The sequence below is a fragment of the Ranitomeya imitator genome, chromosome 10 (assembly GCF_032444005.1).
Source record: "Ranitomeya imitator isolate aRanImi1 chromosome 10, aRanImi1.pri, whole genome shotgun sequence".
NCBI lineage: Eukaryota > Metazoa > Chordata > Amphibia > Anura > Dendrobatidae > Ranitomeya > Ranitomeya imitator.
Window position 1 is genome coordinate 36,931,029 of NC_091291.1, and position 144,179 is coordinate 37,075,207.

Genomic DNA, 144,179 nt, shown 5'->3' on the forward strand with positions numbered 1-144,179 from the left:
CCTTCCACTAGGCCTCCACTGACCACACCACTGCTGCCCGTGTACCCCTGTAACCAATTTAAAATTGCCTACAGCCATGTGTTATTATTTTAGGCCTTCGATGCCTGTCTGCGGTGACTCCTTCCACTAGGCCTCCACTGACCACACCACTGCTGCCCGTGTACCCCTGGAACCAATTTAAAATTGCCTACAGCCATGTGTTATTATTTTAGGCCTTCGATGCCTGTCTGTGGTCACTCCTTCCACTAGGCCTCCACTGACCACACCACTGCTGCCCGTGTACCCCTGGAACCAATTTAAAATTGCCTACAGCCATGTGTTATTATTTTAGGCCTTCGATGCCTGTCTGCGGTCACTCCTTCCACTAGGCCTCCACTGACCACACCACTGCTGCCCGTGTACCCCTGTAACCAATTTAAAATTGCCTACAGCCATGTGTTATTATTTTAGGCCTTCGATGCCTGTCTGCGGTCACTCCTTCCACTAGGCCTCCACTGACCACACCACTGCTGCCCGTGTACCCCTGGAACCAACATCAGAAAATATAAAAATAAGTATTTTGCTTATAAAAAAGAAAATACTGGAGAGATATCAAATGCAGACATTTTAACATTAAAAACAAACACATACAACAAAAATCTGGTGCAGTACTAAAAATGGCCACCAGCTACAATAACTTTCTCCTGCAAGTAGTTAACTGAAAGGTTTTTTCAATTTTAAACACAGATATGGCATCCACCGAGTGTTGTCCTGTCGCGTCTTCTTTATATTATTGCCAAGAAGATGCAAAACAATGAAAATAATAAAATCATTATTTACCAAAAAAATAGAGTAAGTCAAAACCACATTGCAAATAAACATTCATTACAAATAAAGAAGCAGGGCGCGTCCGAGGGTGAGTATATACCTAATAAGAATATAATCACCCTCAGACGCGCCCTGCTTCTTTCCGACAGCCTTCCTTCCTAAGAATCAGCCCTTCCGTGGTGTAGAGAGAGGGTTTGTTACACTCCAAGGTGTTCCCCAGGTTGCCTTTCCTGAGCTTCGATCTTCCGGCTCTCGTTTAGTAGTTGTTGGAAACTACGCTGCATTGGGCCTACAAATTGGGTATGGGGTGTAGAGAGATGGTGTGTTCCACTCCAAGGTGTTCCCCAGGTTGCCTTTCCTGAGCTTCGATCTTCCGGCTCTCGTTTAGTAGTTGTTGGAAACTACGCTGCATTAGGCCTACAAATTGGGTATGGGGTGTAGAGAGATGGTGTGTTACACTCCAAGGTGTTCCCCAGGTTTCCTCTCCATTGCTTCGATCTTCCGGCTCTCGTTTAGTAGTTGTTGGAAACTACGCTGCATTAGGCCTACAAATTGGGTATGGGGTGTAGAGAGATGGTGTGTTACACTCCAAGGTGTTCCCCAGGTTTCCTCTCCATTGCTTCGATCTTCCGGCTCTCGTTTAGTAGTTGTTGGAAACTACGCTGCATTGGGCCTACAAATTGGGTATGGGGTGTAGAGAGATGGTGTGTTACACTCCAAGGTGTTCCCCAGGTTTCCTCTCCATTGCTTCGATCTTCCGGCTCTCGTTTAGTAGTTGTTGGAAACTACGCTGCATTAGGCCTACAAATTGGGTATGGGGTGTAGAGAGATGGTGTGTTACACTCCAAGGTGTTCCCCAGGTTTCCTCTCCATTGCTTCGATCTTCCGGCTCTCGTTTAGTAGTTGTTGGAAACTACGCTGCATTGGGCCTACAAATTGGGTATGGGGTGTAGAGAGATGGTGTGTTCCACTCCAAGGTGTTCTCCAGGTTGCCTTTCCTGAGCTTCGATCTTCCGGCTCTCGTTTAGTAGTTGTTGGAAACTACGCTGCATTAGGCCTACAAATTGGGTATGGGGTGTAGAGAGATGGTGTGTTACACTCCAAGGTGTTCCCCAGGTTTCCTCTCCATTGCTTCGATCTTCCGGCTCTCGTTTAGTAGTTGTTGGAAACTACGCTGCATTAGGCCTACAAATTGGGTATGGGGTGTAGAGAGATGGTGTGTTCCACTGTAGAGAGATGGTGTGTTCCACTCCAAGGTGTTCCCCAGGTTTCCTCGCCAATGCTTCGATCATCATGCTCTCGTTTAGTAGTTGTTGGAAACTACGCTGCATTAGGCCTACAAATTGGGTATGGGGTGTAGAGAGATGGTGTGTTCCACTCCAAGGTGTTCTCCAGGTTGCCTTTCCTGAACTTCTATCTTCAGGCTCTCATTAAATTGTGGTTAAACGGAACAACTGCATTTGGCGTACTAGTTGGTTTGGGGCCTACCATCGGTGTCTGCCGCTCCTTGCTGTTCTCCTGGTTTCCTGTCCTGAAATTCCGTTTTCAGGCGCTCGTTAAGTAGTTGTTAATGTTAGACTGCATTTGGCCTACTAGTTGGGTTGGGGCCTACTATCGGTGTCTGCCACTCCTTGCTGTTCTCCTCCACTGAACAAAGCTGTGCCGCCTGTTTACTACTGTTGCCAATTTTGAACTGCATTTCGACTACTTACTGATTTGGGCCTACTCTCTGTGTCAGCCTCTCATTCCAGTTGTCCTCCACTGCAATGCCCCCTGATTAGTCCTGTGTTACCAATTTTGAACTGCATTTAGCCCACTTTATTCTTTGGGCCTATATCTGTGTTTCCTCCTCATCCTGCCCATTGCCCAGCCAGTGATAGATGAGTCTGCTGGTACATTGACCCATAACGCAACATTTCCCGTGCACGCTACACTGCAAGATTGTGACCCTGCTGAAAGTCAGGTCCCCCTTCCCGCATACAATACCACCTTACACGGGGACAAACAGGAAGGTGCAGATGAAAGTGCAGGTTCCTTCATCAGGTGGGGGGAGGAATACTAGTTGGCGACGTCACTGGCACAGGGCCTCTCATGGTACGCAAAAGTGTTGCTGCCGGTGGGAGGCGCCCCCGCCGTGCAAACACACCGCTGTACTTTGAGGGGCCCTGTGCCAGTGCCAATGCCAACGAGTGGGCCCCCCCTGCTTGCTCAGGATCACAGCACTTGCAAAGTTGAAATACTTACCTCTCCCTGCTCCACTGCCGTGACGTGGTCCAGATTTCCTGGGCCCACTAATTACTTGAACCAGCCCTACCCACCACAACTTTAGCCAAATGACCCCCAATTTCAAATGCCTTCCAATTATTATAAGGTAAATTACGCTTGACAAGCTTCATTAAGAAGAATGGATGGTTTTGACATTAAAATGGGCACTCTAGGTGTTTTCCTGGCCCCCACTCACTGCCGACTATGCTTCCCCATTGACTTGCATTGGGTTTCGTGTTTCGGTCGATCCCGACTTTACGTCATAATCGGCCGATTTCACTCGACCCGACTTTTGAGATAGTCGGGTTTCGCGAAACCCGGCTCGACTCTAAAAAGGTCAAGGTCGCTCAACTCTAGTACACACCACAGACACACACACTGTATACGCCTACACAGGTCAAAGAAGAGATGACATGAGAGGAGAAGACAGCAGATGGGGAAGAGAGAAAACGCACAGGGGTGAGAGACAGAGCACAGGGGGGAGACAGCTCAAATGGGACAGCACATGAGGGGAGAGCACAGCACAGGAAGGAGAGACAGCAGACAAGGGGGATAGCACATGGGGTAAACAGGTCAAAGAAGAGAGCACAGATGGGGAAGTCAGCATATGGGGAAAGAGAGTGGATAGGTGGGTGAGCACATGTGGGGAGAGATTCTCAACACTGCAAAGCCTGCCCCAATCGTGACATTATCGCCCTCCCGATGCGATAGCCATCGGGCCTCCATCTAGTGTATATACACTGCTCAAAAAAATAAAGGGAACACAAACAACAAAATCTAACTCCAAGCAAATCAAACTTCTGTGAAATCAAACTGTCCATTTAGGAAGCAACACTGATTGACAATCAATTTCACATGCTGTTGTGCAAATGGAATATACAACAGATGGAAATTATTGGCAATTATCAAGACACACTCAATAAAGGAGTGGTTCTCCAGGTGGTTACCACAGACCACATCTCAGTACCAATGCTTTCTGGCTAATGTTTTGCTCACTTTTGAATGTTGGTTGTGTTTTCACACTCGTGGTAGCATGAGACGGACTTGACAACCCACACAAGTGGCTCAGGTAGTGCAGCTAATCCAGGATGGCACATCAATGCGAGCTGTGGCAAGAAGGTTTGCTGTGTCTGTCAGCATAGTGTCCAGAGGCTGGAGGCGCTACCAGGAGACAGGCCAGTACACCAGAAGACGTGGAGAGGGCCATAGGATTGCAACAACTTAGCAGGACTGCTACCTCCACCTTTGTGCAAGGAACAGGAGGAGCACTGCCAAAGCCCTGCAAAATGACCTCCAGCAGGCCACAAATGTGCATGCGTCTGCACAAAAGGTTAGAAACTGACTCCATGAGGATGGTTTGAGTGCCCGACGTCCACAGATGGGGGTTGTGCTCACAGCCCAACACCATGCAGGATGCTAGGCATTTACCACACAACAACAGGATTGGTAAATTCGCCACTGGCGCCCTGTGCTCTTCACAGATGAAAGCAGGTTCACACTGAGCACATGTGACAGACATGACAGAGTCTGGAGACGCCGTGGAGAGCGATCTGCTGCCTGCAACATCCTTCAGCATGATCTGTTTGGCAGTGGGTCAGTAATGGTGTGAGGTGTCATTTCTTTGGAGGGCTGCACAGCCCTCCATGTGCTCGCCAGAGGTAGCCTGAATGCCATTAGGTACCGAGATGAGATCCTCAGACCCCTTGTGAGACCATATGCTGGTGTGGTTGATCCTGGGTTCCTCCTAATACAGGACAATGCCAGACCTCATGTGGCTGGAGTGTGTCAGCAGTTCCTGCAAGATGAAGGCATTGAAGCTATGGACTGGCCCGCCCGTTCCCCAGACCTGAATCCGATTGAACACATCTGGGACATCATGTCCCGCTTCATCCACCAACGTCACATTGCACCACAGACTGTCCAGGAGTTGGCGGATGCTTTAGTCCAGTTCTGGGAGGAGATCCCTCAGGAGACCATCCACCGCCTCAACAGGAGCATGCCCAGGCGTTGTAGGGAGGTCATACAGGCACGTAGAGGCCACACAAAATACTGAGTATTTCCACTGTAGTTGGATCAGCCAGTTTCTTTGTAGCTCTTGATGGTTTTTGCAACTGCACTTGGGGACACTTTCAAAGTTTTCCCAATTTTTCGGACTGACTGACCTTCATTTCTTAAAGTAATGATGGAAACTCGTTTTTTTTTTTACTTAGCTCCTTTTTTATTGCCATAATACAAATCCTAACAGTCTATTCAGTAGGACTATCAGCTGCGTATCCACCAGACTTCTGCTCAACACAACTGATGGTCCCAACCCCATTTATAAGGCAAGAAATCCCACTTATTAAACCTGACAGGGCACACCTGTGAAATGAAGACCATTCCGGTGACTACCTCTTGAAGCTCATCAAGATAATGCCAAGAGTGTGCAAAGCAGTCATCAAAGCAAAAGGTGGCTACTGTGAAGAACCTAGAATATAAGACATATTTTCAGTTGTTTCACACTTTTTTGTTAAGTATAGAATTCCACATGTGTTAATTCATAGTGTTGATGCCTTCAGTGTGAATGTACAATTTTCATAGTCATGAAAATACAGAAAAATCTTTAAATGAGGTGTGTGCAAACTTTTGGTCTGTACTTTGTATATATATTTACACATACTCAGTGTTTGATATCTAATTAAAAGACTAAGGAGAATTAAAATTAATATCAAACCCTATTCAGAAATTGAAAACAAAAATATGGCTGCATCTATTATAAACCCCGCACATTTTTGTTCAAAACCTATTTTACTACTGTTTTGCAAATGTTTTATGCATCCAATAACTTTCCCTCTGACTCATCCTTTTAAATTAAATCCTTGTCTCTGTAATTAGATTTAACCAGTTTAGCTGGAAAGATTATATTTCTGTGATATGAGTTTGATAATGCTTCTTTAGAGGCAGGTAAGAGGGTTATTTTTAATCATTTCTGGGGTCTAGCTGCTGAGATCCCCACCAAATCAACAAATGCAAAGAACAAGGGACTCAAAATTCCCTGAGTGAATGGAGAAGCAGTGAGCATGTGCGACCGCTGGCCTATCAGTCCTATAGGCAGTAAGTAGACCAGTGGTCGCACATGCTCAGTCCAGCTCCATTCACACAAGACTTTAGGACCTACGTTCTTGTGATTGCTGGGAGGTTTGGAGTCAGAACCCCATAATATACACATGTATTAACTACTTTGTGGATAGGTGTTATATGGAATTTATATGATTTATCTGGGATAAAACATTTTGGTCAATTTTTTGTGTTTAGTTTTTTAATTTTTGTCCTATTCTTCCATGCATAGGTACCGTAAAACGAGTAATAACAGCAATTGTTTAAAAAAAAATATTAATTTGAAAAAAGTGATAAGGTTCCTTTTAACCTTTGCCCAAATTGGCGACAAAGATGGTTTTGTGCTTGATTACTATTATTACTCTTGCTCCACTGGTGTTACTAGTGTCCTTTTTTTCTTCAGTATTTTTTTCCTTCTCCCGAGTTTCATCCTCACCATTATGGAATTGTATATGATGTTCTGTTTCTATAATATCCAATTCCTATGTATGAGTGGCTAGAATTCATTTATATCGGAGTTCTGAATTCAGCTGCATTTTGAACTCCGATAGATGAGAATGTAGAGAGCTGTACTTGCGCGGACATAAGAGATGATAAAAAAGATTTGAAGTAGGTCAAGGGGGCCCGTTGAATGTCAAATGCGCCATTTTGGCATTCCAATGTCAGCTAAGTAAGTTTGCAGGACCTAGTTATGACTGCCGCTAAGTAACAAAGTGAATGTTAAACCAAGGTCCACCTCCCTATTTATCATAGCAAAACAAGAAAGGCGGTGCTACCCCTAGACCACTAGGGAGAAATATATGACCACCACCTCCCTACTTATCATAGGAAAACATGAAAGGCGGTGCTACCCCTAGACCACTAGGGAGAAGTATATGACCACCACCTCCCTACTACTTACCATAGGAAAACAAGAAAGGCGGTACTACTTCTAGACCACTAGGAAGAAATATATGACCACCACCTCCCTACTACTTACCATTGGAAAACAAGAAAGGTGGTGCTACCCCTAGACCACTAGGAAGAAATATATGACCACCACCTCCCTACTACTTACCATAGGAAAACAAGAAAGGCGGTGCTACCCCTAGACCACTAGGGACAAATATATGACCACCACCTCCCTACTACTTACCATAGGAAAACAAGAAAGGCGGTGCTACCCCTAGACCACTAGGGAGAAATATATGATCACCACCTCCCTACTACTTACCATAGGAAAACAAGAAAGGCGGTGCTACCCCTAGACCACTAAGGAGAAATATATGACCACCACCTCCCTACTACTTACCATAGGAAAACAAGAAAGGCGGTGCTACCCCTAGACCACTAGGGACAAATATATGACCACCACCTCCCTACTACTTACCATAGGAAAACAAGAAAGGCGAGGCGGTGCTACCCCTAGACCACTAAGGAGAAATATATGACCACCACCTCCCTACTACTTACCATAGGAAAACAAGAAAGGCGGTGCTACCCCTAGACCACTAGGGAGAAATATATGACCACCACCTCCCTACTACTTACCATAGGAAAACAAGAAAGGCGGTGCTACCCCTAGACCACTAAGGAGAAATATATGACCACCACCTCCCTACTACTTACCATAGGAAAACAAGAAAGGCGGTGCTACGCCTAGACCACTAAGGAGAAATATATGACCACCACCTCCCTACTACTTACCATAGGAAAACAAGAAAGGCGGTGCTACGCCTAGACCACTAGGGAGAAATATATGACCACCACCTCTGTACTACTTACCATAGGAAAACATGAAAGGCGGTGCTACCCCTAGACCACTAGGGAGAAATATATGACCACCACCTCCCTACTACTTACCATAGGAAAACAAGAAAGGCGGTGCTACGCCTAGACCACTAGGGAGAAATATATGACCACCACCTCTCTACTACTTACCATAGGAAAACATGAAAGGCGGTGCTACCCCTAGCCCACCAGGATCATAACATTTATCCCCTTACTATGAAAAAAAGTTTTCTATGTGGTGTTGCCGATAAAATTAAAAAAAACACAGAAAAAAGAAGCTGCCTCAATTTATCAAGACCGGGACATAATATTAATGCACCTCAGGATGCAACAGACCCCCATTAGAGAGGCAGAGGTGGCACACATGCAACATAGTGATGAAACGACCACTCAGCGTGGAGGAGGAGGAGGACGCCCAGCATTATAAATGCACACGGATGAGGCTTGTCCTTGGCTTCTAAGATAAATACAGGATGACATTTTGGGAAAACAATTTGCATTACGCATACACCTATGCCCCAAAGGAAGGTGAACTGAAGATTTGGGTCAGGCGGATCAGTGGGTACAAGCACGCAATGACTTTGATATGCATGAATGGATCTCGCCTCTTGGAGAAGCTTTAAGGTTTGATAATTCACAGAAATTGCTCTGATCTGGTGGAGCAACAAGTGTCAGCTTAATGGCCTGCAGGGATACATGCGCTCTGCAATTATTGGCTCATGCTTGTAATTATCAGCTCCAAGAAGGATGTTCTGGCCGGCCCGGTAACATCTATATGACTCAACAGAGCAAAACTGCCTGAGATTAAAAGGAGTGTTCAGTCTTAGAAAAAAAAAATGACTGTATCATTGCAAAAACAGCTCCCCTTCAGTCCACAGGTTGTTTATGGTACTGCAGCTTAGAGCCATTCATTTTCAAGGAAGTCTGTGAACCCCCGAAATACAAATTTAACTATTTACACATTTATATAGAGGACTTGGCCCCATCTAAAAATCATCTGGGGTGAGGGCTGGCTGCTCAAACCTCATATGTGTTCTTGCGTGTGCGCACCGACACTGCGGCGAAGACAATGCAGGGTTGTGAGCCCATTCCCAATTTCTGGCTCCTGTTTGTGGTCACTTTGACGGTGTAGCAAGTGGCTTCAGAGCAGAGCGTAGGATCAGTGTCTGCCCACAACCTTACATTGTGTGCATTGCTGGACTCCTGCAGTGTCGGTGCGCATGAGCACAGATTGAGTACAAATGTCAGTGTAACTGTGCGCTCAGCCCCTGGATACGCCAAGGGAGCACCGACGCGCACTCATTAGCATACCAAACTAAAGTGGATCTCTCTGCCACTAAAATGTATTTAGCTGCTATGAGATATATATATATGTATGTTTATTTTCATTAAATTTTCATTCAGATAAAAGGAAACATCGGCAGGATCAGACTAAACAAGAGTTTGTGCGTAGAACATCGACGCATCGTTCTGTGCAGACACAGATGTCCTACTTGTATTGTTATAAAGGGGAAATATCGGTGGCTTTATACCCAGTGCGTCCTGTGTCAGGGCCTCATGTGTGAAGCTGCGGCTTCAGGAGCAAAACCCATGTTATCAGCTTGAAACAGCAGCGACCGGAGTTTGCACCGATTGCTGCTGTTAAATCATGTAGATTCTGCTATTAATCACTGACCGCTGCATTGAAATGGCGTCAGTCTTGGCATGTGCATGCACTGGTGGCTCCCATTGACCCCCCAGCCCACATGTGCATGCACTGGCTCCCATTTTCCCCCCACCCTACTTGTGCATGCACTGGCTCCCATTGACCCCCCCCCCAACCCACATGTGCATGCACTGGCTCCCATTGACCCACCAGCCCACATGTGCATGAACTGGCTCCCATTGACCCCCCCCCCCGACCAACATGTGCATGTACTGGCTCCCATTGACCCCCCAGCGCACATGTGCATGCACTGGCTCCCATTGACCCCCCACCCTACATGTGCATGCACTGGCTCCCATTGACCCCTACCCTACATGTGCATGCACTGGCTCTCATTGACCCTCCAGCCCACATGTGCATGCACTGGCTCCCATTGACCCCCCACCCCACATGTGCATGAACTGGCTCCCATTGACCCTCCAGCCCACATGTGCATGCACTGGTTCCCATTGATCCCCCCACCCCCCCGACCCACATGTGCATGTACTGGCTCCCATTGACCCTCCAGCCCACATGTGCATGTACTGGCTCCCATTGACCCCCCACCCTTCATGTGCATGCACTGGCTCCCATTGACCCCCCACCCTACATGTGCATGCACTGGCTCCCATTGACCCCCACCCTACATGTGCATGCACTGGCTCCCATTGACCCCCCACCCTACATGTGCATGCACTGGCTCCCATTGACCCCCACCCTACATGTGCATGCACTGGCTCCCATTGACCCTCCAGCCCACATGTGCATGCACTGGCTCCCATTGACCCCCCACCCCACATGTGCATGTACTGGCTCCCATTGACCCCCCACCCTTCATGTGCATGCACTGGCTCCCATTGACCCCCCACCCTTCATGTGCATGCACTGGCTCCCATTGACCCCCCACCCTACATGTGCATGCACTGGCTCCCATTGACCCCCACCCTACATGTGCATGCACTGGCTCCCATTGACCCCCCACCCTACATGTGCATGCACTGGCTCCCATTGACCCCCACCCTACATGTGCATGCACTGGCTCCCATTGACCCTCCAGCCCACATGTGCATGCACTGGCTCCCATTGACCCCCCACCCCACATGTGCATGAACTGGCTCCCATTGACCCCCCACCCTACATGTGCATGCACTGGCTCCCATTGACCCCCCACCCTACATGTGCATGCACTGGCTCCCATTGACCCCCACCCTACATGTGCATGCACTGGCTCCCATTGACCCTCCAGCCCACATGTGCATGCACTGGCTCTCATTGACCCCCCACCCCACATGTGCATGAACTGGCTCCCATTGACCCTCCAGCCCACATGTGCATGTACTGGCTCCCATTGACCCCCCACCCTACATGTGCATGCACTGGCTCCCATTGACCCCCCACCCTACATGTGCATGCACTGGCTCCCATTGACCCTCCAGCCCACATGTGCATGCACTGGCTCCCATTGACCCCCCACCCCACATGTGCATGAACTGGCTCCCATTGACCCTCCAGCCCACATGTGCATGTACTGGCTCCCATTGACCCCCCACCCTACATGTGCATGCACTGGCTCCCATTGACCCCCCACCCTACATGTGCATGCACTGGCTCCCATTGACCCCCACCCTACATGTGCATGCACTGGCTCCCATTGACCCTCCAACCCACATGTGCATGCACTGGCTCCCATTGACCCCCAACCCTACATGTGCATGAACTGGCTCTCATTGACCCTCCAGCCCACATGTGCATGCACTGGTTCCCATTGATCCCCCCACTCCCCCAAACCACATGTGCATGTACTGGCTCCCATTGACCCTCCAGCCCACATTTGCATGTACTGGCTCCCATTGACCCTCCAGCCCACATGTGCATGCACTGGCTCCCATTGACCCCCCCCCCCCCCCGACACACATGTGCATGCACTAGCTCCCATTGACCCCCCAGCCCACATGTGCATGTACTGGCTCCCACTTACCCTCCAGCCCACATGTGCATGCACTGGTTCCCATTGATCCCCCACCCTACATGTGCATGCACTGGTTCCCATTGATCCCCCACCCTACATGTGCATGCACTGGTTCCCATTGATCCCCCACCCTACATGTGCATGCACTGGTTCCCATTGATCCCCAACCCTACATGTGCATGCACTGGTTCCCATTGACCCCCCAACCCACATGTGCATGCACTGGCTCCCATTGACCCTCCAGCCCACATGTGCATGCACTGGTTCCCATTGATCCCCCACCCTACATGTGCATGCACTGGTTCCCATTGATCCCCAACCCTACATGTGCATGCACTGGTTCCCATTGACCCCCCAACCCACATGTGCATGCACTGGCTCCCATTGACCCTCCAGCCCACATGTGCATGCACTGGTTCCCATTGATCCCCCAACCCACGGAAGCATTTTTCTGGCTACTTTCTTTCAAAGCTAGGCTAAGCAACTAAACCAAATAGCAACCATCAACAGGTACCCTGCTGCTTTTGAAAGAAGCCACCATGTTTTTATTATTTCTAGACAAATCCTTTAAGCTTTTGCTTTATGGAAAAGAGAAAAATACTAAAAACTCAAGTAGTACAAATATTTTGAAATGTGAAATTTTATTGTAAATTTAAGTTTTTGGTCAACGTTCTTCATTAAAGGACTATTAAGTTCATCTGCTTTCCTCCTCCTCATTTCAGAAAATTGCTGGGCTCCTCAGTAAACGATGGGGGAAATATTGACCCCCAATAAAAGCAAATTAAAGTGGCCAACAACATAAGATATTTGATGAAAGATCCATCTATTTTTTTTGTGGAATCTGCTGATAATCTGGGAAACAGATATTGGATTTTAAGGAGATCCAGCAAATATTTACATCCACCTAAAAAGGGTTGTACGATTTTAGAAAAGCATGGCTGCCTTCCTCTACAAATGGCCACTCTTGTCCATGGGTTGTTTCAGGTATTGCAGACTATCTCCATGTAAAAGGGGGCTGTCTGGTCTTCTAATAAAAGTCTGCAGTCAAACTATGTAACTGCAGACTTCTAACTCCTCCCTGCACGCACACCACATGCTGTCAGGACTCACCGGTAAGAGAAAGGGCGGTCTTTCATACTTCTGGCCACATTCTGACTAGCCCCAACTTCTTGTTCATCAGTGAGATAGAAGACAGGAACAGTCGTCTGAGCCCATTATCCCCATGTATAGAGTCTGGAGACATAGTTATCTACGCTCGTCTGAGCCCAGCGTCCCCGTGTATAGAGAGTCTGGAGACATAGCATTATACGCTCGTCTGAGCCCAGCGTCCCCGTGTATAGAGTCTGGAGATAGTTATATACGCTCGTCTGAGCCCAGCGTCCCCCGTGTATAGAGAGTCTGGAGATAGTTATATACGCTCGTCTGAGCCCAGCGTCCCCGTGTACAGAGTCTGGAGACATAGCATTATACGCTCGTCTGAGCCCAGCGTCCCCGTGTATAGAGTCTGGAGATAGTTATATACGCTCGTCTGAGCCCAGCGTCCCCCGTGTATAGAGAGTCTGGAGATAGTTATATACGCTCGTCTGAGCCCAGCGTCCCCGTGTATAGAGAGTCCGGAGACATAGTCATCTACGCTCGTCTGAGCCCAGCGTCCCCGTGTATACAGAGTCTGGAGACATAGTAATCTACGCTCGTCTGAGCCCAGCGTCCCCGTGTATAGAGAGTCCGGAGACATAGCATTATACGCTCGTCTGAGCCCAGCGTCCCCGTGTATAGAGAGTCTGGAGACATAGCATTATACGCTCGTCTGAGCCCAGCGTCCCCGTGTATAGAGTCTGGAGATAGTTATATACGCTCGTCTGAGCCCAGCGTCCCCCGTGTATAGAGAGTCTGGAGATAGTTATATACGCTCGTCTGAGCCCAGCGTCCCCGTGTATAGAGAGTCTGGAGACATAGTTATCTACGCTCGTCTGAGCCCAGCGTCCCCGTGTATAGAGAGTCTGGAGACATAGTTATATACGCTCGTCTGAGCCCAGCGTCCCCGTGTACAGAGTCTGGAGACAGTTATCTAGGCTCGTCTGAGCTCAGCGTCCCCGTGTATAGAGTCTGGAGACATAGTTATCTACGCTCGTCTGAGCCTTGTGTCCCGGTGTATAAGGAATCTGAAGGCATGGCCATCTACACTTGTCTGAGCTCAGAGTCCCCGTGTATAGGGAATCCGGAGAGATGTTCATCTACGCTCGTCTGAGCCCAGCGTCCCAGTGTATAGGAAGTCTGGAGACCGTTATTTACGCTCGTCTGAGCCCAGTGCCCCCATGTATAGGGAGTCCAAACATTGTCATTTATGCTCGTCTGAGCCCTGCGTCCCAGTATATATGGAGTTCGGAGACATAGCCATCTAACATGAACGGCCAGCTAAAAAACCCATGGACAATCATGGCGCTGTTTATATGAAAAAGTGGCCATGTTTGTGTCTCATAAAACCCCTTTAAGAAATAGGGAGCACATAATATGTGCAGGGTTTACTGGTCTTGAGAAATGCACTGAGGTATGAATTGTAAGGCAGAGGGTCCCCTGATTGCAACAAGGCTGTAAGCAGGTAAGCAGGTTAGTTGGCAAATATTTCCCCCATGGGTATCCAGATGTTTTTGCACTGGGTGGCATGATAGAGGAACTCTTCTCCTTCGCCCTCCGGGGGGTTCTCCCAGTCTCTGGGCAGCCCGTAGTTCACCCACGTTCGCTTGCAGTTTTCTGCAGACGACCACTCCATGAATTTCGATCCCTGTTGAAAGCGAGAATAAAAATTATTGCTATGAGTCCACGGCATCTGATCACCGTTGTCGACAGCTGGAAATTATAGAAGTGCAAGCTCTTAGTTCCCATGCTGCCCGACGTCTGCCCTAAATTTTGTTTACCCAGAGTCACTTATACCTATGGCTACATGCATTCTTAAAGCACTGCCGTAACCACATGAAAAGTGGGCCGTTTTCGCTTTTATTTATTTCCATTGCTCCCCTGAATATTCAGTTTTTTGTTTTTTTAAAATCCGCCATACTGTTTCAGAGATATGTGCCATTTTGTTTTGCGCCAATTGTTATGGCTTTTATCAAGTGGGCGTGGCTCTCTGGATCCTCGGGGGCGTGTCTTTAGGCTGTCTAAAAAATGAATATCTCTGGAACTACATGACAGATTTCTAAAAAATAAACAACAATGTAATCAGGGGAGCGTCAGAAATAAATAAGAACAAACCCTGGCATATTTTAAATAACAGTTCCAGTATCCTTCATGGGGGTCACTGTATGCTGTACAGGGGTGAGCTGATAGTTACAGTCTTGATCCTGATGTCACTTACTTCAGTATCAGGAACGGCCATTGTGGAAAACTTTTTTTTACATGACGGAGCCGCTGCCGATGACCTATTGTAGTCTCTATAACCCAATGCTAAATAATACATGGATGTTCCGGCACACTGCGAAACGTTTGTCTCGGAATAATACAGACAGGGTCCTGAGTAGAATAACTCCTATTAAACTCCTCAAAACAACAGCCAGCATAAATCAGAGTATTTAAAAGGGGTTGTCCAGGACTAAGTTTGGATGACGTATTCTGGCACGCTCTTGTTAATTCCCAGAAAACCCCTTTAAGGGAATTCTTTAGATGCCTTACACAAGACATAAGGGGCTGTTTAGACGGATTGGTGTGAGCAGTTTGTTCCTGATCACTGCCTAGTACTAACACTTCCAGCAATGCGACGACAAACCATGATTGGAAGATTTGTCACCGATTGCAAGGGCTACAATAATCTGTTTATCCGAAGGATGATTTATTGGAGGCAGCCATCTTGCTTGAATTGACAGCATTTAGATATGCTTTACAGCAGTCATACGGTCCATGTAACACTGACATCCAGAGATGACTGACTTCTATGGGGGAGTGCAGTGGGCATGCTCTGTGACCTGTGCAGTGGTCAGTGCGCAGAGAACAGGAGGAGGGGAGGCATGTCCATCACCGACTTTAGAAAATCGATCTAGGATTGCCATCATGATTTCGGTATAAAGCAGAAGACACCAGGGTGAATACCGCAAGATGGAAAGGAAAAAGATAGAACAAAGGGCATTACCTGCTCAGATCCGAAGTACCACATGGCTTGTACATCTTGGTGCTCCACAAGGTATTTGGACAAATGGTCCCGTCCACCGGTAAGTACGTTTACTACCCCTCCTGGCAGGTCGGACGTGTCAAATACCTGAGAAAAGAATAAAAAGCAACAATCAGGGACAGAAATAAAGTCTATCAGAAATTATTGAAAACATCAGATGACTTTCCTGAATATTTCCTGAAGGACCTTAAGGAGAAACAAAACTTTTGGATATTTTATTTAAGTTACTCGTCAGATATTTAAATTGTCACTCAGACTCTTAATACTGTATTTTCCTCAACTTTTCAGGTAAAATCCACCTGATGGTCGAGGTCGACTAAATGGTTAGTATTACACTAGTAGTGACAAAGATATAATAGAACAATAATTTATTGGACATAGACAGGGATTGGTATTATTGAAAATAAAAAGTAAAAACGCCACCTTTTGAAGAAGCCAAGGCGAAACGTCGTAGACAGGGTGGCAGCCTGAGTGTACATGGGTCTTCTATTCAGCACTACAGTAAGTTATACCTGGTATCATCTTGATTACTACTTCAGAATAAGAGAGCCTAAGACAGGTGTTCACACACGTAGGGACCCATCAGTCTTTGAGGCCACCTTGACGATGGTTGATGGGCAGATATAATTTGGCCAAATTCTATGCCATTTTTTCCTAATATTCAAAAGCCGTATTGCTATTCTTATTTCATATATTTAACAGTGACATGCCTTAGCACGATAGAGTACAACCTTTTTTTTTGAATATCAAGGTCAGAACATCATGGATTGGTTCTAAGAACAGGACAGCAGAGTTTCCTTTGCTTTTCCGATCTTCAGCCCTCAGATCTTTATCCTATAGGATATTTTTGGGGCAAGCACGGCTGCTCCTCCATCTAAATTGCAGCAGCTTTGACCATCTTTGTCCACACTGGCCAATATTCCTAACAAATGATTACAACACGGAGTGGACGCTATGCCACAGTGGACTGCTAATGTTCTAAAGACCAAAGGAGGTCCAATGCGCTAGTAAAGGGGCATCTCGAATAAAGTGGCCATTCAGCGTGTGTTCACTTTTTTGGAGACTAATAACCACTTAACAATTTAACTATAGTAGTTCAGTCCTTCAGGACAAACCGTTTTACACCATTTTATAGTCCAGGTCCCCTTATTAAGGAATTTTTATTCCCGCCAAAAGTGAACCAAGCTTTTACACCGCACGTCACAGAGATCTCAACAATCGATTCAGATTTAGACCAAAACTGTGGTACCTGGTAAAAGTCAAGAGCCGGCAGAGGGAACTTTTCACTTGGTATAACCACCACAGCGTTTCCTCGAACTATCGCAGGGGCAAAGAGGCTCACAAAACTGAGGAGAGGGTTTTCATCAGGGCAAGCGATGCCCACAACTCCTACAGGTTCTCGAATAAGAACAGTCGCTCCATAAAGTAACGTTTCCTTAAAAGAAAAAAAAGAATCAAAAGCATAAATAAACCCAATTACGTATGAACCTACAAATCCCACATCTGCATTCGAGACCCCTAAATATGGTTCGTGGAAATGCAGAAGACAGGCCAATCATGGCAAACCAAGAGTTTGATAGGTCAAGTTACAACCTCTCGAATCAAGTTTTCTTGAGACACAAAGCACCGCCATGGTTGTCTGCCAACCTCTCATCTCCTTACTTTGGTTGGACAAGTCTGGGAACATACTAATTGCCCAATAACGGCTATGTTATGAGTAGAGCCAGCTGTAATCTGGTCAGGTCTTCTTCTAAGGTCATGGTGTGGAAACCATATGTGTTGTCCACAGTGAACACGTTCATGACGTGATTTCATGCATTGGAACATCTTACCTGTACAGTGCCACCATATTTATCACAATACGCTCCCCAGTAGAACAGTCGTTGGATGCTCAGGTCCACCTCTTGCAGAGCCTTCTCCTTAGAGCGCCCAGTCAAGGTACTCAGTCGTTGAGATACCTCTGCCCTCCGCAACTCAAGATTTTCAGCCATATAGTACACAATCTGGGCTCGATTATGGGCGGCCCTTTTGCCCCACCTGTAAAATGTAAGAATAAATGTAATTTTAAAGACAATAACTTATACAGCACCTGAGCAAATGTACATTACTTGGAAGGACGGAAACACCATCCCCTGTACCCTAATACTTCTCCTCTATGTATAGAAATTTACAGTCTGGTGACGATTGCGTCACAATATTGCCAATTACAGAAATGGTAAAGTTTCTATAGTCAAGGTCAGTCGGCTGCACCTAAAGCTCACAGAATTTTGTTGTGCACTGAAATGGGAAGATCATATGCTGCCACTGAAAAAAGGGAGGAAAGAAGGTCTCAGTTCAAAGGGAAGACTGTACAAATCCAATGAGAGGAAGCCCTCATATACATAATACTAAATTCTGCCAACAGTCTAATGTGTATGGAGGCCCTGGACAACTGATGGTTGGGGAAGATGTTGATCGGGCATATTCGATTTTGGACTGCTGTTCGGTTTGTTAGGTGAGCAGTCAACAAAGATGACTGTCGGTGGCTTTCTCAGAGAGAACACAAGAGTGCATGGTCAAGCAAGTGCTCCTATGTATGGCCAAGATGGCTGTTCGGCCAACAGTCATCTAATGTGCACGGCCGACAAAAGACGACCTGTAATTTTATGTTACAAAATCTCACAATGGACTGGACTGGGAAGAGGTAATGGAGGCAAAGAACAATATGATTAGAAAACAAAATGTGCTAACAGACCACTAAAAAGTTATTTTTTGGCCTGTAGCATTGTTTTTCTCTCCTTTGCTTGCTTTATCTATTTGGAATGCAGAAAAGAAAAACATAAGGCTAAAATTTAAAAAAAATAAAAAATAAAAAAAAATGGGTAAGTCCTCAAGTGGTTAATTTCCCAGTTTCTCAGCACAGTGATATGATTTTAATTTTATTGTAAACTAATCACCTCTTAATTATTTTACATTCAACTCACTTGTACTTGTATACTTTTTTTTTTACAGAGCTGGTGTGCCCTTTATTATATACTACTGTCATAAAAATCAAGAATGTATGATAAAAAAAACAGTAAAATTATTGGATGGGAAAGCCCCTTGAAGAAGCCACGGCGAAACGTACACCAGGAATCAAGGGTGCTGCACCATTGGATATTATGCACTAGGCACCTAATTTTGGCTTTAGTCATTATGTCATTTATAGTCATAATATGCCTCTTAGGTTATTGACTATTAAGCATCGTCTTCATAATGTGATTAACGGACATAAAAGGTATTACACTACAGGACTTAATGCACTTATTATGGACCTGGAGAAAAATGCAATTAGTGATATGCTAATTTAGATATTTACCACTGTCCTCTATGTGTCCCAAAATAGTTTGTGTGTGGCAAGGAATAAGCCATAGACTACTCTACCGCTTATTATCTAGATTCAAACAGTCAGATGGCAGTGGAATCAAATGGCCAACCGAGAAAGTAATCCGCAAAACAAAAAATGTCTTATTCCTATAGCTCCCCTGATTATTCCATTCATTTTTAATCTACCATGTTTCCAGAGATGTTGGGCCTTTTTTTTTTTATTTAGTTCTAGACAAAGAAGTGTGCTTCACAGGATCCTCTGGGGTGTGTCTTTAGGCTGCTGTGCATAATTACCTCGGGAGTCAAAAAAAAAAAAAAGAAACATAAAAGAATTACAAAATAATAAGGCCCATATCTCTAGACTTGTATGGGAGACTTTAAAAAGACAAAAACAAAATTCTTTTAATACATGGCAATATGCCGCTGGCATTAGAAGCTACTGATTACTATTATTAGTATTTACTCTCCGGTCTCCCAGTACATCCGGATCCTCCTCTACAAGTGCCTCTCCTAGTTTTACTCTCCCCAATTGATATTGTACGCTGTTATTTACTCTGATCTACCAGTACACCCAGATCCTTCTCTATAAGTGACTCTCCTAGTTTTACTCTCCCTGATTGACATTAAATAACATCATGTAATCTGTGATCTATAAGGACATCCAGATCCTCCTCTACAAGTGCCTCTCCTAGTTTTACTCTCGATGATTAATATTGTACGCTGTTATTTACTCTGATGTCTACAAATCCATCCAGATCCTTCTCTACAAGTGACTCTCCTAGTTTTACTCTCCATGATTGACACTGCACAGTTTAGTCTGTTATTTACAAGTACACCCAGTTCCTCCTCTACAAGTGGTTCTCCTAGTTTTACTCTCCCTCATTGACATTGCACGCTGTTATTTATTCTGTGATCTACCAGTACATTCAGATCCTCCTCTACAAGTGACTCTCCTAGTTTTATTCCCTCTAAGACATATGATGCCCACATATTACAGGAGCAGATCTTTACATTTTTCCACATTAAATCCCATTTGCCAAGTAGACACCCAAAAATTAGGTTTCTCCAAGTGTTTTATCTATATGGTTTTCCCAAGTACCGATCTTCAGCAATTTCTTTGAATTCCCGCAGAAAACACATATCCAATAGTGACGCGATATAAAACTACAAGTGCACGTCTTGCATTCCTGGAGGAGCCAGAAGACTTTGGCTTGGCTATATTGTTTTCTCAGAGTAGATTTTTTGTCTGTTCTAATTAGTACTAAGTCTTTTGAGAAAATTTACATATGTTGCATCATCCGCCTCTTGCACAAAGAAGGTGTTGGATAAATAAATTGTTTTAACAATTTAAACCTCTTCATCTTAATAGACCTGGGGGATTTTTGGAATCCATCTACATCCGTACCTGGCGGATTATATTTTCTGGCACTGGAGACCATGAGCAAATATGAATAAATTGTGTAATGTTCCTGCCCAAACAGAATAAATGAGATGTGATGGTAGGTTTGTGAAATTGGCCATACATCAATTACATGTGCACTTGACGGTATCTTCTAAAATATCTCAAGTTCCAGACAGAAACAGATAGTAGAAGTCAATGTAATGAGGCCTGACAGTGTTTGGCTTCGCGCACCAAGTACGGGTGCTCGGTGCACCATGGTGGGGCCATACATTTCAGTGGACCTTCCCACCTACTTATCAGTGCCCATCCGAATCCAGGTTGACCTGTGTAAACAGGCTACAAAATTACTACTGTTTAGCAAATAAGCAGCTGTTCAGCGATCATTTAGGACCCCGGGTCGGCCCGTGTAAATATACGCCTTAGATCAGAAAATATCTTGGCCATCTCTTCCATACATAGGAGTGTTCACTCTGGGTTTGGTTCGGGAAAATGTTACCCCCTGATTGGGGCCGTTGTACAGCTGGTGGAGGAGGATAATGCTATAGGCTTGTTCCTCAGGGGCTGGCCTGTTGTTCCTCAGGGGCTGGCCTGTTGTTCCTCAGGGGCTGGCCTGTTGTTCCTCAGGGGCTGGCCTGTTGTTCCTCAGGGGCTGGCCTGTTGTTCCTCAGGGGCTGGCCTGTTGTTCCTCAGGGGCTGGCCTGTTGTTCCTCAGGGGCTGGCCTGTTGTTCCTCAGGGGCTGGCCTGTTGTTCCTCAGGGGCTGGCCTGTTGTTCCTCAGGGGCTGGCCTGTTGTTCCTCAGGGGCTGGCCTGTTGTTCCTCAGGGGCTGGCCTGTTGTTCCTCAGGGGCTGGCCTGTTGTTCCTCAGGGGCTGGCCTGTTGTTCCTCAGGGGCTGGCCTGTTGTTCCTCAGGGGCTGGCCTGTTGTTCCTCAGGGGCTGGCCTGTTGTTCCTCAGGGGCTGGCCTGTTGTTCCTCAGGGGCTGGCCTGTTGTTCCTCAGGGGCCGGCCTATTTCCAGTAATTGGAAATCTTAATACTTCAACATAAGACATTTTGGACTATCACAGCTTCCAGCGTTATGGAAACAGTTTGGGGAAGACCCTATTCTGTTCCCCATGACTGAGTCCAGTGCACAAGGCCCATACAGTCATGGAGGGCAAGATTGATGGACGCACCTGACCGGCCGTCAGCCCCATCCAACACCTATGATGGTGAGCCCAGCCTCTCCTCAACATCAGTGTCTGACCTCACAAATGTTCTTCTAGAAAAAAATTCTGTCCAGAAAATCTGGTATAAAACCTTCCCAGGAGAGCAGGAGCCAATTCCATATAAATGTCCATGGAAGTAGAACTGGAGGTCCGAAAAGCTCCTGCAGTTTTATGGAAGGGGCACATAGTCTGTCCATACAGTGCATATCTATGTTTAGTGATTTCTTATCATAAGTCTGGTGCAGACAGGACTTACCCAGGAGCAGCCTTGTGAGCTGCTTCCACTGCGTTGCGCACATCTTTCCGGTTTCCATCAGCTACATACGCCATGACGGCACCATCAGATCCAAGGATGGGCCGAGAGTACATGCCGTCTGGACGTTTTTGGGCGCCTCCATAATACAGCTTGTAAGTTCTATCGACACTGGAGGCAAATGACAAAGCAAACAGAAAAAAAGATTATTCACATGAATGGGCAAATATGGAACTTGTCTTCATCCCACTGGAACACAGACGACAGGAGGACCAACAGAGGCAGCATGTAAAGTTCTATCACGGCTAGTACTGACTGGATAAAAGGGACATAAACCAAATCAAGGAGGAATAACACAATCCATAGGACTAATAGAAGAAACGTCAGAATTTATTAAATTATATAATCCTGCCTCTGATGATAAGGAAACTGCTGAAAACTCTTCCGGAAAGGACAGTCTAAAGATGCCTTTAAAAGTAACTTTGTAATAGATCTAAGAGAAATCCACTTCTTTCTTCGCCAGGACGGATCGATCGTTCTCAAAATTCTCAATTCAGGGGTAAAACCTGTGCTCTGTGAAGATATGTTTTTACATTACGAAGACAGGAGATGACACTTGGTGCAGGGAAGACTATGTGGAGGGGAGGAAGGAAGAGTGAACACAGAGCTCCTACCTTCTACTATGTTCCAAAATTTCTTTAGATCGCGGCATGATGTCTAGCTTTGGAAGATTCTTTTGGTCTACTTTACTTTGTCAGGCAGGTCCTATTTAAGTGATTTCTTGATTGACAACAAGTGTGGCAGTAATCAGGCCTCGGTGTGGCTAGGGAATGTGAACTCAGCTTCCCAAAGATGTGATAAACCACAGTTAATTTATGTTTTTACGGGTGGGGAATCCGTTTTTCCCACACGGCTCTGTAGATTTGGATTATTATCTCCAGTTCTAATAAACAACATCAGCACAGACTGGTGAATATCAGCATCTTGTATAAAACAGCAAATAGTCTGAACACAATACACAAAACAGCAACAACACATGTAACCGATTAGAAGAAGTAAGCCAGAGATTGTGATCCGTGTAGTTATAGGGTCACTTTCCTTTACCCCTTCAATTTCTGGGCACTTTTCACTTTTTCATCCCTATTTTCTACAAATCACAACCTTTTAATTGAAGACTTGAGTTTTAGCTACCATTTAAAGCGGATGTCACCAGGTCAAAAATGTTTTTGCTCTTAATTCTAGAGACACGGGCCTTTATTTGGTGTTAATTTTTTATTATCTTTCCTAAGGGGATCAGAGTAAAGAGGCAGAATAATCTAAGACACGCCCAAGAGGATCCCGTAAGCCACACCTTCTTAGTAAAGACCAATAAATAAGCACTAAATAAAAAGGACAATATCTCAACCTATAAAAAGACAAAAAGGATGGCGAATGACAATAGTCCTAACACAAAGGACAATATAGACACGTGTTTGTGGTTGAGCCAAAGGGAATAACACCCCTGTGCTAATAAAAATGAGTCCTAGTGTAAAGTATAAACCATAGTCAATACAATGTTAAGCATGCATAATCAGAGCAAAGAATGGCATGCCAAAATGGAAATATAAGTCGATAATGCAGTAAAAGTCCCTATTAGGATGTAATAATATGCATCATGGCAGCCAAGATGGAGACTCACCCACCAAACACACCCGACGAGCTTTTCACAAATACTTCATCAGGTGACCCTTGAAGAAGCATTTGCGAAACGCGTGTCAGGTGTGTGGTGCCCAAGGGACTTACTGCATTATGTATTTACAGCTCCCTTTTGGCATGCCATTCTTTGCTTATATAATATGCATACTTATGCTTTATACTCTTCAGTAGGACTATATTTTAGTACCTCAGGGGCATTTTTCCCTTTGGTTCACCCACTAACACCTGTCTGTAGTGTCCTGTGTGTTGGGACTATTATCATTCTTTAACTTTTAGAGGGACATACAACCTTTTTATGTTTTTTTATTCTATTTTTAGAAGACAAAATAACCCCACCCCCCAAAAAACATGGTGGAATTTTTATTTCTTATTTTTGGGGTGGATTTCTGTTTGACCACTTAAAAGCTCATCAACTGCAGCATCTATGGGGTTAACAGGACATGATCGGCAGGTTACAAGCAGGTTTTCCACTGGTTCACATGTTTCCAGGAGTATTTACTAAACCAGACATGTTAGGAGTGGTGTTCTCTCCTCCGTAAGACAGGCGCTTGCTCTTATTATATGTAGGAGGCATAAAAGGTCAAGATTACTGGCATTTATCCAAAATTAGGTACAAAAGCCATGTGGTTCTACAGAACTCCCACATCGCACAATGGTGCCGAGTGTTTTCTCCACTACATCAAACATTAAAAATGTCAAATATCAATGATTTTCCACTCTGGAAAAGCAAAAGCACAAAGCAAAGAAACCTGCGAGAGCAAATGACACCAGGCAATAGTATAGTCATTATATAAAATATCATGTAATTCTGTGACCCTTAAACAAGAACTTGTGTGTGCATCAAGACTATATTTTATAACCTGGTGTGAATGTTGCCATTCTCCTGAATCCGGCATAGTTTTTCTTTTTTTTCTGCGCCTCTCCGTTCCCGAGATATGGCCTCAGCATTATTAATCTGGTTTTTGTAAGCCAAATGGGTGTAGGCTTCAAAGAACACTCCCACGAGGATAATCTAATGACCCCGCCCACTAGGATAGCAAGGCCAGATTAAGAAAGATGAAGCCGTATCTCAGCAATAGAGTGGAGCAGGAATACAGGTAAAATGGCGCCAAATTCAGGAGAACTGCGGCGTTTACACCAGGTAAAAAAAAACCCATTTATGGCAAGGGAGAGGTCCGCTTTTTATAGGTTTTTCCCAGGATAAAAAGTGATGTACTTTCCATCAGATAGGATCTAACCAAGTGATTGCTGGCACCCCCAGCAATCTTGGTAACAGGACTGCGCAGACCCGCCATCTTGAATGGAGCAGAGGTGGGAATGCGCAATCTCCGCTCAATTCCTTAGCTATAGGACTGACAGAGGAGTTTTTTAAGATCTTTGTCTTCAGAATCAATTCTTCCAGCGCTTTTATGGCATTTTTTTCGCCATTTAAATCAAAATGGCTTTGTACCAAAAATTACACACAAAAAAAAACAAAAACAAAGAAAGTCTGCAATAAAGTTTTCAAGCTGTAGCCGGTGTTCTACACGCAGAAAAAAAAATGTAAAAATAAAAAAATGTTCTTTGGTTACATTTTGTTCCCGCATGAAAAATACAGTGTTATCAGGAAAAATGTGAATTTTTTAATGTGATTTTTAGGCTTTTTTTTAAAACAAAACTCTAATTGATCTTTTAAAAAAAGATGCAAAGAATAATGAAATCGACAAAATGTATTTTTTTGGGGAATGAAAAACACTGCAGATCAAAAAATGCATCGAAAATTAAAAAAAAAATGTAATGTGTGAGATTTTAGAAATCTCATTAAATTGGATGCTGCTATAAAGTGCAGTTAAAAAAATAAAATGCAGCAAAACAGTCAAGTGTGAATAATCCTTTCCTTTCTCAGTAGAGAGAAGAACAAGACGTCTTTCCGCGGTATTCGGTCCCCCTTCTATTTAGGCCAAGGACGCTGCATTTGTTGCCCAGCTGTACCAAGCAGTGTTCAGTACAGGCTGCATGGATGTATTATAGCCGCTATTTAATCTGAGGTGCACAGTTTGGCGGAATTCTAGTTTTTATAGCAGCAGTGGGCGCCCCCAATGTGCACCAAGTCTATCCCTTTCGGCCTGAATTCTATCTCCATTTCCCTGCTGGAATGACGTAGCCGACACTGGATAGGTTGAGTGTCTCCTCTTCCATTGCCAAGGCTCCGGTTCACTCGTGAATACTAAGCGGCGGCCCTCACAGTCCATTGTACTAGAATCTGTATTTTCTGAGGAGTTCAGCAAGAAGAACATCTGCAAAGAGTTTGTATGATCTCCTCGTGTTTGCGTGGGTTTCCTCTAAGTTCTCTGGTTGCCTCCCACACGCCAAAGACATACTGATAGGGAATTAAGATTGTGAGCCCCAATGGGGACAGTGATGATTTCTGTACTGCGTTGCAGAATATGATGGTCCTATAATAGGACTATGTTCACATGGAGTGTTTTTTTTTGTTGCTAAGACAGCACTCTGCAGTGCTGTAGAATGCAAACATAAAATATGAAAATGTAATTACATTACTGCACTAAGAAATCTGAAAAATTGAGAATACTTAGCGCATAAATTGGCCAATTCATGTGTACCTGGCAGCCAAATTAAGGCGTTTCTCGTTGCCAGGACCTAATGCCAATCATCCCCTTCCACAGAGATATAGACTTTAGTCCAAGAGAGGATTCACATTAGGTTCCCATAGAGATGTCGACTGTCTTAAGAGTGGATTGGCATTAGGTCCTGGCAACAAGAATCACCTTAACGTGGCTTCCAGGTACACATGAATTGGCCAATTTATGCACTAAGCTTTCTCAATTTTTCAGATTTCTAGTGCAGTAATGCAATTCAGTTTTTCATATTTTATGTATGCATGCTACAGAGTGCTGCCTTATCTGTTTAATTGTATATGAGTTGGCGACTCTAGGTAAGCACCTGTTCAGACCTGATTTATGTTTGGATGTGACGGTCAGTATTTTTTATATTTTTTTTTTGCTGTCACCAGATTTGTCCTACCCGATCTGATTGCAACATGATGCAGGGGCAGAGACCCCAATTCCAGCAATGTGTCACTTATTGGGCTGCTTGCTGTCATTTTGATGCAATCACTGATTTCTCTACCGTATAACCCCGCCCACACCACTGATTGGCAGCTTCACATGTACATTGGCAGCAAGCTGCCAAGCAGCTGTGAGGGCGGAGTTATACAGAGCTCATGAATATGGAGGACTACATGGCAGCAGGTTTACTGGTCCTTCAATGATATCTCCTAAAGATAAAACTGTGATTATATCAAAACGATAACAAGCAGCCCAGTAAGCAACACATCACTGGAATCAGGGTCCCTGTCTCTACATTATGCTGATCTCAGATTAGGTGGCAAAAACCTGGTAACAGATTCAGTTTAATGCAAATTAAAAGCTGCTTTTTAAGCAACAGATAGGAGATTTCATAATTTAGTTTTTCAATAACGGAATTTGAGAACTTGATCGTTTTTTAAATCTGCATCATGTCAATTCCTTCATTGAAAGTAAAAAAAGCTGCAAAAAAAAAGAAAAAGAAAGAAGCAACAAAGGTCTTTAAGTTTTTTTTTGGTAGATAAAACTAACTTTCTTAGTTGCACACATACATAAACGATGTGCCACGGTGTATAAGGGTGTTGAGTCCTGAAGGTCACCTTGACGTGGTTGTGCTGACACTTTGTGTATGCGCCACGGTGTATAAGGGTGTTGAGTCCTGAAGGTCACCTTGACGTGGTTGTGTTGACACTTCATGTATGTATATGGTAGTACATTGGACACATGGCATATTTGGGCACCTGTGCATTAATACTAAAGGTGTGTGGGTAACATTGTTTTCCTTTTTTGTGTAGAGCAAACATGTAACTACACCCAAAAAAAAAAAAAAAAAAAAAAAGAAAGTCAAAATAGACCAGGAAAAAAAATGCAACAAAAATGTTAAGAGTGAACACAGACTAAGGGAGTAAAAAAAAGTTGTATAAGGAATTCCAATGCAGACGAAATGGGAAGAAAAAGCAGATGATCAAAAGGCTGGCGGTGGCGGGTCCTCCAGATTAGTCGTCTGGGGGTCAAAGACCCTGTAAAATACAACACTTTCATCTGGAGGGAAGGAAACATTATACAGAACATGAACGGAAGATCCAGATGCTGTAATGTGGGAAATATCCCTGAGAAACATGGAGGATTTACAGCCGACAGGAACGGGGATCACAGCTGACGGCCGTCTCCAGACTGTCATTTCTAGGGAAGGAGGACCCCTGCCCCCCGAGGGAGGACACGCCATAGATTCAGTGTCTGCATTAGTCGCATTTTCCAGACTACACTGGAAACTATTTCCACCCGAATCGACTTCCCATTGACTTTTCAGCCTGACAACCTACAAAGCTGCAGTGTAAAGCATAGGGGATAGACTGACCAGTGTTCTAGGCCTCTAAACCAGGAACGTCAAACTAAAATACTCAGAGGGTTAAAATTATAAGCTTGGACAAAGTCGCGGGCTAACAAACAAAAAAATGTCTGTAATTGAGAATTTTATCCTTATCAAATATAACGATGAACTTTTTCATATGTAACAAACTTAAAGGGGCCGTCCCGCAAACAAAGTACATTTTAAATAAATTTTATTAAATAAATATTAAAATATTGGAATAATATAATGTTATGTAAGAGCAGGAAAAATGCATAAGACCTAATGGACTAATATAAATATATAATAAAAAATGGACTAAACACTTAATACAGATAAAGTATGATTCAAACAAAAGTGCCCCCAAACACAGTATGATACCCCCACACGCTCAGTATGATTACTCTACTGTACCCACCCCCTCAATCCCCCTTACAAATCACAATATGATTCTCAACAGTAGTCCCCTACGCAGCCCTCCATACAGTATAACGGCCACAAAAAGTGTTACAGTATAATGAGCCCCATATATTGCTCCATACAGTATAATGGCTCCACATAGTCCTCCATACAGTATAACGGCCACAAAAAGTGCTCCATACAGTATAATGAGCCCCATATATTGCTCCATACAGTATAATAGCTCCACAGTCCTCCATACAGTATAACGGCCACAAAAAGTGCTCCATACAGTATAATGAGCCCCATATATTGCTCCACACAATATAATGGCTCCACATAGTCCTCCATACAGTATAACGGCCACAAAAAGTGCTCCATACAGTATAATGAACCCCATATATTGCTCCATACAGTATAATGGCTCCACATAGTCCTCCATACAGTATAAAGGCCACAAAAAGTGCTCCATACAGTATAATGAGCCCCATATATTGCTCCATACAGTATAATGGCTCCACATAGTCCTCCATACAGTATAACGGCCACAAAAAGTGCTCCATACAGTATAATGAGCCCCATATATTGCTCCATATAGTATAATGGCTCCACATAGTCCTCCATACAGTATAACGGCCACAAAAAGTGCTCCATACAGTATAATGAGCCCCATATATTGCTCCATACAGTATAATGGCTCCACATAGTCCTCCATACAGTATAACGGCCACAAAAAGTGCTCCATACAGTATAATGAGCCCCATATATTGCTCCATATAGTATAATGGCTCCACATAGTCCTCCATACAGTATAACGGCCACAAAAAGTGCTCCACAGTATAATGAAACCCATATATTGCTCTATACAGTATTATGAGGCCCATATAGTCCTCCATACAGTATAATGAGCCTCATATATTGTGCAATACAGTATAACAGCCCCACATAGTCCTCCATACAGTATAATGAGCCCCATATATTGTGCCATTTAGTATAACAGACCCACATAGTCCTCCATACAGTATAACGGCCCCACATAGTCCTGACTATGGAAGGTACTGACCCAATTATGTGTCTGGGAAGGAAAAAAAAGGCAACTTATTGCAGGACAGCGGCTATAGTCATAGTACAGAGGAATCCAGAGCTTTAGGTGCATACAGCAATGCAGCTGTCCCAAAAATTGCAAAGGTTGTATGTAATTTTTTTTTTTTTTCGGCATTTAACATAAGTTTTAAATAATTTTACAGACAACAATGCTAAATAGATTTTCAATAAGAAATATGTAGAATGTAATTAGGCGTTACCTTTAGCTATTAAAATTGCAAGTTTGCAGCCTGTTACAAGTTTTAGATTTTTGCCTTGCAATAAAGGCTGAATGTGAGATCTTTGTGATTTCCTGGTGATGCCGTCTTCACTTGCTTTCATGGTTTAGCACAGCTTTTATTCTGTACTTCGTTGTCTCCGCCTGCTTTCTTCTTTGCCTATAGTCTGATATCTCTGCTCTCCATAACACATTAGATGCTTTCTCCTTTTATCAAATGCAGATCTGTGTACAACCTCTTCCCTCCAGCTATCACTAACACTGAAATATTACATGTTTGCGGACTGATCCAAATTTTAGATTTTTGTTTGGTGGGAGTTTCTCTCCCAGGAATATAGGCTGAATGTGAGCTCTGTTTATATTCCTGGTGCTGCTGTCTTCACTTGCTTTAGCACAGCTTCTATTCTGTACTTATTCCTCTCCATCTGCTTTCTCCCTTGCCTAGAGTCTGTTTTCTCTGCTCTCCATAAGACTTTAAATGCTTTCTCCTTTATCCACTGCAGATGTGTGTACAACCCTTCCCTCCTGCTATCACTAAAACTGAAAAGCGAGGGGAAAAGCACTGAGCTGGTCAAAGAGCTTACAGTCTGGGGCAGCAAAATGGTAGAAAAACTTTCATGAAGACTATTGGAAAGTTGCTTAACTTTGCATTTAAAAAGCAAACGAACGACAAAAATGTAAAAAACCAAGGTTTGCCCACCGATACCACGCTTTGCCTACTTACCTTGGAATTTGGGAATCCTGAACCTGAATGACGGAGGCGCTGACGTCTTTTTGGCCAGGAATTGGGGGAACATCGGCCCCATAAGTAACCGCAAATGTTTTGTAGTTCACATCTCCTGGGTTCGGCTTGGCTCTGCTTTCCCAGGACGGTCGTACATATTCATATAGCCCCTGAAAATAAAGGATCAACTCGTCTTTGCAACAGGTTGTAAAGTGGAGCTCTATTAAATGCAAGAATAAAAAATAGCACAGTACCATAGGTAGAAATGTCTATCTGGTTCTACATCTGCACTGCGACTAAAACGCATCAACAGAAAATGATCTATTGCTTAAATCAAATTTACATGTTACATTTATTTTTTTGTGTTTTTTTTCATGTCACGATCTGTATTAAAGAAAAACAAAATTAATAATCTTGCAATTTCCACTTTAGCCACTAGGTTTTTTTTCAAAGACTAACTTCCTGTTCTTTCAGGATGAGTTTTCAGCAGGCTCCTTCTCACAGACAGGATTACAATCATGGGTAACACACAGCTATCACAACAGGAAACCTTTGCACACGCTCATTAGATGCTTCAATATGCTAGGGTTGGGCTCTGATTATTGCTGCTAATGTACATGTACCATTTCCTGAAACAACAGGAAGTTAGACTGTAAAAAAGCCCCGGTGGCCGGTATGAGAACTGCAGGATTTTTATTCCACTTTTTTGTAGGGGGGATGAACAAAAAAAAACCTCAATATTGTATTTTGTTATGCATTTCGCTTTTTTTTCTTCTTTTTTGCACAATACTGATCACTCCCTCCAGGGACTTGAACACACGATCCATTGATTACATAGATAATACCCTGCACTACTTCTAAAGTACAGAGCATTATCTACACTGCCGGTGGAGCCAATGAAGTGACAGCAGGAGAGATCTCCCTCTGTCACGCTCCTTATTTTAAGCATAGCATGCAAGGAGTTTGTGGAGCCGCTGCAAACACCGACAGCGCTCATTTACCTCTGCTACATCTTTGGTAGAAGCTGGTAGACACTGGCAGCCCTTCCAATCACCATCCCAGAGTGAATAATCAGTGCCTTTCACACCATAATGGAAAATGGCACGTGAAAAGGCAGTGATGTGATGTAAAGCGGAGAAGTAATAATTCCAGGAAATCTCCCCTTTACCTCTTTTCCACCATCTCGGCCAAATCCACTTTCTTTATAGCCACCAAACCCGGCTGCTGCATCAAACATATTGTGCCCATTCACCCACACAGTACCAGCCTTGATGCTGAAAGTAAGAAAAAAAAATTGGTAAAAGTGCCTAGCTTAGACTAGACAGTCTTAACATTTGCTCAAATATTGCTAAAATTCTGTTTTTAGACTGTATTTTAAATTTGAGGCAACATTTGACATTTTGGCTAATTATATGAGTAGCAAATGAAAATAGGATGGCAAGTTGAAAGTTGCAAAATATTAAATCAATATGGTCCCAGTATACTTATTTGATAAAGGAATTTATCAACAATATGGTATATGAGGCAAAAACACTAACAGTGAGCCACAGGCTTCAATACTATGTGGAGTATAAGAGGCAGAAACACAAACAGCGAGCCACAGGCTTCAATACTATGTGGAGTATTAGAGGCAGAAACACCAACAGTGAGCCACAGGCTACAATACTATGTGGAGTATAAGAGGCAGAAATACTAACAGTGAGCCACAGGCTACAATACTATGTGGAGTATAAGAGGCAGAAATACTAACAGTGAGCCACAGGCTACAATACTATGTGGAGTATAAGAGGCAGAAACACCAACACTGAGCCACAAGCTTCAATACTATGTGGAGTATAAGAGGCAGAAACACTAACAGTGATCCACAGGCTTCAATACTATGTGGAGTATAAGAGGCAGAAACACCAACAGTGATCCACAGGCTTCAATACTATGTGGAGTATAAGAGGCAGAAACACCAACAGTGATCCACAGGCTTCAATACTATGTGGAGTATAAGAGGTAGAAACACTAACAGTGAGCTACAGGCTTCAATACTATGTGGAATATAAGAGGCAGAAACACTAACAGTGAGCCACCGGCTACAATACTATGTGGAGTATAAGAGGTAGAAACACTAACAGTGAGCTACAGGCTTCAATACTATGTGGAATATAAGAGGCAGAAACACTAACAGTGAGCCACCGGCTACAATACTATGTGGAATATAAGAGGCAGAAACACTAACAGTGAGCCACCGGCTACAATACTATGTGGAGTATAAGAGGTAGAAACTGTTATGACCTGGTGGTCAGGACAATAATGGACCTGGTGGTTAAGAGCACACGGAATGACCTGATAGTTACTGATAATATAGGACAAGCTCTGGGACGTGGGAACTCTGCTGACCGCAATCCCTAATCCTATCACACACACTAGAAATAGCCGTGGATTGCTCCTAACGCTCCCTATGCAACTCGGCACAGCCTAAGGAACTAGCTAGCCCTGAAGATAGAAAAATAAGCCTACCTTGCCTTAGAGAAATTCCCCAAAGGAAAAGGCAGCCCCCCACATATAATGACTGTGAGTAAAGATGAAAATACAAACACAGAGATGAAATAGATTTAGCAAAGTGAGGCCCGACTTACTGAACAGACCGAGGATAGGAAAGGTTACTTTGCGGTCAGCACAAAAACCTACAAAAAGACCACGCAGAGGGCGCAAAAAAGACCCTCAGCACCGACTCACGGTGCGGAGGCGCTCCCTCTGCGTCCCAGAGCTTCCAGCAAGCAAGACAACAATAAAAATAGCAAGCTGGACAGAAAAATAGCAAACCAAAGAAATACAAGCTGGAACTTAGCTTCTGCTGGGAAGACAGGTCACAAGAACGATCCAGGAGTGAACTAGACCAATACTGGAACATTGACAGGTGGCATGGAGCAATGATCTAAGTGGAGTTAAATAGAGCAGCCAGCTAACGAATTAACCTCGTCACCTGTGGAAGGAAACTCAGAAACACCCACCAGAGGAAGTCCATGGACAGAACCAGCCGAAGTACCATTCATGACCACAGGAGGGAGCCCGACAACAGAATTCACAACAAGAAACACTAACAGTGAGCTACAGGCTTCAATACTATGTGGAATATAAGAGGCAGAAACACCAACAGTGAGCCACAGGCTTCAATACTATGTGGAATATAAGAGGCAGAAATTCTTTTTTACCGGCAGCCTCACAGACAAAGAATGGAGTGGTGGATTGGGTGTTTGACCTGCCAGGCAGGTCTCAATATAGAGGTGTTCCTTGTTATATTGCCCTGTGACCCTGCTAACTTCTATTACCATCCCTCCCATGATGTAAAGACCCTATCGACTGTCATCACGGCGCAAGTGAACATGATGTTCCCCATTCAGCATTTTGGACAATACATGCATGAAGCAAGGAACATGCTGGCCGTATCAGTCAACCATCGCACAGAAATTAAATTATCTGTTTATTATTTTTCTTTTTTTACATTTTTATATACTTTTTGATTTTTTCAACAATTTTGTTATATATGTTGTCCTGTGTGCGTCTCCGTGTCCCATATATGTGATCTGTGGGATTGGAGTCTGATGGGTATTTTTATCTGATCTGGGGGGGTGAGGCGGGCGGACTTTGGATCGGTGCATTTACATCTGACTGCCTAGAATTCCTACTTTGTATCAATATCAGTAGCAGTGCGCATCGCGCTGCGTGCTGCCTTGTCCCGGTGTGCACGGGCGTCTGTACGGCTCGTTCACAGATTGCAGGCTTTTCCTGCATCTGCGTGCTTGCTGTGACGCCCGTTTGCACTGCCGGGACCTGCCGGACGCAGTGCGCATGCGCCGATAACGCTACTGTTATTGGCTGCCGGGCGCCATGTGACCTGGGTCAGGGGCTATTTCAAGGTCCTCCTGAGCATTTCAGAGCTATCCCCTTGAGAAAGCGGCGGTTTGTAGCCGCGAAACGCGCGGCGGGGACCACCTCCCGACTGCCCCTCCACCCTGCCCTAGTATAAGGTAAGCCCCTGTTCTTTTGCTGGCGTTTTATGATTTTTCCACCTGTTTGTTACACTGCCAGCAGAAATGGCACCGTTGTGTGCATGGGTGCTTGCCTGTTAGAAAAAGTGCCAGTGTCACTAACCTATTTGCCTTTAGACTGGTTTAACCTTGGTACTACCCCCATGCTAGCCTCATGACTTCTGGTTCCCTATGGGGTCCTAATATATTATCCCACATGGCACATAGGGGCTCATGGTTTTCCGGGTGGACACACTTGTGGCTTTATTGAGATCGCTATTAGTGTTCAGTGTCTTACTTCCTTTTTTCCCCTCCCTCAGTTGTTTTGGGGGGGCGGGCAGGGGCATGATATGTATACCCAGGTGGGTAGATATCATAGGGAGAGGGAGTAGGGGTGTGGGGGTTATGTTTTCAGCTTATCATTAACAGTCATCTTTGTTCATATTACTTGAATATATTTGAAATGCAAATTATATGTTATGTGTAGATTTTGAATAAAGTTGATTTATATTGTTCATTGATGCTCAGTTTTTCCTCCTGGTAATATAGGTCTCCATATTAGGGAGAGTGAATGTGCTGGGATAAGGTGTTATATGAGCATGCTCAGGTTCTGAGTGTCTTCGGCGTGCTCGAATTATGTGTCCGAGTCTCCGCGACTGAATGTCTGAGGGTTGTTGGGCAGACAACACATGAGGTGGATTCCCTGTTCTGTAATTCCCGCATGTGTTGCAGCTGTCGAACAGCCGAGCGACATGCAGCCGCGGGGACTCGGGACATATTATTCGAGCACGCCGAAGATACTCGGTTAGCACTTGAGCATGCTCAGATAACACTTTATCCCAGCACTACTCCATATCTCCGCTTTCTGGAATCCTATGAATGTGACACAATAATGGTGAATATTGAGTATGTAATTTGGGTATAAAATTAGTTTATTACTTGGTGCTTATTAAGAAAAAAAAAGGAAACAAAATAAGGGGAAAGGGTAAAAAAAAGAAAAAAGGGGTAAATCCGGAGGTTTGAAATACAGAACTGCTCACCTCAATGCTACTTCCAAGGCGAGAGGGAGGTTATCTGTCCACACGCTCGCTGCCAATCCATATGGGGTGTTGTTACCCAGGGCAATGGCTTCCTTAGCTGTGCGGAAAGACATGGCGACCAAGACAGGGCCGAAAATCTGGTTAAAAAAAAAATAAAAAAAAGTATATATATAAATAAATGAATATATATATTATACACACACACACACACACATTGGAACATGGTATCAATATATCAAGGTATATATCAGATAGTTTACAAGTTGTTAGCAGTTAGTTTCTTACCTCTTCTCGGACACAGCGAGAGGTGGTGTCCACGCCGGTGATCAGGGTCGGCAGGTAATATAATCCTTTCTTAGGGAGCGGTCCTGGAGCTTGGAAAATCTAAAGGGGCAGACAGAAGATACACTGATGTCTGGATGAGGTCTTAAAAGGGGTTGTCCAGACTTGTGAATCCTCACAGCACGCACAGTGCACACAGTCAGGATTCTCCGGTGCCACCAGTGATCTTGTGACTTGCATACTCCAGGCCACATTACGACTAGACATACGTGACCTGACTCAATTCACTTGTATTGTGCGAGGTCGTGCACGTCTAGTCAACATGTGACCGCATGTCTGCAATTCGCACACTTGGGGTCAAGCGCCCTCCCCTTCCCGGGAAATGTTGACAGCATGCCCAATGCGCACTGTCGGGATTCACAAATCTGCAGTCAAATTAAATTGAACCCCAATCTTAAGCGTGGACAGTCCCTTGAATAATTCATTTCTAGATTAAGTTTCATTAAAAGGTTAGTGGGTTTCTGAATATTTTTTGGAAAGGGAGCAAGGAGAGAAGAGGAACTGGAAGCTGATGAAGGTGTTCGCACTGCAGTCATGCAGCAGATCCTTCCCGTGTCATAGACAGCAATGATAAATTTATAACATTTTAATGGAATCTGCCACCAGGTTTTTTCTATATAAACGGAGAGCAGCATAATGTAAGGACACACACCCCGATTCCAGTGATGTGTCACTTGCTAGGTGGCTTGCTGCCAATTTGATACCAACCCTGTTTTCTCAGCTGCAGAGCTCAAATGCTGAGCCCTGTATAACCCCGCCCACACCAGCATACACTGACAAAAATCTGCCAATCAGTGGTGGGGGCGGGGTTCTACAGAGCTGCAGGACTAGATGGCACGAGACACCTAGTCCTGTAATGATAATCTACTGCTGATAAAACACTGATTGTATTGAAACAGAAATTAACAGCCCAGTAAGTGACACATAGCTGGAATCAGGGTCTCTGCCCCTACATGATGCTGATCTCAGTTTACATAGTAAAAAAAACTGTTGATAGATTCCCTTTAAGTACAATACAAAAAAAGCCTTGAAGTACTACAAGTCTCAAGAATGTTGTAAGAATCTATCATGGGCTTCTCCTCCATCCTATGGGCATTTAATTTTCAATCTTAGGGACAGTAAGGCCATATTCACATGAAGGTGTCTGGATCCATCAGATGGACCGGAATGGTCTGAGCCTAATCCACAAACATTTATAACATGTCCTCCCTTTTCAGTGCTGTCGCTCACCTCTGCCCCTTCTGAACGAGCCTCCTCCACAAATTCCCCGATTGTCTTCTTTTGGCTTTCGTCCACCAGGGCTCCCATGTCGGTGCATTTATCGAGACTGTCCCCGACCCTCAGGTGGGACATCCTCTGCTTCAGTCTGCGGATCAAATCCTCAGCGATGGACTCCTGCATGAGAAGCCGGGACCCCGCGCTGCAAACCTGGAGGAAAAGGGGCAAATCAAGTCAACCGGACGTGACCACTAACCAGAGGACCGCCCTTGGGATTCCATGTATAAGCGTCCGGTCAGTTTTATGCCCAAGCTTAACAGGAACAAGGCCTTAACAAAAGGTGAAAAATGTTCGATTAATGGTCCCCCTCTCGATCAACTGGACAGGGGTCTTTACTCCTAATAATACGCAGTAAAAAAAAAAATTATTAAAATAAAATAAAAATATTATCATCAAAAATGGTTAAAAAAAATTGCTTGGAAATACTTTGCAATTAACTTGTTCTTAAAAATGTTCTCCGTTCTCAATGTACGTGTGGTTGATGGAAACAGACGTGAACAGGCTCGGACTGGCTGATCGGAGAGCAGGGGAATCCTCCGGTGGGCCACTACCCTCTTATAGTCATTTACACACCTGCCTGGTTCATGTTATATACACTTGTGATGGAGGACAATGTCACATTTGCATGTAGCTGAAAAGTGGACACTGGTGGGCCCTTGGCACCCCAGTCTGACACTGGACGTGAGGTTCGGGTAGTGTGATTACATGGCATGAGTGCTGCCTAATATTTGGGGGTCAAGAATAAAGTAGGGGTCCGGTGAGAGGTGAGAATCAAGTGTAAACGTTAGAAGTTCTGTGATCTAGCTCGTTCTTCCATCGTTCGTCCTCTGTGTAACACATGGCGGCTCTATTGATGGACGAGCGGCTGGACAGACCACTGCACATAAATCAGGACAGCTCTTCACTTTTGGTTTGCCGCTGGAGTAATCTGCAATTTCGTTCATCGCGCCTCTAAACTCTATAACCTCCATATGCTCAGCACTAAATCGCTCTGATATATAGGCCGGGGCCAGTGACCCAAGAGATAAAAACCATATGGCCGACTGCTGCTACCGCTCCTGAAATGAGACAGCCGTGGGAAGGCCTCAGTTATAGGGGGCTTTCGGTTGCAGAAAACCCTCGTCCCCCTCCATGTAGTTAGAAAAAATAAAAACTCTTTACTCCCCCTCCTCAGGTCCAGTGCTGAGCCTTCACCATTTATTCTAGTGTCTGATGGTCTGCAGCCCTGATATCATGTCAAAGGCGCTGCAGCTAATCTATGAGCTTCGGCTCAGGGCTTCTAGTGCCATTTACTTGAGCACAGAAGCTGAGCTCACCGATTGCCTGCAGCGCTGATGTGCCGAAGAGGGTGAGTAGAGCAGAATCCTACTTACCAACAAAACAACACAACAAAACACCAAAACAACACAACTTACCATGTAAACACCCCAACAACATAAACTCAATTCGCTGCCATTCCCCAGACAGACGCGATGGAACGATGTTTTGACCACGCGGCCACTTCGTTATCACTTTCGCCTTGAGTCCTGGTCTCCATCATGCGGGAAAAAGCTTTGTCATTGCTCCTGGATGATTGGACAAGTTGCTCTTCGAGGAGGTTTAGATTCCATTTTTTCTTCCTGGTCGTGTTCTTAGGCAACAGTTTGAGCGATTCCCTCCATGGCTGAGAAGCCCCCATGCTTGAATGGTCTCTGGAGGCTTTACTGTCGGTATGACCTAAAGCAATGGTGTAGACAAGTCTACACTGTACAACACCCTCGGGGGAAACAGATAACTTCAGCTATGGAGGGTTACCATTATTAAAACTTAACCTTTAATGAAGATGGCTAAAAATATAAGAACCCAACGAACAAACACATATACATATACAAAAGTGCCCAAAATAACCAGTGCTCAAAAAATAAAAGAATGGAACGGTCTCACCACTCGGGACGGACACTTGGATTTTTCTCAGCCAGTGGGGCTATGTTGAGTAACAGTCCAGGGGAAAAAGCAGCGGGTTGGAGCACAAATCCTATATACCCTGTAATCCCTGTATAGCTCCTGTCCTTACAAGGACAGGCCCCAAGTGGACCCTGCTATGGACAACCACCAGATGAATGGGTGCAGGTAAGTAGATCTCCTCTTCTCCCCACGCGTTTCATCACCAGTGTAGGAGACTCATCAGGGGAGTTTAAACAGATTTGTGTGCTACAAGGCACAAAAGTCCAAGCAAAGACAGAAAAAAAAGAGTCCGTATATCAATGTGGGTCCCGCAGTGGCTGGGTACCCATCAGCAAGGTATGGCTGTCTGTGTTTGCAGTCAAAATGTGTCCTCACTCGCACCCCCACAGGAGTATCCTTTTATATTAATGCTAATCACCGCCCCTCATATGTCAGTATCCTGTGGTAGGCTAATGTAACCCGAATAGAAATTAATCATACTCACTCAGCATGTGTATACAGCGTGCAGTGGTGTATGCACCGGATGTGCGGCCGCCATGTTGTGCGCGTCACTTCCGCACATGCGCAGGAAAGATGCGTTCCAAAGCTGGAACGCACAATCGCCATATTGTGGGCGTCACTAACAATACGCTACAGCAGCGGCAAGCGGATACACAATGTAGTCACGCTAGAAAAGTGCGCTCCATGTCGTGGAACGCACAGAGATCGCCATGTTGTGCGCGTCACTTCCGCACATGCGCAGGAAAGATGCGTTCCAAAGCTGGAACGCACAATCGCCATATTGTGGGCGTCACTAACAATACGCTACAGCAGCGGCAAGCGGATATACAATGTAGTCACGCTAGAAAAGTGCGCTCCATGTCATGGAACGCACAGAGATCGCCATCTTGTGGGTGTCGCAATAAGAACGTCCCATTGTGGGAAACGCTACAGCGGCGCCGAGTAGATGGAAAAAAGTGGCATACGTAATATAAATGCGCTAAGATAGTGCGCTCCACATAGTGGAACGCACAAAAGTCGCCATCATGTGGGCGTCGCAGATGAGAACGTTACAGCGACGCCATGGCAACCAATACCTGCCAGAAAAGCGCAACCCACACCATGAAACACACCTAAAAAGAGAGGCATGATCACCATATTATTGGTATCGCTAAATATTAATACCGTGGCAACAAATCACAGTTTATATAATCATACTGTAAGCATAACCAATCATACACCACGGCGGGGCCATCGTAACAAAAAGCCACCAGATGACATGCTGTGGGCATAGTACCTTGGTACAGCGACTACAGAATACGCACTGTATGACAATGGGGGGGGTTAGGATGAAGTTATTTATATATATATATATGGGGGGGGGGGACACTCCTTGATAGCCATGCTAATGCCACCAAAGTAAATGGAGGATGCTAAATAAGCATACCCAAAAGAATATGTATAGGGCTGCCTAATAGATAAAAGCACAAAAACAAGTGAGGAAACAACATAGTTGAATAAAAGTCGGATTCTCAAAATGGTGACGTTACACCCCCTATTCATGGTGCGATACATTCAAATAAGTAAAGCACTAAGTTCAGAGACGCGGGGTGTCACCAATAGAGGGGAAAAGACAGTGGTCAAACCCCTAGGAGTCGCAGTGGACCTATTATAGAATCTGCTTTCTTTGACTGATAAAATAACTAGCGCCCAGATTAACGATACATAATACCTATAATAAGCAGTAACCAATGGCCGAAAAAAGTGGCCCAATTTGAGAGAGAGAAAAAAGAAAAAGGAAAAAAGAAGAAGGGGAGGGGGCATCAAATAACAGTCACTGGATTGGCTCAAAATGAGGAACGTATTCAGAGGAAACAACTGAAATTCAGCTGTTCATTCAGACCTTTGGGATCACACGTATCAAGCAAAAATATCCATTTGGCCTCTCTCTGGAGGAGCATTCTATCTAGATCGCCACCCCTAGGTGACATCCGAACTTTGTCAATACCCATAAATGAGAGGCCCTTGGTGCTACCCCCATGAGAAGCATTCATATGTCTTGCAATGGGGGTGTCTCTCCGGTTATGTATGTCACCAAGGTGCTCTCCCACACGTCTCCTGAATTCTCCGATGGTTTTACCAATGTATGTTTGACCACAAATGCAGAGAGCCCTATACATCACCCCAGTGGTTTTACGATTAATGAATTCCTTGATTTTATACACTTGTTGAGTATTTTCATCAAAAAATTCCTTACCAGGTCTAAAACTCACAAGCCACACAAGTACCACATTTGTAGCATCCCGCTGGCCTCACTGGCAGCCATGTTTCCTTTTTAGGGGGGTTGAAGTGACTATGCACAAGTCTATCCCCCAGGGTTCTGCATCTACGGTATGTGATGTTAGGTGTATCACCCACAAAGCCCTTAAGGTCCACATCCATGCCTAGAATGCCCCAGTGTTCTTTGAGGATCTTTCTCACAGAGGTTGCCCCATTATCAAAAGTACAGATGAGTCTTGTCTCGTTGGTAATGTTCTCTTCCCTCACAGAGGGGGTAAGGAGTAACCCTCTGTTCTGTCTGTTGGCATATCGGAAAGCCTCCCTTAATACCCGATCGGGGTACCCCCTAGCCAGAAACCTCCGTCTGAGATCATCCACCTTGTCCTTAAAATCTCTCTGATTTGAACAATTACGGCGCAGTCTAAGGTACTGGCCCTTGGGGATACCCCTTTTGAGAGGGTAGGGATGATGACTATCCCATCGCAACAAAGAGTTGGTTGCGGTGGGTTTACGATAAACTGTAGTCTCCAAAGAGTCCCCCCTCTGTGATTTTGAAAACAGGATGTCCAAGAAGGGTAACCTGTCCTCCTGTGTCTCAAACGTAAACCTTAAACCGATGTCATTTTCATTGAAAGATGCAATGAACTGGCAAAAAGTGTCTCTCGTGCCCCTCCAGAGTACAAAAATGTCATCGATATACCTGACCCATAGATCCACATGGGCCAGGTATATTTCATAATTCTCGGAGAAGGCAATACTGTCCTCCCACCAGCCCAGGAACAAGTTTGCATAAGTGGGGGCACAAGGGCTCCCCATTGCAGTGACCCTGAGCTGCTGGAAGACCTTGCCATCAAAGCAGAAAAAGTTGTTATGCAACACAAAATCAAGAAGGCTGATAATGAGTTCATTGTGGGCCCTATACTGACACCCCCTTGTACTGAGGAAGTGTTGCACCCCCCGAATCCCACAATCATGTGGGATCGAGGAGTACAAAGCCTCAACGTCAATTCTGGCAAGAAAGGCGCCAGGTTCAATGGAGATACCCTCCAGCCTACGGAGTAAATCCATGGTGTCCCTTACGTAGGAGGGAAGAGGAGTGACAAATGATCTCAGAACTTTGTCGATGTACACTCCTACATTCTGCCCAATGCCTCCTATGCCCGACACAATGGGTCTGCCCTTCAAAGGATCAAGGCCCTTGTGAACTTTTGGTAGGTCATAGAAGGTTGGCATGATGGGATAGCGGGGTAGCATGAATAGATATTCATCCTCGCTGATCAATTTATCCATTTTGGCTTTTGCGAGGATAGCCCCCAGAGACGACAAACATTTGGCATTTGGATTTTGTGACACCACAGTGTAAGTCGTACGGTCATTCAGTAGGGACAAACACATACTTTTATATTTCTCCACCCCCATCACCACCACATTCCCCCCTTTATCGGATGGTTTGAAAACTAATGACTCATCCGTTTCCAACCCCCGAAGGGCCACCATTTGTTCTCTGCTTAAGTTGTGTCTGGCTTGGTTCTGTGCCAGTTCTTTGATGTCATTAGTGCATAAATTAAGAAAAACATCAATTGCGGACAGGTCTCCCCCAATAGGTGCCATTTTCCTGCTGGCATTTTTTAATTGGGTCAAGGGTCCCTGTCCTGCATTGGTTACAGGTGAGGTTTCCAGATCTGCCAACAATTGTACATCTTGTAATAGTTCAGAAGGAATATTAAGTTCACAGCATAACCTCTTCTCTCTCTGTTTAAAGAATTTGTGCCATCTTAATTTTCTAATAAAGAGATTAAGATCCTTAATCATATTAAAGGAGGAGAAGTCGGAACTGGGAACAAAAGATAATCCCTTGGAAAGGACCGACATTTCTACCGCAGTGAGTTGTCTATCAGATAGATTTAAAATCTGTGACTCTCCTCCCTGTTGAAGAGATTGCGATTGTGACTGCGGAGCTGGTAGGGTCGGTCTAAAAAACCAGGTCTTGAGAGTGAGGTCTGATACCTTTCACCTCTACGAAATGCCCCTCCTCTTCCCCTCCCCCTGGTGTTGGGCCCCTTGCTGTCGTTATCCGAGTAATCAGTTTCAGTAGAGGACAGATCAGTCTCTCTGTCCCCTCTCTCTGGTCTCTCTATGATTACTTGGTAGATCTTATTATCTTTAAAGTCCTGCAGGTCTCTGAGGTATTGTTTATGCTTCCTTTCTTTTAAATTATACTGAAATTTCTCAATAGAGTTTTGGAGTTGATTTTCCTTGACAGTAAAGTCACTCTCAGATTTGAATTTCTTTGTAATTTCAATTTGTTCTTTCAATTTAGTGTTCAATCTTTCAAGATTGCTTTTATTCGGATTCCCATGACAGCACTACGAGAGAGGGGATCCGCCCTTCAGGAACAGGAAACCTACAGATACAAAAGGGTGGCACCTCTCCCACGCATCAGTTGGTTTCCTGTTCCTGAAGGGACAGGATCCTACAGATACCGAATTATGATAGAGTCTTACAGGGTTCCTTGCAGGGTCAGATGACATTGAGTCCAGAGGTTCTGGCATCTCTTAGATGGTGGCTAGAGGAAGACAATCTGTCAGCAGGAGTTCCCTGGGTGACTCAAGTGACTCGGGTAATTACGACGGACGCCAGCCCCACGGGGTGGGGGGCACACATGGGTGACGTAGTAGTCCAGGGTTTAAGGGATCCCCAAACATCAGCCTCTTCCAATCAGAGGGAGTTAATGGCAATTGAATTCTCAATGAAAGAACTCCTCGTATATCTACAGGGTCACCATGTCAAAATCCTCTCCGACAACCAGGTGGCAGTGGCCTATGTGAATTACCAGGGTGGAACACGCTCCAAGTCCCTGATGGAAGTAGCGGATCGCCTGCTCCAGACAGCAGAAAACCATTTTCTATCTTTATCCGCAGTTCACATAAGAGGGAGAGAGAATATAAGAGCAGACTTTCTAAGTCGAAGCACCTTAAAACAAGGAGAATGGTCTCTGAACACAAGAATCTTCAACCGGATTGTCCGCATGTGGGGTCATCCAGAAGTGGACTTATTTGCCACCAAGCACAACAGAAAGACGATAAATTTCTGTTCCTTAAATCCCAGGGAATATCCACTGGCAGTGGATGCCTTCCTGATCGGATGGGATTTCCGATTGGCATATGCGTTTCCCCCACTCAATCTATTGCCGCCGGTGGTCAGAAACATAAGGGAGGATCAAGGGAGAGTCATACTGATCGCTCCGTTCTGGCCCAGAAGAGCTTGGTTTTCCTGGCTCAGGACCATGTCCGTGAAAGACCCCTGGGTACTGCCGGACATTCCGGACTTACTTCATCAAGGTCCGATCAACCATCCACAAGTGAAGGGTCTCCATTTGACGGCATGGTTTTTGAGAGGTCATTGTTGAAAAGCAGAGGTTTTTCTCCAAATCTAATTGATACCCTTATGAAGAGTAGGAAAAACATAACAACTAAGATCTACTCTAGAACTTGGAGGAAGTTTCTGGCCTCTTCAAATTTTAATATTGAAGAGGGTATACCAATCAACCAGATTCTAGAATTCCTGCAGAGGGGGCTAGAGCTAAATCTATCCACAAGTACACTAAAAGTACAAGTCTCAGCCCTGGGGGCTCTATTTTCTTGTAACATTGCGGGTAACTACTGGGTATCAAGGTTTATCAAAGCAGCTAGTAGATCCAGACCTATACACAGGAATAGGTCAATGCCTTGGGATCTCAATCTAGTCCTTTCAGCCTTGACTAAGGAACCATTTGAGCCCTTACATTCAGCCTCACTTAAATTACTATCCCTCAAAACAGCGTTTTTGGTGGCAATTACATCTGCTCGTAGGGTAGGAGACATACAGGCTCTTTCTAGGCTGTCCCCTTATACAGAATTTCTACAGGACAGAGTAGTCCTCAGACCAGATCCAGCTTATTTACCAAAAGTGGCCTCAGATTTTCACAGATCTCAGGAGATAGTGTTACCGTCATTTCTCCCTAATCCTTCTAATTCCAAAGAGGAGTTACTCCATACATTAGATGTTAGGAGATGTCTATTAGAATATATATCAGTCACTGATGCTTGGAAGAGAGACGATGCGTTGTTTCTATCCTTCCAAGGTCCCAGGAAAGGTCTTAGAGTATCAAAGTACACGCTAGCGAAGTGGATTAGGGAGGCTATCTCTCTGGCTTATACTGCAGGTGGAGGTCCAGCTCCGCAGAATCTGAGGGCACATTCCACCCGGGCCATGGCTACATCCTGGGCTGAAAGATCTGGAGTATCGATCGACCAGATATGTAAGGCAGCTACGTGGTCATCCCCTTCCACCTTTTTCAAGCACTATAGGTTGGACTTGGGGTTCTCTTCTGATCTCACCTTCGGGTTAAGGGTGCTACAGGCTATAGTCCCTCCCTAAGGTAGTTTACATCTCTGTAATTCTCTCGTAGTGCTGTCATGGGAATCTGAATAAAGCATTAAGCTACTTACTGGTAGCGGCATTTTTCAGAGGCCCATAACAGCACCCTTAGTTCCCTCCCTATTCACGTGGGGGTTGCACTTCCTATAATGTATATAATGAGATAGATAGATCTCACGTGGGGTATATAGTTCATTATGATGGATTATTTTTGTACATAAACTGTATATAATGTATATTTGTGTGCTACTAACCGCGGTAGTCCTCTCAGGCTCTGAAATACAACTGATGCATGGGAGAGGTGCCGCCCTTTTGTATCTGTAGGTTTCCTGTTCCTGAAGGGCGGATCCCCTCTCTCGTAGTGCTGTCATGGGCCTCCGAAAAATGCCGCTACCAGTAAGTAGCTTAATGCTTTTTCCTCACTAATCAGGAGCTGCATAAACCTCAGAGAGCTGAAGGTTGCCTCTTTTTCCCAGAGGCTCATAAGTTGGGGGGACCTACACCGTGCTGCTGGGACAAGCGAAATTCGTAGCCCTCTTGGAACTATCCCGTTTTTGACATAGTTCTCAAGGCTCTGTAATTCTCACCATGAGACATGAGATGTTGGTATGACCCAGGATTCATGGTAGCGCTCACCTTTTCTTCTCTGGACATTCTTCCAGATGTCTCAAACAGATGAAAGAAACTTCATCAGATAAATAACTTTAGACCAGGTCCAATCTCTGCAAAATGTCAGTCTGATGATGTTTTTCCTGGAGAGAAGAAGCTTCTTGTCACCGGGCCACCCTCCAAAAGTGTCAACTGCATGCTGCCATTCCAGGGCAAGCTCTGCACCTGTATGGAACCGATCCCATAGCCAATTTTATTTTTTTTAAGAAACGGATCTGGCACTTGCTGGATTTTCTTGGGCACCCTGAAGCCTTCATCACAGCTACTGAATTTACTCTTTAAAGTTCTTGAGGATCCAATAAAAAGGTTGATTTCAGGGCAATCTTAAAAGAAGAACTGTCATCTGTAAAGTCTTTTTTGATCGAAATCAATGAGGACACCTTGTTTCTTTAGAATTATCCATGGATAACAGAAGACGACAACGATTTCAAACACCAGCGCCCTTTTTAAAGCAACAACACTCTGAAAGAATTAGGTAAGCTGCCTTGTCCTTGTTAGAACTTTCTCCTGATCCAACGAGAAGATGTAAGCAGGTCATTTTGCAGCAGGACTGAAATGCAGCTGAAATGGGGGGGTTTTGTGATAACCTTAAATTTTGATTGTCTAATTTTTCACAATTCATCTGATCGCTCTTCATAACAATTCTAGAGTTAATGAAAATTGAAACAAAACAAAAGTTTTTGTCAGTGTCAAAACTTTTGGCCACAACTGTATATCTATATTTCTGGTGACGTTTGTTTCTCATGAAGGGTGGGTGACAACTTTGCAGGTGGTTGTGCTGGCTGTCAGTCAGTCTTCCGGGGAGCGATTATCCAAGCGACAGCTGCACAGATATTTTATCATTACTGAGGAATTTCCTGTCCTATTCATATGAAATGCTTCTATTCCTTGGAGTATATGGATGGACGCCTCTATTCCTGTAGATCAGTTTGTTTGTCCTCCCCAGGACTGCGTGTATGGGGTGAAGAAAACTCGCCCATGTGACTTGCAGCAGTGAGATTCCTTACAATCTGATTTATCTGTAGTGATTGGAATGATGAGGGCTGTCTATAAGGAAAGCCGAAATCTGCTCCCCGGATGGTGCTTCCTAATCCCCAGCAGATGCTGAGCGATGGCTGATTGCACGGATACAGTAGCACAATCCTACAGAATGTTATCACCTAGTCTGTAGATAGATAATTTGTTTTCCCCAGACAAACCCCTTAGTAGCACTCAAATTATAGGTTCTCTAATAATTAATCCTGCCAGTGCCTCAATATATATTTCAGCTAGTTGTTCCTCTTTATGTAAAAAATAAAAAAAAATCCATGCTTTACTTTTCCTTAGGTGACGGGATCCTGCTCTCAGCCACCAGAACTGCCTGCTTGATGAAACTGCATGGACTGTACCACTAACGTTTTCAAGAAATCTTCTATCACAGTTACTGATGATGACTGCACAGCTCTTGTCACAATTTTATAATGTAGAAGATGGCTGATCAGACTTTATTGTTAGAAGGTTTTAGTTTATAAAGGAGAAAACAGAGGAGAATAAGTCACATATTGGCTCCAGCTGGTCATGTAATGCTGAACTGATGTCTCATGGGATTGATAGCAGAGAATAGAGGAATAAAATGCATGGAGGAGGTCAAGGAATCAAGAAGGAAGCTGTAGAAAGTGAGGGCTGATTGCAAGGTGATCTACTATCAGAGGGGGGAGCGTAGGGATGGAAAAAGAAAAATTAAGCTAGACTGCTTTATTAATTCCTGTCCAGTAAAGCTGGTGGAAAGGATTCTCTGAAGGCCAAGTAAAAGTCATTACCGATCGGGTGAGGATTAAAACCAGGTTTACATGCCTTGAAGCACCTTTCATTGTGATCTCTGCAGTATCTGAACCTACCTGGCCTTGGTTAAACCAAATGGCATCTACAATTCCCTCCACCGCACTGTCCAAGTCGGCCGTATCAAACACAATAAATGGAGATTTGCCACCGAGCTCCAGGGACAACTTCTTGCCGGTGCCGGCTGTTGCTTTGCGTAGAATACGTCCGACCTGTCATAAAAAGAACATGATACAGAAGCAGGACCAGGAGGTCACCCCATCTATTTACTAGAATGCTTGATGACTACTGCGCGGACAGTATCAGAGGACTGGTCCCGACTTGGTCATTACCTCGGTGGAGCCGGTAAATGCGACTTTATCCACATCGGGATGAACCGCCAGTTTCTCCCCGAAAGCTCCACCACCAGTAACCACATTGAAAACACCTGGAGGCAGTCCGGCCTCCGCACAGATCTCCGCTAGAAGAAGCGCCGTCAACCGTGTGTACGTGGCAGGTTTCAACACTACAGTATTTCCTGGAGTACCAGAAGGAAGGAAAGAACATGGGTGTGAACAGAGCCTTAAGATTCATCTGAAAGTAGCAGTAAAAGTCCTGACAAGGTGAAACTAACCACATAACTAAGTCCCGGGGAATGTGTCGGAACCTTTCAGAAGACATTCCTCCTAGACATCTCCTGACGGGAAATAACCTGCCTCAGTCGTACCCACCCAAGAGGGGTCAGCCATTGTGCAAGATACCCTTTTTTCTCCCAAAATGCTACTACTCAAGGATTAAAAAACCTACAAAAAACGTGTATGGCCAAAATAAGGTGTGTCAGACAAGCATTAAAACAGAGGAAGAGCTAAAGGGGGCGATCAGATAACACATTGGTAATGAGACATATTCAATAGAATGTGGGGGGAAATGGTTGAATGAATGAGTGCAGATGATCAGCAAAGGGAAATCAATAAAAACATTAAGCTAAAAAAGTGATCTAGCAATAAAAAGCAACCACAATATCGCAACAAAAATCACATCAAGAAAAGGTCATCATTACCCCTATGTGCCTCCTGATGGAATGGTGTCAGCCTCAACGCGCGTTTCGGCGCGAGTCTTCGTCAGGGAATAGGGTTTTCTTTTTCCACTTAATGAAGTGATTTTGGCCACTACATTACTTTGTACGCTTGTTTTTGGTGCATGATATTTTCGAATATCCATCATAACTATTCTCTATGTGTAAATTTATCAGCAACATTATATCATTCATTTCTTTGCACCACTTTTGCTCTCTCACATGTAAGGTTTAGCAGTCATTAGTGACTTCTGTCACTTTTCCATTATACAGACATGTAACAAATGGGTGTTCTAGCACACATGGAAGGTTTGTGCTGCTCCCTGATGGATACCTTATGCTTAGTTTCTTGGAAATCCACCAGAAAATGTAACCTGTTTAATCGATGGAAAACCCCTGTCACATTAAATCAAATCACAAAAGATAAAGAAGCTGCAGGATTAAATAGGATTGGCACCAATAAAGTGTACAAACACAGAAGAAGATGTATCGTACCCATGGCCAGAGCCGGACAGATTTTCCAAGTAAGTAACATGAGCGGAAAATTCCAGGGAACAATGGCAGCAACAACACCTAAAATAGAGAAAAGGATGTAAAGAACAAAGGAAGGCGATGAGACGGGCCTGGGGCGAGAGTTCGGCTGGCCGCCCGAGGACGAGGAGAACGGCAGGCCGCCCGAGGACGAGGAGACCGGCAGGCCGCCCGAGGACGAGGAGACCGGCAGGCCGCCCGAGGACGAGGAGACCGGCAGGCCGCCCAAAGACGAGGAGACCGGCAGGCCGCCCAAAGACGAGGAGATGGGCAGGCCGCCCAAAGACGAGGAGATGGGCAGGCCGCCCAAAGACGAGAAGATGGGCAGGCCGCCCAAAGACGAGAAGATGGGCAGGCCGCCCAAAGACGAGGAGATGGGCAGGCCGCCCAAAGACGAGGAGATGGGCAGGCCTCCCGAAGACGAGGAGATGGGCAGGCCGCCCAATGACGAGGAGATGGGCAGGCCGCCCAAAGACGAGGAGATGGGCAGGCCTCCCGAAGACGAGGAGATGGGCAGGCCGCCCATGAGAGAGGTCATGTGTCCTCTACAACGCTATAGGTCAGACTCACCAAGTGGCTTCCATTTTGCCATCTCCGTATCCCTGAGCTGAGCCCAACCGGCATGATGATAAAAATGACGGACCACCAGAGGAACATCGCAGTCGCGTGATTCCCGGATAGGCTTCCCGTTGTCCATGCTTTCCAGCACGCTCAGTAACCGTTGGTGTTTCTGTATAGTGCGGGCAATGCTGAAGGACAAAAAGCAAAAAAAAAAAAAAAATTTCTTAAAGGGAACCCGTCATGTTGGACCAGTGATCTGATCAACTGGTAGGATTAAAACAAGAAGCGCTAAGAGTATCCATGATCCTACTCCTTGTCCAACAGTCATGTCAATGCATGGTCGTACAGGAAAGACAGTCAGTCAATCGCCGAATAAAATTACCCACTGGACTCCTAAGCATTGAAAGAGCTATATACTATAGGAAAATTCATCAATAACAGATTGGTGGGGGTCCGTCTCCAAGCATTCCCCACCTATCAGCTACCTGGATGGCACATTCATAGCCACTACTCAAAGAACAGACCTATGAAAGCTCCTGTGAGCTGCAGCCCTTGTAATCAGCTGATCAAAGGGGCGGCCAAGAATGTCCTCGAGACGTCGTCGTATTCTCCTAAATTGTGAAACGTTCGGCTTCCTGTCAATAGATGTTGTATTTCTTTGAAAAGTTGGGTTACATGTCAAATGGCTCTCGAATTATTGCCCATCGTTTTTTCTATACTACAAATTCTGATTATTCCATTTCAACCTGAGACTTTCCATTATATTATGCAGAAATTTTGAAAGTTTGTGAACCCTACATAATATTCCATATTTCCACATAAATTTGACCAGATAGTCACACCATTGCTAAAAATAGATAACAAAAATAAAACAAACAAAAGAGTCAAAAATATTAAAGACTTTTGTTATTTTTTAAATTAAGAAAATCATCCAGTATCACAAAGTGGCGAAAGTATGTGAACCTTTGCTTTAAGTCTCTGGAGTGATCTCCTTGTGCAAAAATAATTGCATCTAAACATTTCCGGTAATTGTTGAGGAGTTCTGCACATCGGCTTGTAGGAATTTCAGCTTATTCCTCCCTACAAAACAGCGTCAACTTGGCGAGTCCAAAACTAAGGCCAAGGTCCGGACCGTGACTTGGCGAGTCCAAAACTAAGGCCAAGGTCCGGACCGTGACTTGGCGAGTCCAAAACTAGGGCCAAGGTCCGGACCGTGACTTGGCGAGTCCAAAACTAGGGCCAAGGTCCGGACTGTGACTTGGCGAGTCCAAAACTAGGGCCAAGGTCCGGACTGGGACTTGGCGAGTCCAAAACTAAGACTAAGGTCTGGACTGTGACTTGGCGAGTCCAAAACTAAGACTAAGGTACGGACCGTGACTTGGCGAGTCCAAAACTAGGGCCAAGGTCCAGACTGTGACTTGGCGAGTCCAAAACTAAGACTAAGGTCTGGACTGTGACTTGGCGAGTCCAAAACTAAGACTAAGGTCTGGACTGTGACTTGGCGAGTCCAAAACTAGGACTAAGTTCAGGACTGTGCCTTGGTTACTCCAAAACTTTAAAGTTTTTCTTCCTTATCCTTTCTTTTGTAGAGCATATTTGAGTCGATGTCTTGCTGTATGATCCACATTGTCGTGAGAGTCGGCTCATGTACAGATGTCCCGATATTTTCCTTTGGATTCATTGTTCCATCAATGAGGAACCAGATGCAGGAAAACGAGCCCAAACCATGATACCACCACTGCTGTTCACAGATGATAGGAGGTTTTTATGTTATATTTGTAGAAAGAAAAACCTCTAAACTATAACACTTCTCATCTAAACCCAAAAGCTTTATTTCAGTCTCATCCATCCACAAGTTATACACAGTAGTTTCTACAGTCTTTTGGCTCATCCTGGTTATCTGTAGCAAATTGCAGATGGGCAGTGATGTTCTTTTTTTGAGAGCAGTGGCTTTCTCCTTGTTTTTCAGTGTCCTCCCGATGGTGGACTCATAAAAGTTAACATTAATGTGAGAGAGGCCTTTAGTTACTTAGAGGCTACCTTTGGTTCCTTTGTTATCTTACAGACTTTTATGCACCTCGCTCTTAGAGTGATCTCTGTTGGTCTACCACTTCTCAGGAGGGTAATGAGTCTTGAATTTCCTACATTTTTACACAATCTGTCTGGCTGTGGATTGGTGGAGTCCAAACACTTTAGAGATGGTTTTGTAACCTTTTCCAGTCTGATGAGCATCAACAATTCTTCTACCGAGTTCCTCAGAAATTTTCTTAGTTTATTCCAAGATAGAGATTCCACAAATGTATGTTGTGAAAATCAGACTTTGATCTGTGTTCTTTAAATAAAATAGGTAGCCTACTCACACCAGTTTGTCAACCCATTAGATGAAAACTCCAGACTAATTTCACCTTCAACTTATCTACTTTTGCAGCTCACTGACATGTATCATTTTCTTCAATAAAAAAATAAATAAAAGTCGAATATTTTAAATTCGTTTGTATGATCTTATTCTCTTTATCTGTTTGTAGAACTTGAGTGAAAATTTGGTGTAGTTTTAAGTCAAACATATGCAGAAATATGGAGAATCCTGAAGGGTTCACAAACTTTCAAGCTGCGCTTGTAAGTGAATATTAGAAAGCATAACTAAGGATTCCAATCATGCTCCTGGTGACATCTGATGCTGCCATCTACTGTCTGGATTTAGGAAAAACTCAAGCAAACAAATTAAAGGGGCCATCTGGTTAAGAAATTTCCAGAAGATTCAGAAGAGCACAGTCAATAGGAATGGATTAAAAAGGAATGAGAATAGAACAGACTTTTACTTCTCCTTGCTGGATCCTTTTCTGATTTTGGCTTGAAAAACACCCATGGAGGAGTTTTATTTGTTGCTTAAATTGATTTTTTTTGTACACTACTACATCCCTTTCTCCTTGAGAAAGGAGAGCATTTTTTACAATTAGGTAAACTGCAAAGTTTTTTTGCTTTTACATGCACTTTTTCAATTTCACCTATTTATAATGAGAAAGCCATTTTAAAGAAGACCTGTCACTTGCTCAAAAAAAGAAATTGAGTTGAATACCTTGTAAAAAATCACTGAGGTCCCCTGATTCTGCTGCTTTTTTCTGTTTTGCTCTGCGTCGCTCCATTTCAGAGATATCCACATTTTCTGCTTTTGGAGCGCAGTATGTGAAATCTCTGCCTGTACAGCAACTGGGAGCTTCTTCAGAGCCTTCTCTGGGGGCGTGCGCTTTACTTATTCTTCCTAGAAGCTGCCAATCACAGCTCGATAGCTTATGGGTACAAGGGACAAAAGGTCATGCCCCCAAAGAAGACTCAAAACAAATGCCCATTTGCTTTACAGGCACAGATTTCACATACTGCGCTCCAAAAGTAACAAGTAGAATATCTCTGCAATGGAGCAACGCAGAGCAAAACGGAAAAAAAGCTGCAGAATCGGGGGAGCTCAGGGATTTTTACAAGGTATTTCAGACACTTTGAGCATGTGACGGGTCCTCTTCAAAAAAAACAAACAAACAAAAAAACAAAAACACTGGACGATTTTGCTTCTACAGCCTCTATATATCACAGTACAAAGCTGCCTGAGGGGTGAGTTACCATTGTATCCATCAGTATGCTCAACAATCGACAGCATCTGTAGTTCTCATCCCTCTTCTCCATGAAGATCTTATAAGCGGATTTATGATCAAGTTGAACATTGATGCAATCACAAATCAGCTTAAAATATTAAGAGGGAGAGAAATAAGTGTGATAGACGCTGCTGTCGGCTGAGCTTTCTGATTATACTGGTAACTTATTCTGTAGCCAGTCAAGTACAATGATACATAGAAGCTGCAGGATCAAAATGGCCCTATGCTGACGGAAACTCATTCAGCATCCTGCTATGCACTGTGATACATAGAGGCTGGAAAATCAAAATGGCCAATAATTGTAAAAGATATGTCCTCCCTTTTAGGACCACCAAGCAGTAATCAGAGAAGATAACTCCTCTACTTGCAGTACCCTCTGGCACTGGGTGCCCCCTGATGCCCACCTGTACATATATCGTGCTCGAACATGACAAGGAAGTTGGCTCCAACTCTCGTAGGCTTGTCGTGCTGTGCTGACTGCAAGCTCCACGTCCTCCTCATTTCCCTGGATGGTGGAGGCCAGAACCTCTCCTAAGGAAAAGAAGAAGTGAAGAAATCTCCAAATGGGCCGATGTGAGGATAAAGCTGCGGGCCTTAGTCTGTAAAGTACAGCTAATACTGACCTAAGGGTGAGTCACATTGCGCTCAATAGCTCTGTCCGAATTCGGACGTATGCACCAACGAGGCCATAGACTATAATGGTGCCGACAGAGTAAACGTGCGCTCAGCAGTGCATCATTTTCGGGAGTGAACATCTACTGGACACGGACAACCAGATGTTGGGCTGTTCCTCCTGAACATTAATAATTTGACACCTGGGTGTTATCAGGTGGGGCTGTGGCCCTGCTCTGTATCACAATAGCAGCTCTGATTGGACAGTGTTGGCGGGTGTATCTGCACAGTTTGACGCTGTGCTATCAGAACTACCAGTGTCACGACGCGCAAAGACACAACCCCCAACACTGTCCTATTAGAGCTACCAGTGTCAGGACGCGCACGGACACAACCACAACACTGTCCTATCAGAACTACCAGTGTCAGGACGCGCAAGGACAACCCCCAACACTGTCCTATTACAGCTACCAGTGTCAGGATGCGCAGGGACACCCCCCCCCCAACACTGTCCTATCAGAGCTACCAGTGTCAGGATGCGCAGGGACACACCCCCAACACTGTCCTATCAGAGCTACCAGTGTCAGGATGCGCAGGGACACACCCCCAACACTGTCCTATCAGAGCTACCAGTGTCAGGATGTGCAGGGACACACCCCCAACACTGACCTACCAGAGCTACCAGTGTCAGGATGCGCAGGGACACAACCCCCAACACTGACCTATCAGAGCTACCAGTGTCAGGACGCGCACGGACACAACCACAACACTGTCCTATCAGAACTACCAGTGTCAGGACGCGCAAGGACAACCCCCAACACTGCCCTATCAGAACTACCAGTGTCAGGATGTGCAGGGACACACCCAAAAACACTGTCCTATCAGAACTACCAGTGTCAGGACGCGCACGGACACCCCCCCAACACTGTCCTATCAGAGCTACCAGTGCCAGGACGCGCACGGACACCCCCCCAACACTGTCCTATCAGAGCTACCAGTGCCAGGATGCGCAGGGACACACCCACAACACTGTCCTATCAGAGCTACCAGTGCCAGACTGCGCAGGGACACACCCCCAACACTGTCCTATCAGAGCTATCAGTGCCAGGCTGCGCAGGGACACACCCCCAACACTGTCCTATCAGAGCTATCAGTGCCAGGCTGCGCAGGGACACACCCCCAACACTGTCCTATCAGAGCTACCAGTGTCAGGATGCGCAGGGACACACCCACAACACTGTCCTATCAGAGCTACCAGTGTCAGGATGCGCAAGGACACCCCCACAACACTGTCCTATCAGAGCTACCAGTGCCAGGCTGCGCAGGGACACACCCCCAACACTGTCCTATCAGAACTACCAGTGTCAGGATGTGCAGGGACACACCCCCAACACTGTCCTATCAGAACTACCAGTGTCAGGACGCGCACGGACACCCCCCCAACACTGTCCTATCAGAGCTACCAGTGCCAGGCTGCACAGGGACACACCCCCAACACTGTCCTATCAGAGCTACCAGTGTCAGGATGTGCAGGGACACACCCCCAACACTGTCCTATCAGAGCTACCAGTGTCAGGATGCGCAGGGACACACCCCCAACACTGTCCTATCAGAGCTACCAGTGACAGGACGCGCAGGGACACCCCCCCCCCCAACACTGTCCTATCAGAGCTACCAGTGTCAGGATGCGCAGGGACACACCCCCAACACTGTCCTATCAGAGCTACCAGTGTCAGGATGCGCAGGGACACACCCCCAACACTGTCCTATCAGAGCTACCAGTGTCAGGATGTGCAGGGACACCCCCCCAACACTGACCTACCAGAGCTACCAGTGTCAGGATGCGCAGGGACACAACCCCCAACACTGACCTATCAGAGCTACCAGTGTCAGGACGCGCACGGACACAACCACAACACTGTCCTATCAGAACTACCAGTGTCAGGACGCGCAAGGACAACCCCCAACACTGCCCTATCAGAACTACCAGTGTCAGGATGTGCAGGGACACACCCAAAAACACTGTCCTATCAGAACTACCAGTGTCAGGACGCGCACGGACACCCCCCCAACAATGTCCTATTAGAGCTACCAGTGCCAGGACGCGCACGGACACCCCCCCAACACTGTCCTATCAGAGCTACCAGTGTCAGGATGCGCACGGACACAACCACAACACTGTCCTATCAGAACTACCAGTGTCAGGATGCGCAGGGACACACCCACAACACTGTCCTATCAGAGCTACCAGTGCCAGGCTGCGCAGGGACACACCCCCCAACACTGTCCTATCAGAGCTACCAGTGTCAGGATGTGCAGGGACACACCCCCAACACTGTCCTATCAGAGCTACCAGTGTCAGGATGCGCAGGGACACACCCCCAACACTGTCCTATCAGAGCTACCAGTGACAGCACGCGCAGGGACACCCCCCCCAACACTGTCCTATCAGAGCTACCAGTGTCAGGATGCGCAGGGACACACCCCCAACACTGTCCTATCAGAGCTACCAGTGTCAGGATGCGCAGGGACACCCCCCCAACACTGTCCTATCAGAGCTACCAGTGTCAGGATGTGCAGGGACACACCCCCAACACTGACCTACCAGAGCTACCAGTGTCAGGATGTGCAGGGACACAACCCCCAACACTGCCCTATCAGAACTACCAGTGTCAGGATTTGCAGGGACACACCCAAAAACACTGTCCTATCAGAACTACCAGTGTCAGCACGCGCACGGACACCCCCCCCAACACTGTCCTATTAGAGCTACCAGTGCCAGGACGCGCACGGACACCCCCCCAACACTGTCCTATCAGAGCTACCAGTGTCAGGATGCGCACGGACACAACCACAACACTGTCCTATCAGAACTACCAGTGTCAGGATGCGCAGGGACACACCCACAACACTGTCCTATCAGAGCTACCAGTGCCAGGCTGCGCAGGGACACACCCCCAACACTGTCCTATCAGAGCTATCAGTGCCAGGCTGTGCAGGGACACACCCCCAACACTGTCCTATCAGAGCCAGGCTGTGCAGGGACACACCCCCAACACTGTCCTATCAGAGCTACCAGTGTCAGGATGCGCAGGGACACCCCCACAACACTTTTCAAAAACCTGACCTGCACATCCAAACATAGACTGAGTGTGAACAGGTGCTGAACCCAGAGTCGCCAACTCGTATATAGTGAAATAAATAGGGCAGCACACTGCAGCGCCAAAACATGCAAACTTGAAAAAACGAAATTTGAACTGCATTACTGCACTAGAAATATGAAAAATGAGAGCTTTTAGCGCACAAAAATGGCCAATTTTATGTGTACCTCGTAGCCACGTTAAGGCATCTTTCTTATACGAGGTCCTACGCTTGACCTACCTCACTGAGAATAAACGTCTCCATCTGAATGGGTACATGTAAAAACCTCTTCTTGGACTCAAATTCTCTCTCTATGTGGAGGGGTATTGGACCTACTATAATTAAAACACCTGAAGCTAGGAGGCGGGGAGTGCACGATCAGAAGGCTAGAGAATACATTTCAAAAACCTGACCTGCACATCCAAACATAGACTGAGTGTGAACAGGTGCTGAACCCAGATTCTGGGTTCAGCACCTGTTCACACTCAGTCTATGTTTGGATGTGCAGGTCAGGTTTTTGAAATGTATTCTCTAGCCTTCTGATCGTGCACTCCCCGCCTCCTAGCTTCAGGTGTTTTAATTATAGTAGGTCCAATACCCCTCCACATAGAGAGAGAATTTGAGTCCAAGAAGAGGTTTCACATGTACCCATTCAGATGGAGACGTTTATTCTCAGTGAGGTAGGTCAAGCGTAGGACCTCGTATAAGAGAGATGCCTTAACGTGGCTACGAGGTACACATAAAATTGGCCATTTTTGTGCGCTAAAAGCTCTCATTTTTCATATTTCTAGTGCAGTAATGCAGTTCAAATTTCGTTTTTTCAAGTTTGCATGTTTTGGCGCTGCAGTGTGCTGCCCTATTTATTTCACCCCCACAACACTGTCCTATCAGAGCTACCAGTGCCAGGCTGCGCAGGGACACCCCCAACACTGTCCTATCAGAACTACCAGTGTCAGGATGTGCAGGGACACACCCCCAACACTGTCCTATCAGAACTACCAGTGTCAGGACGCGCACGGACACCCCCCCAACACTGTCCTATCAGAGCTACCAGTGTCAGGATGCGCACGGACACAACCACAACACTGTCCTATCAGAACTACCAGTGTCAGGATGCGTAGGGACACCCCCACAACACTGTCCTATCAGAGCTACCAGTGCCAGGCTGCACAGGGACACACCCCCAACACTGTCCTATCAGAGCTACCAGTGCCAGGCTGCACAGGGACACACCCCCAACACTGTCCTATCAGAGCTACCAGTGCCAGGCTGCACAGGGACACACCCCCAACACTGTCCTATCAGAGCTACCAGTGCCAGGCTGCGCAGGGACACACCCCCAACTTATAACACTCAGTTGTCAATCTATATATATAACTAGACTGTGGCCCGATTCTAACGCATCGGGTATTCTAGAATATGCTTGTCCCCGTAGTATATGGACAATGATGATTCCAGAATTCGCGGCAGACTGTGCCCGTCGCTGATTGGTCGAGGCAACCTTTATGACATCATCGTCGCCATGGCAACCATTATGACATCTACGTCGATACTATGCCCGTCGCTGGATCAGAAACGTGGGATTTCTACGTCCTTTATGACATCATTGTCGCTGTGCCTGGTGGCCTCGACCAATCAGAGACCTGGGATTTCCTGGACAGACAGACAGACAGAGACAGAGAGACGGAAAAACCCTTAGACAATTATCTATATATATAATTGTCTAAGGGTTTTTCCGTCTGTCTGTCTGTCCTGGAAATCCCAGGCCTCGACCAATCAGCAACGGGCACAGCGATGATGATGTCATAAAGGACGTAGACATCTCACGTTTCTGATTCAGTGACGGGCACAGTATCGACGTAGATGTCATAATGGTTGCCATGGCGACGATGATGTCATAAAGGTTGCCTCGACCAATCAGCGATGGGCACAGTCTGCCGCGAATTCTGGAATCATCATTGTCCATATACTAAGAGGACATGCATATTCTAGAATACCTGATGCGTTAGAATCGGGCCACAATCTAGTTTATTCATAATTTTCTAGGAGGAATAATGGAGGAATAGGCTAATGTTGCTCTAGAAATGTCATTTGATGCTGAATACAGAGAATATTTAGTAGATCAGATCCACCAGCCATACAAAGCCCCAATAATATTACATGATCCCATGTGTCTCTGGCATGGAATATAATTTCCAGTATGTCGTAGAGGAGGCGTTGTGTCCGTGCGGCCCCGATCCCGTGTCCTACATCTTCTCCAGCACAGCGGCTTACAGATTAACCTTGGAATAAACCCGCGGCGTGCCTAATCCTCCCCCACTCACCACGTCGCTGATTACTGGACACATGGGCCGGGATGGGAGTCGTGACTTACCGGCTTCAAGAATCAATGGAGAAAAGACGACTTTAAAGGGAATGTGCCCTAACGTTAGATATCAGTGATGGGTACAAAAAAAAAAAAACCATAAAAACCCATCTGTACTAAAGTCTTGTGATGTTCACACTGGCTACAAAGCCTAAAATCAGATTCATACTTAGGCTATGTTCACACTAGGTGTCATTGTACAGGAGGAGGAGGTGAGCTGTGATATCACCTATTGTGAATGGTGGATCCTGTGTGATCTACTGTATATAGAGGTGTTATCAGTCATTGTACAGGAGGAGGAGGTGAGCTGTGACATCACCTATTGTGAATGGTGGATCCTGTGTGATCTACTGTATATAGAGGTGTTATCAGTCATTGTATAGGAGGAAGAGGTGAGCTGTGACATCACCTATTGCGAATGGTCGATCTTGGGCCATATACTGTCTATAATGTTACCGGTGATTATAATCCTATTATTTAGCGATATGGAAAATTGGGGGAAAAAAATGTTTAAAAAAAATATATAAACAGCACAAAAATCTGATGTAAAAAATAGTTCACTTTCTAATGACACATTCCATTTAAGGACAAGTGAATCTCTAAGATCTGCTATAGCAATGTGCAGCCGCCCAACACCCAACTTTCCATGACTTCAGCCCTTTCTATGTAGTAACATATCTATGTCTCCCACATCACAGCACCTGAGTACAGCCAAGAGGTGACCATATGGGCTGTCATCCAGCTTTCCCAGGAACGGATAAATACAATGTACGATGTGCTGGAGCTTTTATATGGATAATGGCGGCATCTAGTGGACAAAGGTGGTATTGCCATTAGCTTGTACTTTGGCCTCATTTGGCCTCATTTTCATGTTGCAGTTCCGCACGATCAGGTCACATGTAGAATTTTATATATTCCCAAGTGTGAAAAACCCAAATTTAGCTTTAAAAGAGGTTCCATAGTTTCCCATAGAAACAGGTCTAAGAACTTTCCCAGAAATGTTTTTTATCTAGAACCCAAGATGTCTTGCAATCATCTCATATGAAGAATAGCATTGCAGAAGGCTGCAGTTAAAGGGGACGTCACCTAACACATGGAAGCCACCAGGGGGCGATCAGCCTGTTGGACAGTGGTTTATATGTATGAGCATGACTGCACCAATAGACCAATAAGAAGAGAAATAATGGGGGAGGGGGACAGGACCCCCGTTATTGTGATGGATCAGCCAAAGTCCGAGTGCCCATACATTTATCACCCATCCAGTAGTTTGGCAGATGAGCCCTCACCCGTTGCGGGATTCTTCGTAGCGTACGTCTGCCTTCCGTCTGGTTTTATCCACTTGTTACCGATAAAATGACCAAAGCTTCGTTCGTTACTGTCAAGCCAGGCCTAGGGAGGAAAATAAAGACATGAGACCATTACTATAAAGCAATAAAAATATCACCAGAAAACCTTAATACTATGGAAAAACAGAGGCACTGAATGGTTTATCTCGGTCCTTGAATAGAGTGGCGGTGCACATGTTAAAAAGCCGCCACATTGAACTCCCCCGGAAAAGTTGGTTGCTGCTGTTTTCCCATAAACCCAAGGAGCTTCCTGTTTGGTGGGAAAAAGTGATAATGTGGTGGGTGCGCTCCTGGCTGAGTGGCGGTGCGCTCCTCCCGGATGAGGGGCGGTGCGCTCCTCCCGGATGAGGGGCGGTGCGCTCCTCCCGGATGAGGGGCGGTGCGCTCCTCCCGGATGAGGGGCGGTGCGCTCCTCCCGGATGAGGGGCGGTGCGCTCCTCCCGGATGAGGGGCGGTGCGCTCCTCCCGGATGAGGGGCGGTGCGCTCCTCCCGGATGAGGGGCGGTGCGCTCCTCCCGGATGAGGGGCGGTGCGCTCCTCCCGGATGAGGGGCGGTGCGCTCCTCCCGGATGAGGGGCGGTGCGCTCCTCCCGGATGAGGGGCGGTGCGCTCCTCCCGGATGAGGGGCGGTGCGCTCCTCCCGGATGAGGGGCGGTGCGCTCCCGGATGAGGGGCGGTGCGCTCCCGGATGAGGGGCGGTGCGCTCCCGGATGAGGGGCGGTGAGTGTTGTGAATTCTGTGGCAGAGCTCCCTCCTGTGGTCACAAGTGGTACTTCGGCTGATTCTGTCTATGAGCTTCCGTTGGTGGAGGTGAGTGGTACTGCGGCTTCTGAGTTTCCTTCCTCAGGTGATGTGGTGAAGTCGTTAGGTGCTGCTCTATTTAACTCCACCTAGTGCTTTGCTCCTGGCCTCCAGTCAATGTTCTAGTATTGGTCTTGCTTCCTCCTGGATCGTTCCTGTGGCCTGTCTGCTCTGCATAAGCTAAGTTTTGCTTGTGTTATTTTTGTTTGCTATATTTTTCTGTCCAGCTTGCTTAATTGGTTTTTCTGGCTTGCTGGAAGCTCTGGGACGCAGAGGGAGCACCTCCGTACCGTTAGTCGGTGCGGAAGGTCTTTTTGCCCCCTCTGCGTGGTTGTTTGTAGGGTTTTGTGTTGACCGCAAAGTTATCTTTCCTATCTTCGGTCTGTTCAGTAAGTCGGGCCTCGCTTTGCTAAATCTATTTAATCTCTGCGTTTGTATTTTCATCTCTACTCACAGTCATTATATGTGGGGGGCTGCCTTTTCCTTTGGGGTATTTCTCTGAGGCAAGGTAGGCTTATTTTCTATCTTCAGGCTAGCTAGTTTCTCAGGCTGTGCCGAGTTGCATAGGGAGCATTAGGCGCAATCCACGGCTGCCTCTAGTGTGGTTGGATAGGATTAGGGATTTGCGGTCAGCAGAGTTCCCACGTCTCAGAGCTCGTCCTATGTCTTTTGGTTATTGTCAGGTCACTTGTGTGCTCTGAACTTCAAGGTCCATTGTGGTACTGAATTACCTTATCATAACAGTACTGGAGGCCCAAAGTACTAATGCTTCTCAATAGAGGGAAAAAAAGTTCTGAGACCATTTTTTTTTTCTTTGCACTGTGTTTTGCCTTTTTTTTCCCCTAGACATTTGGGTGGTTCAGGACACAGGTGTAGTGATGGACATTAAAGGTCTGTCTTCATGTGTGGATCATCTCACTGTAAGAGTACAAAATATTCAAGACTTTGTGGTTCAGAATTCTATGTTAGAACCAACTACCGGATGAGGGGCGGTGAGGTCCCGGATGAGGGGCGGTGAGGTCCCGGATGAGGGGCGGTGAGGTCCCGGATGAGGGGCGGTGAGCTCCCGGATGAGGGGCGGTGAGCTCCCGGATGAGAGGCGGTGAGCTCCCGGATGAGGGGCGGTGAGCTCCCGGATGAGGGGCGGTGAGCTCCCGGATGAGGGGCGGTGAGCTCCCGGATGAGGGGCGGTGAGCTCCCGGATGAGAGGCGGTGAGCTCCCGGATGAGGGGCGGTGAGCTCCCGGATGAGGGGCGGTGAGCTCCCGGATGAGGGGCGGTGAGCTCCCGGATGAGGCCTAGGATCAGCCATCAATGATAGACTACAGCGATATCTGGTAACATAAGCAACGAGCCATAAACTATTGAATTAAAAATTCTACTGTAATTAGCAAAGTTGCTCGTTAGCAACAGCATTAACAATTTATCATGATGAGAAAAAGCGTTTCATGGCCCCCATTTGATGGGTACAACATGTGTAGAAATTATCACCCAGGGATCGATTGCTTTGCATAAAATCTCTCAAAAATCATATGTAATCTATGAGGGAACCCCGCGGCAAGTGTTCACTCTTCCTGCAGCGCCTCCACAGGCAAAGCATTGCAGCTGCTATTAAAATCAATAGTCTGAGCAAGTGAGGCAGCGGCACAGTATTACCGCTCCATAAATGCTCCCAGCTCCGTGGAGCCATCAGGTGGGATAGATTGTGGCTTACAAGCCTCCTATGATGTGGGGGACGTGCGGCTCGGTCTGATCTATAGGTCTCGTCTCTCACACTCTGCAATCACCGAAAATCCACCAGAAAGGAAAATGTGAAGGTCAGTGACAAAACATCACAGTACAAACAGATCTCCAGCTCCTTTCATTCTGATGTTCTTGGGGGTGATGACCCGCCGTACTGCGGGGGGAGACGGGAGACCCCCATATCATGAGAGGATACAGCCGAAGAGGAAGACAGTGTTCAAATCACACAAAATGAACCAGAAACCAATATTGTGGCCAAAATCAGGATATACAATGTATTAAAAAAGTAATTTTTTTAAGTAGGGAAAGTAATAAAACTTTGTAAATCACTTTATTCGTGGATTCCAGTGATGTGTCTCTTATTAGGCTGTGTGCTGTAGGTTTGATACAATCATTGATTTATCAGCAGGAGATTATCACTGCAGGACTAGGTGTCCTGTGCCAGGCAGTCCAGCTAATGTGTAGCCACACCTCCAGCACTGATTGGTGGCTTCCTGAGCACAGCTGCCAATCAGTGATGTGGGCGGGGTTATACAAAGCTCAGCATTCCGAGATCTACAGCAGAGAAAACAGGGATTCTGTTAAAACTGCGGCACACAGCGCAGAAAGTGACACATCGCCGGAATCAGGGTCTCAGCCCCAACATCGTGCTGCTTTCAAAAATCAGAAAAAAAAGGGTAATCTAAAATAAAAAAAAAAAATTAATAATAATAATAATAATCTTCATTGTGGCTGCATTAGGACGACGAGCGTATTCCAAATATATTTGCGTTGATGACAATGTTCTTCTGCCACCACGGTAAAGGAGTTTAATGATTTGCTTTAAGTAAACCTAGAAAATCCACAATTTTTTTTTTTTGCAGCTTTAAAACTGCAGATCGGCTTCAGACAAAGGGCTACAAGAGGAGGCCGGGCCCTGGGAGGCACGAGGATCCTGTTAAAATGTAGCCTGCGCTGACAAACAACTAAGGAACCTTTGTCCGCTCCCGGCCTTTGTGAGCGCAGACTGTGGTGATGTATACGGAGCCGTGTACACACAGGAGGCCGAGCCCCGGCCAATCCCTGCAGACCTGTCAGTTCGCCTCCGTCATACAATACCGGATTAACAGCGTTAACCATTTGTGAACAGATTTTGAAAAGTCCTGTAGTGATAATCTCCTGTTGATAAAACACTGATTGTATTGAAAAACGGCAAAACATAGACCAGTAGTAATTGACACATTGCTAGAATCAGGGCCTCTGCCCCTACAACTAGCTGCTCTCAGACTACAGAGTGAAAATCTACTGACAAATTCCCCTTTAAGAAAAGAGATAGCCTTACAAAGTAACTATAAGCCAACACTAGAACTCTACCAATAGGAACAGAAACCCATCAACAGCTGCTTTGGGGTTCTCGTCAGTACAGGGCAAAGTGAAAAAAAGCTTTAATTTGGATTTAAGGGGGTACAGCACAAACTACTAGATTATGAAGGGAAACATGAAAGCAACGTTGAAACAGTGGTGTTTCAATCTTTTTGGAGGATGCTCTAGTTTGGCTTTTGTACTTTATACTAAACAGACTTATAGTGCTCCCGTCTCCAACCCGTAGCAGAATGTTTAGTTTTTAATAGAAATAAAATTTGTATACCCTTTTTTTTCCCCAGAGAGCATTGCCTCGCATAAAGACTCTTTGCAAGAGCTGATGTTCTTCACTCTTTCACCACAAGACCTCCCTGTCCTGGCTGGAGGAATAATGGAGGAATAAAGGGGCTCAGTGCCCCGGCGTCTGATGGAGGAGTCTGGGTTTGGTGAACGCCAGGAGAACATGACGGCTCCGTTCTGATCTTTCTCAGCGAGAGAAGACGTCTCCAGGAAGTGGTGTGCAATAATGAAGAGGAACTGGAGGGTTACACAGCTGTCATGAGACATGTGGATCGGAAGATGGAAACAGTAATCTGTCCTCAATCATCATCTGGATCGGGGGTCTACGACTCCAAAAAAGGGCCATTAGGGCATGATGGGTCTTATAGTCCCCCAACAGCCTTAGGTTACAGACAACTGACCTAGAGGATCACATACAGTATCTAGAGAAGGATTCATTTACTATCAACTTCAGAGATTGTATTATTATTTGTTATTATTTATTGATTTTCTTTTATTATTATTATTATTATTATTAGTCATTGATTTTTTATTATTTGTTATTATTAGCTATTGATTTTTTTTATTATTTATTATTTTTATTTGTTAGATTCTTTTATTATTATTAGTTAAGGATTTTTTATTATTATTTGTTATATATTATTATTATTAGTTATTGGTTTTTGTATTTGTTATTGATTTTTATTTTTATTTGTTAATGATTTTTTATTATTTGTTACTGATTTTTTTTATTACTATTTGTTATTGAGTAATGAAAACTTCCACAAACAATTAAAAAAAAAAAAAAGTTTCCAAAAGTTCAAGAATTTGCTGGAAATTAACTTTTGATGCTTAAATGTTTGACCAAAATTGAAAAAAAAAATGTAATTTTTTTCCAAAAAACAGCGCCACTCTAATCTGATGGCAGTGTATGGTATTGCGACCCAGTAAGATGTGTGTAGGGTCAGATACAGAGCGTGATGTAATAATACCCAGTCGTATCATCGTGGTAGTGAAAAGGGGGTTTGTACATAGACAGAAGGTGACGATTTACAGCCCCCCATCATTAAGCCTCGTTCACACATTGCCGTTTGTCGTCTTGTGCATTATTCCCACCAGTCCTATTCTCAATAGTATTTTTTTCGTGGACTGAGGGTCAAGAAATAGGAAAAAACTGACCAAATATGGAGGAAGAACGGAGCAGCGAAGTAATGAAGATTTTTATTTTTTTATTTTTTTCACATTATGTTTTCTGGCTAAAAAAAAAATGAAAAAATTATTTTTTTTTAAAGTAAGTCCCAGACTTATTTGCAATTTTTTAAGACATTTTTTATTATTATTTTTTTATTTATTTTTATTTATTTATTTTTATTTTTTTACTTTTTTTTTTTTTTAGCCAGAAAACAATGTAAAAAAATAAAAATAAATAAATAAAAATAAATAAAAAAATAATAATAAAAAAATGTCTTAAAAAATTGCAAATAATAAGTCTGGGACTTACTTTAAAAAAAAATACTTTTTTCATCTTTTTTTTTTTTTTTTTAGCCAGAAAACAAAGATGAAAAAAGTATTTATTTTTTTTAAAGTCCCAGATTTATCATTTGCAATTTTTTAAACCATTTTTTTTTTTTTTTTTTATGGTAATCAATTTTTTTTTTTTTTTGCGAGCGTGTTACTTTTTAATTTTTTTTTTTTGCATTTTTTTTCAGTCTAAAAGGCCACAGGATGTGCTAAAAGTGACAACATTTGAGCAAAAAAATTTACAGATAAATATGAAAAAAAAAATCCCTCCGGGGTACTGTGTGAGGGAATGGAGTACATTCAAAAAATTTTAAAAAATAGGTCACTCGACAGCCAATCACATCCGTGCCGCACAGCCGCGATGATGTGCGTTTATTTTGGACGACAAAAATAATAAAAAAAAATACAATGCCGCGTTCACACTGCGCTTTTTCTCTGCGGCTTTTTTTCTGTGCGATTTCTGACAATCCTCTGATTATTGGTGCATTTTCCCTCTGTTTGATGCATTTTTGGTGCAGGTTTCATGTAATATTTTAGTACTAAAGTGTATTTTGCTGTTTTTTTTTATTTTTTTTTACACACTTAAAAACGCACTAGGAGCCAACAATCCGGCAGGTTTGGATTTTTTTTTGGCAAATGTCGCACTGTTAGACGAGCACAGTGGTCAATAATGAAGTGTTATCGCATGCGACTTTCCTCAGCGAGTGTGCACACCTGCGGCTCCTACAGGTGATGCTGGAGCCCCGGAACACCGCGCAGCCGGCACGGACACATCTCTGCCCTCCCTCACCTGCGCGACACCGGCGGCCTCAGGAGCCGGGCCGTACTGCATGGAGGCGAAGATCTCCCGCACGGACGGTCTCTCTGTCCCCGTAGAAGCGGCCATGACGAGTGACAGCCTGTCAGCCCACTGTCAACCACTAGGGGAGCTCCAGCTCTGTAGCGCTGCGTGCGGTACGTCACTTCCGGCGGAAGAAGGTCATGTTATTACACGCTTCCCAGGATTATAATCCTCCACTGACCACGTCTGGGCCAATATCGGTGTTAGTGCAATTGGGTTTTCTCATCTGTAAATTGCTGCCTTGTGCTGTAAAGAATTGTGTGTGAGAAATAGTGAGGAGAGGCAGGAAAAAGGGCAAACGGAAGTGAGTGTCCGGCCTGGAAGTGTGCGCATGCGCGGACGCAGAGCCTGTTGCTGAGGCGTGGTGATGCTGTAGCTGCTAGCTGTGGTTGCAGACGGAATACGCTACAGGTAAGAAGGTGGGAGCAGTGGGCGGGTGCGAGGTGTCAGCTGTAAGAATGCGGCACCCCACTCCCAGCATTGTCAGGGTGCCCTCCTCCCTTGTCGTCAGCTGTCAGGGTGCTGCACCCTCCCGTTGTCAGGTGCCAGAGTACTGCACCCCTCCTTGTCGTCAGTTGTCAGGGTGCTGCACCCCCCTTGTCAGTTGTCAGGGTACTGCAGCCCCCGTTGTCAGCTGCCAGGGTGCTGCACCCCCCCATTGTCAGCTGCCAGGGTGCTGCACCCCTCCTTGTCGTCAGTTGTCAGGGTGCTGCACCCCCCTTGTCAGTTGTCAGGGTACTGCAGCCCCCGCTGTCAGCTGCCAGGGTGCTGCACCCCTCCTTGTCATCAGTTGTCAGGGTACTGCACCCCCCTTGTCTGTTGTCAGGGTACTGCAGCCCCCGCTGTCAGCTGCCAGGGTGCTGCACCCCCCCGTTGTCAGCTGCCAGGGTGCTGCACCCCTCCTTGTTGTCAGGGTACTGCACCCCCCTTGTCTGTTGTCAGGGTACTGCACCCCCCCATTGTCAGCTGCCAGAGTGCTGCACCCCTCCTTGTTGTCAGGGTACTGCACCCCCCCGTTGTCAGCTGCCAGGGTGCTGCACCCCTCCTTGTTGTCAGGGTACTGCACCCCCCTTGTCTGTTGTCAGGGTACTGCACCCCCCCATTGTCAGCTGCCAGAGTGCTGCACCCCCCCCCCCCCCCGTTGTCAGCTGCCAGGGTGCTGCACCCCCCCCCCCGCTGTCAGCTGCCAGGGTGCTGCACCCCCCTTGTCTGTTGTCAGGGTACTGCACCCCTCTTGTCTGTTGTCAGGGTACTGCAGCCCCCGCTGTCAGCTGCCAGGGTGCTGCACCCCCCCGTTGTCAGCTGCCAGGGTGCTGCACCCCTCCTTGTTGTCAGGGTACTGCACCCCCCTTGTCTGTTGTCAGGGTACTGCACCCCCCCATTGTCAGCTGCCAGAGTGCTGCACCCCCCCCCCCCATTGTCAGCTGCCAGGGTGCTGCACCCCCCCCCCCCCCGTTGTCAGCTGCCAGGGTGCTGCACCCCTCCTTGTCGTCAGTTGTCAGGGTACTGCACCCCCCTTGTCAGTTGTCAGGGTACTGCAGCCCCTGCTGTCAGCTGCCAGGGTGCTGCACCCCCCCTCCCCCCCCCCCCCCCCCCCGTTGTCATCAGCTGTCAGGGTGCCACCACCACCCCCCACCACCGTCTTTGGCATTGACGTAGATTAATGCATGCTTCGATTTTTTTCAGGCTTCGTTTTGTAAAACAAGATCCCAGAGAAACCTTTGCCCTGAAAAGATGGCGTCTGACAAGTCGCTGCTCTCTGCGGAGATGAACACAGACATGGAGGAGGCGCTGTATGAACAGATGTTGATGAAGGTACCTGAACGTAAAGATGAATGAGAGGCCAGCAGTCACCCGACAAATGATGAATAAGCTCGTCCGCTTGATGAGTTTTTTTTTTAGCTCGCTTAGAAATCATAATTCTCGACTGCACATCATCCATGTGCTGCCGAGAGCAATGAAACCCCGCGCGACAGACTGATCATAGCAAAGATTGTTGAGTGAGCACAGAAGTGCGCGTCCCCTGTCTAAACGTGGGCTCCCATTACACAATTTAGCAGCTTTGCGTGACCTCCGATGGGTAAATATTTACTGAGTGTTGGTCGTTCAGTAGCCTGTTTCCATGGGAACCCAAAATGTGCATGGAGCGATCAGTAATAGATGTTCTCAACAGCGCGCGGCTTGTTTGCACAGGACAATGCGCTGCCGAGAACAATGATCTTTTATAAAAACCAAATGATCATTTCACTCCATGAACCTGCGTTTTGCTCATTCATCTGCTGATCGGCGGCCTGTTTTACACTGCAAGAACGTTTGTTAGTGATAATCTTGCAGTGTACATGGACCTAAATGGACTGTGGGGCACAGCAGCCCCTGCCGTTGTCCGCCTGGGGCGCTGCAGCCTCCGCCGTTGTCCGCCTGGGGCGCTGCAGCCTCCGCCGTTGTCCGCCTGGGGCGCTGCAGCCTCCGCCGTTGTCCGCCTGGGGCGCAGCAGCCTCCGCCGTTGTCCGCCTGGGGTGCAGCAGCATCCGTTGTTGTCCGCCGGGGGGGGGCGCTGCCTCCGCCGTTGTCCGCCCGGGGCGCAGCTGCCTCCACCGTTGTCCGCCTGGGGCGCAGCGGTGTCCTGTTGTGAATTCTGTTGTCGGGCTCCCTCCTGTGGTCATGAATGGTACTTTGGCTGGTTCTGTCCATGGACTTCCTCTGGTGGGTGTTTCTGAGTTTCACAGGTGACGAGGTTAATTCGTTAGCTGCTGCTCTATTTAACTCCACTTAGATCTTTGCTCCATGCCACCTGTCAATGTTCCAGTATTGGTCTGTTCACTCCTGGATCGTTCTTGTGACCTGTCTTCCCATCAGAAGCTAAGTTCCAGCTTGTATTTCTTTGGTTTGCTATTTTTTTGCCCAGCTTGCTATTTAATTTGTTTTCTTGCTTGCTGGAAGCTCTGGGACGCAGAGGGAGCGCCTCCGCACCGTGAGTCGGTGCGGAGGGTCTTTTTGCGCCCTCTGCGTGGTCTTTTTGTAGTTTTTTGTGCTGACCGCAAAGTTACCAGGGATCAAACAACAAAGGAGGGCACCATCAATAATAACAAGACTGAATATACTACAAGGGGATCTACCCAGAAGTATGCCAAGAAGTAATATGAAAAACAGAAAGAACAAGAGACATACCGAAGACTGGGGATCACCCTTAATATAAGGTTATAAATGCGAAAAAGACATTTAATTTATTTATTTATTTATTCTTGAAGTCTAAACAACATATACCACATAGAAAATAGATACATAAAAACATGAGTATTAAAAACACTTGTGTTAAAGACCACCCCAAAAAGAGAGAGGCAGAAAGAAATAAAGACCCCTAGGACCCCGAACAATGGGTCTTGTACACTTAACAAATATAGCATCGTGCAATTAGATAATAATGCAGCACATAATTATAGGACATGATAACAAATACTGGTAACGCTGGTGTGGAGAAAGAAAATGTTCCATCCACAAAGCATAAACAGGCCGACACACCAAATGCCTAATAATTCACAGTAATATTAGCACCATATACACTAGCATAGAAAATCCACAAAAAATAATAAGTAGACACTGTATAACCAGCCAAACTTGTATAATAGCTTATCTAGTACCTTAACATTGGCAAGACAATATTATGCCCAGAGATAGGACTATAATGTCCAGCAACCAGAAAACACACATAAGTACCACAGACCAATAACCGTGGTGAAAATGGTGTATGAGACCAAAACCCACTGCTAGATAAATATGTACTATATCTGGCACCGAAAGGTGCAGAAGTATTAAGATCGCAGTGGGAATAGGTACATGTAGCCACCAAAGCCAACCATGCAAATGAGATACTAAAAAAGAATACAAATGGAACAAAATAGAAAAAAATATATATATAATAATAATAAATAATAAATAGTACCTCAGTAGCAAAAAGATACAGCTGCAAACTGCAGCACAAATATATGGAGCAGAGGTGGATACATGACCATAATGAGCGTGGCAGCAGGCCCACGATAGATGATGAACACTGCCTGCCTATATATTTACGCTCCAGGTCCCATGACACATGTCCAAACAATAGGTACACAAAACCCAGAGAGGAGTCCGAGGGGGGTTAGGAACCCGACGCGTGTCGCCACAGCCGTGGCTTCATCAGGGGTAAAAAATGGTATGAGCTATTAGACTCCAGTACGAGCTTAAATACTATACCTAATGCCGCAGAAACCCCGACAGCTGTGTGATCATAACGTGCGATCCGGAAGTGACAAAATACCGGAAGTGGGGAGAAGGTGTCTATACCCGCGGCCGGGTGTACAAAGATGGCGGCTAAAGGTCATACGGCGCATGCGCGTAATGCGTCACCGGCAATCACAGGCAGAAACAATGAGCTCCGCCCACCTGCACTAATACACTGAACAGAATGGCCCAGGCAAGCTGTATCCGCGCCAAATGCAAACATCAAAATATCAAAATATATATAAAGCCTACGCTACTACATAAGTAGGATGTTAAATATAGCAAAGGCATTATAAATAAGCAAAAACACACAGTGTGCCGATGAGGAGAAACTAACCATTATAGCGCATGCGCAGATGAGCAAGGGCACAAGCCAGGTTGTCATAGAAATGGCTTGTCCAATGAGTTAATAGATGGCCATCTGCATATACCAATATAGAAAATCTATTGGTATCAAGCTGGAACGGCCGCTTAACCATGGCACAAATTATATATAACTACCCCATTACGGCGCGCAATTAGCACAGATATACACATGTACTGAACCTAACACCGCTCATACAGAAAAGACGCCAAGGAGAGATGACACTAAATGGAAGCAGAGATTATGACCCCGAGGACCAAAAATGCATGTATAAATAAACCAATAAACTTTATTATGAAAAGCTAAGAAGACTCATAGAACGATATATATTTAACAATAAATATCCACACATATGGAATCAAAACCATAGGAGAAATATAAAAATCCCCAATCACACAATTTGTGTAAGAAAAGGTATAAGCAAACTGAAAGAATGGTAACAAAAGCTTATACACAAAGACAGGCCAATACAACGACCATAGAAGGCACCAGATATTTAGGCGGTACAGGTCCGTGATATAATAGTAAAAATCACAAAAAAAAAAATAAAAAAAAAAAAGGGAAGAAGAGGAAAGGGTTATATTGACACCACATTTCACTAATGCACTGCAAAGGTGGTTCAAAATCAATTCTAAGTCTGTGGATATAAAGAAAATGATAAGTAACAACACTACTACTACGAGGCATAATGCCCTAATGGTAAATTCTCCGAACCAGTAGTTCTACAGTATTGCTTACACTTAGCCTATAGACGGTAGTCCGAACAGGGGATAGGAGGAAAAACGACCCATCCCACCGAACGGGAGTTTGGCTGGTTATACATGTTGTACAGAAAAAGAAAAAACAAAAATTCAAAAAACAATAAATGAACATACAAACCCAAACCACCCAACCGAAATACGGCTGGTCCCAAATATATATTCAAGGGAATAGACACAGACAACACCAGTAGGGGATAATCAGAGTAAGGGAATATACCAAAAGCACAGCAGAGTCTTATCAAAACACAATATCTGGACAAAGAGACACGAGAAAGTCTACAGTTGTTTATAATATCCCGTGAACAAAAATTCTTCATTCAGGCCTTTAGGCGAGAGACTTTGAAGTTCATATATCCACTTTGTCTCGCAGCGAAGCAGATGGTTATGAATGTCACCTCCCCTAATGTTCATTCTGATGGATTCCAGACCCATCACTTTAAAACTGGAGGTCTTGCCACGATGCTTATCCAAAAAATGTGCAGCAACTGATGTTAATGTCTTATTCTTATCCCGATCTCTCTGGGCCATAGAAATGTTAGAAAGGTGTTGTTGCATCCTTCTCCTTATTTCCTGCGTCGTCTGTCCGACATAAATTTTTGGGCAATCACAGAATATGGCATAAACAAGGTTACGAGACCTACATGTAAAGAATTCCCTTGGCTGGATCTGAAAAGACAGTCGAAACTGAAAAACCGTCCTGTGCAATCATAAACTGACAAATATTGCAGTTTCCACATGGATATGACCCAAAGGTCCTCTTGCCTCCCCCAAGACGAGTCACCGGCCTCTGATAGTGACTATGGCACAAATTATCCTTCAAGTTTTTAGCTCTCCTAGCCACGAGACAGGGTGAAGGAGAGATGAATGGAATAGTTCTAGTATCACTCATCAGTATGCCCCAGTTCCGTTCCAACACATCCCGAATATCGGACCACTGATTATTATAAGTCGTGATCAACGAAAGTGGGCGCGAAGAGTCACGTACCTTCTTTTGAAATAAGCTTTTCCTGTCTTGTTGGCGTGCATACTGATATGCTTTCGAAATGCTCTTTTGTGGATAGCCCCTTCTTTTGAACCGTTCCGAGAGATCCCTGGATTGCTGCACAAATTCAACCTCCTTACTACAATTTCTCTTCAAACGAAGGAATTGACCTTTTGGTATGCCATTTTTAAGATGCTGTGGGTGAAAGCTAGAGTAGTGGAGGAGACTGTTTGTAGATGTCGGCTTCCGATACAAAGTGCAGATGATACTCGACCGTTCGATGGAAAGTCTGATGTCCAGAAATTCAATTGTCCGGTCTGAAATGGTAGATGTAAGTTTTTATTTTTTTTGTGATTTTTACTATTATATCACGGACCTGTACCACCTAAATATCTGGTGCCTTCTATGGTCGTTGTATTGGCCTGTCTTTGTGTATAAGCTTTTGTTACCATTCTTTCAGTTTGCTTATACCTTTTCTTACACAAATTGTGTGATTGGGGATTTTTATATTTCTCCTATGGTTTTGATTCCATATGTGTGGATATTTATTGTTAAATATATATCGTTCTATGAGTCTTCTTAGCTTTTCATAATAAAGTTTATTGGTTTATTTATACATGCATTTTTGGTCCTCGGGGTCATAATCTCTGCTTCCATTTAGTGTCATCTCTCCTTGGCGTCTTTTCTGTATGAGCGGTGTTAGGTTCAGTACATGTGTATATCTGTGCTAATTGCGCGCCGTAATGGGGTAGTTATATATAATTTGTGCCATGGTTAAGCGGCTGTTCCAGCTTGATACCAATAGATTTTCTATATTGGTATATGCAGATGGCCATCTATTAACTCATTGGACAAGCCATTTCTATGACAACCTGGCTTGTGCCCTTGCTCATCTGCGCATGCGCTATAATGGTTAGTTTCTCCTCATCGGCACACTGTGTGTTTTTGCTTATTTATAATGCCTTTGCTATATTTAACATCCTACTTATGTAGTAGCGTAGGCTTTATATATATTTTGATATTTTGATGTTTGCATTTGGCGCGGATACAGCTTGCCTGGGCCATTCTGTTCAGTGTATTAGTGCAGGTGGGCGGAGCTCATTGTTTCTGCCTGTGATTGCCGGTGACGCATTACGCGCATGCGCCGTATGAGCTTTAGCCGCCATCTTTGTACACCCGGCCGCGGGTATAGACACCTTCTCCCCACTTCCGGTATTTTGTCACTTCCGGATCGCACGTTATGATCACACAGCTGTCGGAGTTTCTGCGGCATTAGGTATAGTATTTAAGCTCGTACTGGAGTCTAATAGCTCATACCATTTTTTACCCCTGATGAAGCCACGGCTGTGGCGACACGCGTCGGGTTCCTAACCCCCCTCGGACTCCTCTCTGGGTTTTGTGTACCTATTGTTTGGACATGTGTCATGGGACCTGGAGCGTAAATATATAGGCAGGCAGTGTTCATCATCTATCGTGGGCCTGCTGCCACGCTCATTATGGTCATGTATCCACCTCTGCTCCATATATTTGTGCTGCAGTTTGCAGCTGTATCTTTTTGCTACTGAGGTACTATTTATTATTTATTATTATTATATATATATTTTTTTCTATTTTGTTCCATTTGTATTCTTTTTTAGTATCTCATTTGCATGGTTGGCTTTGGTGGCTACATGTACCTATTCCCACTGCGATCTTAATACTTCTGCACCTTTCGGTGCCAGATATAGTACATATTTATCTAGCAGTGGGTTTTGGTCTCATACACCATTTTCACCACGGTTATTGGTCTGTGGTGCTTATGTGTGTTTTCTGGTTGCTGGACATTATAGTCCTATCTCTGGGCATAATATTGTCTTGCCAATGTTAAGGTACTAGATAAGCTATTATACAAGTTTGGCTGGTTATACAGTGTCTACTTATTATTTTTTGTGGATTTTCTATGCTAGTGTATATGGTGCTAATATTACTGTGAATTATTAGGCATTTGGTGTGTCGGCCTGTTTATGCTTTGTGGATGGAACATTTTCTTTCTCCACACCAGCGTTACCAGTATTTGTTATCATGTCCTATAATTATGTGCTGCATTATTATCTAATTGCACGATGCTATATTTGTTAAGTGTACAAGACCCATTGTTCGGGGTCCTAGGGGTCTTTATTTCTTTCTGCCTCTCTCTTTTTGGGGTGGTCTTTAACACAAGTGTTTTTAATACTCATGTTTTTATGTATCTATTTTCTATGTGGTATATGTTGTTTAGACCGCAAAGTTACCTTTCCTATCCTCGGTCTGTTCAGTAAGTCGGGCCTCACTTTGCTAAATCTATTTCATCTCTGTGTTTGTATTTTCATCTTTACTCACAGTCATTATATGTTGGGGGCTGCCTTTTCCTTTGGGGAATTTCTCTGAGGCAAGGTAGGCTTTATTTCACAGGTGACGAGGTTAATTCGTTAGCTGCTGCTCTATTTAACTCCACTTAGATCTTTGCTCCATGCCACCTGTCAATGTTCCAGTATTGGTCTGTTCACTCCTGGATCGTTCTTGTGACCTGTCTTCCCATCAGAAGCTAAGTTCCAGCTTGTATTTCTTTGGTTTGCTATTTTTTTGCCCAGCTTGCTATTTAATTTGTTTTCTTGCTTGCTGGAAGCTCTGGGACGCAGAGGGAGCGCCTCCGCACCGTGAGTCGGTGCGGAGGGTCTTTTTGTCCCCTCTGTGTGGTCTTTTTGTAGGTTTTTGTGCTGACCGCAAAGTAACCTTTCCTATCCTCTGTCTGTTCAGTAAGTCGGGCCTCGCTTTGCTAAATCTATTTCATCTCTGTGTTTGTATTTTCATCTTTACTCACAGTCATTATATGTGGGGGGCTGCCTTTTCCTTTGGGGAATTTCTCTGAGGCAAGGTAGGCTTATTTTTCTATCTTCAGGGCTAGCTAGTTCCTTAGGCTGTGCCGAGTTGCATAGGGAGCGTTAGGCGCAATCCACGGCTATTTCTAGTGTGTTTGATAGGATTAGGGATTTGCGGTCAGCAGAGTTCCCACGTCCCAGAGCTCGTCCTTTATTATCAGTAACTATCAGGTCATTCCGTGTGCTCTTAACCACCAGGTCCATTATTGTCCTGACCACCAGGTCATAACAGTACAGGTGGCCCAAAGTACTAATGCATCTCAATAGAGGGATAAGAGAAGTTCTGAGACCATTTTTTTTTTCTTTGCAGTGTGTTTTGTCTCTCTTTTCCCCTTTACCTCTGGGTGGTTCAGGACACTGGTGTAAACATGGACATTCAAGGTCTGTCCTCTTGGATGGATAATCTCACTACAAGGGTACAAAACATTCAAGATTTTGTGGTTCAGAATCCGATATCAGAGCCTAGGATTCCAATTCCTGATTTGTTTTTTGGTGATGGATCTAAGTTCTTGAATTTCAAAAATAATTGTAAATTGTTTCTTGCCTTGAAACCTCGCTCCTCAGGTGACCCTGTTCAACAAGTAAAGATCAGTATTTCTTTGTTACATGGTGACCCTCAAGACTGGGCATTTTCCCTTGCGCCAGGAGATCCGGCATTGCGTGATGTTGATGCGTTTTTCCTGGCGCTTGGATTGCTTTATGACGAACCTAATTCAGTGGATCAGGCAGAGAAAATCTTGCTGGCTCTGTGTCAGGGTCAGGATGAAGCAGAGATATATTGTCAGAAGTTTAGAAAGTGGTCTGTACTCACTCAGTGGAATGAATGTGCCCTGGCAGCAATCTTCAGAAAGGGTCTCTCTGAAGCCCTTAAGGATGTCATGGTGGGATTTCCCATGCCTGCTGGTCTGAATGAGTCTATGTCCTTGGCCATTCAGATCGATCGATGCTTGCGTGAGCGTAAAGCTGTGCACCATTTGGCGGTATTCTCTGAGCATAGGCCTGAGCATATGCAATGTGATAGGACTTTGACCAGAGCTGAACGGCAAGAACACAGACGTCGGAATGGGCTATGTTTTTACTGTGGTGATTCCACTCATGCTATCTCCGTTTGTTCCTAAGCGCACTAAGCGGTTCGCTAGGTCTGCTACCATTGGTACGGTACAGTCAAAATTTCTATTGTCCGTTACTCTGATTTGCTCTCTGTCATCCTATTCTGTTATGGCATTTGTGGATTCAGGCGCTGCCCTGAATTTGATGGACTTGGAGTTTGCTAGGCGTTGTGGTTTTTTCTTGGAGCCCTTGCAGTATCCTATTCCATTGAGAGGAATTGATGCTACACCTTTGGCCAAGAATAAGCCTCAGTACTGGACTCAATTGACCATGTGCATGGCTCCTGCACATCAGGAGGATATCCGCTTTCTGGTGTTGCATAATCTGCATGATGTGGTCGTTTTGGGGTTGCCATGTGGCTACAGGTTCATAATCCAGTATTGGACTGGAAATCTATGTCTGTGTCCAGCTGGGGTTGTCAAGGGGTACATGGTGATGTTCCATTTTTGTCTTTTTCGTCTTCCACTCCTTCTGAAGTTCCAGAGTTTTTGTCGGATTATCGGGATGTATTTGATGAGCCCAAAGCCAGTGCCCTACCTCCTCATAGGGATTTCGATTGTGCAATTAATTTGATTCCTGGTAGTAAGTTTCCTAAGGGCCGATTGTTCAATTTATCTGTGCCAGAACACGCCGCTATGCGGAGTTATATAAAGGAATCCTTGGAGAAAGGCCATATTCGCCCGTCGTCATCACCGTTAGGAGCAGGGTTCTTTTTTGTGGCCAAGAAGGATGGTTCTTTGAGACCTTGTATTGATTACCGCCTTCTTAATAAAATTACAGTCAAATTTCAGTATCCGTTGCTGTCTGATTTGTTTGCTCGTATTAAAGGGGCTAGTTGGTTCACCAAGATAGATCTTCGAGGGGCGTATAATCTTGTGCGTATTAAACAAGGAGATGAATGGAAAACAGCATTTAATACGCCCGAGGGCCATTTTGAGTATCTAGTAATGCCATTCGGGCTTTCCAATGCTCCATCAGTATTTCAGTCCTTTATGCATGACATCTTCCGAGAGTACCTGGATAAATTCCTGATTGTGTATTTGGATGATATTTTGGTCTTTTCGGATGATTGGGAGTCTCATGTGAAGCAGGTCAGAACGGTGTTCCAGGTCCTCGTGCGAATTCCTTGTTTGTGAAGGGGTCAAAGTGTCTCTTTGGAGTTCAGAAGGTTTCGTTTTTGGGGTTCATTTTTTCCCCTTCTACTATCGAGATGGACCCTGTTAAAGTCCAGGCCATTTACGATTGGACTCAGCCGACATCTGTGAAGAGCCTGCAAAAGTTCCTGGGCTTTGCTAATTTTTATCGGCGCTTCATCGCTAATTTTTCTACTGTTGCTAAACCGTTGACTGATTTGACCAAGAAGGGTGCTGATGTGGTCAATTGGTCTTCTGCGGCTGTAGAGGCTTTTCAGGAGTTGAAGCGTCGTTTTTCTTCTGCCCCTGTGTTGTGCCAGCCAGATGTTTCGCTTCCTTTTCAGGTTGAGGTTGATGCTTCTGAGATTGGAGCAGGGGCTGTTTTGTCACAAAGAAGTTCTGAGGGCTCGGTGATGAAGCCATGTGCTTTCTTTTCTAGAAAGTTTTCGCCTGCTGAGCGTAACTATGATGTTGGTAATCGTGAATTGTTGGCCATGAAGTGGGCATTCGAGGAGTGGCGTCATTGGCTGGAAGGAGCCAAGCATCGCGTGGTGGTCTTGACAGATCACAAGAATTTGACTTATCTTGAGTCTGCCAAACGGTTGAATCCGAGACAGGCTCGATGGTCATTATTTTTTTCCCGTTTTGATTTTGTGGTTTCGTACCTTCCGGGCTCTAAGAATGTGAAGGCTGATGCCCTGTCAAGGAGTTTTTTGCTTGACTCTCCGGGTGTTCCTGAGCTGGCGGGTATTCTCACAGAGGGGGTAATTTTGTCTGCCATCTCCCCCGATTTGCGGCGGGTGCTGCAAAAATTTCAGGCTGATAGACCTGACCGTTGCCCAGCAGAGAAACTGTTTGTCCCTGATAAATGGACGAGTAGAGTTATCTCTGAGATTCATTGTTCAGTGTTGGCTGGTCATCCTGGAATCTTTGGTACCAGAGATTTGGTGGCTAGATCCTTTTGGTGGCCGTCTTTGTCGCGGGATGTGCGTTCTTTTGTGCAGTCCTGTGGGACTTGTGCTCGGGCTAAGCCCTGCTGTTCTCGTGCCAGTGGGTTGCTTTTGCCCTTGCCGGTCCCGAAGAGACCCTGGACGCATATTTCTATGGATTTTATTTCGGATCTCCCCGTCTCTCAAAAGATGTCGGTCATTTGGGTGGTTTGTGATCGCTTCTCTAAGATGGTCCATTTGGTACCCTTGTCTAAATTGCCTTCCTCCTCTGATTTGGTGCCATTATTTTTCCAGCATGTGGTTCGGTTACATGGCATTCCGGAAAACATCGTTTCTGACAGAGGTTCCCAGTTTGTTTCAAGGTTTTGGCGATCCTTTTGTGCTAGGATGGGCATTGATTTGTCTTTTTCCTCGGCTTTCCATCCTCAGACAAATGGCCAAACCGAACAAACTAATCAAACTTTGGAAACATATCTGAGATGCTTTGTTTCTGCTGATCAGGATGATTGGGTGTCCTTTTTGCCATTGGCTGAGTTTGCCCTTAATAATCGGGCCAGCTCGGCTACTTTGGTTTCGCCGTTTTTCTGCAATTCTGGTTTCCATCCTCGTTTCTTTTCAGGGCAGGTTGAGTCTTCAGACTGTCCTGGTGTAGATACTGTGGTGGATAGGTTGCAGCAGATTTGGACTCATGTGGTGGACAATTTGACATTGTCCCAGGAGAAGGCTCAACGTTTCGCTAACCGCCGGCGCTGTGTGGGTCCCCGTCTTCGTGTTGGGGATTTGGTTTGGTTGTCGTCTCGTTATGTTCCTATGAAGGTTTCCTCTCCTAAGTTTAAGCCTCGTTTCATTGGTCCGTATAAGATTTCTGAGGTTATCAATCCTGTGTCATTTCGTTTGGCCCTTCCTGCTTCTTTTGCCATCCATAATGTGTTCCATAGGTCGTTATTGCAGAGATACGTGGCGCCTGTGGTTCCATCCGTTGATCCTCCTGCCCCGGTGTTAGTTGAGGGGGAGTTGGAGTATGTGGTGGAGAAGATTTTGGATTCTCGTGTTTCGAGACGGAAACTCCAGTACCTGGTCAAGTGGAAGGGTTATGGTCAGGAAGATAATTCCTGGGTTTTTGCCTCTGATGTTCATGCTGCCGATCTGGTTCGTGCCTTTCATTTGGCTCATCCTGGTCGGCCTGGGGGCTCTGGTGAGGGTTCGGTGACCACTCCTCAAGGGGGGGGGGGTACTGTTGTGAATTCTGTGGTCATGAATGGTACTTCGGCTGGTTCTGTCGATGGACTTCCTCTGGTGGGTGTTTCTGAGTTTCACAGGTGACGAGGTTAATTCGTTAGCTGCTGCTCTATTTAACTCCACTTAGATCTTTGCTCCATGCCACCTGTCAATGTTCCAGTATTGGTCTGTTCACTCCTGGATCGTTCTTGTGACCTGTCTTCCCATCAGAAGCTAAGTTCCAGCTTGTATTTCTTTGGTTTGCTATTTTTTTGCCCAGCTTGCTATTTAATTTGTTTTCTTGCTTGCTGGAAGCTCTGGGACGCAGAGGGAGCGCCTCCGCACCGTGAGTCGGTGCGGAGGGTCTTTTTGTCCCCTCTGTGTGGTCTTTTTGTAGGTTTTTGTGCTGACCGCAAAGTAACCTTTCCTATCCTCTGTCTGTTCAGTAAGTCGGGCCTCGCTTTGCTAAATCTATTTCATCTCTGTGTTTGTATTTTCATCTTTACTCACAGTCATTATATGTGGGGGGCTGCCTTTTCCTTTGGGGAATTTCTCTGAGGCAAGGTAGGCTTATTTTTCTATCTTCAGGGCTAGCTAGTTTCTTAGGCTGTGCCGAGTTGCATAGGGAGCGTTAGGCGCAATCCACGGCTATTTCTAGTGTGTTTGATAGGTTTAGGGATTGCGGTCAGCAGAGTTCCCACTTCCCAGAGCTCGTCCTTTATTATCAGTAACTATCAGGTCATTCCGTGTGCTCTTAACCACCAGGTCCATTATTGTCCTGACCACCAGGTCATAACAGTGTCCGTCTGCTGTTACCTACTGTAGGAAAATAATTGATAACCCTCATTTACAATAAATGGCGTGTTTGTCTAACCTTTACCTAATGTGTATTGTCCGCTTTAGACCAACCACAGTTGTAATATTTTGGTGCAGTTTGCGGATCCGTCCTGTTAGTGTCACTCACTGATTCTCACTTTTTGTCTTCTCATTTCAGGCCAAACAGGAAATACAAAGCAGAATGCCGAACTTACCGGAAACCAGACAAATCCGACCGCAGCCGGGTGAGATGTGCATCCTTTGCTTATTACCGGGGTTACACTGTGCATATGTGCAGCCTGTCCGAATACCTCAGTGGGGTCTATAAGGTGACCCTGTATGAAGCAGAGCTGAGGACACCGCTGCAGAGGGGGCGGCTCACTGGAGAATCGGACCTCTCCCCAATGTTACTTAGATAGGAGGCTCCATGGTGATGGGAAACAGGAGATGGAATCTGCTCACCTGGTGGATTCGTCTCTGTCCTCCACAGAACCTCTGGTATGGACATCTTGCGGGGATGTCATGTAACCGCTGCAGCCAGTCAGCAACGTCTTATTGGCTGCAACAGTCACATGATGTACCCAACGGAGGACACAACAGCAAGAGCGGAGGCATAGCGCTGGTGTGGGAGGTGAGACTAGCTGTCCCGTTCCAATAGTTTTTCTTATACAGTCGATTACGTTGTTGCCATTTTTATCTTGTTTTTGTTCCTTTTTGTTTTACTGCTGTGTTAGGTTTCTGCATTAAAACTCGCACCTCCAAAAATGCCAAAATCTTCATCAACATCTGCAAGTCGAGCCAGATCCCGGCGCCCCCGGAGCTGACCGAGCCGGAGCTAGTCAGCATCCTGGAATCTGACGATCCCTCCGGGTATCGGGTCCCCATGAGCCTTGGAGAGCCCCACGTTGAAGTTGATAATAGTAAGGTTTGTTTTTTTTAATACAGTGCGACTCCTTTAAAGGGGTAGTCCAGAGATATCCTTAAAGGGGTCAGAATAGCAAGTATTACTACTTCCTAATCCTCAGTGATCAAAGGTCCCTCGTTTTGAAGATCCTGGTGGATCCACTTCTAGTTTGTGCTCGACTGTTTAATAAAGTTTGACATCTTTTTGTTGACTTTTGGTTTAGACTTAAAGTGGTTGTCCACTACTTGGATTCCCTTTTTAAGAACTTTTTCCACTTATTCATGGCACCATTTTGATTCCTACATGTAAAATGTCCCTTTACATTAAAGTATCTAAGTCCTGGTGTACTTCGTCCTGCAGGTGGTGGCGGCTGCACGGCGTACGACATAGTGATAAATGGCGCATTCTTTGAGAAAATTAAGGTATCTGAACTTGTTCATTCCGACATACGAGCTGTCTGCTCCCTTTTGTGTCGGCTCCTTACTTTGTTTTTGTTGTTTGTTTTTTTTGTTTTTTTTTAACCAGAATAATGAGCTCTTCAGGGAATTTTTTGTCACCGTGGCCATGGAGGGACTAGAGAACAAGTATGAGATGGAGCTGTCAAGAGGTAACGACCACGTCACTGATATTTTCCTTGATTTTTTTTCCATCGACACAGCCATACGTGGCTTTGTTTTTTGTTTTTTCAACACAAGTTTACCATATGATATTCTGACAAATGGAAAAATAGCGTCTGTGTTTTTACATCATAAAAAAAATTGTATTTCTTTTTTTATAGTACAGATTTTTTTATATCATAAGAAGAAATATATATTTTTTATTGCATATAATGTTTTTGTGTATTTTTAAAAGCTTAATTTGTATATAAAAAATTATATATTTCTTTTAGAATACAAAATAAGCTTGTAAAAGATATAAAAAATATTATTTTGTTCTAATATATATATATATATATATATATATATATATATATATATATATATATATATATATATATATCTTTTTTACTAATACAAAATAATATATTTTTATAAGCTTTTTCTCTCTTTTTTTTTTTTTTTTTGAACCTGTAGTTGTCTGATCATTTGTTCTATATACTATCTTGGTATTGTACTGTTTAGAAAAAAGGCACAGTTTCCTACGAAGCTCAGCTTGTGGTCTTACGAGAGAACAAACATCCTAGCCATAGGGGCCTTCATCAGACCCCATGATTGACCCGGATGCAGGTCAGTGGGCGCCAGACATGGTGCTCTGCTGGGGTCACGTGCTTTGAATTAATCTGTCAGAAATTGACATTATTTAAGAAGCTAAACACAGGCACCATCTTCCGTGCATGGTGCGGGCTCATCTCTTGAGCCTGCTCTGTACAGCCGTGCCCGACCTGTGACATAAACCACATGTCAGAATGGGGCGAAGGCCATCTGGTCAGTTTTCTGGCACTTCTACAAGAGGAACGTTCTCTTCTGGAGCAAATTAAAGCCCTTTTTAATGTATCAAGGAATAAATGGCTCCGATTATGTTCTCTATGACACAAGAGGTATCATTTTATGGCCGCAATAAGGAACTAATATTCTATGTCTTCCCTCCAGAATGGAAAATGCTGAAAAATCGGAAGTTCCTGGGATCGATTTTTGACCAGAATATCAGAACTAAATCGAAACCGATGATTCAGGAAATGGACACGGGGTAAGGTTTGGCGATCTCTAAGATACAAGTCTGTAAAAATGACGTGCAGCTTCAGAGCAGGCCGCTGTTGACCATCGGCGGCTGTTCTCACTCGGCCATTCCTTTGAGTGGGGTCTCGTAGTACCACCTTTTCCCTAGGGTCACCATGTATGACGGGCGCCACTCCTCCTGGTGATAGGTATTACCTAACAGATGGGGAACGTGCTGCCTTCATTTGCAGAATTTCTTGCCATGGTGCAAGAACAATGTGGAAGTTGTTTTTTTTTTTTTTTAACTATTATGTGCCTTTATTTTCTTTCTCCAGACCTTCCCAGTTAACTCCAAGCAAGTCCCTCATCTCAGAAGTTGAAAGGTTTGGGCTCCTTTGACGTTTAGTACATGCATTTATACGTTTTAAGATGTAGGGTCCAACCTCTTGGACGCCCAAGAATAAGGGGGTTGCACCCCTTAAGTAACCCCGCCGCCCTTTTTACAGACTGTACTGGTGGGGCATCCGCTGTTCAGGAGAACTACAGCTTGAACCCCTTAATTTTAGTGGGTCTATGCTGTCGTTCTCCTGCACAGTGGAGGCCATGACGCCTCTGTGCAACGGAAGACTGTGAAAGAGCTGACGCCTGACATCTGCTCCGGTGCCCCCTTCGTTATTAGAATCAGTAAGGGCCCCAACAGGTCATAAATTGATCATGACCATAATCCCCCCCAAAAAAAATAGTCACTAAACATATGATGAATTAATTATTTTATTGATACATAAGGCAAAATGACACAAAATACCACAATAAAAACAAGGAATTTTATTAAAATGATAAATAATTTGATAATCCTGTAGGCAGGGGGCAGGGTATGTCAGGCCAATTGGTAACATAACAAAATAACAAAAACTACAAAAAATCTATATAAAGTGATCATGAACAGATATTGTACTTACTAAGGCTTCTTTAAGAATCTTTCTTTTTTTTTTATTTTTTATTTTTTATTTTAGTTCACCCGTGAAACCAGATTACACAATTATGGCGGAGCCTCCTGAAGGACACCCAAGTTTTCTGGTGGCAGAAATCTCTTTACCTAAAGTGGTAAGACCCTAATATGTAGTTTTAGATTGTGACCTTCCTACATTTCATGTGATTTCCAATATTCTTACCTTTTTTTTTTTTTTTTTTTATGTAATCAAATGTTTTTATTAAACAGTGAGAAAAATATATGCAGATTACATTACTGCAAACAGTACACATCTATGTTTTGCATTTTCAATAAACTTTCAGCACCAAACCAACCTCCCTCCCCCGCCTCACCCCCACCCCTGGAGACCTAACAAGAACCACTCCGATCTACCCGAATGTCCATTATTAACCAGGAACAAGAAGGCGTCGTATCAATACTGCTCCCACGGGGATATATGTTCCAAAAGCACGAGCAAGGTCTCCAGATCACGTCGACTCGATCCAGGGATTCCATAACCTGTTGAAAAGGTCCATCTTGTTTCTTTTAGAATAGATGCTCCTCTCCAATGCAACAATATGGTCTACTTGCATCATGAAATCTCTTCTCGTTGGTGGCTCAACCCTAATCCAGAGCTTAGCGATCAACTTTCGTGCAATAAACAGCAATCTAGCAATAACTGTTTTATACAAGTTATCAGTTACAATTTCCTCCACGTAACCTAATATGCATACCAGAGGGTCCCGTGGTACCGAACAATTGTATGTTAGTCCCACTTTGTTTATCACTACAATCCAAAACGGGGCCAGCCTAGGGCACTGCCACATCATATGGAAGATACCCGCCTCGGATTGCGAGCACCTAGGGCACTCAGAATTAGGTCTTAAACCTGCCCTGAACAGCATATCCGGAGTTCTATAGGCCCTATGAATAACAAACAATTGTGACAACCTCCCAGGCTCACTCATCGAGATCTTGGGCACGTATTCCAATATTGAGTCCCACCGATCGCCGTCAATCGCCCCCAAATCGGCCTCCCACTTCGCCCTGGCTCTGATAGGATGTTTCTCTAAAAAGGAAAATAGCAGGAACTCATATATTCCCGAGATCACCCCCCTTGTGCTTTCCCCCATAAGGATAAAGTCTAGCATCAGGTCCACCTGAATCTCTATAGGCCCCCTCCTACATTGTGCCCGATATGCATGAGAGATGCGATTATACTGATACAGTTCAGAGCTTGGCAGCAGAAATTCCTCCTGTAATGTCTTGAAATCCTTAATTCTACCTTGGTGCAAAACCTGGCTCATCCGAGAGATTCCCGCTCCCTTCCAAACCTGAAATCCCTCCATCTGTCTAAACTCCTGTAGGAGACAATTATTCCACAAGGGCGAGAACCTAGTAAGTGCCCTCACTCCCCTAATTCCCTTAACTTTGTCCCAAACCTTTTGGATAAGCCTAATAGTGCAGAATTTAGTACCCTTCTCTCGAAAATGCCCACCCTCCAGGCCCTCACTCAGTACCCTTGACCCAATCAAATTCCTCAGACTGCAGGGTGTCCGCTCCCAACCCGATTCCTCACCCCATCCCCTAAAATGTTGACATTGTGCAGCCAAAAAGTATAACCATGGGTTGGGCAATGCCACTCCTCCTTCCGTCTTTGGTCTTTGTAGAATTTCTTGTTTAAATCTAGAACTTTTCCCATCCCAAATCAGCTCGCCAAATAGAGATTTAATCCTCCTAAATCTATTCTGCGATATCCACATAGGGGAGTTGTGTAGCACGTAGAGAAGTTGCGGCATCACAATCATCTTTATTAGATTTATTCTACCAATAACCGATAAATGTAGCTTTTTCCACGCCTGAACCTTAGTGCGTATCTTCCGCAAAAGTGGCGCCAAATTTAGTTCCTCAAAGCTAGTCAGAGGCAACGCGATCTGGATCCCCAGGTATTTAAATTTATCTACTAACCTCAGCTTTGTAGGAGAGTCCCGTATTTCACTATTCTCATAGTCCCCATCTACTAACATCATATTGGACTTTTCCCAGTTGATTCTCAAACCAGAGTAACTCCCAAATTCCTCAATAATGGCCTCCGCCCCTGCCAGGGTCTCCCCCGAATCCTCCAAGAATAGCAAAATATCATCTGCGTATAACGCAATCTTTTCTTCCGAAACCCCATACATAAATCCTTTCACCTCCCGGGAGCCTCTAATTTTCGCAGCAAGGGGCTCCACCGCCAGGGCAAATAGCAGTGGGGACAAAGGACATCCCTGTCTAGTTCCCCTAGACAGAGAGAAAGTCTCAGAAAGGACATTATTCACTCTAATTTTGGCCACTGGGGAAGAGTACAACAGCCGCACCCATGAGATGAATTTAGGTCCAAATCCCAAACGTTCCAACTCTGACCACAAATAGCCCCACTCCACACAGTCAAAGGCCTTGTGGGCGTCCAATGATACCACAACCCTTTTGCCAACATTGTCCGAAGGGATTTGTAAATTTAAAAACAGCCTTCTCAGATTGAGTGCCGTTGATTTGTTTGGCATGAAGCCTGACTGATCAGGGTGTACCAATTTGTCTATCACCCCACTTAACCTATTTGCCAAGGTTTTTGCCAAAATCTTAATATCGGCAGTCAGGAGTGAAATTGGTCTATAGGATTCTGGCATCAGTGGATCTTTGTCGGCCTTAGGGATAACCACCACAATAGCCTCTCTCATCGACAAAGGCAACTCCCCTCTTTCCAACGAGCTATTATACACCCCTACCAATTTGGCCAACAGAGTTTCTTTCAGGGTCTTATAAATCTCAGCTGGAATGCCGTCCGCTCCCGGAGCCTTACCCCCCGCAACGCCCGCCAATGCAGCCCCCAATTCTTCCTCCCCAATCGGTTCTTCCAACAATTCACACTCCTCTCTACTCAACCGGGGCAAATCAATTTCTTCCAAATATTTTGCCATATCTTCGGGTCCCCTCTCCACACTGGACGCGTATAATTTGTCATAGAATTTCCTGAACACTTCCAAGATCTGCACCCCCTGAGTGACCACCGTTCCCTCCTCCGTCTTAATAGAGTAGACATGTGAAGATTCTCTTTGCGCGGACGCCACTACCGAGAGCAAGTGCCCCACTTTTTCCCCCTCTGAGTAAAAGGTTTCTTTCTGGAAGGCCCTCAACCTCTCCGCCTTTTTCAAAAATAGCTGGTCAACCTCCCTCTGAGCTGCCCTCATACGATTCCGAGATTCCACAGTACGATGTTCCCCCAATGCCGCCTCTGCTGCCTTCAATTCCTCTAGGACACCCTGATCCCGCTCTCTGGTCCTTGTCTTATGTCTTGAGATGTCCCTAAACAAAATTCCCCTTAGATACGCTTTCATGGTGTCCCACACTACATGGCATTCTGCGCTCCCTTCATTGATCTTAAAAAACTCCTCTATCTCTGCCCCCACCTTTTCCATGTCCAAAATTTGTAACCAAACTGGGTGAATTTTCCATCCCGCCTTCCCCAAACCATCCTGACTTGACAACTTTAAAGAGACCTGAACAGGGCTGTGATCTGATAAAATCCTAGGATTGTATTCCACCCCGTTTAACAGTTCGTTCATCCTATCGTTTCCCAAGGCGACATCAATTCTTGACATCGAGCCATATGTAGTCGAGTAACAGGAATAGGAATATGTGTTGACATTGCGGACCCTCCACAGATCAGCCCAGCCTATTTCTCTGAGATAATTACCAAAGGGAGTGTCATTACCGTCCCTCCGCTTAGGTGCATGGTTACTCTTGTCCCAGTGGTCATTTGCTATATTATTTACATCCCCCACCACCAAAAGAGGGATCCCATCCCAACCTCTTATAGACTCCAATATGTCCTGGATCTTCCTTCCAGAGTATGGCGGAGGTATATACAATGATACTATGCATATTAAACGATTAAAGAGTTTACACACCAACAAAACATATTGACCATCCGTGTCAATTTTGACCTCAACTTCCTCAAATGGGGTATTAGTATGAATCAACACTGACACACCTCTCGCATAACTAGAGAACGTCGAATGATACGCCTTGCGCACCCATCTTTTCTGTAACATATCAACTTTTTCCTTCACTAGATGGGTCTCTTGCAGGCAAATCACCGAGGGCCTCTGTTTCAGTAAATACTGAAATATTGCTGCGCGTTTAGTGGCGTCCGCTAATCCCCTAACATTCCAGCTTATAATGTTAACATCCCCTCCCATTTCCTTGAAACAAAATGATTAGTTAGAGCAGTCTCCTTCAGGTCTCCCCCGATACCCACCTCCCCCCTCCCCGCCCCTTTCCTCGACTCCCCCATCTAAAACTCAATGGAGTTCAACTAGAACAAACTTTCTTTCTCTGTATGAGAACTGAGAGCTCTTGATACAACCTAGAACTAAGCCCTTTGCAGTCCATCTCTCCCCCTCCCACCGCTAACAGCATGAAGTATTCTTTGCGCCGCCGAGCACACCGTTTTATCCTTTTGAGAACATTCTGTCTAAAGACACAAGACAATTTCAAAAATCACAGTCATGGGGTATAACCAGATGAGTGGCGAAGTCACAGCGTCAGTCTCATCGGTTCCGATCCACGCCAGTTTTCTTGGTATTGGTATCCAGCCACTGCATAGCCTCCTCCGGGTTCTGGAAAAAATGAACCCGGTCCAGCGCTACCACCCTGAGCTTAGCCGGGTATAGCATTGAATATTTTAGATCCAGGTCTCGGAGCCGCCGCTTGACTTCCCCGAACTTCATTCTCAGTTTTTGCACCGATGCCGAATAGTCCGGATAAATGGAGATCCGATTTCCGTCTATACTCAGTCCATCACTGATCCTGGCCTTCCTTAGTAGGGTTTCCCGATCCCGATAGTCCAAAATTTTTGCCATCAAGGCTCGAGGGGGGGATCCAGGCGGCAGGGGTCGGGTGGGGACTCTATGGGCCCTTTCCACGGAGAAGTGGTTAGTAAGATCTGCTCCTCCCACCGAGTTTTTAAGCCATGCCTCAATGTATTCAGCAGGATTATTCCCCTCCACCTTCTCCGGCACCCCAATTATTCTTAGATTGTTCCTTCGGGAACGGTTTTCCAGGTCATCTGTTTTAAATTCCAGTTCCGCAATGCGCTGAATGTATCTCTTTTCTCTTTTTAACAGTTCATTTGTCTGATCCTCCACACTGCCCACGCGCTCCTCCACCACCTCCACTCTTTTCTCCACTTTACGCATAGCAGAATTAAGGGACTTCATTTCAACTGTTAAATCGTCCACTCTTAGATTCAGTGCGGCCAGGGCAGATTTACAGTGTATAACGACTGAGAAAATGTCCTGCAGTGTAGGCTCCCCCACATTTGATTGCTGCGCACCCTCAGAGTCCTTAGCCTGTACTGGGCTGGCGGCAGGTGTCATGTTATTTGCACCATGCATCTCCTGCATCCTCCCTGGAGAAAGCTGCTCCTCCACCACACTGAGGGTGTCTTCCCCTCCTCTCTTCTGCCTCTGCAGAGGTTCCCTCTCTTCCGGCCCTTCTGGGCCCAGCAGCAGGGCACCCCCCTCCTCCGTTCGAGCAAACCTTTCCAGCCGGGCGATTACCTCCAGCCTCCGGCGGTATTCAGTACTGGCTCTGGCCGCCTCCTCCTCTGCCACGGCGCCATCTTGGATTTTCGCGCCAGTCGCGGGCGCCGACTGTTTTCGGCGCGGCATCGCCGCTTTACTCCTCTCCCTGCCTCCGGCCCTCTCCCCCGTGCCCAGGGGTCTTGCGGAGCGTCTCCGTCCGGTTTTCGGCGCTAGGCGACGCCTTCAAAGGTAAGAACTTAGGAGCGGTGCGGGGAGAGAGACCCGTTGCACGTCCGCTCACATCGCTCGCTAGGCCACGCCCCCATTCTTACCTTTAAAAGTCCGTGTCGACCTCGCGCTCCAGGTCCTCCTCTGCCATCTTTTATCATCACACAGCTTTGATGTGTCCACAGTAACCGATTGCCGGCAGCTGTGACACATTTGCTGGATGATATTATATATATATATATATATATATATATATATATATATATATATATATATATATATATATATATATTTTATTATATATTCGTACTATGGTGTGTTGTTTGCATGCAGTTGGTATGGGGAAGAAGACCTCTTTAAAGTGACTTACTAATTTTAGTACAGATAGACTAGGGGCCCATAATTTGGTAGGTGCTTCATACCAAAGTCCATCTGATTTGCATTGACTGGATCTCCGGGGGGCTACCTGACCCCTAATTGTAAAGCTAAGCCTTTTCTTTGCGATGTACAGACTGAGAAATACTCAGATGATGTATGTGGTCAAGTCGAGCTGGTTGCTCAACCCTCAGTTGGTGCAAAAAAGAGGTGCGTGCTTGCTCCAATAGTGCAGAACACGTTGCTCTGATTTCTCCTAATATTAATACGACATTTGGAGGATCCGCGCACCGGAGGGCATAGAAAATGCTTTAAATATTCAGATTTGGCACTTGGAGGGGGGAGTTACACCTTTCTTTCCCATACAGAAGCTTTGACGACGTCTGGTCGGCTTCAGCAACCTGTTCATGGCTGCCACTGCGGTCTTCTCTTTACAGTTTTCTACTAGATCTCTTGTGCTGGACTTGGGTGAAGACAGAATAGTCCTAGTCGGCCGTCCTGACCTGTATCATCTAGACGTCTTCATTCCCTATAATATCAACCAAGAGCAAAGCGGAGCGCAGTTCAACAAGGACAGTAAGGTGAGATAATGGCGCAAAAGCATTGTGAACTCTCCTTCAAGGGGTTCTCTGAGAAAATGTATCAAACACATTTGTCTAAGGCTATATGCACACGTTCAGGATTTTTAGCGTTTTTTTTTAGCATTTTTTTGATCGTTTTCTGCCGAAAAACGCTTACAATAAGCATCCCATCATTTTAAATGCATTCCACATTTTTTGTGCACATGCTGCGTTTTTTTTCCGCGGCGGAATCGCATTGCGGAAAAATACGCAGCATGTTCATTCTTTGTGCGGAATCGCGGGGATTCCGCACACATAGGAATGCATTGATCCGCTTACTTTCCGCCCGTGGCTATGCCCACCATGCGGGAAGTAACCGGATCATGTGCAGTTGGTACCCAGGGTGGAGGAGAGGAGGCTCTCCTCCAGGCCCTGGGAATCATATACCTGTAAAAAAGAAAAAAAAAATAATTAAAATAAAAAATCGTGATATTCTCACCTTCCGGCGGCCCCCGCAGCCTTCCCGCTCCTCGCGATGCTCCCGTTCCCAGTAATGCTTTGCAACAATGACGTAGCGGTCTCGCGTGATGCTACGTCATCTGCGGTCATTGCTGCGAGGCATTACTGGGAACGGGAGCATCGCGAGGAGCAGGAAGGCTGCGGAACCGCCGGAAGGTGAGAATATCATGATTTTTTATTTATTTTATTATTTTTAACATTAGATCCTTTTACTATTGATGCTGCATAGGCAGCATCAATAGTAAAAAATTGGCCACACTTGTCAAACACTATGTTTGTCAAGTGTGACCAACCTGTCAATCAGTTTTCCAAGCGATGCTACAGATCGCTGGTAAAACGCTAGCATTCTGCAAGCTAATTACGCTTGTAAAACGCTAGTGTTTAGCGGGAATACGCATGCCAATTCCTCATGCATTTTACCTGCGGCAGGGTGTTGCCGAATTGCCGCGGAAATTCTGCAACGGATAGCCTTAATATAAAAAAAAAATACATTCATGTATCAAAAGTAAATCGGTTTAATATTAGGGGATAATAATTGCATATGGACATAATGGGCAACAATTGCAGGCAGCAGTCCATCCTAGGGTGCGGGTTTAAGATGGATTGCGTAAAGGAAAACTTCATCAGCGTCTCACATGACCATTCAACCGTGCCGTATATTTCAGGTGCTGACGATCACCATGCCGGTCCAGCCAGCATAGCGGTGGGCTCAGAAGTTCAGCTTTGGAAACCGCTCCTCCTATATAGATCCAGTGGATCTGACCTGCATTCGCTGCAGTTTACATCAGTGTCAACCATTGTTGGGCTGCAATTCTCTTTGGACTTCAGTATGACAGTAAAATAAATTTTTGACTTTCTTACACTTGGTGTGTACATTTCTCAAGGGTGGGTTTTTAATTTCTACTGTAATATTGAAGAATATCTGTGGAAAAGTCTTGACAAATAATTTGCATTGTAAAGGTTGAGAATCTACAGCGTAAGTGTTTTTGGAATTTCAATTTTGCATCACATCTGGATTTAGTAGCAGCTGCCCCTTTTAAATGGAATCTGTCACCAGGTTTTGGCTGAGAGCAGCATAATCTAGGGGCAAAGACCCTGATTCCAACGATGTGTCACTTACTGGGCTGCTTAGTGTTCTTTTCATACAATCACAGTTGTCTCTGCATTGTTGTTGTTTTTTTTTTTACGCTCTGAATTTGCAATTTGAATATTGATGGACCTATGTTTGTTTGTTTTTTTTCGCACTATGGGTGTGTATTTGAGAGCACAGCTGTGCAGGGAAAAAAAAAAAACTATCCTAGCAATGTGCCATAGCATTATACAGGTCCTTCTCAAAAAATTAGCATATAGTGTTAAATTTCATTATTTACCATAATGTAATGATTACAATTAAACTTTCATATATTATAGATTCATTATCCACCAACTGAAATTTGTCAGGTCTTTTATTGTTTTAATACTGATGATTTTGGCATACAACTCCTGATAACCCAAAAAACCTGTCTCAATAAATTAGCATATCAAGAAAAGGTTCTCTAAGCGACCTATTACCCTAATCTTCTGAATCAACTAATTAACTCTAAACACATGCAAAAGATACCTGAGGCTTTTATAAACTCCCTGCCTGGTTCATTACTCAAAACCCCCATCATGGGTAAGACTAGCGACCTGACAGATGTCAAGAAGGCCATCATTGACACCCTCAAGCAAGAGGGTAAGACCCAGAAAGAAATTTCTCAACAAATAGGCTGTTCCCAGAGTGCTGTATCAAGGCACCTCAATGGTAAGTCTGTTGGAAGGAAACAATGTGGCAGAAAACGCTGTACAACGAGAAGAGGAGACCGGACCCTGAGGAAGATTGTGGAGAAGGACCGATTCCAGACCTTGGGGAACCTGAGGAAGCAGTGGACTGAGTCTGGTGTGGAAACATCCAGAGCCACCGTGCACAGGCGTGTGCAGGAAATGGGCTACAGGTGCCGCATTCCCCAGGTAAAGCCACTTTTGAACCATAAACAGCGGCAGAGGCGCCTGACCTGGGCTACAGAGAAGCAGCACTGGACTGTTGCTAAGTGGTCCCAAGTACTTTTTTCTGATGAAAGCAAATTTTGCATGTCATTCGGAAATCAAGGTGCCAGAGTCTGGAGGAAGACTGGGGAGAAGGAAATGCCAAAATGCCTGAAGTCCAGTGTCAAGTACCCACAGTCAGTGATGGTGTGGGGTGCCATGTCAGCTGCTGGTGTTGGTCCACTGTGTTTCATCAAGGGCAGGGTCAATGCAGCTAGCTATCAGGAGATTTTGGAGCACTTCATGCTTCCATCGGCTGAAATGCTTTATGGTGATGAAGATTTCATTTTTCAGCACGACCTGGCACCTGCTCACAGTGCCAAAACCACTGGTAAATGGTTTACTGACCATGGTATTACTGTGCTCAATTGGCCTGCCAACTCTCCTGACCTGAACCCCATAGAGAATCTGTGGGATATTGTGAAGAGAAAGTTGAGAGACGCAAGACCCAACACTCTGGATGAGCTTAAGGCCGCTATTGAAGCATCCTGGGCCTCCATAACATCTCAGCAGTGTCACAGGCTGATTGCCTCCATGCCACGCCGCATTGAAGCAGTCATTTCTGCCAAAGGATTCCCCACCAAGTATTGAGTGCATAACTGAACATTATTATTTGATGGTTTTTTGTTTGTTATTAAAAAACACTTTTATTTGATTGGATGGGTGAAATATGCTAATTTATTGAGACAGGTTTTTTGGGTTATCAGGAGTTGTATGCCAAAATCATCAGTATTAAAACAATAAAAGACCTGACAAATTTCAGTTGGTGGATAATGAATCTATAATATATGAAAGTTTAATTGTAATCATTACATTATGGTAAATAATGAAATTTAACACTATATGCTAATTTTTTGAGAAGGACCTGTATATTGAGTTAATTGCCTTCCTGGCGATTGCCATAATTCTCTATTCATAATATAAACACGTAAGAAATATTAATAATTTAATTAAATTTAGTTAAATTAATAATTAAATTATTACATTAATAATTTAGTAATTAAATTGATCATGTAGTAATTAAATTGATAATTTAGTAATTAAATTGATAATTTAATAACTAAATTAATAATTAATTACATTAATAATCTTATTTAAAAAAAAAAAAACCTGGAAAACAAACTCTCAATTACCGGTAATTGTTTTTTTTTTATTTGTATACCAATCTAAAATTGTAGACTTTGAGGCACGAGAAATAAATGCTGGCATATAATTTATAACGTTCCCTAGCAGTTGGCGTGAATCAGGCGACATCGGAGGATCTTCAAGTAGCTGTCAATCTTGTGGGAATCTCTGCGGAAACAGTGGAGCAAGTGGTAGACGGGGAACATGTAGGAATCGCCTTGTGTTGCCGTAACATCCACCGGTCCAAACCACTCAGGATAAATGTCTTCTAGATCAGTCAGCATCTGAAATAAACAGTGGGTGATTGAGGGTGTAGAATTTGGTTAGAGTAAAGGTACAACAGGAGGATAACACTACAATTGTCCTTTTTAAAGATTTCCAAAAAGTTGTGTCTATTACTGCATTACCACCAGTCACAAGCAACATCAAAGTTGGACATTCTTCCTATATAAAAAGATTAAAGGGAATCTGTCAGCAGGTTTTTTCAATTTAATCTGAGAGCAGCATGATGTAGGTGCTGAGACCCCGAATCCAGTAATGTATCACTTATTAGGGTGTGTTTTTACTGTTTCAGTAAAATCAGCAGGAGATTATCACTACAGGACTAGGTGCCACGTGCCTGCTAGTCAACTTGCTCTGATACAATGAACAGTGATAGTATCAAAATGACAGCGCACAGACCAGCAAGTGACACATCGCCGAAATCAGGATCTCGGCCCCTACATCATGCTGCTTTCAGATTACACGACAAAAACCTAGTGATAGATTCTCTTTAAAGGGGACTTATCATTGCACATATTGCCGCCAGTCAGCCCTTTTTGCAGTTTTACAGTTTCTTCACTTTTTTTAATACTTTTTTTTACCATATAGCTTAATTTCATGACCTACGTGAAGGAAGAGAGGGTGTGTGTTAGTAGTGCTGCTTACTCTTCCAGAGATCCTGTCTATTCCTCCTTGAAGAATCCTGGTGTGTTCCTCAGCTTCTTTCACTTTCTGCACCAAGTTATTTGGCGCCCCCATGGACAAGTACTGCAGGGGTTCGGACCAAGAGCGCAATAACTTATTTATAAGGCTCAGCAAGTCTTCGTGCTGTGGAAGCAGTAGACGTCAGTAAGGAGGGAGATCGGACTGAGAACATATATAACATCATATACAGAAAAGGGAATATAGCAATGGCCCTATCCCAGCACGTTCGCTCATCACTAATAATAATCAGTAGTGTTATCATTAATTCCCCTGTCCTATAAAAGCTCTGCATTGTCGGAGAACAATTTGATAGATGTACTGGCCCATTAAATTTAAAGGGCATTTCCATCTGCGCATACAATGAAGCCTTTTCAAAACATTGCTGCTTCTTTCATCCAGGACAAATTTCCGCTGACAGATTTTCAGGCCCGCCATATGATATTCATACCAGTCCTCCCTACTTTTCAGTATTTTTTTTTTTGGGGGGGGGGGGTACTCACTAAATTGTGATTTCAAAAGGTGGTCTTTATTTCAAGACCGTAGCATTAAAATGATTATTCGTATATTTTTTTAATTACTAGTGGAGTTTGGGATCTAAGGGGGAGTAACATTTCTCATTGTGGAAAGGGACAAACCAGGCCTGGCATGTCGGAGTGAGGAGACTTATAAGCCATGCATGCTCCTATAGTCATTTAAATATGCAAATTGCCTCTTTAGAAGCAATATTGAATCTATGATGTCACTGCCTGCTATTGTCACAGTATTGTCCCCTAATCTGTAATCTAGCATCCTTTTATATTCACCGCTACAATATGCGCCTATGGCAGACTCCATGATAGGGATTTACCCGTTTTGTGCCCATGTACACGGATATTAATGGCAGGCACTGGATATCTTCCCTGATTACTTACTTGTAGTTGCAGTGTCTGCTCCTTGTCCTCTGGAGTATTTAGGGTTGAGGTATGACAATTGTTCATTGCTTTAATGATAAGCTTCCGACCTCCTGAATATTGATGATCCTTTAATGAAAAATTAAGAGTATTTTTTTCTTTTTTTTAATCTAATTATTGATCAGTCTTTGCTGAGTTATGAACCTTTGTAATATACCCCATTACCTTCTCTTGCTTCCTTGTCTCCCATACTCCATGCTGAAAAGAGCTGTTTTAGCTGCCTAGTTCCTACACTTTGTGCTGCTGTTTTGACCTGCAGGCCTAGCAAATATTCTTACCCTTCTCTGCTACCATACATCATGCTCAGATATAAAAAGTGTTTATATAATGACAGAGTATCGGGGAGAAGAGCAGAGAAAGGTAAGAATATTTGCGAGACTTGAGGTTCAAAACAGCTGCCCTAAGGGCATGAACCAGGCAGGTAAAACAGCTCTTTCCCAGCGAGAGTTTGGGAGAAAAGGAAGCAAAATAAAATAATTGAGTATATTACCAAGATTAAAAAACTTGTAAAGACTGATTGTTCTCGATAGAATTATTAAAATCTATGAAGATTTCATATTAACATTGAAGCATGAATTATCAATCACCTCTAGCATCAGCCTGAACAGAAAGGCAAGCAGATTTAAAATCCTTTGTCCTCCTTTGCAAATTCTTAATTGAGGTTTTTATGAACGACATAGATATGACAAATTTTCGAAGTTGTGGCAAATGTAACCGATTATCTTACGTTACTGCATGGCTTCGGCGACATCTCCAAATTAATATCTGTCAGATGGATGATGCTATCCATGCCATTTCTCCTATCTATAGAAATGTAAAATCTAGTGATGAGCGAATATACTCGTTACTCGAGATAATCCGAGCACGCTCGAGTATTTTTTTAGTGCTCGGAAATTTAGTTTTCATTGCTGCAGATGAATGTTTCTCCTTCGCCTCATTGGGGGACACAGGACCATGGGTTATGCTGCTGTCACTAGGAGGCTGACACTAAGCTGAGACAAAAAAAGGTTAGCTCCTCCCCTGCAGTATACACCCTCGTACTGGCTTCCAGATACCCAGTTTAAGCTTAGTGTCCGTAGGAGGCACACTGATTTTTATTTTCACGAATTTTTTCCTTTTAAACTATTCCGGACGAAGGGGGCGACGGGTCCTTTCTAGGTCCGATCTCCCCCGAACCAACAACAGGCGAGCACGGGAGTTTTACCTCTCCGTAAGCTCTCCTGCGACGTGGGAGCCACTGCCTGAGCTGACATTTTTTGGGCGACGGTTTCTCCCCTAATAGGGCCCCGATCTCCCCTTTTTTATACAGACGAGCACTGGGTTTTCCTCCAGTATCCTCCTCTGCAGCCAGGCCTTTTTTTATGCCGGACATATGCCCTGTCCACCAGGTTCTACCCTCGGCTGTACAGTGGCCCTATCCCCGTGGCGTCCGTGCAGACCACACTGCATCACCAATGTTCTGTGTGACTCAGGTGGTGGACGGTTCCTCTCCACCCCTCTCTCTCAGGGGCTGGTGGATTGAGGCTTCCCATTCCCTGCACCATCCCAGCCATCCTAAGGTTCCTCTCACTTCCATAGGGTAAGTGTTCCGTGGGGGATGGGGGGGTCACAGCGGTCGGAGGGCTCCTCCTCATCTGGCACATTGGCGGGCTGCAGCGCAGTATGGTGGGCCGAGACGTCGGCCTTTTGCGGCCGCGCGCCGGCCCGGGGCCGCAAATTTAGCCCCCGGCTTCGGCCTGGCCGCTGGTCGCTGCCGATAGGCTCCGCCCACTCCTGCGCGTCATCGGCGGCGCCGCCCCCCGGTCCCTGGCGCTTCTCGCAGCCGCCGAGATCTCTCCTCTGATCTCGGCGGCCATCTTGGTCCACACATACACGCCGCAGCTCCAGCTCTGCCGCATCACGGAGGCACAGCGCCCACGTGCAGCTCTAGCTCGGCAGCTCAGTCCTCTGGATTCACAGCTCGGCTCCCCCGGACAGCGGGACACAGGACCGGGGTAAGGAGACATCGTCAGCTTCTCCTCTGCAGCGCCGCCCTCTGCTTCCCAGGCCAGATTATAGCCCCTGTGGTTTTTGTGCATTAGAGTCATGTCGCAGACTAGATCTAAAAAATCCTCTAAGGTGCATACGACCTTTTTTTCTGCGTGTACCACCTGTCAGGCCCCTCTTCCTAGGCCTCAAAGTTCCCCTCTCTGTTCTGCCTGCGATGCCCCATGTGCCCAGGAGCCCTCCACCGCCACCGACTCTGGCGTACCTAGTCCCCCCCCCCCGTGGGTCGCTTCTCTCTCTCAATCCGTGGATTTTTTAGCCAACGCCATCAAATCCATTCAAAATCCTCCCGGGGAACGAGGCAACCCGTTACAGGCGTTAAGAGATCCCTCCATAGCAGGGGAATCGTCGGTCAGCAGGGGCCGCTCTCTCCATAAAGAGGCTCGGTCATCCCGAAAGCGGATCCGCCCTACCTCTCCTGAACGCTCTCCTCGCCGTTCAGAATCTGGCAGCTCCCCCTCTCGCTCACCCTCTTTGGGGGCTCACAGCGTTCCCGACTCTGAACATGAGTCCGAGGTATCATTGGACCCGGAGGCTCCGGAGTTCAGAGCTACGGTCGACTCCCTCATTGTAGCAGTCAATCACGCTCTTAAAGTGGAGGATGACGCTAATTCCGCTCCGGAACACGCGGTCTCTTTTACCAGATCCAAACGTTCCCACAAATCCTTTGCCTCTCATCCAGCCTTTCTGGATATAGTCAGGCGTCACAGGGAGCATCCAGATAAGCGGTTTACGGGTAAGAAGAATCTGCTATCAAAGTACCCCTTCTCAGCGGATCTCGTGAAAGACTGGACGGATCCTCCCTTAGTAGATCCGCCGGTCTCGCGCCTAGCTTCTAAAACGCTTCTCTCAGTTCCGGAAGGCGCGTCAATTAAGAGCCCCACCGAACGCCAGATAGACTCGCTAGCTCGTTCGGTGTATGAAGCCTCTGGCTCTTCCCTGTCCCCCTCCTTCGCAGCAGCTTGGGTGTCCAAGGCTATGGTTTCCTGGGCGGATGCTCTAGCGAAATCCATTAACGAACAGGACCTCCCGTCTGATATGGCAGACCTAGCCAAGCAGTTAGCCATGGCTAGCGATTATGTGATGTTCGCATCCCTCGACGCGGCGAATTGCGCAGCTTCTGCGGCTTCCAACGCCATCGCTATCAGAAGGGCTCTTTGGCTCAGAGATTGGCGCGCAGATTCCTCCTCTAAGAAATCTCTGATCTCCCTCCCTTTTCAAAGCGGGCGTCTTTTCGGCGAAAAGCTTGACCAGCTTATTTCCGACGCCACAGGGGGAAAGAGCAAGTTCCTTCCCCAACAGAGGCCCAAGGCGGCCTTCCAACGCCAGCCTTACTTTCGCTTTCGGCCCTTTCGTACCAGCCCAGCCTGGTCCAATCCTACCGGTCTTCCAAGATCGGACCGAGCCGCTCGCACAGACAGAGACGCTCGTCCCTCCTTCAGGCCTATTCCTTCCTGGCGCGGGAAACCGAGACAACCCAGATCCCGAGGGTCCAGACCTCCCAGATTCCCGTCTCAATGACTCGGGAACGACGCCAGTCGATACCTTCAGAGTAGGCGGACGCCTGCTCCTTTTTCAGCAAGCCTGGCTCTCCGTCGTGCACGACGAATGGGTCAGGGATCTGGTATAGTCAGGCTACAAGATAGAGTTCTCCTCTCCTCCCCCAACTCGGTTTTTCCCCTCTCGTCTTCCCAGCTCGGCAGCTCAGTCTCGCGCCCTTCTTTGCGCCATTCACACCCTCCGCCAGAGCGGGGTCATTGTCCCGGTCCCGGAACACGAGAGGTTCAAAGGTTTCTACTCAAACCTCTTCGTCGTGCCAAAGAAGGACGGAAAAGTGCGGCCCATTTTGGATCTGAAGCTCCTGAACAAGTGCGTAAGAGTCCGGCATTTCAGGATGGAATCGCTCAGATCGGTCATCTCTTCGATGGAAAGAGGGGAATTTCTGGCCTCGATAGACATCAAGGATGCCTATCTTCACATCCCGATTTTCCCGCCTCATCAAAGGTTCCTCCGCTTTGCCATTCGGGAGGACCACTTCCAGTTCACGGCCTTACCCTTCGGTCTCGCCACTGCGCCCAGGGTATTTACCAAGGTCATGGCGGCTGTCATGGCCATTCTTCATTCTCGAGGAGTCGTCGTGTTACCTTACTTAGACGATCTCCTCATAAAGGGCCCGTCTTTTCAAGCCTGCGAGTCAAGCGTCCACATTACCCTGGATTCTCTTTCGCGCCTAGGTTGGTTGATCAACTGGGACAAATCCGCTCCCGTTCCGGCCCGTCGGATCTCCTTTCTGGGAATGATCCTGGACACTTCAAGGGGACTGGTCTTGCTTCCTCGGTCCAAGGCCCTAGCACTTCAGAAGGGAGCCCGAACGCTCTGTCATCCCCGCCCGCGAACCATTCGGTTCGCCATGAAGATTCTGGGAAAGATGGTTGCCACAATCGAAGCAGTTTCTTTTGCTCAACTCCATCTCCGTCCCTTGCAACAGGCTTTGCTGGACAGCTGGGACAGGAGTATCTCATCTCTCGACCGTCCTTGTCCCCTGTCCCCGCGGGTCAGACAATCTCTCGTATGGTGGACCCTGGGCCCATCTCTTCTCCAGGGGAAGTCCTTCCTCCCGATCCGCTGGTTAGTGGTAACTACCGACGCCAGTCTTCTTGGCTGGGGGGCGGTGTTCCTCCACCACTCTGCCCAGGGCCGCTGGACAGTTCGGGAATCCAAACTCCCCATCAACATCCTGGAGATTCGTGCTATCAGACTTGCTCTGAGTCGCTTTCACGCCCTGCTCGCGGGTCACCCAGTACGTGTCCAATCGGACAACGTCACGGCGGTGGCTTACATCAACCACCAGGGGGGTACCCGCAGCAGGGCGGCGATGCAGGAAGTCTCCCTCATCCTTCGTTGGGCCGAAACCAACCATTCCATCATCTCTGCGGTGCACATTCCGGGAGTCGAGAACTGGGCGGCGGACTTCTTGAGCCGCCAGGGCCTTGCCTCGGGGGAGTGGGAACTCCACCCAGAGGTTTTTCACCAGATCTGTCTTCGCTGGGGGACCCCGGACGTGGATCTGATGGCGTCCAGATTGAACGCCAAAGTCCACAACTTCATTGCTCGATCTCGGGATCCCCAGGCCATTGGAGTGGACGCGCTGATCTCTCCGTGGCATCAATTTCAGCTCCCATATGTGTTCCCTCCCCTTCCCTTACTGCCGAAGGTGATCCGAAAGATCAAGACGGAGGGAGTTCCAGTCATCCTGGTCGCCCCAGACTGGCCTCGTCGCGCTTGGTACGCGGAGCTCGTTCAGCTCGTAGCCGACAATCCCTTGCGGTTGCCAGACCGCCCAGACCTGCTTCGCCAAGGACCGATCTACCATCAGAGCTCAGGGGCCCTACGTTTAACGGCGTGGCTGTTGAAACCTGGATTCTAACTCGTGCCGGTTTCTCTCAGCAGGTCATCCCCACCATGTTAAGTGCTCGCAAGGCGTCTTCCGCCTCCATTTACCACCGCGTATGGAAAACCTTTTTCTCATGGTGCAGGCTCCGGGGTCACCCTCCGCTCGTTTTCTCTATCCCTTGCATCTTGAATTTCCTTCAGTCGGGTCTGGACTCCTGTTTGGCCCTGAGTTCCCTCAAAGGTCAGATCTCAGCGTTATCCGTGCTTTTCCAGCGTAGGATCGCCACCAACCTTCAAGTCAGGACTTTCATCCAGGGAGTCTCCCATGTGGTTCCTCCCTACAGGATGCCGCTAGAGACCTGGGATCTCAACTTGGTCCTCGGGGTTCTTCAGGAACCTCCGTTCGAACCCCTTCAAGACGTTCCGCTCTCTGTCCTCTCTTGGAAGGTTTCCTTCCTGGTAGCGGTGACGTCCATCAGAAGGGTTTCAGAGCTCGCCGCTTTATCCTGCCGGGCTCCTTTCCTTGCCTTTCATCAGGACAAGGTAGTCCTACGTCCTTCTCCGGCATTTCTCCCGAAGGTGGTCTCATCTTTCCACCTCAATGAGGACATCATTCTTCCCTCCTTTTGCCCGCAGCCCAAACATAGGGTCGAGAAGGCCCTCCATACCCTGGACGTGGTAAGGGCCCTCAGGAGGTACATTTCCAGAACGGCTCATTTCAGAAAATCGGACGCCCTTTTCGTGCTCCCGGAAGGTCACAGAAAGGGTTTGGCTGCGTCTAAATCCACGATAGCCAGATGGATCCGATCTGCTATCCAGGAATCCTATCGGGTCAGGGGCAGTCCTATCCCGGTGGGGATTAGAGCTCACTCCACTCGGTCGATGGGTGCTTCCTGGGCCATCCGGCACCAGGCAACAGCGGAGCAGGCTTGCAAGGCCGCAACGTGGTCCAGCCTGCATACTTTCACAAAGCATTACAATGTTCACATTCACTCCTCTGCGGACGCGGCCCTTGGCAGGCGTATCCTGCAGGCGGCCGTTGCGCATTTGTAGTCAGATGGTACACGGAGTTATTTGGTTGTATTGTTTCCCTCCCAGGGACTGCTTTGGGACGTCCCATGGTCCTGTGTCCCCCAATGAGGCGAAGGAGAAATAGGGATTTTTGTGTGTACTCACCGTAAAATCCTTTTCTCCGAGCCACTCATTGGGGCACACAGCACCCACCCTGGTAGCCTTTCGGCTCGTGACCTTGTTTTTTGATCTTGACTGTTTGTTTGACATGTTATATTCTAATGTTACTTGTTATATTGTTAATATCCTACTGCTTTTGCACTAAACTGGGTATCTGGAAGCCAGTACGAGGGTGTATACTGCAGGGGAGGAGCTAACCTTTTTTTGTCTCAGCTTAGTGTCAGCCTCCTAGTGACAGCAGCATAACCCATGGTCCTGTGTCCCCCAATGAGTGGCTCGGAGAAAAGGATTTTACGGTGAGTACACACAAAAATCCCTATTTTGCATCTCTTAGCCAGAGTACATGTGGGGGTTGCCCGATTGCTAGGGAATCCCCACATGTAATCAAGCTGGCTAACAGATGTAAATCATTCAGCTGCGGTGAAGAAAACTAAATCTCTGAGCACTAAAAAATACTCTGAGGACACCTGAGCATGCTCGGGAAATCTCGAGTAACGAGTCTATTCGCTCATCACTAGTAAAATCGTGATAGGAAAAATTACAGTAATATCTCCTGCCTGGGACCTCCAGGAGCAAACATACTGTGGAAGTTGGGGATCTCATAATTTTCTAAAAAAAAAGAACTAGCTCCATTCCTGACCAGCACTGTAATGAGTCACCAGAGGGAGGTATGTGGATGTGACTTGTGTTATTAAAGCAAATACTGACCCATGATCAGTGTCAGTCCTGGGAGACAGTACGCCGTGGTTCTGTCCTGTTACTCCCCAAAATACAAAGCGCTCCTCTTCATAAGAACCAGAGCCGCACAGCCCTCCATGTGCTCGCCAGAGGTAGCCTGACTGCCATTAGGTACCGAGATGAGATCCTCAGACCCCTTGTGAGACCATATGCTGGTGCGGTTGGCCCTGGGTTCCTCCTAATGCAGCACAATGCCAGACCTCATGTGGCTGGAGGGTGTCAGCAGTTCCTGCAAGATGAAGGCATTGAAGCTATGGACTGGCCCGCCCGTTCCTGAATCCGATTGAACACATCTGGGACATCATGTCTCGCTCCATCCACCAACGTCACGTTGCACCACAGACTGTCCAGGAGTTGGCGGATGCTTTAGTCCAGGAGATCCCTCAGGAGAGAAACCGCCTTCTCATCAGGAGCATGCCCAGGCATTGTAGGGAGATCGTACAGGCACGTGGAGGCCACACACACTACTGAGCATCATTTCCTTGTCTTGAGGCATTTCCACTGAAGTTGGAGCCTGTAACTTCATTTTCCACTTTGATTTTGAGCATCATTCCAACTCCAGACCTCCGTGGGATATTAGTTGTGATTTACGTTTATCATTTTTATGTTTCATTGTTCTCAACGCATTCCACTATGTAATGAATAAAGACTTTCAGCCGGAATATTTCATTCAGTGATATCTGAGATGTGGGATTTTAGTGTTCCCTTTATTTGAGCAGTATATATATTCCATGTGTTGGAATCGGAGGTGTATATACCATACGCTCACTGTGACTTCCCCAGTGCCCGGCCTAGTAGTGTAAACACCGGCGACCTCGTCCATCACTCGTCAGTCAATTGCATAATTGTCCTGACGATTGCAGGCGGCACAGTTGACAAATTGGGGCAGCGGTTGGATCTGTGTGATCTCCCCGGTGTTCTCTTTGATATTGATCAATAACTACATTTAAAAAAAAAAAAAGTTTATGATGAATATTTAGAACAGGGGACGCACCCGATCCTGTTGCGGATGTTTCCACCCCCCAATATTGCCCCCCCCCCATCAGAGCTGATGATCTCTTAGTTAAAAACAGACTTCCCGATACTTACAATGTCCTCAAACATCTCCGTGGACAAAGAATGGATATAATGCGAAAGTCTGATCGCTCTGTCGAATAGATCACTGAGCAGAACCTGACATTGGAGACTCCCGGGGGTGCAGATTGGGCTGGAGAAGACCACTTCCCTTGTCAGGCACATATTTAGGACCAGGAACACAAGTAGTAACTTTCCTGCATAAAATACAACAGATTATTTCACGATTCAAGGATTTTGTTTTGCATTTGGGGCTAAAACTCATTTTTGCAGTTGGGTTTCATTAAAATTTCTGCGTCGTTTGACTTTTACAGGGTCTTTGTTTCGCTGCACATTCATTTTTGTCGTGGCCTGTGGCCATAGACCAGCTGAGAGGAGCTCCGAAAAAGACAGATAAAAGAGATCCAAACTCTCTTGTCATTCAATAAGAATAAGCTCACTGACTGTTTCTCGGTTAACTCTAGGCAGTGAGGCTATAGAAGGCAAATAGTGCAAATGTTTTAATGAAACCCAAGTACGAAAATAATTTTTGGCCCCTAAAAAAAAAAAATTAAATTAAAAATAAAACTAAAAGGGTGAACAACCACTTTTGACTTAAATAAGTTAGAACCATGTATTACGGTAAGTATAAAATAAAGTCAACTTGATTAGTTGGGAAACCATCAACAAGTAGGTATCCAGCTTATTATGCTGCTGAAGGAGATCATGGGGTCACACACTGCCTTCACTATGCAGAATTATGTGCCGAGGAGGAGGCTAAAAGATGTCAGGGCAGGACTGACATCCTGACTGTTAAAGAAGGCCGGTCTAGCAAGAACTTCAGAAGTGTAATGGTAATGTAATGGTAATGGTAATATGTGTATGTATATATGTGTATATATATATATATATATACATATATATAAATATATATATATATATACATACATACATGCACACACATATATATACCTGTTTTTGGAAGAAAGTCACAATTTTCTAATTCTGGACAACCCCTCTTGGCAAAGATTACATAGACCTACATAAAAATGAGCAGAGACAGACTTGTATAGAGAGAGGGCTTTACAAGTTATTAAAAGCAGCTCAGACAGTAATCAGGTGACAGCGGGAAGATGAAAGCGTAATCACAATTTTAATTTTTACTCCATAAATCAATAGTACACATGAAAATAGGCAACTTTGTAATATATCTTATTAGAGAAATCTGCTTCGTTCTCCTCCTGGACTGATCTTTCTCTCACAATTTATGGACAAAATCTGTATTCAGGCACATGTCTGCATTACTGAGATAAAGATGACAGTTGGTGCTTTTAAAATTCTATGGAGAAGGGAGGAGCTATAAACATAGGCAGACATTCTGCTGCGGGTTCTCATCCCAAGGGTCAGCAGCAGAGACACGGATTCAGATTCAGGCTCCGTTCAGACTAGTAGGTTGACGATCCTCTGCAGAACAGTTACTCACACGGAGTCTGGTTCCATTCAGATGACAAGGTTCTGGATCCTCAAGTAGAACGGTTAGGGTTCCTTCACACTTCCGTTTTTTGCAATCCTTCGGTTTGGGCAAAAAAACGGATCCTGCAAATGTGCTCGCAGGATGCGTTTTTTGCCCATAGACTTGTATTAGTGATGGATTGCCACACGTCGCGTCCGTCGTGCGACGGATCCGTCGTGTTTTGGCGGACCGTCGTCACAAAAAAAGTTCAATGTAACGGTTTTTTGTGCGTCGCGTCCGCCCCCTCCTCCCCAGACTGCAGAATGGGCAGCGGATGCGTCGAAAAACTGCAGAATGGGCAGCGGATGCGTCGAAAAACTGCATCCGCTGCCCACGTCGTGCAAAGAATTCAAAACGTCCGTCGGTACGTCGGCCCGACGCATTGCGATGGGCCCGTAACGACGGAACTGTGAAAGAGGCCTTACCGATACAGAGTCTCACAAGGGCTGATTCGGAGACTGATAGGACAGTCCGGATGCGCAGAATACTCAGATAGGCACACGTTCAGACGCACGGGTCTCGGATATAGATTCAGGTACCGCCGAAGCGGCTTCAGGGTTCAAGACTAGCTGCACAAGTACCAGGGACTTCGGGTTCAGGACTGGCCGCACAAGAACCAGGGACTTTTTATTTAGGACTGTCTGCACAAGTGCCAGGGACTTTTTTTTTTCAGGACTGGCCACGCAAAGACCAGGGGCCTCACAACTGATTAGTTCCACTACACACTAATGATACTATGTTGCTTCAACACCTTCCTATTGAGGAGAGGCTCTTTATGCAAGATGCCTCCGAGCTATTAGCTGGGAGCCATCTTGCAGGCGTGTGTGCTGCCCTTTAAGAACAGGGCAGCGCGTGCCTCTCCAGTCAAGCACCTGTCGACGGTCATGGATTCTGCATGGGTAGCTGCCTCAACAGGCTGAGAAGCGGGTGGTCTTTGGAAGGAAAGGGCCAGACAAAACCGATTCCAGATTCGGCTCATCAAAGACCTTTTGGAAGGCCACCAGGAAGGCCTACAGGTCCGAGGTGAAAGGATCCCCTCTCTCCCATAGGAGGTTGCGCTGTGCTAGGGCATCTAATGCAAGGTAGAAAATCGGGAATCCCACCTTGAGCCGATCAGGAGAAAGCTGATGGCCCAAGACTTCATAGTGCCACATGCACTGCTTTAAGAATCTACGGGACTGCTTTGGATCCCCATAGTATTGTGGCGAATCAGACAGGACGGGTTCCACTCCAGAAGCATACGTTTCATGTTGAATAGGCTTAGCCATATGTACTGCAACTTGAGCAGGTACAGCTGAGGGCTTAGGGCTTCCAACCGGTCATCAAGTGTCAGCAGATGAAACAAAATGTTTCCCTGGTTCTCTCACTGGTAGCTTAACTGCCAATATAGTTCCGAGAGGACTGAGGATCAGTAGGGCCCATGGCTGAGGCAAGCTGTTACGCCTGCAGATGGTGCACATGGTTTGTGAACCCAGTGTGCCACAGGGCGGACTTTTCTAGGAGCCGTAGCGTCTACCCGGTGTTCACTAGATCTCCTGATGGTGGAGTCAGCCATGAGCTACAGGTAGACACCAGGTACCACTCCTAGGCAATCTCCAGGACTGCAGCTGCTGACCCAAAGGGACTCTGGCTCAATTCAGACTACTAGGTTCTGGATCCTCTTCAGAACGGTTATTGACACGGACTCTTGTTCCGTTCAGGCTACTAGGTTCTGGATCCTCGGATAGAATGGTTACTGACTCATAGGACAGTCAAGGTACACGCAATACTCTGATAGGCACACGTTCAGACACATGGGTCTCGAATATAGATTCAGGTTCCATCAGAGCGGCTTCAGGGTTCAGGAAAAACCTTAGAAACAAGTGTATGAAGAATAGGAAAAAGGAGAGAAAAAAAAGATCTTGAGGTGAGTGAGACGAGCAACTGGCCACGGAGTTGATGATAGATTGGAGGGGTGCAAGGGTGCTGCAGAGGTTGAGGGGAGAGATAATAAGCATGGATTTGCATTTTTGTTGATTCAAGGTTGAGGGTGTTGAGTGGGATCGGAAAAATTAAAATTTGTCATAAAAATCAGGTGGAGAACAAGAAGGCTATAGCTGACAGACACTTTGTGAATCTGCACACCAGAGAGGTATCCAATCTAGAGAGGTAAATTTCCATGTTATTGGTATAAAGATGGTTCTGTAAGCCATGGGACCTTAGGAGTTGTCCCAGGTCGAAGGTATGGATGAAGGAAAGTAGGGTTCGCCATACAGAGCTTTGAGAGAGGGCAAGAAGTGGAGGTGTTGTGCAAATGAGACTAAATGTTTGGCTACTAAGGTATGATGAGGTCCAGGAAAGGGTCATGTGTAATGCCTTGGGATGAGAGAATTTATGGTTTGAGGTAATGGTCAACAAACAGGGTTGAAAATAGAGCACAGAGTAATTTCACTTGACTTTGGGCTGGTAGGTTGTCTATGACTTTGGGTAGAGAAGCTTTTGTAGAGTGGTGGGGACAGAAGCCAGAATGTAACTGGTCGAAAAGTGTGTTGGATGAGAGATTGGAGGAGGCCAAGCTGTACAAGAAGCTTCGAGGCAAGCAGGAATTGTGATACGGGGCGATAGCTTGACATAGAATATGGGTTAAGGGATGGCTTTTTGAGTGTGATGGCTCCTGCTTTAAAATTGGAAGGAATGGGGTCAAGTTCACAGGTGATAAGGTATGATTTGGAAAACGGTGGAAATTCTTTTCATCCATGATGGTGGGGAAGAAGGATATTAAGGAATCGTGCAGAACAGTTGTATAAAGGAGCTGTTAGCTGAAGCTTTCTCTATCATAGTTAAAGGTATTAATTGTTTAAAGCTGTGGAACAGAGAAAATCTGGGAGTTGAGACGTCGTCGACGTTGCTCAGGATTGTCACAATGGTTATTAGACAATTATGATCATTACTGGCATATTAACCAAAGCAATTTATATATTGTTCCTACCTGAAAATGAAGCTCCTTTGGCGGTAGTCATGGTTAGAACAGCTGTCATCTAATGTTAGGATTACCTGCTGGTGTCCGGTGGAATGGGGGGCTTTTATACCTTCCAATAGCTTTGGTGCCACCCAATTACAGAGGAAACATGTTAACCATATTAATCAGAAACATGGAATCTTCATTTTCCCAACATCCATATTTAGGAGAAAAGCCAATTCGAGGTTAGTGGTGTCATTTTTACATTCTACAGTTTAATTAATTTGCTCCTAAGTGTCGCGGATTTACACAAATGCACCTCTGATGACTTTTTCCTGGGTGAATTTACGCAGGCAATACATTTTGTGGGTTCACTGTACTTTCTATATGTACTTTTTTTTTAAGAGAATTAAAAATATTTTAAAGTACAATGGATGGATTGGAGATATTTCTAAAATGTTTTATTGGTTAGTTATCAAAATGGGTCTAGGTCTAGTAGTGGATATCTGCAACACTAGAAGGGCTTAGTGACTTTGAGCACTGCCTTTTTGATAGAAGAGATCTTATTGGGTTTGTCCAGGATTGAGATATTGATGATTTATCTGTTGGATAGGTCATCAATATTACATCGCAGGGAGTCCAACACCCAACGGACACCACAATCGGTTGTTACCAGGTCAAATAGCCACCAAACGTACAGAGTTCATGATGCAGGAACACCACAGTTCCATCACTGTGTAGTGCCTGTTCTGAGGTTAAGCGGTTCAGCTTCTTAATGCTAACTTCTAGATGGGTTTGGAGTATAAGCCAAAAAAGCTATGATGCCTTGTGGTCACATGCAGTGGATAGTAGTTTGGGCAAGGGTGCAACCTAGCACAACCAGCCAAAGTAAACACCAAGAGTGTCACAGGTTTAACACAACAGAGATGTGCCAGAAGACCACAGCATCTGATTTCTCCTACTCCTGCACTGATTAGAAGCACTTCACCTTCATATTAAATGGTGCAGGTTTATTTTAGCAGTGCAGGGGTTAATCTGCTCAGTTGGGAGCTCCTTGAAGCTTTCCTGCATTAAGGCTCAGCTGTTCACTGTTAGCCACTCCCCTATCCTATATATTCTGGACCCTGGCAAGCACTTATTGTCATAGCTAGCTCACGGCTTGAGTTTGTTTGTTGGGGGTTGTTATTTGGGAAGGCGTTTGGTGGATTTATCTGGGACTTGCTAGGTTTTGGGTGTGTTCTAATTCCCTTTCTTCTCCTACTTTGGTTTAACTCCATTCTCCACTCCCCGGTGCATCCCTCTATTATATGTGTGATTGGTATGTTCCTTTATCCATGTCCACGTTACCTTGTTAGTCTGGTTGGTGTATTATGGTACACTACTACTCCCCTCTTCCCTGGGTGGAGAAGAGTACAGACTGAGGGTGGATTCAGGAGCTAAGGCAAGGTACGTGGCCCTGACATCTTCACCATCAGAAGTAATCTGGAGAACAGGGTGAGCTAGGGTTCCCCTAGCGTTGGAGACAGGGAAGGAGCCCCTGGTCCCGGGACACCCATCAACAGAGTCGTGACAAAGAGACTCAGGACAGCAGAAAATTGCACTTGTCAAGAAAGGGGAAAAGAGATTGCGAAGTGGGTCTGGAAAAAGCAAGTAGCAATGTGTTGATCCTGGCAATTTCAAAGTGGAGCCGCACCCTGATCTAACATTTTAGTCCAGGGCTGTTACCATGAGAGAGGCCGCAAAGTGGCCTTGACTGAGGCGGCAAAGAGACTGCCCCTGTGACACAAAATCGTGCTTGACCCAAGTCAGAAACAGGAGCTGCCATGCAAAACTGAGTGGAACGGGGACCTGAGATTGGGATGATGGATGTGACCTGTGTTGATGAGCTTTGACATGGCCTAAGGCGGACCATTGACTGTTCTGTGAGCCTCTCAATGTTAGGACATTGTTGCCGGTATAAACTGTCTGTTGGTTGAGCTCACAACACTGTTCCTGTGAATTTCCATAGCCATCAACATGTGGGACTCCTGGTAGTGTAACAGGCAAACCTAGAGATTTTTCTTGTTGTGTAACCGCCTAGTTATTTGCCTCAATATTGACGTGAAACCTCCAAGAACTTTGCCTATGTTTTTGTGTAACCATTAAGCTTTATGCCTTTATTGAGCGACACTTCCACTGCTGTTTGTCTTATTCTTACCAAGTTGGACATCACAAGATTCAATGATGGGAGCTTTTTCCTTTAAAGATAACAGCTAGATGGGGAGAATCATGTAGTTATGTTCACAACAACACAGGTTAAGGAAACGTGCATTAAAAAAAACTCCTGAGCAAGTAAGATTTGATGGTAAACTGATTGAATTTCCAGTTTTTTATTCCCAAGGCAAAAATAGCTAACATCAAAGAGTCAAGCCATGGTAGTGTTACCTTGTTACTGTTCATATTTTGCCTACTAGGGGAGCGGTGTAAACTGCCGTCAGACGGAAGGATTAGGCAATGTGATTAAAACCCCACAATCTCCTCTGACATCGGTTGAGGTGACCTCATCAGATGTTTGGTCATCAGATGTTTGGCTGTTCTAAGTTTTATTTCTTGTGTTTGAGGGCCTTGAACCTGCTTATGAAACATTCTTGCAAACAGGTAAAATCTTGAAGGCACAATTCCTTGACATTCGTACCAATGAAAACTTGTGGCATGCCCCAGCTTAGGGGTGCTCAACCTGCGACTTGGGGGTGCCCATTGACTATATGATGATAGACATGCTTGACACAGTCTGGTGGCTGCTTACAGGAATTTTCCATGTTCGGAAGAAGAAGAGTGTAGGGCAGAACCGTAGTGATGGGCAAATATCCATGGTGCACTTTGTAGCTATATCTGAGGCTTACGTATTTTGACCGAATGAGGGAGTCCTGACTATTGTGAAGCATTGTAAAGAGTAGATAAAGAGTAGAGTAGGAAGGCAGCTATCTTCCGCTCAATCCTGACCTCATCACTAGAAGCTCCAGTGAACACCATGGTAGCTGCTTAGTCACGTCCCTCCAGGGTAACTCTGGTCCATGGCACACTGGGTCTACAAACCATGTGTGCCACCTGCGTGCGAAACACATATTATATTGAAGGTGTTGCCCAGGATTAGAAAACATGAGTATTTTATTCTAAAAATGGCTCCATGTCCCATTGAAGTGGCGATGTTTTTCAAAGAAAGGAGCCATGTTTTTTTTTAATCCCCTTTAACCCAAAACTCCTCATTTTCGAATTCTGGAGATACTTCCCTAATATACTGACATAATGGAAAATGAAAACCAAGTGTTACACTTGAGCTGTGGATCAAGTGATTGCAGTAAGTTTCCAGTTGTAGACATCTAATTATTAATACAAAGGCAATTACCGGGTGGAAATGAGGCTTAGGATTCCACATGAGCGCTCTATAATGCATACATGAATACTTGTGTCTGACCTATAAAGTGTGGGCCGCTCATGTAATCCATATATACGCCGGAAAGAAAATTAACCAAGAATATTTCATGAATTGAAAAGTCATGTTGGATGAGGTTGGAAATACATGACACATGGTTTCCTTTGTGTCTTAAAGGGAATATGTCACAATCCCATTTGTGGATAGCGTGGTATAGGGAAGGAGAAGCGGAGCAGAATGTTATATAGGTTTGTTGGAAAAGTTTTACTATAAGTTGCATTTTATTCATTGAAATCCATGGTGTTTATGTCCAGTGGGAGGTCCTACTAAGAAAAATCATCAAGATCCACTGGTGGCAGCTCCCGTGTAATCACCGACCAATGACGTCCCAGATGTGCTCGATGGGAGACAAGTCAGGAGACGCTGAAGGCCTTAGTGGCACCTTTAGGCCACATACGTAGTCTGCACCAACAACATGTGGTCTGGAGCTATCTTGAAAAACGTCTACTGGGACAATTTGGAGAAATGGTCAGACAACGAATTCCACCACCAAGTCAATGTAACACTGAGATGTTAGTGTACATGGAATGTAGACTAGAGGGGTCCTGCTACCATAACCCTGTAGGACCAGTGTGATGTTCCCTCATGATGTCCTCATAATGTGGCCAAATAATATGACAATATACCGTATCTGGTAAGAGAAGATGATCGTTCGCTTCGACTCTCGCACACCGCCAGCAGCTGCAGGAGAGAAGGGTTATCTGACCCCGAAAGGATGGACCCACTTGACAAAGGGGCAAAACTTATCTATCATGGAACCTCTTTCTTCATGGGCCTCATAACTGCCACAGAGTGTATATTTTTCTCATTTTTTTTTCTAATTACAGTCCATTTAGTGATTGTCATAAGTAAAATTGAAGATTTTATGTAGATGAGTAATTAATTACCTGCTACAGTCACGTGTGTATGCAGACAGCTCTTAAGCGCCCTCTAGTGATGGCTCCAGACATCAAGAATTGAATCCATGGCTACGCAGGGGACTGTGAGCTCTGTAAAACAAATAATAGCGGTTACTGCTAGAATTATATATCGAAAAAGTAATTAGAAGAATATGTTGGATCTAATTACTACATGGTGTTAAAAGTAAAAAAAAAAAAACTCTTTAATTTGCTTTTAACCGTGTTTTCTACCTGAACTAATGACTTCTACCAGTAGAACCAGCTCCACTCATTATCAGCGCCAGCGAGGGGTCATCACCTGCTTAACATTTAATGAAATCATTATCAAGAGCCGTGTTCATGTCACCGGTCTAATGAATGGATTTCCATCTCATTTGGAAGCGCTGTTTCCTGTGGATTAGTTTTCTGGCGCTAATTTACTTATTTTAAACATTAGTTTTCTTCTTGTATCTTCTGCCTTATTGTATAGATCCTAAACAAAATTCGTTGGTTTCATTCCATAGGGCAAAGTATATACGTATCTGCAAACCAGTCACCTGATCGATTGGTTTATAGGTTTTTATAGTAGTGTTCTAATCAAGAAAAATCATAAAGAAGAGAAAAATCATAACTCGGGGTATCTGTGACAAGCAGTATTTTAGAGCATATCGCTAGCACTAGCCTGGACATATCCATGGATATACCATAAATGACGAGATAGAGATAGGGACGGTCACCTCCATGTCCACCTCCACCTCTAAGTCAGCTTCCCATTTTCAGAGGGCCACCATGTGCTGTGAAACCTGCGTTTTGTAAGGTCCTTGGTTCATTTTTGCCTCCGGATCCCAATGGAACCACTGTCATAGCGGGTGAAACCGCTGCAAGGCGAATATAATACAGGAGTTGGAGGAGCTGTATGATCAATGTCAGTAAACTGGATTCTACGAGACACCAAAAGCATTAGAATTAAATTCTGAATACAGTGCATGGAAGCGACGGCCTGTATTATGGTCAGGCCTGAAACCCATGTCAGGAACATGTTCAAGCCTCATTTTACCTGGAAGCAGCCTCCTCAAGGGAAAGAGACAGGAGCGCCATTGATCAATCTGCACAAGACCAAACACTTCTACCGGAAACTACCCAGCCAGACAGAACGTATTTTTGCATGGTTTGAGCAACAATGGAGTAATTACAGGATATGTCCCAGATATATTGTTTTTTTTTAACCAACATAAATTTTTTAGGATTTTTTACTTTGGTATATGCTGGTACTAAGTAATATTATTCGGCTCTAAAAAGAGCTGCTTTATATACACTGCTCATAAAAATAAAGGGAACACTTAAACAACAGAATATAACTCCAAGTAAATCAAACTTCTGTGAAATCAAACTGTCCACTTAGGAAGCAACACTGATTGACAATCAATTTCACATGCTGTTGTGCAAATGGAATGGACAACAGATGGAAATTATTGGCAATTATCAAGACACCCCTATAAAGGAGTGGTTCTGCAGGTGGGGACCACAGACCACATCTCAGTACCAATGCTTTCTGGCTGATGTTTTGGTCACTTTTGAATGTTGGTTGTGCTTTCACACGCGTGGTAGCATGAGACGGACTCTACAACCCACACAAGTGGCTCAGGTAGTGCAGCTCATCCAGGATAGCACATCAATGCGAGCTGTGACAAGAAGGTTTTCTGTCTGTCAGCGTAGTGTCCAGAGGCTGGAGCCTCTACCAGGAGACAGGCCAGTACACCAGGAGATGTGGAGGGGGCCATAGGAGGGCAACAACCCAGCAGCAGGACCACTACCTCCGCCTTTGTACAAGGAGGAACAGGAGGAGCACTGCCAGAGCCCTGCAAAATGACCTCCAGCAGGCCACAAATGTGCACGTGTCCATGAAACCGACTCCATGAGGTTGGTCTGAGTGCCCGACGTCCACAGATGGGGGTTATGCTCACAGCCCAACACTGTGCAGGATGCTTGGCATTTGCCACAGAACACCAGGATTGGCAAATATGCCACTGGCGCCCTGTGCTCTTCACAGAGGAAAGTAGGTTCACACTGAGCACATGTGACAGACATGACAGAGACTGGAGACACCATGGAGAGCGATCTGCTGCCTGCAACATCCTTCAGCATGACCGGTTTGGCAGTGGGTCAGTAATGGTGTGGGGTGGCATTTCTTTGGAGGGCCGCACAGCCCTCCATGTGCTCGCCAGAGGTAGCCTGACTGCCATAAGGTACCGAGATGAGATCCTCAGACCCCGTGTGAGACCATATGCTGGTGCGGTTGGCCCTGAGTTCCTCCTAATGCAGGACAATGCCAGACCTCATGTGGCTGGAGTGTGTCAGCAGTTCCTGTAAGATGAAGGCATTGAAGCTATGGACTGGCCCGCCCGTTCCCCAGACCTGAATCCGATTGAACACATCTAGCACATCATGTCTTGCACCATTCACCAACGTCACGTTGCACCACAGACTGTCCAGGAGTTGGCAGATGCTTTACTCCAGGTCTGGGAGGAGATCCCTCAGGAGACCATCCGCCGCCTCATCAGTAGCATGCCCAGGCATTGTAGGGAGATCGTACAGGCACGTGGAGGCCACACACAATACTGAGCATCATTTCATTGTCTTGAGGCATTTCCACTGAAGTTGAATCAGCCTGTAACTTCATTTTCCATTTTGATTTTGAGCATCATTCCAACTCCAGACCTCCGTGGAATATTAGCTGTGAGTTACGTTGATAATTTTTAGGTTTTATTGTTCTCAACACATTCCACTATGTAATGAATAACGATTTACAACTAGAAAATTTAATTCAGTGATGTCTAGGATGTGCGATTTTAGTGTTCCCTTCATTTTTTTTGAGCAGTGTATTATGGTAGTGAATAAAACCCTGCCTATCTCTCCCTAATCCCACAGTCTGTTCCTAAACTATACAACACAATGCAAACTAGCAGAGATCTGCAGCATGCACTTGCAATGATGATTGATAACACGCCTCTTGTCTTTCACTCTCCCTTATATTAAATCTCTCCCTACGCTATCTCCACTTAACAAAGAACTAAACTTCACCCTCATGAGCTCTTAAAAGAGCTTTTCGGAATCACAAACTCTCCCTATACACTGCTTTCACTCTCCCTACCCTCACACTACGCTCTCACTACGCTGTGCACAAGATTGTGCCGGCATGGATTAAATATCCCCTATGATGCTGTAAGGCCAGCCAATCACAGTAATACCACACCAAAGATGGCTCTGGCATCACTATGACTGGCAAGCAAGCCCAGCATGTTCATTTGCTGCAAATAAAGTGCCAAACATTCTGGGCGGGTCACTCGAATATACCAAGGCGAATAGCAAATTACTCGCCGAGTTATGAATAGTGCTGAATATATTAGCTCATCACTAAACATTATCCAGAAAGATAAACGCGTGCACAGCCGTATAAAAGGTGCCAGAGTAGGTTCCAAAACCATAAAGTGTAGCACCACGCAGTCTAATGGACACTATGCCTCACTTGCACGCCATAACTTCTGACATGCGCAGTAACCGAATCAGAGGAATAAATGGCACTATTCTCGGCACCTGGAGTGCCCCATACTAATGCTGACACGCATAAAATGTATGCGTTGTACTTCCGGCCCTGACCGCCCCCAGTCTGCACCGATAGGCTTACAGCCACAGCATGGCCCACCACTTTTCTTTATCTAGCGCTGCCTGCCACACTTCCTGGTTGCACGGACTTGCGGTGGATGCCGCCTCTTCTTCAGACCAGACACGCAGGCTCTAGATTTTCTAAGGTCAGTACACCGGGGCTCTTTTTCACCACCTACTGTGGTCCATGGTCACCTATAATTCTAACCAGGTATATTTACTATTAGGTTATCCGCCGAGTCCGGCCACACTTCTATGATATGAGCCATGTCCAAGTTTGAGTGCCAAGTCTTTTGCTAAACATTATCCATTGACCTCCATTTCTAAGTCATATGCCAGGATTTAAGGTGCTACCATGTTCACCAAATTAGACCAAGCCATCCAAGAAATAAAATCATTTTTTTCCCAATGCTCCTGTCCCACACCACCAGGAGGATGCTTTATCTAAAAGTGGATGCCTCTGATTTACCTGCTGCTTCATGAATCCACCATACCAGGTGAACTTCTACACCCTCGTAATCATGTGATGTGATGGCTGCGAGGCTGTATGTGGAAGCCTGTGCAGCCGCCCTTGAAGTCACGTGAGACTTCTCTTGCTTGGTAGTGGCCATTTTTTGGCATTTCAGTTGACTTAAATCACAAATTGTTCAAATTTGCCGGTTGCAGAGAATTTGTTTAATTGTGATGCAAATTAAATCGGCATCAAATTGATTTGCTAATCTCTAGTAACTGTGATACATGAGAAATAGTATTATATAGCTCAAAAGATAAAATTAATGATTTTTCAAATATATGGAAACCCTAGAATTAGATTAGTAATGGGAAGAGCTGGGATTTTATAGTATGTTGTGTTTTTATGTATTCTTGGCATATGATTACCGTACATCTCTGTGCATGTGGATAAAAAGAATGTATTCTGAAATTTAAAAAAACAGCACTAACAGTCGCCATGAAGTTCTCTGCCGTTCCTCTGGACCCTAAACTGTCACCCATGATGCCCACATCACAGTGTATAGGGCAGAGCAGGGCAGGAGCCGCTGCCTGGCAGGAGCCACCTGAGGGTTTTCTGACCTCTGACCTCTGGTCACCTGCACACGACCAACTGCCGTTTACTTTCAACTGTCGGCTGAAGTGATTGCACCGAGGTCTACAGGCGGGGAGAAAATACTGAGAATGGCGACTACTGGACGAGGAGAAGAGGGCGAGAGGAGGAGCGAGGAGAAGAGGAAGAGAGAGGAGAAGAGGAAGAGAGAAGAGGAGAGTGATACCACTGATGGATTCAGGAAGAAGAGGAGAGAGGGGAAGAGAGAGGAGAAGGGGAAGAGAGAAGAGGAGAGTGATACCACTGATGGATTCAGGAAGAAGAGGAGAGAGGGGAAGAGAGAGGAGAAGAGAGTGGAGAAGAGGAAGAGAGAAGAGGTGAGTATTACCACTGCTGGATTCAGGAAGAAGAGGAGAGAAGCCGAAGACGATGGATTGGAGGAAGGAGAACCAACACCTGGATGCAGCAGAGACACCGGAACATCCAGCCCCTACGCCAGGCTTGACATTACCAACTTTGCCTTCCATAAAGTCTTGGGTAGAGGCAGCTTTGGAAAAGTAAGTTTTTATATATTTTTCTATATCAACCTGTCTTTGTCATTGTATCTCCATCCGTTGTCTTCTGTAGGGAGATATTCATTGAAGTGTTCTTCTATGGGATGACTGAAAATACATCCCGACGCTCCCCAGCCCCCCTAGATTATTTCACATATTGGGTCATCTCATCACCATAGTTGGGTTCATCTGATCCATCAAAGAGCTTATCTCTGGGATGTCATCTGTGGGGAGTTGGGGTGACATACTTTATTTCCATGTACTAGTCTATATATACTGCTACTGCAACATTTTCAGTTTCTCTGATTTTCCTCTTTATAGGTATATTTTTTTAGTAAAATGTAAATTGTTATTTTATTCTATAAACGTCTGACAACATGTCTCCAAAGTTCCAAGCATTAAATTTTGTATTTTTTTCTGACAAAAATGGTCAAAATTTTAAAAAAAAAACCTGTGCTTTCAGACCTCAATTAATGCAAAGCAAACAAGTTCATAATCATTTAGAAACAACAATGCTAATGTTTTAACTCAGAAAGAGTTCAGAAATCAATATTTTGTGGAATAACCCTGATTTTTAATCACAGCTTTCATGCGTCTTGCAAGCTTTCCTCCAGTCTTTTACACTGCTTCTGGCACAAAAATATATGGAGGAGGGCTGTATTATATTCTATGGGGGAGTGCTGTATTATATTTTATGGTGGGCTGCATTATATTCTATGGGAGAGGGCTGTATTAGTTTCTATGGTGGAGGGCTGTATTATATTCTATGGGGGGCTGTATTAGATTTTATCAAGGAGGATTGCATCATTCTCTTTGATGGGGCTACATTATATTCTATGGGAAGGTGGGCTGTATTATATTATTTTGGGGCTACATTATAGTCTATGGGGGGCTGTATTATATTTTATGAGGAGGATTGCATCATACTCTTTGATGGGGCTACATTATTTTCTATGTGGAGGTGGGCTGTAATATATTCCATGGGGGTTTACATTATATTCTATAGGGGGCTGTATTAGATTTTGTGAAGGAGGATTGCATCATACTCTTTGATGGGTCTACATTATATTCTATGGGAAGGTGGGCTGTATTATATTATCTGGGGGCTATATTCTAGTCTATGGGGGGCTGTATTATATTTTATGAGGAGGATTGCATCATACTCTTTTATGTGACTACATTATATTCTATGGGGAGGTGGGTTGTATTATATTCTATGAGGGCTACATTATATTCTATGTATTACATTTACTCTATATATTAAATTTATTATATTCTGTGAGGGGTGATTACATCATACTCTGAGGGGGCTACATTGTATTTTATGGGGGACTGCATTATATTATATGGGGCTAGATCATATTGTATGGGGGCTTCACTATACTCTATGAGGGGGCTACATTATATTCTATGGGGGGCTTTATTACACTATATGAGGAGGGCTACATTTTATTCTATGGAGGGGCTACATAATATTGTATGGGGGCTGCATTATACTCTATGAGGGGGTTACCATATATTCTATGGATGGGGCTGCATTACACTATATGAGGGGGCTGCATTATATTCTATTGGGGGCTACATTATATTGTATGGCGGGGCTGCATTATACTCAGGGGGCAACATTATATTCTGTGGGGTGGCTGCATTATACTCTGTGTGGGTGGCAGCATTATGCTATATGTGGGCTGCATTATACTGTATCGAGGACTATGAAGAATACATTATATTATATGAAGAACTATGGGGTGCATTATACTATCGGAAGTGAATTGTACTACATGGATGACTATGGCGGTGCATTATACTATACCGAGCACTATGAGGAGTGCATTATACTGTATGGAGGACTGAGGAGTGTATTTTAATATATGGAGGACTATGGGGAGTGTATTATACTATATGGAGCACAATGAGGAGTGCATTATGCTATATGGAGGACTAAGCAGTGTATTTTAATATATGGAGGACTATGAGGAGTGTAATATACTATATGGAGGACTATGAGGAGTGTATTAATAATAATAATAATAATAATAATAATAATAATAATAATAATTTTATTTATATTGCGCCAACACATTCCGCAGCACTTTACAATTTATAGAGGGCTGTTGTACAGAGAATAGACATTACAGCATAACAGAAATCACAGTTGAAAACAGATACCAGGAGGAATGAGGGCCCTGCTCGCAAGCTACAAACTATGAGGAAAAGGGGAGACACGAGAGGTGGAGGGTAACAATTGCTTTAGTTATTCGGACCAGCCATAGTGTAAGGCTCGGGTGTTCATGTAAAGCTGCATGAACCAGTTAACTGCCTAAGTATGTAACAGTACAGACACAGAGGGCTATTAACTGCATAAAGTGAATGAGAACATGATCCATGGAACCTGATTATGTTTTTTTTTTTTTTGAATGGGCCACACAGGGATAGTTAGGTTAATGCGTTGATGTGGTAGGCCAATCTGAAGAAATGCTTTTTTAGGGCGCGCTTAAAACTGTGGGGATTGGGGATTAGTCGTATTAACCTGGGTAGTGCATTCCAAAGAATCGGCGCAGCATGTGTAAAATCTTGGAGACGGGAGTGGGAGGTTCTGATTATTGAGGATGCTAACCTGAGGTCATTAGCGGAGCGGAGGGCACGGGTAGGGTGGTAGACTGAGACCAGAGAGGAGATGCAGGGTGGTGCTGAGCCATGGAGTGCTTTGTGGATGAGGGTGATAGTTTTGTACTGGATTCTGGAGTGGATGGCTAGCCAGTGTAATGACTGGCACAAGGTAGAGGCATTGGTGTAATACTATATTATACTATATGGAGGACTGAGGAGTGTATTATTCTATATGGAGGACTGAGGATTGTATTATACTATATGGATGACTATGAGGAATGTATTATACCATATGGAGGACTGAGGAGTGTATTTTAATATATGGAGGACTACGAGGAGTATATTATACTATATGGTGTACTATGGGTAGTGTATAATACTATATGGAGGACTGAGCAGTGTATTTTAATATATAGAGGATTATACGGAGTGTATTATACTATATAGAGGACTATAGGGAGTGTATTATACTATATGGAGGACTATGGGGAGTGTATTATACTATATGGAGGACTATGAAGCACATGATATTATATGGAGGACTATAGGGTGTGCATTTTACAATATGGAGGACTGTGGTGCACATTATGCTATGAGGAGGACTGTGGTGCACATTATACTTTGTGGAGGACTATGGGGTGTATTATACTAAAAGAGCAAAATACTGCATATTCATCGAGTGATTGAATTGTTTATGCGGGAACAAAAATCATTGTTCACAGCAGCACATCGCCGGTGTAAACTGTAGATATGCTGCTGATAGCATGATACTGTATTGGGACAGATTGATCCAATAGTGATTTTTATGTTCCCGTTCTTTCTCAGTTGGTGTAAAGAGGCTGAGAAACAAGCGAACGACTTCAATATTGTCGATCACACTCGTTTAGCGGCTTGAACTCAGCGCATGCAAACACAACAGAAATGATTCTGTGTGATGTGCAATATGGCAGCATTTGGTGCGCCATCTTAAACTTTTGCCTACTTTGCTTTAAACAGGCCCTGTCCTGTTGATTACATTCCAGAGGTTTTCAATGGGGTTTGGGTCTGGAGTTTGGGCTGGCCATGGCAGGGTTTTGATGTGGTGGTCTCTTAATTTTTGCCAGAGTGGTACGTTGACCTCTATGTTTCAGTAAACTTTAAATTGGCAGCACATTCAAATAAGACCAATACTGAACCCCAACCAGCTGTAAATGCCATCCAGTGTTTGTCCTATTTATTCTCATATGGTGATAATGGAATACCCCTTTAAGGCCTTTCCATAGAGCATTCGTGGAGCAGACAGTGCATCACGCCAATAGCTTAGCATTGCTCTGCTACAAAGTCCAGGACGCCAGCAGACTCACAAACCACTCAGTCCACCCGTTTCTTGTGCAGTAGATCAACCAGCTGTTTTCCACCTCCCATACACATTTTCCAACCATAGTCTTTTCCTTTCTTCAGGTGGTCCTGACATCAGTCCTAGGCCGAAACATCTGTATGGCTGTGAAGATGATCAAGAAGAAGGAGGTTAATGAGAACATCATTATGAGAGAGCGGCGGATACTCCTGGCGGCCCGAGACTGCCCATTCCTATGTCACCTGTATGCCGCACACCAGTCTCGGAAGCGTGCGTATTTCATCATGGAATATCTGTCCGGCGGCAGCCTCGAGGCTTTTATTGAGACAAATGGCTCTCTGAACATCGACTATGTAAGGTGAGAAAGAGGAAGATATACCAAAAAGTGAGAGGAGGGGTGGAAATAAAAGCTGAGGTTGGGATGGAGCTGGGAAAGGACTGGCAGGGAATGTGGCCCAGGCAGGAAGGAGGTTCCAGCGATGACATTGATTCTACACTCTGTTCTCTCCATCAGATTCTACACAGCAGAGATCGTATGTGGCCTCCAGTTCCTCCACGGACACAACATCGTCCACCGGTGAGCAGAACTTTCTTCCTTCTCTCTGTCCCCTTTGCGTGCTAGTAATATTGCCCCCAACTTTCCTGGGCTCCTGTCTCCCTATTCTACCTGATCTTGCAGTGACCCATTTTCTATCTCTTGTATCATTCGGCAGTTTTTTTTCTCTGATGTTTTTTTTTCATTGCAGAGATATTAAGCCGGATAACATCATGTTGGATGCCGATGGCCACATCCGTATCATCGACCTTGGGCTTGCCCAAGATGGCGTCACCTCCTCCAATAACATCACTGGAGTGACGGGCACTTTCTATTACATGGCCCCTGAGGTGCTTCGCAAAAAAGGGTATGGTACAGCAGTGGATTGGTGGAGCCTGGGGATCGTGGTGTCCGAGATGGCAACAGGACACTCCCCATTTTACACCGGCTCCGTCAGCAAAATCGCTCACAGAGCTATTACCAAAGGAGAGCCTGAAATTCCATCTTGGCTTGATGCTGACATGCAAGATCTTATCAAGAAGCTACTGTGCAAAAAGCCTCAGAAGCGACTGGGTGTGAGCGGGAACATCCGAGAGCATCCATTCTTTACCACCATCGGCTGGGAGGATCTGGAGGAAAGGAGAGCACAGCCGCCATTCAAACCATTCAGGCCAGTTCTGGAGAAACATCTTATGCAGTGGCCGGAGGAAAAGAAAACCTTTAACCCCATAACCGGTTTCAATTACGTGTCACCAAGCTGGGCCCGGTAAGATCAACTTTCTCTGAAGATAAATCCCATCAAATGTCCTTCTCACCTTGTGGCCATTATCACCGTCCTTGTCTTTTCCCAGTGTTTCTGCCAATGACCATGTCTCTGTTATTCTTAGGTGGATGAGAAGATCTGGCCTGTGAAACCATCGAAGACCATCAGGTGAGTGGCCGCTGTACACACAGGACACCGATTATACCCATACATCATATCTGATGTTTCATAGGTGAATGGTTCATTATGATGACCATTCCTCTATGATAACAGAAGATCCAGGAGATAGAAGTTGTTGAAATGTCTTCCTCTTATGTCTTGCAGGATGAGCCTGTGCCAACTGCCCAGAACTTTGTGCCTCCTGACCCGTACCTGAGATGTCTGCTGCTGTTTGTCACCTCGGCTGCCCTAGAACATCATGTCTCTCCATAACATCTTCATGTCGGACCACTGCCATCGTGTCGCTGCACCAGGCCCTTTACTCTGCATCCTCCAATCCTGGGCTGGTTCTTCACATCACTCAAGCCCGAAGATCTTCTGCGCCATCGGGAGAGGCCTGTGCTAGTGTCCATCTTGTGAGTTCAGGAATAATAGTCTAATATGGGCCATTATCCCTGAACTCACCTCAGCACAGGCCGGGTAAGTATTTCACCCATCACATCCACATCACCCACACTACATGATAGGTATAGGTCCACACTACATGATAGGTATAGGCCCACACTACATGATAGGTATAGGCCCACACTACATGATAGGTATAGGCCCACACTACATGATAGGTATAGGCCCCCACTACATGATAGGTATAGGCCCCCACTACATGATAGGTATAGGCCCACACTACATGATAGGTATAGGCCCCCACTACATGATAGGTATAGGCCCCCACTACATGATAGATATAGGCCCCCACTACATGATAGGTATAGATCCACACTACATGATAGGTATAGATCCACACTACATGATAGGTATAGATCCACACTACATGATAGATATAGATCCACACTACATGATAGGTATAGGCCCACACTACATGATAGGTATAGATCCACACTACATGATAGGTATAGGCCCACACTACATGATAGGTATAGGCCCCCACTACATGATAGGTATAGATCCACACTACATGATAGGTATAGGCCCACACTACATGATAGGTATAGATCCACACTACATGATAGGTATAGGTCCACACTACATGATAGGTATAGGCCCCCACTACATGATAGGTATAGATCCACATTACATGATAGGTATAGGCCCCCACTACATGATAGATATAGATCCACATTACATGATAGGTATAGGCCCCCACTACATGATAGGTATAGGCCCCCACTACATGATAGATATAGGCCCACACTGCATGATAGGTATAGGCCCACACTGCATGATAGGTATAGGCCCCCACTACATGATAGGTATAGGCCCACACTACATGATAGGTATAGGCCCACACTACATGATAGGTATAGGCCCACACTACATTATAGGTATAGGACCACACTACATGATAGGTATAGATCCACACTACATGATAGGTATAGGACCACACTACATGATAGGTATAGGCCCCCACTACATGATAGGTATAGATCCACACTACATGATAGGTATAGATCCACACTACATGATAGGTATAGGCCCACACTACATGATAGGTATAGGACCACACTACATGATAGGTATAGGCCCACACTACATGATAGATATTGGTCCACACACATAGACACATAGCATTTAGTTAGAGATTTCGGCTTTTGATCCTGGGATTTATTCTGATCGCCATATTTGGGGTCAGGAAGGAATTTTTCCCCCTAATATGAGGACAATTGGCTCATTCCTCATGGGGGTTTTCGCCTTCCTCTGGATCTACACGGCCTTAAATAGGTTTAGTAAAATATATTAATAAGTAGATTCCCACATAAGTAGCGCAAAAAAGTTTTAAAAATAAAAAAAATCAGAAATAGTTTATTTTACACAAAACAAAAACATTCTAAATAACAATTAAGTAAAATATTTTAAAAAAATCTCACTTCCACACTTTACAGATTAGGCTCGAGCCTTTGATCCTGGGATTTATTCTGATCGCCATATTTGGGGTCAGGAAGGAATTTTCCCCCCTGACAAGAGGATAATTGGCCGATTCCTCACAGGGGGTTTTCGCCTTCCTCTGGATCAACACGGCCCATAGATAGATTTAGTAAAATAGAATAAATAAGTAGTTTCTTATGTTTGTAATAATAAAATATATAATATACGTAAAATAATCATATAATATTTTTGATTTACAATAATTTAATTGACACACATAAAAGCATAAATTAGTCAAAGAATAGAAATTACTTTTATATTTTTATATAATAAACATTTATATAATAATAATATAATAATTTTATATAATATATATTTTTAAGTTATACGTAGGTATGACATGTTAGCTATGAGCCTTTGATCCTGGGATTTATTCTGATCGCCATATTTGGGGTCAGGAAGGAATTTTCCCCCCTGATATGAGGATAATTGGCCGGTTCCTCACGTGGGGTTTTCGCCTTCCTCTGGATCAACACGGCCCATAAATAGGTTTAGAAATTAGAACACAAAAGTAGTTTCTTATGTTTATAACAAAAAAAATAAAAAAAATAAATAAATATAGAATTTCTTTTGGGGTTTAAAAAAATAGTTAACATAAATATAAAAATAAATTAGTCTAAAAATAGAAAATTTCTAAATAAAAAATTACACTTAGGTATGACACATTAGCTGTGAGCCCTTGATCCTGGGATTTATTCTGATCGCCATATTTGGGGTCAGGAAGGAATTTTCCCCCCTGATATGAGGATAATTGGCCGATTCCTCACAGGGGGTTTTCGCCTTCCTCTGGATCAACCCGGCCCATAAATAGGATTATCGTAATAGATTAATAATTTATACATCTACATATTAATAAAATATATAATTTATAACCCCATCTATAAATAAATTATCTGTTTTTCCTCTACATCGTTGTTTTTGTCCTTATTTCATCCGACGTCCATGTAGTGAATGTGGGTTTGGCCCCTGACTCTTATTCTCCAGCACTATGGACCTTGATGGCGTCGTCCAGTCTCATGTAAGGTTTCTCCATATGGGTCAGAGGTAAAGCCACAATGTGCTGTGAATAAAGACCAAACTGATCCCTTCTACACAAACCTCCTGCAGTAAGTGATACCCGGCAGCAAATGCTGAACTTCCCTACAGCACCTCCAAAGGAGAAATTAGGTATTACACATTGTCCTCTGTAATCACGGAAATCATGGAAGTGTTGGGTCCTCCAGAGCAGAGAATGCTGTTTATTGGTCGTCTGCATTCTGACTAATGGATGAGAATACAGAACGGGTCCCTTCAGTTATCTCAGATTCCCATAAATGTCAACTCGATATTGGGTTTTCTAAACTGGTCAAGAACATTGAAAGTTCAGGTGAAACTTCAGTCACGGCTCAGTTACATTGAGCGGCAGCTGTAACCGGGTCCCGACACTGACTGACAGCCGGCTCTGCAGTGCATCAGTGCAGATACGACTGTCAGTGTCAGGGCGTGGTTATAGCCACCGCTCACTATGACTGAAAGCTGGAGGCTGCTGGGAGGAATAACGTGCATTTCCCCCCTGTAGCTGGGCTTTCAGTAAGGCGGCTGGGCAGCTTTAGAACACTATTAACCTGCTGATTAACCCCATATCTGCAGGTCAATAATGTTTAGGGACATGACAGGTTTCCTTTAAAGTATAGAATGAAAACCGCTGGTGGCATAACTTCACCTGGGAGAACTCACCAGCGACTAAATGAGTTTTTGGTGAGTTTTGTACACTGCATATTTTAGAATGCAAGTCACCTATTTTACTTAATGTGCAGAAATGGTGCAGAAAATCTACAATATCAAAAACTCACTAAAGCAGGGGTGTCAAACTGCATTCCCCGAGGGCCGCAAACCATGCGTGTTTTCAAGATTTCCTTAGCTTTGCACAAGGTGCTGTAATCATTATGTGTGTAGGTGATTAAATTATCCCCTGTGCAGTACAAGGAAATCCTGAAAACATGACCAGTTTGCAGCCCTTGAGGATTGCAGTTTGACACCTCTGCACTAAAGCTCATCGTGGGAACGGAGCCTTATACTTATAAAAACAGAGGGTTCCATTTTGTTTTGTTTTTTAACTATTGTTAGCATGTGAACTCCTTTTACTAATCCTGTAAAGTCTTCACCAAACTCTTTGCTGTACAGATATCAAAAAAGACTCTAGGCAGTGGCGTATCCAGGGGGGGGCAACCGGGGCATGTGCCCCGGGCGCAGCCGACAGGGGGGCGCCAGCGGGCCGCCTGATGATGCGGCGGTCCAAGGAGGCTCGGGTGGGACTGCACTTGTCCCGCAGCTGAGCAGAGCCCCTGCACCGCAGAGAGCCGCACACCACAGCTATTGCTTGTGCAGCTCTGTGCTCACAGGACCTGTGATGAGGTCACGGGGGGGGAGGAGTCAGGAGTCACATGATGAAGGGCTTCTGTGTAGTGCAGGACTCTGCTGATTGTCATGGTGCTCGGTGCTGGACGAGGGTAAGGGTCAGGAGTGGTTTGTGTGGATGTAGCAGAGCCATGTGTGTACTAGGTGTACAGAGCGGAAGCCGTGTCTGCAAGGTGTACGGAGCGGAGCCGTGTCTGTGTACAGAGCGGAGCCGTGTGTGTGTACGGAGCGGAGCCGTGTGTGTGTGTACGGAGCGGAGTTGTGTGTGTGTGTACGGAGCGGAGCCGTGTGTGTACGGAGCGGAGCCATGTGTGTACGGAGCGGAGCCGTGTGTGTTTACGGAGCGGAGCCGTGTGTGTGTACGGAGCGGAGCCGTGTGTGTGTATGGAGCGGAGCCATGTGTGTACGGAGCGGGGCCATGTGTGTACGGAGCAGAGCTGTGTGTGTGTACGGAGCAGAGCCGTGTGTGTGTGTACGGAGCGGAGCCATGTGTGTACGGAGCGGAGCCATGTGTGTACGGAGCGGAGCCGTGTGTGTGTGTACGGAGCGGAGCCGTGTGTGTACAGAGCGGAGCCGTGTGTGTGTGTACGGAGCGGAGCCGTGTGTGTGTGTGTACGGAGCGGAGCCGTGTGTGTGTGTACGGAGCGGAGCCGTGTGTGTGTGTACGGAGCGGAGCCGTGTGTGTGTGTGTACGGAGCGGAGCCGTGTGTGTGTGTGTACGGAGCGGAGCCGTGTGTGTGTACGGAGCGGAGTTGTGTGTGTGTGTACGGAGCGGAGCCGTGTGTGTACAGAGCGGAGCCATGTGTGTACGGAGCGGAGCCGTGTGTGTTTACGGAGCGGAGCCGTGTGTGTGTACGGAGCGGAGCCGTGTGTGTGTATGGAGCGGAGCCATGTGTGTACGGAGCGGGGCCATGTGTGTACGGAGCAGAGCTGTGTGTGTGTACGGAGCGGAGCCATGTGTGTACGGAGCGGAGCCATGTGTGTACGGAGCGGAGCCATATGTGTACGGAGCGGAGCCGTGTGTGTGTGTACGGAGCGGAGCCGTGTGTGTACAGAGCGGAGCCGTGTGTGTGTGTACGGAGCGGAGCCGTGTGTGTGTGTACGGAGCGGAGCCGTGTGTGTGTGTACGGAGCGGAGCCGTGTGTGTGTGTACGGAGCGGAGCCGTGTGTGTGTGTACGGAGCGGAGCCATGTGTGTACAGAGCGGAGCCGTGTGTGTGTGTGTACGGAGCGGAGCCGTGTGTGTGTGTACGGAGCGGAGCCGTGTGTGTGTGTACGGAGCGGAGCCGTGTGTGTACGGAGCGGAGCCGTGTGTGTGTGTGTACGGAGCGGAGCCGTGTGTGTGTGTACGGAGCGGAGCCGTGTGTGTGTGTACGAGGTGTACAGAGCTGAACTGCGTGTGTGCAAGGTGTACATAGCGGAGCCGTGTGTGTATGAGGTGTACATAGCGGAGTCGTGTGTGTACGAGGTGTACGGAGCGGAGCCGTGTGTGCAAGGTGTACGGAGCTGAGCCGTGTGTATACGAGGTGTATGGAGTGGAGCCACGTGTGTACGGAGCGGAGCCGTGTGTGCAAGGTGTACGGAGCTCAGCCACGTGTGTAGGAGTAACTAGGTGTGGCCATTACATTACTGTACTCAGTGTGTGTGTGTGTGTTTGTGCGTGCATGCGTAGCGCTGCGGGTGAATGTGCAGAGACGTAAATGGTTTTGTGTGTGTACGGAGAGGAGAGGCGAGGGCAATGATGGGACTGACGGGGAGAGGGCAATAATTGGGATGGAGGGGGAGGAGGAAATGATGGATGTGGTGGAATGGGCAATAATGAGGGGGGGAAGAAATGATGGAGGTAGTAGAATGGACAAGGATGGTGGTGGTGGAAAGCACACTGATGATATTGGAGGGGGAGAAAATGATGGAGGTGGTGGAATGGGCAAGTATGGTGATGGTGGAAAGGACGATGATGGTGGTGGAAAGGGCAAAGATGGAGATGGTGGGGGAAAAGAAAATGATGGATATGGTAGAAAAGGCAAAGGAGGAAATGATGGAGGTGGTAGAATGTTAAATTATGGGGTGGTGGGGGAGAAAGCAATTATAGTGGTGGTGGAGAAAGTAAAGATGGAGGTGGTGAAGAGAGCAATGATGGGGTGGGGTAGAGGAAAATAATGGGCATATATGAGGAAACAGTTCAGGAGAATGGGGGGCATATCTGAGGAAACAGTATGGGGGATGGGTGCAGACAGTATGAGGAGCGAACGGGGGAATGTATGTGGACACAGTATGAGTAGCAATGTGAAAAATGTATGTGGACAGGGTACGGGGAGTGAGGGTGATGGGATGTGTGCAGACACAATATAGGGAGTCAGGTGAGCAGGCAGTATAGAAAGCGAGGGGGTAAATATATGAGGAGACAGTTTGGTGAACAGGAGGGATGTGAGAGGAGACAGTATGAGGAGGGAAGGGAATAGTGTGAGGAGACAGTATGCGGGAGAAAAGTGAGTGGGCACAGAATAGAAACTGAGCAGTAGGGGTGTAGAATGAGGGGACAGTGTAAGGGCACAGCCAGCAGAGGACGGTATACCAAGGAGGGGGGAGTGTAATCAGAGTACAGTACAAATACTGGGCCCTATAGAGGGGGACACAGTGTGAGAGGACAGTGTGAAGAGGGGACCGGTATGGAAAGGAGAGGTTAGAGTGAAGAGTATGTACCATAAGAGGGACAGTGTGGGGGTCATATTTTGGGCAGACAATATAGTGAGGGGCAATTTTTTATTCAGGAGCATTATAATGACACTTGTATCTTTAAGGGCGTCATGTGGAGATTTTCTGCAAAAGAGCGGACAAGATGGAAGTCTGCAGAGACGGCTGTGGATGAGAAAACTCATCATGGGGTCTGGACAAGATGAAGAAAAGAAGTAGAACGACTCCAGAGATGACGACATCTATAAGGTACCTGGATGTAAATGTTATTTGTGTGTTGTGAATTCTGTGGCAGAGCTCCCTCCTGTGGTCACAAGTGGTACTGCGGCTTCTGAGTTTCCTTCCTCAGGTGATGTGGTGAAGTCGTAAGGTGTTGCTCTATTTAACTCCACCTAGTGCTTTGCTCCTGGCCTCCAGTCAATGTTCTAGTGTTGGTCTTGCTTCCTCCTGGATCTTTCCTGTGGCCTGTCTGCTCAGCATAAGCTAAGTCTGCTTGTGTTTATTTTGTTGCTATATTTTCTGTCCAGCTTGCTTTTTGGGTTTTGCTTGCTTGCTGGAAGCTCTGAGACGCAGAGGGAGCACCTCCGTACCGTTAGTCGGTGCGGAGGGTCTTTTTGCCCCTCTGCGTGGTTGTTTGCAGGTTTTTGTGTTGACCGCAAAGCTATCTTTCCTGTCCTCGATCTATTCAGTAAGTCGGGCCTCACTTTGCTAAACCTATTTCATCTCTGTGTTTGTATTTTCATCTTACTCACAGTCATTATATGTGGGGGGCTGCCTTTTCCTTTGGGGAATTTCTCTGAGGCAAGGTAGGCTTATTTTTCTACCTTCAGGGCTAGCTAGTTTCTCAGGCTGTGCCCGAGGCGCCTAGGTCTGTCAGGAGCGCTCCACGGCTACCTTTAGTGTGGTATTATAGGATTAGGGATTGCGGTCAGCAGAGTTCCCACGTCTCAGAGCTCGTCCTATGTTTTGTGGGTTTTGTCAGGTCACTTGTGTGCTCTGAACTTCAAGGTCCATTGTGGTTCTGAATTACCTAATCATAACATTGTGATACTGACTAACTCATGTTTTTATTTATGTTAGGAGCATTAAAGGGGTTGTCCAGGTTTGTAATGAGTCTGCAGTCATTCTTTGTGACTGCAGACTTCTGAATTCTCACAGTGCGCCCTGCACGCTGTCAGGATTCTCTCGTGCTGGTGATTTACATACATGCGGTCACGTGCTGACTAGACATGTGTGGCCTCACTCAATGAAAATGAACTGAGCGAGGCCGGCACGTCTAGTCGGAATGTGGTCAGAAGTATACTAATCACATGCTTTTGCTGACATGACCGTCCACCGGCAAGGGAGAATCCTAAAAGAATTCAGAAGCTGCGATGTCAGGATTCAGCTCTGCAGGTTCCAGTAGTCGTCACATGGACACTTCACTCATATGCGACTTTCAGACTTGTGGTCCTGTGACAACGAGCTTCTCTTCTGCTTCTCTCAGTTTTTCACTGAATATTGAGAGCATTAGGGAGAGGAGCTCGTGGGTACATGACTAAGTGTGAAAATCACATATGTCCTGGGGGGGGCGCCGAAATGAATTCTTGCCCCGGGTGCCAGAAACCCTAGATACGCCTCTGACTCTAGGCCTAGGTAAGTGGCACTTCCACTGTAATCGCATCCCATATGTAACCAAGGAAGTCAAATGCCAAGTATATGAAAAGATAAACAAATTTTATTTCAAAAATAACTAAACAAAACATTTAAAATACATATAAAGGGGACACACCACAAAGTAAACTGCAACACATGAATATGTACCAAAAAAGATATATAAAAAGAATCGATTTATACCGATGTGCAATATTTATATTCACCCACTCTATGGTATCTGAATCCACACCATTCACAGACTTATAGAGTAAATAGTACTCATTAATAACTTACAAAGTGTACGTATATAAGGAGCCACTGCAAATACACTGGCACATATGTATATAAATCTGGGTGAGGACTCAGTTCCATGGTGTGCTACACATAAGCCAGATGCTCATAACATACTGAAATAGCCCCCATTATCTATAGCCTGCCAATGCGTACAATGTAATATAAGCCATAAATAAGCCTTTATAAAGTGCCTACTGTATTGTTTACATAAAGTGCAGAAGTGCTTCCTACATAAGTGGCCTCACATGTACATAGTATTATGCTTCTAGTAAGCAAAGACAGGCCCAGTAAGTACATAAGGTGCAAGTAGTGGCTTAAGGTGCCAAATGGTACATAACCTGTGTCAGCAGTAAGACCCCGACGCGCGTTTCGCGACAGCTTCTTCCAGGGGGATTGTCGTGTAAGGATTCATAAGTCTGGTGCTCTTTATATACCCATATCCTCCTGCTACTGATTGCCGCGGCTGAGTAGCGGCGCTTCCGTTGCTCTAATCCGGATGTGACGTCTCCTCAGTTCAGCGTCTCACGCGGCAGGTCCACTCCCCCCCCCCCGACGCGTCAGAGAGAGGGCGGAATCTACAGCGCTGTGGACGCGTCGCCAAGGAGACCCCCAAAACCGGAAGTCTCGGGAAGCGCTCTGCCGCTTTGGTAATGACACTAGCTAAAGAGCTTGTGCTGACTAATTCAACATCGCTCCACCATTCTAATTGAAACGCTGGCAGAAGGACTAGCGCTGCCCATTGTAGTGGCGCTCCACCGATCTAATGGGGACGCTGGCTAGGAATGATTTTTGCACTGTCCATTAAGTGTAGTAGTACTTCACTACTCTAATAGTGACACTGGCTGAAGGACTTGCGCCATTCATTCTAATGGATCTGCTAAATACCAGAGTGCTACCTTTGAGAAACACAGCTACAGTGACATTACTTAATAAATTATACTCCAGTGAAACAGATGACTAATATACATACTATAACCTACTAACCATATAGTGCAACCACTATTGCACATATTCTACAATAACTGATATACAAATCAATTGTGCCCATGTCGAGGAGTTCATCCATCGCCTCAGGTTCGTCCATGAGTGAGGGAGGAGATACCACCTATAGTGGATATAATGGACCTAAAACCCGTCAATTTACCAAAAAGAGACCCGCCCAAGGGAATTACAACCGAAAGGGAGACTCGGTAAAGGTAATAAATTTATCTACACATGTGCTTACAACAGCACAGGAGGGAGTGCTACAGAAGGGTTTGAACTTTTCCCCATCTTCTCATTTAGATGCGTTCACAACAATAAAAGACCTTCACTTATTTGCCAGAAAACTTATATTGAAAAAACTGCATTACAGAGAAAACTCAGGAGGGGCTGAGGAGGACGATGGGGAACAGGAAGCATTGGAGGCACTTGTATCTCTCCTTGAGGAGAACAACACCGATACCAGTAAGTTTCCTATGAATTTAATCAACAAGTCAAACAAATTCCCACCGCTCACATTAGTTCCAGCTATAGACACCTTCACTAAAATAGTCACCAGTGAAGTTGAGGATATCAATACAAGATCCGGCAGATTTCGTGTTGACAACCTTACTGGGGAGGAGAGGGTAGCACTGGGGGAACTTAGGAGTTGGGATGACGTTGTCTTCAAAATAGCAGACAAAGGGGGCAATGTCGTCATATGGCCTAACCATATGTACGAAGCCCAAGCAGAAAGATTGTTATCAAATACTAATGAATATAAACTTCTTACTCACAATCCTACTGTGAAGTTTAAAGAGGAATTGGTTGATATTCTTACAGATGCTTTTGAGGGCAACGTCATCCCAAAAAAACTCTTGGACATACAGTTAGGTCCATATATATTTGGACAGAGACAACATTTTTCTAATTTTGGTTATAGACATTAGCACAATGAATTTTAAACAAAACAATTCAGATGCAGTTGAAGTTCAGACTTTCAGCTTTCATTTGAGGGTATCCACATTAAAATTGGATGAAGGGTTTAGGAGTTTCAGCTCCTTAACATGTGTCACCCTGTTTTTAAAGGGACCAAAAGTAATTAGACAATTGACTCCAAGGCTATTTCATGGACAGGTGTGGGCAATCCCTTCATTATATCATTCTCAATTAAGCAGATAAAAGGCCTGGAGTTGATTTGAGGTGTGGTGCTTGCATTTGGAAGGTTTTGCTGTGAAGTAAATATGCAGTCAAAGGAGCTCTCCATGCAGGTGAAACAAGCCATCCTTAGGCTGCGAACACAGAAAAAACCCATCTGAAAAATTGCTACAATATTAGGAGTGGCAAAATCTACAGTTTGGTACATCTTGAGAAAGAAAGAAAGCACTGGTGAACTCATCAATGCCAAAAGACCTGGGCGCCCACGGAAGACAACAGTGGTGGATGAGCGCAGAATAATCTCCATGTTGAAGAGAAACCCCTTCACAACAGCCGACCAAGTGACCAACACTCTCCAGGAGGTCGGCGCATCAATATCCAAATCTACCATAAAGAGAAGGCTGCATGATGGTAAATATAGAGGGTTCACTGCACGGTGCAAGCCACTCATAAGCATCAAGAATAAAAAGGCTAGACTGGACTTTGCTAAAAAAACATCTAAAAAAGCCTACACAGTTCTGGAAGAACATTCTTTGGACAGATGAAACCAAGATCAACCTCTACCAGAATGATGGAAAGAGAAAAGTATGGCGAAGGCGTGGTACAGCTCATGATCCAAAGCATACCACATCATCTGTAAACACGGCGGAGGCAGTGTGATGGCTTGGGCATGCATGGCTGCCAGTGGCACTGGGTCACTAGTGTTTATTGATGATGTGACACAGGACAGAAGCAGCCGAATGAATTCTGAGGTATTCAGAGCCATACTGTGTGCTCAGATCCAGCCAAATGCAGCCAAACTGATTGGTCGTCGTTTCATACTACAGATGGACAATGACCCAAAACATAAAGCCAAAGCAACCCAGGAGTTTATTAAAGCAAAGAAGTGGAATATTCTTGAATGGCGAAGTCAGTCACCTGATCTCAACCCAATTGAGCAGCATTTCACTTGTTAAAGACTAAACTTCAGACAGAAAGGCCCACAAACAAACAGCAACTAAAAACCACCGCAGTGAAGGCCTGGCAGAGCATCAAAAAGGAGGAAACACAGCGTCTGGTGATGTCCATGAGTTCAAGACTTCATGCAGTCATTGCCAACAAAGGGTTTTCAACCAAGTACTAAAAATTAACATTTTTTAAAAAATTATTGAATCTGTCCAATTACTTTTGGTCCCTTTAAAAACAGGGTGACACATGTTAAGGAGCTGAAACTCCTAAACCCTTCATCCAATTTTAATGTGGATAACCTCAAATGAAAGCTGAAAGTCTGAACTTCAACTGCATCTGAATTGTTTTGTTTAAAATTCATTGTGGTAATGTCTATAACCAAAATTAGAAAAATGTTGTCTCTGTCCAAATATATATGGACCTAACTGTATATACCAAATTGCACCCAAGATTGGCGACATTATATCTGGTACCCAAGGTCCACAAAAACCCGGAGGATCCTCCGGGTAGACCAATTGTGGCCGCCAATGAAGGGTTATGTGAGATCATTTGTGATATTGTGGAATATTATCTTAAGCCACTGGTGGTGCAATTACCCTCCTACATTAAGGATACCACCGCTGCCTTGGGACGTCTGGAGGGCATACAACTTACTGAAAATATGGTCCTGGTCACGGCCGATGTTGAGGCCCTTTACTCAAGCATCAGACATAAGGATGGCCTACAGGCAGCGGGGGTATACCTAGCCCAGAGCAACATTGAGAAGGATACATCTAAGTTCATTCTGGAACTGTTAAAATTTATCCTCACACATAATGTCTTCATGTTTGCAGGGAGTGTCTACCTACAATTGCAGGGTACTGCGATGGGGGCCTCATGTGCCCCCTCGTACGCCAACTTATTTATGGGCGCCTGGGAATGGTCCATCTTCCAGGAAAATGAGATTGAGGGTGTGGAGCGAATCCATAATTGGATTCGCTTCATTGATGACATTCTGTTTATTTGGGAAGGTCCGGTGGAAGAACTTGAGGCTCTTATGAGTAGACTAAATCAAAATGACAGAAATATCAGACTAACATACAAATTTGGACGTGAAATTGAATTTCTGGATCTACTCATTACAGCATCACCAGAGGGGTACCTATCTACTACAGTATTCCGCAAACCCACAGCAACCAACTCTTTGTTACATGCGTCATCATTACATCCCAAATCCACAACTAACAGCATACCGATTGGCCAATATCTACGGATCAAAAGAATCTGCTCGGAAGAAGAACAATTTGAAGTGCAAGCCAAATCATTAAGAAGCAGGTTCCAAGACAGAGGCTATAACCGGCGTGCCATTCAAAAAGGATACTGGAAGGCAAAAAACACTCCGAGACAACAATTATTATATAGGAATCAATCAATACCAACGAATGCAGTACAGGACAACCAGGTAAGATTTATTACTAATTACAGCACTGAATGGGAGGAGTTATGTAAAATAATACAGAAACATTGGAAGATCTTATTTACGGATCAAATTCTCAAAAAAATCCTACCGGCACAACCGTCCTTAGTTGCTAAAAGAGCCCCCAGTTTACGAGACATGCTGGTACCCAGCACATACAGTTAGGGCCAGAAATATTTGGACAGTGACACAAGTTTTGCTATTTTAGCTGTTTACAAAAACATGTTCAGAAATACAATTATATATATAATATGGGCTGAAAGTGCACACTCCCAGCTGCAATATGATAGTTTCCACATCCAAATCGGAGAAAGGGTTTAGGAATCATAGCTCTGTAATGCATAGCGTCCTCTTTTTCAAGGGACCAAAAGTAATTGGACAATGGACTCTAAGGGCTGCAATTAACTCTGAAGGCGTCTCCCTCGTTAACCTGTAATCAATGAAGTAGTTAAAAGGTCAGGGGTGGATTCCAGGTGTGTGGTTTTGCATTTGGAAGCTGTTGCTGTGAGCAGACAACATGCGGTCAAAGGAACTCTCAATTGAGGTGAAGCAGAACATCCTGAGGCTGAAAAAAAAGAAAAAATCCATCAGAGAGATAGCAGACATGCTTGGAGTAGCAAAATCAACAGTTGGGTACATTCTGAGAAAAAAGGAATTGACTGGTGAGCTTGGGAACTCAAAAAGGCCTGGGCGTCCACGGATGACAACAGTGGTGGATGATCGCCGCATACTTAATTTGGTGAAGAAGAACCCGTTCACAACATCAACTGAAGTCCAGAACACTCTCAGTGAAGTAGGTGTATCTGTCTCTAAGTCAACAGTAAAGAGAAGAATCCATGACAGTAAATACAAAGGGTTCACATCTAGATGCAAACCATTCATCAATACCAAAAATAGACAGGCCAGAGTTAAATTTGCAGAAAAACACCTCAAGAAGCCAGCTCAGTTCTGGAAAAGTATTCTATGGACAGATGAGACAAAGATCAACCTGTACCAGAATGATGGGAAGAAAAAAGTTTGGAGAAGAAAGGGAATGGCACATGATCCAAGGCACACCACATCCTCTGTAAAACATGGTGGAGGCAACGTGATGGCATGGGCATGCATGGCTTTCAATGGCACTGGGTCACTTGTGTTTATTGATGACATAAGAGCAGACAAGAGTAGCCGGATGAATTCTGAAGTGTACCGGGATATACTTTCAGCCCAGATTCAGCCAAATGCTGCAAAGTTGATTGGACGGCGCTTCATAGTACAGATGGACAATGACCCCAAGCATACAGCCAAAGCTACCCAGGAGTTCATGAGTGCCAAAAAGTGGAACATTCTGCAATGGCCAAGTCAATCTCCAGATCTAAACCCAATTGAGCATGCATTTCACTTGCTCAAATCCAGACTTAAGACGGAAAGACCCACAAACAAGCAAGACCTGAAGGCTGCGGCTGTAAAGGCCTGGCAAAGCATTAAGAAGGAGGAAACCCAGCGTTTGGTGATGTCCATGGGTTCCAGACTTAAGGCAGTGATTGCCTCCAAAGGATTTGCAACAAAATATTGAAAATAAAAATATTTTGTTTGGGTTATGTTTATTTGTCCAATTACTTTTGACCTCTTAAAATGTGGAGTATTTGTAAAGAAATGTGTACAATTCCTACATTTTCTATCAGATATTTTTGTTCAACCCTTCAAATTAAACGTTACAATCTGCACTTGAATTCTGTTGTAGAGGTTTCATTTCAAATCCAATGTGGTGGCATGCAGAGCCCAAATCGCGAAAATTGTGTCACTGTCCAAATATTTCTGGCCCTAACTGTATGATCTGAAAAGAATAGCCAGGAATATCAAAACCACGAACAGGAAGAGTTTCTTTCCGTGTGGCATCTGCAAGGGCTGTGCCAACATGAAAAAAAGTACCACCTTTAAAAACCATGATAACTCGAGAATATTTGACATCAGGACACATATTACATGCTCGTCCAAGGGCATCATATACCATGCTGAATGCCCATGCGGTAAAGTCTATATTGGGATGACCGCGAGCTTAAAATTAGAGTACGAGAACATTGTCTAGATATAGACAAGGCAAAAACAGCCATTGATGATGCCACACTGAAGACCCTTCCCAAACACTTTAAACAATACCATCAAAGTAACTCTAGATTACTAATGTTCACGGGGATAGATATGTTGGATTTGGGACCAAGAGGTGGAGATGTGGGCAAAAGATTGGCTAAAAAAGAGTGCCAATGGATATACCGATTGGGAACTCTGGTACCCCAGGGCCTAAATGAGGGTTTTGGTTTTGGTGCATTTTTGTAAAAGAGAGGAAGTAGACAGGCAGGGGGGATTTATTTCTACATTGCTGGGTGGTTCTCGCCACACCAGCAACATGTTTTTTATCATACGTGTTGTTTGTCGGTTTTTTTATTCATTTTATTTTTATATGTCTTACTACAGTATCATACTCCTCTTTATGATTGCCGTCATCAGCTTTGGGAACATAGGGGTCCAATATTCTTATGTGGAGTGTGAACATCTGGGAAACCACTGAGGAAGAATGGGACCAACATATAAGGACTCCTGAGATGAAGATGGTGAGCTGAACTCTGGTCACCCTGGCGTTTGGAGGGAGAACTATTATAGTATTATTGTTATGTATATACATATTACTCTATTATGGTAGTTAATGCTAGTTACATAGTTACATAGTTATTAAGGTTGAAGGAAGACTATATGTCCATCTAGTTCAACCCATAGCCTAACCTAACATGTTGATCCAGAGGAAGGAAAAAAAACCCCATGTGCAAAGAGTAAGCTCCACATTGGGGAAAAAAATTCCTTCCCGACTCCACATACGGCAATCAGACTAGTTCCCTGGATCAACGCCCTATCAAGGAATCTAGTGTATATACCCTGTAACATTATACTTTTCCAGAAAGGTATCAAGTCCCCTCTTAAATTTAAGTAATGAATCACTCATTACAACATCATACGGCAGAGAGTTCCATAGTCTCACTGCTCTTACAGTAAAGAATCCGCGTCTGTTATTATGCTTAAACCTTTTTTCCTCCAGCCGCAGAGGATGCCCCCTTGTCCCTGTTTCAGGTCTATGATTAAAAAGATCATCAGAAAGGTCTTTGTACTGTCCCCTCATATATTTATACATTAAAATAAGATCACCCCTTAGTCTTCGTTTTTCCAAACTAAATAGCCCCATGTAATAACCTATCTTGGTATTGCAGACCCCCCAGTCCTCTAATAACCTTGGTCGCTCTTCTCTGCACCCGCTCTAGTTCAGCTATGTCTTTCTTAAACACCGGAGACCAGAACTGTGCACAGTATTCTAAGTGTGGTCGAACTAGTGACTTGTATAGAGGTAAAATTATGTTCTCCTCATGAGCATCTATGCCTCTTTTAATGCATCCCATTATTTTATTTGCCTTTGTAGCAGCTGCCTGACACTGGCCACTGAATTTAAGTTTGTCATCCACCCATACACCCAGGTCTTTTTCATTGACGGTTTTGCCCAGAGTTTTAGAATTAAGCACATAATTATACATCTTATTACTTCTACCCAAGTGCATGACCTTACATTTATCCCCATTAAAGCTCATTTGCCATTTATCAGCCCAAGCTTCTAGTTTACATAAATCATCCTGTAATATAAAATTGTCCTCCTCTGTATTGATTACCCTGCAGAGTTTAGTGTCATCTGCAAATATTGAAATTCTACTCTGAATGCCCCCTACAAGGTCATTAATAAATATGTTAAAAAGAAGAGGGCCCAATACTGACCCCTGTGGTACCCCACTGCTAACCGCTACCCAGTCCGAGTGTGCTCCATTAATAACCATCCTTTGTTTCCTATCCCTGAGCCAGCTCTCAACCCACTTGCACATATTTTCCCCTATCCCCATTATTTTCATTTTATGTATCAACCTTTTGTGTGGCACCGTATCAAAAGCTTTTGAAAAGTCCATATACACTACATCCACTGGGTTCCCTTGGTCCAATCTGGAACTTACCTCTTCATAGAAACTGATCAAATTAGTCTGACATGAACGGTCCCTAGTAAACCCGTGCTGATACTGGGTCATGAGGTTATTCCTCTTCAGATACTCCAGTATAGCGTCCCTTAGAAGGCCCTCCAGGATTTTACCCACAGTAGAGGTTAAGCTTAGTGGCCTATAATTTCCGAGTTCAGTTTTTGTCCCCTTTTTGAATATTGGCACCACATTTGCTATACGTCAGTCCTGTGGCACAGACCCTGTTATTATGGAGTCTTTAAAGATTAAAAATAATGGTCTATCAATGACTGTACTTAATTCCTGCAGTACTCGAGGGTG

General features: G+C 45.1%; 5 protein-coding genes across 5 annotated transcripts in view; 3 read left to right on the top strand and 2 right to left on the bottom strand.

Annotated features, from left to right (window-relative positions):
- Positions 1 to 12,213: 12,213 nt before the first annotated feature.
- ALDH16A1 (aldehyde dehydrogenase 16 family member A1) lies at positions 12,214 to 68,161 on the bottom strand. Its single transcript, XM_069741555.1, has 17 exons — positions 68,046 to 68,161; positions 61,512 to 61,614; positions 54,512 to 54,638; positions 50,473 to 50,651; positions 49,867 to 49,944; positions 48,650 to 48,834; positions 48,377 to 48,529; positions 37,161 to 37,358; positions 35,874 to 35,972; positions 35,589 to 35,725; positions 31,698 to 31,803; positions 30,530 to 30,699; positions 21,960 to 22,127; positions 17,583 to 17,787; positions 17,000 to 17,185; positions 15,712 to 15,837; positions 12,214 to 14,373 (listed from the first exon to the last, which is right to left on the bottom strand). The coding sequence occupies exons 1-17, from the start codon at positions 68,139 to 68,141 to the stop codon at positions 14,200 to 14,202; spliced, it is 2,490 nt and encodes an 829-aa protein (XP_069597656.1). The 5' UTR covers positions 68,142 to 68,161; the 3' UTR covers positions 12,214 to 14,199.
- A 43-nt stretch (positions 68,162 to 68,204) lies between these two features.
- Positions 68,205 to 94,222, top strand: PIH1D1 (PIH1 domain containing 1). Its single transcript, XM_069742470.1, has 11 exons — positions 68,205 to 68,507; positions 69,783 to 69,911; positions 82,763 to 82,829; positions 83,319 to 83,504; positions 83,849 to 83,910; positions 84,014 to 84,095; positions 85,078 to 85,174; positions 85,479 to 85,526; positions 86,157 to 86,247; positions 92,721 to 92,864; positions 94,028 to 94,222. Exons 2-11 carry the CDS (start codon positions 69,831 to 69,833, stop codon positions 94,061 to 94,063), a joined length of 894 nt encoding a protein of 297 aa, XP_069598571.1. The 5' UTR covers positions 68,205 to 68,507; positions 69,783 to 69,830; the 3' UTR covers positions 94,064 to 94,222.
- A 2,360-nt stretch (positions 94,223 to 96,582) lies between these two features.
- On the bottom strand, positions 96,583 to 107,100 carry LOC138651887 (prolactin-like). Its single transcript, XM_069742471.1, has 4 exons — positions 106,925 to 107,100; positions 98,429 to 98,536; positions 97,479 to 97,640; positions 96,583 to 96,835 (listed from the first exon to the last, which is right to left on the bottom strand). Exons 1-4 carry the CDS (start codon positions 107,072 to 107,074, stop codon positions 96,653 to 96,655), a joined length of 603 nt encoding a protein of 200 aa, XP_069598572.1. The 5' UTR covers positions 107,075 to 107,100; the 3' UTR covers positions 96,583 to 96,652.
- A 17,903-nt stretch (positions 107,101 to 125,003) lies between these two features.
- LOC138651888 (protein kinase C delta type-like) lies at positions 125,004 to 128,147 on the top strand. Its single transcript, XM_069742472.1, has 5 exons — positions 125,004 to 125,252; positions 125,409 to 125,471; positions 125,641 to 126,195; positions 126,317 to 126,360; positions 126,517 to 128,147. The coding sequence occupies exons 1-4, from the start codon at positions 125,035 to 125,037 to the stop codon at positions 126,339 to 126,341; spliced, it is 861 nt and encodes a 286-aa protein (XP_069598573.1). The 5' UTR covers positions 125,004 to 125,034; the 3' UTR covers positions 126,342 to 126,360; positions 126,517 to 128,147.
- An 8,521-nt stretch (positions 128,148 to 136,668) lies between these two features.
- The window catches only part of LOC138651318 (protein kinase C delta type-like), a 23,911-nt gene continuing 16,400 nt past the window's right edge, over positions 136,669 to 144,179 (top strand). The window contains exons 1-3 of the mRNA XM_069741411.1: positions 136,669 to 136,760; positions 139,505 to 139,821; positions 142,291 to 142,427. Of these exons, the coding sequence (XP_069597512.1) occupies positions 142,353 to 142,427 (75 nt within the window). The 5' untranslated portion in view covers positions 136,669 to 136,760; positions 139,505 to 139,821; positions 142,291 to 142,352. The remainder of the gene's footprint in view (positions 136,761 to 139,504; positions 139,822 to 142,290; positions 142,428 to 144,179) is intronic.

Bases quoted from the DNA above. Each gene is read 5' to 3' on its own strand.
- ALDH16A1 (XM_069741555.1), bottom strand. From the start codon at position 68,141: ATGGCCGCTTCTACGGGGACAGAGAGACCGTCCGTGCGGGAGATCTTC. The intron at 50,652-54,511 runs GTGGGCATCAGG...TTTGTCCTTCAG, and splicing joins CGAGCACGATATATGTACAG to CATTGCCCGCACTATACAGA. The intron at 17,186-17,582 runs GTAAGATGTTCC...TTTTCTTTTAAG, and splicing joins AATATGGTGGCACTGTACAG to GAAACGTTACTTTATGGAGC.
- PIH1D1 (XM_069742470.1), top strand. From the start codon at position 69,831: ATGGCGTCTGACAAGTCGCTGCTCTCTGCGGAGATGAACACAGACATG. The intron at 85,175-85,478 runs GTAAGGTTTGGC...TTCTTTCTCCAG, and splicing joins ATTCAGGAAATGGACACGGG to ACCTTCCCAGTTAACTCCAA. The intron at 92,865-94,027 runs GTGAGATAATGG...CGTATATTTCAG, and splicing joins AGTTCAACAAGGACAGTAAG to GTGCTGACGATCACCATGCC.
- LOC138651887 (XM_069742471.1), bottom strand. From the start codon at position 107,074: ATGTGCCTGACAAGGGAAGTGGTCTTCTCCAGCCCAATCTGCACCCCC. The intron at 98,537-106,924 runs GTAAGTATCGGG...TTTTCATTAAAG, and splicing joins CGGAGATGTTTGAGGACATT to GATCATCAATATTCAGGAGG. The intron at 97,641-98,428 runs GTAAGTAATCAG...CTGCTTCCACAG, and splicing joins AGCAGACACTGCAACTACAA to CACGAAGACTTGCTGAGCCT.
- LOC138651888 (XM_069742472.1), top strand. From the start codon at position 125,035: ATGGCTGTGAAGATGATCAAGAAGAAGGAGGTTAATGAGAACATCATT. The intron at 125,253-125,408 runs GTGAGAAAGAGG...TCTCTCCATCAG, and splicing joins CTGAACATCGACTATGTAAG to ATTCTACACAGCAGAGATCG. The intron at 125,472-125,640 runs GTGAGCAGAACT...TTTTCATTGCAG, and splicing joins GGACACAACATCGTCCACCG to AGATATTAAGCCGGATAACA.